Source organism: Anopheles moucheti, chromosome 3 (genome assembly GCF_943734755.1).
Source record: "Anopheles moucheti chromosome 3, idAnoMoucSN_F20_07, whole genome shotgun sequence".
Lineage (NCBI taxonomy): Eukaryota > Metazoa > Arthropoda > Insecta > Diptera > Culicidae > Anopheles > Anopheles moucheti.
The window spans coordinates 52,175,593-52,319,771 of NC_069141.1; the positions used below are offsets into that span (position 1 = coordinate 52,175,593).

At 42.0% G+C, this 144,179-nt stretch overlaps 5 protein-coding genes across 5 annotated transcripts; 4 read left to right on the forward strand and 1 right to left on the reverse strand.

Annotated features, from left to right (window-relative positions):
* Positions 1–21,161: 21,161 nt before the first annotated feature.
* On the forward strand, positions 21,162–71,538 carry LOC128305547 (transient receptor potential cation channel trpm). Its single transcript, XM_053043044.1, has 21 exons — positions 21,162–21,256; positions 26,005–26,073; positions 39,019–39,101; positions 49,165–49,327; positions 51,169–51,309; positions 51,389–51,461; positions 53,744–53,903; positions 54,004–54,140; positions 59,958–60,114; positions 60,226–60,373; positions 60,459–61,493; positions 61,579–61,731; positions 63,029–63,085; positions 65,339–65,479; positions 65,546–65,703; positions 65,814–66,004; positions 66,396–66,641; positions 66,746–67,584; positions 67,660–68,197; positions 68,263–68,388; positions 68,452–71,538. The coding sequence occupies exons 1-21, from the start codon at positions 21,221–21,223 to the stop codon at positions 69,591–69,593; spliced, it is 5,793 nt and encodes a 1,930-aa protein (XP_052899004.1). The 5' UTR covers positions 21,162–21,220; the 3' UTR covers positions 69,594–71,538.
* A 359-nt stretch (positions 71,539–71,897) lies between these two features.
* On the reverse strand, positions 71,898–81,972 carry LOC128304232 (integrin alpha-PS3-like). The gene is made up of 7 exons (XM_053041392.1): positions 81,815–81,972; positions 80,918–81,300; positions 80,151–80,849; positions 78,959–80,078; positions 78,026–78,893; positions 72,094–72,177; positions 71,898–72,014 (listed from the first exon to the last, which is right to left on the reverse strand). The coding sequence occupies exons 1-7, from the start codon at positions 81,970–81,972 to the stop codon at positions 71,952–71,954; spliced, it is 3,375 nt and encodes a 1,124-aa protein (XP_052897352.1). The 3' UTR covers positions 71,898–71,951.
* Positions 81,973–96,477: 14,505 nt separating this feature from the next.
* On the forward strand, positions 96,478–99,880 carry LOC128302409 (cuticle protein 19-like). Its single transcript, XM_053039229.1, has 3 exons — positions 96,478–96,615; positions 98,503–98,682; positions 98,765–99,880. The coding sequence occupies exons 1-3, from the start codon at positions 96,604–96,606 to the stop codon at positions 98,990–98,992; spliced, it is 420 nt and encodes a 139-aa protein (XP_052895189.1). The 5' UTR covers positions 96,478–96,603; the 3' UTR covers positions 98,993–99,880.
* Positions 99,881–120,849: 20,969 nt separating this feature from the next.
* On the forward strand, positions 120,850–123,561 carry LOC128302403 (larval cuticle protein A2B-like). Its single transcript, XM_053039222.1, has 3 exons — positions 120,850–120,916; positions 121,061–121,141; positions 122,256–123,561. Exons 1-3 carry the CDS (start codon positions 120,902–120,904, stop codon positions 122,814–122,816), a joined length of 657 nt encoding a protein of 218 aa, XP_052895182.1. The 5' UTR covers positions 120,850–120,901; the 3' UTR covers positions 122,817–123,561.
* A 12,596-nt stretch (positions 123,562–136,157) lies between these two features.
* On the forward strand, positions 136,158–142,471 carry LOC128302406 (larval cuticle protein A2B-like). The gene is made up of 4 exons (XM_053039225.1): positions 136,158–136,250; positions 137,202–137,298; positions 139,390–139,608; positions 142,365–142,471. The coding sequence occupies exons 1-4, from the start codon at positions 136,158–136,160 to the stop codon at positions 142,469–142,471; spliced, it is 516 nt and encodes a 171-aa protein (XP_052895185.1).
* The last annotated feature ends 1,708 nt before the right edge of the window (positions 142,472–144,179 follow it).

The following is a 144,179-nucleotide window of genomic DNA, read 5'->3' on the forward strand; positions in this document are numbered from 1 at the left end:
TTTATGTGCGAAATTTTCCACCTTCGTTCGTGGCAGCAGCAGGAAGCGGGATAGCACGGAAGGTATTTAATAATGTAGAAGTGACACAACCATCGCACGCAGTTCGCGCTAACGGTGAAATTGCACCGAAAGCTCACTTTTTTTTGCGGATGATAATATTGTTTTATTTAATTTCAGTCGCGTTGGCAGGGTTTTGCGGTAGCAAAATTCCGACAAACGCCAAAGTATGAGAGACAACGGGCGTGCCAATGCGCATCTAACGCGCCGGAAAACAGAACGATATCCTGCAGATGACTTCCCTCCGTAGCGTATGGTATTGAAAGGTATGTGTTTATTTCTTTTTTGGCGGGTATCATCTATTGTTTGTCAGTTTCTGACCATTGATAAGGTGGCATGGGAAGCGGACGACCGCGTTTGCAATTGACGTCAATGTGCGAGAGCTGCTAATAATGTGGCAATATGGAGCTGAACTTTTTGCGAAATATTCTCACGTCTTGGAAAAAAGTAAGACAAAACAACAACACACAGCGCACAAACAAACATCCCCATACATACATCAGCAAACACCCATAGGGCGTGGGCGGAAAAGTTTCTATTAACCATTAACCGATCGTTTTTTTCGTAAAGTCGCGTGAGTGTTGCCGTTATCGCGTAGACGGCCGGGTCGCATGGTGCTCGTTTTTAAATCTCTATTTCGTCGGTACGTTCAGGAGTGCGCTCGAAGCCATTCAAGCGCTTAGGAAGCGCTTTACCATTTTCAATTAACTTCTGTCCATCTTGCCGTACGATGTGTTGCAATGTTTCGAGAAGGTTTGGATTGTTCACAGGCGCTGATGCCACCCAATGTTTAGGTTATAAACTAATGAATGGAAGATGATGGGTTGATAAGGTTGATGTTGCTAATAAACACTAATAGACATTAGAATGTACTGATGACGTGGAAAATTTAAAGAAAATGGAGCACTTTAATCATTGCTCAGATGTGGTCCAGATAAATTATCTTCTCAATTAAGGTTTCACAAAAAAAAAAACTTATAGTTAATGAGTAACATCTTTTGAACAATAAAGTAATTTATCAAATTTCAAAGCTTATTAGATGCAGGCTTTACTCAAAACGGTATTTAGTTTCTAACCCACCACAGCGTTTGTTATCACGGTTATAAACGTTCGAGCTGTTCACAATGTTGATGATGCTGCTAATTGGCATCTGTAAACAAAGACTTGCCTAACCACTTACGCAGTGTTAACGACAGAATGCGCGTAATCTTAAGAATAAACAAAACGTTGATACATTAGGTTCAAGGTTTCGTTTATGGTTGGAGTTCAAATTGTAGAAGTGATATAAAATATCACAATTTTCGGAAAGCGCTTCTCTTTTACATCTTGCTATAATCGTAAGTACGTGTGTTCAAAAATGTTTAATATGTTTAGTAAATAGTTTTTAAAATTTAAACACAAACCGAAAAGAAAAAAACACTACACTTTACACAGAGCGTTTCAACGCAAATGCCACCGTGTTGATTGGTTTTTTGTTCTAGACCTCAATTTAATGTTGATCAGTCCTTCAGTTTTGATTCCGTTCAATTAATCACAGGAACATCATGTCAAACGTATCTTCCAACACGCGTGCATGATTACAAACACAGCTTGAGCTTAGAATATGACACCAATACTTGACGTTCAGCTGCAGTAACATCTGCTTTAGGAAGCAGTAACAGCTGCTTTACTGGCAGGGCAAGCAAAATATCGCCTGCAGCAGATAAGAACTGAGTTGTTGTTGAAGCACGGTTTCCTGCATCGGTTTATAGAACTGATACAGATGTAGATTATATTCTACTGCTCTAGTTCCGCTGCCAGCCGTATCGCCAACCTGCTCCATACATTTCGCAGCAAATTTCAACCTTCTAACTTGTTTGACAAGCAAATTTCGCCCACAAGACGGTATTATTGCGTGTGAACTGTATTTTTGTGTAAGGTACTCACGTTAACGAGAAGTATTTCGATTGTTTTAATTGTTGGTTTCACTTGTTTGCAACGAATACACTTCTTGACTTGCTGAAAGTGATAAGATGACACCGGTACTAGTCTATGAAAGTGGTAGAATCACTTATTTTAAGTTGCAGGGTTTCTATCCCTATCCAGCAGCGTTTGTATCTCTTTCTGGTTGTGATTACATTGGAATTGTGTTTGAATGTGTTATGGAAATTATCTATATCTGATTGTTTATCATCATCGAAGAATCACCATAAATTAAGGCGTTAAACAAAACGATTGACGGCAACTTGATTGAGATTACCTTCTTCTTTTCTAAATGCCTATATCAATTGGTTTGTTTTAGTTTATTCTTTAATGGGCAATAAAGGAATCAAAGGACCAAATAGTATATCCCAACTAAAAACAATTCCAAGGGAAATGAGCAGTGCTAAAATAGTAAATTATGCTGAAGCAGAAGAAAAAAGGGTGCTCTGCAGATTATTTATGAAAAATTCATGATGAGTGGCTAACGGCAACGGATTCGGAGGAAAAAAAATTGTATTTGTATTATTATTATTTTGCCGTAATGAGTAGTTTCGAATATATCATTACTTTTGCTACCACCTAAACAATGTCGTCGAACAAAATCGTGTATGTGTGGTGAGTTCCTAGCGAAATCGCATGAAAGTTTTGCGTACGCAGCAAAAAGCCATGAGAGGTTTGGACCACTGAGCGAAATTTGAGAGACAGAGTGTCCAATGGAACTCTTTTCACATGGTACCCTTGACATGCTTGAGGATGTTACTGATAACCTTGTAGGGAATCGAAACTTTTAAATGCTTGTTATATGTATTTTATAGCTCATTGTATGTATAAATTTTCTTATTAATTATAATTTGCTGCATTCGAAACTTACATTGCAATGGACATGCGTATATTTACCATCTTCTCGAAGCGTTAAAAAAGCGTTAATAAAAGCCGAACCGGATTTGAGTACCTACCCTGAGCGCCGGAGCACGGAATACAACAAGGAAATAGCAATGGCTTCGGGTTTGGCCCATTGCTACTTCGTGTGACAGGTGCATTTTCCCCTTCGCCAGGGACAGACGCTGAACTTGGGTTGGCTCAGATATCCTTTGTGCTGTGCGGGCAGTGGAACTTACCGGTACTGTTCTGGGTTTGCAGCTAGAGTGTTGTGTGTTATTTTCCATCAATTGTCACAGAGGTTCAATCACATATTTGAAAGAGAAACACTGTAGCTACTTAGCACATTAGTATTTGGAACACAAAACCCTCACGTGAGAGTGGTTTCGGTGAAGATTTATCTTAAGTTTTGCGACGCGTGTAGCAAGCGATTTGGAGGACGCGTCTTTCCCAGGGGCTAGCGTTTGTCAAATGGAGGAGCGTTGCTGTCTGCATCGGCAAAGCAGACATATAACTTTTGTGAGCTGGTAGTGTTTGTGTAACAAAATCGTGCTATTTGTGTGTATGTGAGCGTACTGTTTGCATCCCCCCCGGTGGATGCCCGGTTTGTACGTTAGAGGGGAGCTGTTCAGAGAAGCATTTTAAATTCGAATTCAAGCTAAAGGCACGTGGAGGCGACAGCAGTGTATTGATGCATTTAAAATGCACATATGTGCGTGATGGCAACCTTTGTTTATAAAGTTTCTTGTTTCATTTGTGCGTGGTTTGGGTTGTAGTAAATCGTTTTGTGAAAATAAAAGGTGACACCAGCCAAACGAGCTCAGCCAAAACGCTCTGTGCTGTGATTATTGTGTCAAGTGATGAAGTATCTTTGGACATCTAGAGCAGTGAAGGCATCGCGATCTTCTAAATAATGTTGTGAGAAGTTTATGTTAAACAAGCAGTCACTGTGTGCGTGTGTGCGTGCTATAAATTATAATTTATGTGTATGTGGAACGAAATACAAACAAAAACGACCAAAATTATAAACTGACACTAGAATGACGACGCTAACGTCGACTAAAAAAACCTAAAATAATTAAAATACAGGGTTATCCATCAAAAACAGTGATTAACTAGTTTTACCATGTATATGGATTATGTATCCAACAGATTACATAGGAAAGGGCTTTCTTGCGGCTTTATATGCACAGTGTAAATAACAGTGCGCCTGCATTGCTGCAATTTGCTTGAGTTTTGTATTGTGGTGTTGAATCCGTTTTGTATGCCGTATTACAAAGTGTTATACTGTTAAATTATTTAAAATTTTGCAAACAATAAAGTAATTTATGAAGTAATAAAAATATTTGTAATTTTAGCAAACGGAAATGGTTTAATAACAAGTAATTGAAATGTAGGAATTAAGGAGCTCCTGCATGCAGGGAGTAATATGTTCCTCGTTGAAAATCTAAGCTTTCCTTGTGAGAAAAATACAAAGATTATTTACCATTTTAACAAACCATTTCGAATCACTCTGTGTCATTGTATTAATACAACATTTGAACAGATTATTTTTTTTATATAAATTGAATAAACCCAAAATAAGTAAATGATAACTAAACTTTATTTGTGCTGTGCTGAAGGGTAATACTGCTCATAATGGATTTTCTTTACTTTAAAATAAACAAAATCTTCATTTTTTTTCTCAATTTTATTCATTTAGTGGTACTGTGCAGCGGAAATAAAATCGAAAAGCATTACGTTTTGCATGGAAGCATTTCTGTTAGAGATTTAAGTGATTGATGTTACCAAATAGTCAAAGTTTTACAGTGAGTTATTATAATTACGTTAAAGCTAACCTTTGGTAGAAGCAATAGACGAAGAAAAAGGTGCAAGTTTTGTGATTTTTTGTGATAAAGATGGAATGTGATTCTGTGGATATATTGGCTTATGAGTATTACAGTAATTGAAGTGTTGTGCGCCATAACGGAAGTGTAATATATTTAAAAATGTGAAAATCTATCTACTGGTGAAAATTTTAATGAGTCTAAAGTATCGTACACTATTCTGCCGCCCATCCGAGGTCAACGTACGCAGAAGGATTGCAATGAAACAAATACATCAGCAGTATTAAAACTGGCAACACAGGCAGGATCGAAACATGAAACATGTAAGTAACTGCAGAACAATAGAATACAAAGGACAACCATTGTAACCGTACGTTGCTTTCGGAAGCATGCATTTTTGAAACTTTGTGTTTGGATGTGCCTTATTTGTGTGTGATGTGGTTTGTTTTGTTTTTCGAGCGTATTTACTTCCTCCCGTAAGGACTGCGTAGTTTGAAGTGAAAGTGCAACATGAATAGAAACACAAACAAGCAGAATACTGTGGATACGAGCGCGCGTGGTTTTGTTTGCATTCGTCTCTTACCGCTGGATTCTGTAACGTGCGTTCATGAGTGATTTGAATGTGCCTTCGATGTATGTAGGGCATTGTGGTTTTTGTTGCCTTTCATCAACCCACGTACAGCTACGGGAGGATTTTTGTTTTGTTGCTAGAAGTTGCATGTTTGTGTTTGATTTTAAATGTTTGTCGATTTGTTTTTATTGTTTCAGTTTCAGCTGTTGTTATTCTAGATTTTTCACAACGTTTAAATTTTATTCGACTTTATTAAGAGGATTACTGGAAATGCAAAAAAAAAATCTCTTTAATTTTTATTTTTGTTTAAATGGAGTTAGTTTAGCCACTCAATGGGTTACTTACCATATTATTACGCCATACAATATCACAGAGCAATTATACAGATTTTGCTGCAGGGGGCCTGTCCAGATAAGGTTCGTTTCAGAACCTTCAAAGTACTTGACCGTGAGACCGCCCTTTTGTTTATAGTACGGCCATAAACACACTAAACTCACTCAACATTTAATAGGATTAGCAATAATAGGTGCCACCTACAGGTATTATTCACACCGCGATAACCTGTGCGGGACAAAGTACTATAAATTGATTGTAACAAACCCATTAAACATCACCTGAGGGGGGAAAAACATCGAGTTATTGTTTTGTGTTCTACGGTGTGTTTCGCACACATAACCATCACCGTGACGCCGTTCTGTCACCGAGTTGAAATAATTGTGTGCACTTAAAATCACATTAACTGTACAATGCGAGCAGTATATTAGAGGAAACTGGTTGCGCATTCACATTATGGAACAAACCACAAAATTCCTCAACGAAATTTTCAGTAGCACACACACCAAAAAGCAGCCAAATCTGCCAAAAAGCAGATCAAATGTATTGTTTGTATACTCCACCATCGTTTGAGTGTGTGGTTTGAAAGGCGAAAAGTTTGCACCATAGAACGGCATGCAATTTATCTGTGTAGGATGAAGATTATTTATTCCTACTTTAAAATGGTGATGACATGTTTGCTGTTTGCTTTAAAATATAAATGAAATCCCAGCAATCAGGAAGAAATAAAAAAAATAAATTAAACGAAATCCTTTTTGCCGAAACAATAATTAAATGGTATACCTCTATATGACCTGCCTTCTGCAACTTATGATTCCGATGATTGGTTTCTCCACCTTTCGCCACAATGTAAGACTCTCAAAGTCGGTGCAAAATTTATGCTGACTTTCGCGAGAAATGTATGCAGTCTGGCGTCAAATTAGCACGAACGATTTTCATTCCTTGTCCCTGCAGAATAATTATGTGCCCACGGTGACTTTCCAGACGTCCGGTCTGCTGAGAGCAGAAATAATAAATATTCCAAAGCATGATGATGCATTCTAATTACCATTTTTAGCGGTAAAAATATCGTTAATTAAATTTGAATGTGAAAAAAATAATTTCGTGCATTGAAAATACGGCATCCAAAATAATACCTCTTGGGGATGGTGCTGCAACGGCGAGATGTCTCGGTTCTGCTGGCCGGAAGCGAACGCACAACGCAGCTACTTATTAGCATATAAAACGGTTCGTCGTTTCGTAATCTGTTTCAAGGAGCGATAGGTGCTGATCTTTCCGGTTGTGATGATGGACTGGCTGGAAGATTTACATACCCGGCAGTTGATGCATGCTATGGATGCACAGGAATAACACAAGAATTATGTGAGAAAATGTTCGTTTGTATGCGATGTTGTTTACATTTGGCGGAAAATATTGATTTACGAGCGGCCGTTGTGAAGGACGGAAAGCAATTAATTTGATAACGACACTATTGAAATTAATGGTGCCGATTTTGGTAACTCTCGTGTAATGATCGATCAAATGACGTAGCAAAAGTGTGTGGGCAGTGATCTGTAAACGATGATCGATTTTTCCATTGGAATTTTCTTTCCGGAGATTTTCTCAGAAACACACACACCAACCATACTAGGGAAACCGATAATAGTACTTAGGGGCAAAAGAAGTAAAAACTCCCGGAACGGACATAACAAAACGCAGCAGCAAGTTGGTCGTTGTTTTTTTTGTGGTTCTTTTTCCCTGTGACTTCGTGTTTGCTCAAACAAGGGGAAAATCGGCTTCAAAATAGAAAGAACAATCGAGAGCCAAAAAGAGCACTGGCGAATGGCATTTTATCTCATCAGCAAAGTATTAGACCTAGGATTTGGTTTTTTTTTCGTTTCTTGTCTTTTCCTTTTTCTTCCTAGTCTACGCAGAAGATGTTCGGACTATTTTCCGTTTTACGATTCTATCGGTTTATAGTCTCTAGTCGGTTGGGTGGTGTTTTTTAATTTTTTTTTTCATTCCTGGCCATGTAAAAGGTGTGGGTAAACCATTCTGTAGGATCCGTACCGAATGCATCCGCTGAACCATGACCAACAAAATTCTTTTCGCCGGTTTTTGGCCTCAAGGTGAAGAATATTTTACTTCATTGGGGTGATTTTTTTTTGCTATTGGAAAGCTTTATTAAGAAGCAATCCTTCCGAGATGCGTACTTAAGCACCATTTCTACCCCACTCGTTTCTGTCTGGGAGACTAACGGACGTGATAAAAGGATGCTTATGGATGGGGGAGAAAACAGTCTGAAGTGGAAAGATTTGCTTCGAAGGCTTCAATGATTCTCTGCGATTTCCTGTACCACCGAGATCCGGATCAGCGAAGCGCTTGTGTGTATGGGTGTGTACAAGATTAGTAGCTTCGAAAAGCGTGTGGCAATGATTTGCCGCTTTCACAATAAAGAGAGCAAAAAAAAAAACAATCCTTTTTTCGTATGCCACCTGGAAAAGACGTGCAAATGACAGCAGCGCAAACATCATGCATATGCTGACATGTGCAAAAAAATACGTCTCCATCACACCTGGAATCATCGATCGCACCGATGTGCTTGGGTTGCGTGGAAAAAAAAAGCTTCGTGAGCTTGCTTTTCCTTACCGGCATGAGACATCATATGCTCATGATTGGAAGGATTTGATTTTGAAATGCTGATTCGTACATTCGGCATTCGGAGCAGTTAGATACAGAAGCGCACAAAGTAACGCCGACATGGAAAGTGTAGCCAGTTCCGGCTGTATTTGAGAACGTGTGACCAAGCATTAAGCTTTGAGAATGTATGGCAAAGAGCGGCCTACTGCGATGAAGTTTTGGTTTTTGTTCGGTATGGTTTGATAATGTGTTGATTTGGTATTCAGAAGTGATTTGACATTTTCAAGTCATCCGTTCCGAATCTTTGGAAAACCTGCACCCTATTACGTGCCATCACTCGTTTGTCATCAGCAGCTTGCTTGGGATATTTAGTTCGCATTGCTTTAGACGTATTTCGTTCCATCATTCGTTTCGTTAAACAAAACCAAATCTACCAAAGATCTTTTGGATTCTGTTTCCTTCTAGCAAAACTCATAAATGAATTGTGGTTCGTTTGAATACGCTTTGGTTGATTAAGTATATCCTTTCAAGAAGTCCTAGAAGTCACACCTGTTGCATTAAATTCTAGGAACCAAGTGATGTACAGTGATTATTATTATTATTATTATTATTATTATTATTTATTAATTCATCGGACATGCACGTGTCTTAATGAATACTTAATTGGTAATGTGACAAAGAGACAACGGACCTAACAAGACGAGTTGGACATTGATGGACAGAAACGGAGACGTTCGCGAAATGTCGGTTGGGAAATACCAAAGTCATACACATTGTAATTAGCGTTAAAAACTGTACACATCACATTTACGGGATCTGTTTGACCGAAAGTGGTTCTATATCGCGAAGTTTTGATTATTTCCCGTTGTCTAAGTCTCCTGGATGGGGCCAAAAAGTTAATGGAGCTAAGAAGGGCCGGTGCATCAATGTCGTTACCGATGAGGCCAGCAACAAACATACATTGTAAGCCTGTTAGACCTGTTAGTGCCAGCTACAGCTCAAGATATAACAAGTTATTGGATTGAAGCAGTTAGCCTGATGTAGTGGCAAGAGTCTAAGGAATGGTACCCTGAGTGTTTGACATGTGGCCAACAATTTGTAAAGAAATAAATTTGTGTGGGATGTGAAGTTTAGAAAAGAGTGTTTTCGATTTGGCAGCCAGATTGTTGGATGAAAGTCGTTCCGAATTTTATGGCGAATTCGGAATTAAGACCTGGTTTGATATCGAATTAAATGCCTGCCTATTTTGGGTAAGAAACAATGACGTTATTTTACATTCATGGCTCAATGTCAATTCTCTGTCTGTCGCTTGTAAACGATTGCGAAGCCCTACGCAAACTTCTAGACATGAACATTCTAGGTTTTAATAATAAAGAGCTTAGCGGATAATACAATTCTGTGGAAAATGTAGATTTAAAGCGTTAAAGCAAAACTTCCGTTGTTGATAAATGTAGAGATAAACAAAAATAATTGAGTAGATTTTAAACTGCATTTTAAACATTAATGCAATTACTTTAATTGTCGTTCCTAAATTTCTGTACAAGAAATGCGAGTACACACTAAGCATTTTAATAACTAATTGCAACGATTCTGCCAATAATAAGCTATTTTCCGACATTTACTTCAAACTTTCATTATACAAGAAAAGAAATTGATTACCAATTTATGTTGATTACTACCGTTTACCGCTCCGCCTAGAAAAATGCGACCTAGCCTATTGCAGCAAGCAGTACTACGTTCTTCGAATCCATCACGAATCTTTGCCCTGCCTGATGGAATGGAAGTTCCGGCTTCCGGCGATTTGATCGATTTCCTTTTGATTTCGCTAGAACGCGGTGCTTGATGTGCTGTGGGTGACGGTGAGCAGTATTGACAGGGATCAAGCGAAGATGGGTTGCAGTTTTATCGACGATCGGTATCCCGGCCCAGCACGATTTACCCAGCGTATGCTGGTAATCTAATTTCGCCAATGCGCACATATGATTTCCAATCCAAACCATTCGAAAGGTTTGCCTGATGGAGATATTCCGCCTGTTTCCATCTTTACTGCCATTGCTCGTTAAAGAGAAGTAGTAATAATCGTGCACCGAGGACGTCCGGCGTAAGCGGGATGCGTATCTGCCCACACCCCCAAACGCAATCAAGCGCGGCCACATGGCCGGTGTATCCGTTTCACTTTACGACGTCGACACGATAATAATAATCTCATCCGTGGTTGATCCTTTCGGGTCTTTAGATGAATGCTTTTAGAAAGGCGAGTGTTATCCAGCGTTTTGTACGTGTGCTGGAATGTTGGGCCCCTTTCCGTGCCGACAATAATCGGAGAAAGGCGAAACACGATCATAAGCTGCAAGGTGGGATGCGAATGAACGTGTGTCAGATGAGCGGGAAAATTATTCGATCATATTCGCTTTCTTTCTTTTGATAACTCCAACATATATCTCTAAACCGAGGTGAGAAGGAGAGCGACATGGCCTTGGGAATAATTCGAATGCGATAAAGTTAATCGGGTCAGAATCGGGGATATCTGTGGGAAAAAGATATCATACACAGTCAAAGGATTTCTCCAGCCAACAGGTGTCAGTTTAGCTCTGATATTCGTGAATGCGTGCAAAAAAGGTCGACAGCAGTTTCGTCTGTTTATGTGGATATAAAGTTGCCCCTACACACCATCTCGATTTTTCGTTCACGGCTTATGGTCTGAACACATTATTATTTTTTTTAACCAATATTTTTGTGATCAATATTTTAAGTTGCTATCTTAAAAGCAAAAGCGTTAGTTCGTTGTACAATTGTATAATATTTCATATTTTACAATGTTTCAACTTTGAAGTTTATTTTAAAAAAAGGAACAGCCTTTAAATTATTGCCATTCAACATTAATATCTCTATAGAGCACAGCTCCAGACTCTTACTCATCTTGAAATGCTCGACGATGAAAGCTCGTGTGCTTCATTCCGTTTTGTTGACATTTCGTTCATCAGCAGCAAGAAGCTCGCTGACGTGTACGTCTCGAAGGGGACTTTTATAAATTGTTTTATAATTTTCATCTTGCTTAGCCGGCGATGCTGCGAGATTGCCTTGGGATGGTTTCCAGGTGGATACGGTGACTTCGCCATGCCGAGTATATATCAACGTGAAGGATGTTTTCCTACGACAGCAAAGGAAGAAGCGCCCGGAAAGTAATCGTGCGCCTGATTGATGTGCCTTCTATTGCTCAGACGGCAGACGGCTAGAAAATTGCTGATAAAGGGCCGGACTGATTGGTGAATAATTGGTTGAAAGTTAATGTTTTCTGATGAAGTGATTGTTTTTGGAGAACCTTGTTTCGACAGCAGCGTGGACCGGGTGTCAAGGAGTAGCCAAAGTTACTAGCTAGAAAATCATTCGAAAGATCGCATTGCTGCAAAGGCACGGGCTATAGCGCGGGCAAAGTTCATAATTGAAGTGCGGAGTTTTCAAAAGTGGAAAATGATTTTGCTGGTGAATGCCGGTATTCAATTAGTGAGCCATCGTTCATAATTTGCAAGAATGTTTTTAAACGACTGTTTGTTCGAATTTTGTTTGCTGGAGTTGATGTACTGAGCATCGAGTCAGAATTGGGTTTAGAAAAGCAAATACTGTGTTTTTTTTAAGAAATTAAAAATAATCAAATAATATCAATTGTGTCTAGAATTATTCATGCACTTAACTATAACCCATAGTGTGAACAGGTTGGCACTAAACGATCTAAAGCAAAGATCAATTTGAGGTGATAATGTAAGGCATACTCAGTTTCACATATCGCAAACAACGAGATGCATTTCATCATTGGCACTAGTTGTGAAAATGATACGATTTGTAGTCAAATCGTCAGTGTGCCCGGGAAAATGGGGAAAATGTGTTTGGTTTCGGCTTAACTGGATGTTAGGAATAGTGAAACAGCCAGCAGAGTTCTGTTATGGTCGCATGGTCTCATTTTGTGCTGCAGTACATTGCGGGTACGGTCTGGCCAGACTGGGGTGGAACACAGAAGGCAGGATGGTACTTACTAGGATTGTATTTACAAATCTATATACATGATTGCTCCTGAATGCAACACGCTCAGGGGTGTGTGTTTGTACAGCAAATTTTATTAAACCATTGTCCGTTTCAGTACAGCCAGAACAATACCGACGCATGTAGTAACTAGGAAGTGTCCAATGAAACGTTCTGGCGTAAAGGATGTTGCGAAGTTTATGTTAGGTGCGTTGAAGGATTGTGTTATATCTGAAATTAGAAAAGAAAGCTTTTTGTTGATAGTAACAAACTAAATAAGATGAACCACCTTATAAACCATTTAAACAAAATTATTTAATCGTTTATGGCTTTTATCAACATAATTTTATTTATGTCATTTTGAGCGATTGTAGAATATTTTAATTTACACTATAAACTTTATAATACAAACAATCCTTAGAATCAAACATAAACAAAATCAAAAACGAAAAATTCTACAAAATATTGCTGACTCAAACACATCCTGTAAACGCGTGTTGTGCTGAGCAACCCTTCATCTGTAAAGCATTATTCCAGTGGTATTATTTGTGAAAATTTTTCTTGTTTTTATGTTTTATTTTGCAGTTGCGTTTGCTGGTTGATTTGTGGTGAACAAAAGGGGTGTAATTTGCATGGGAAAGCTTGTGCTAAGCAGTGCCCTACACTCACTACTGGTCCCTTTTCGCAGCGGGAACAAATTACACACTAATGAATTATCGGTTTTTTTTCCCGTCGGTTTGGCTTGGCGCTGGCAGGATTACGTTTTTTCCCCTTCGGTATGGTCAAGCTTCCGGTTGATGATTAATGACTTTTCCTGTTGCAGTTTGATTTTAAAGGGTGTGGAAAATAATCGATATTTGCTTCACATTTACACGGATCAAAATGAAACGCTTTAAAGTTAACCTGCGGAGGTGTAAAACATTAGAAAGTTATTTATTTAAATTTTTATCAAAAAAATTATTAATAAATTAATAACTCTGTTTTATTATATGTTACCATATTTTACCAGATTTTTGTCCAATATAAAATAGTTTTTTCTTTTAAAAATTCTGTGACTCTATGTAAATTCAACTAAGCATTATGCCAATCAATTTATTTATAATAATGCGCTAATTTGAGTCAGGGATACGCTTTAAAAGTTATCCGTTTAGTGTGTAATGAACTGTTTAATTTATTTTCCTATTTGCTCAAAATCTGCGCTGACCTATTATCTTTCTGTTTGTTATCCATCGCCGCCTTGCATTTCCTGTCCGGCCTAATTGTTCTTCGTGAGAAAGCAAACTATCGCCAGCAGCCATCTGCTCTCCCACCAAACCTTCCGGTGAAAACTCGATAATGCCGTAGCGTAGGAACTACGGCCACCTGGTTGACCTTTGTCAGTGCAAGAACCATTTACCTTTGCCAACACTGTGGGCGATAAGCGCTTTCGCCCAGCAGCACACGGAATATGCTGCAGTCGTCAGTTTGACGTGTTGATCGATGGGCACTGTGGGGGGGGGTACTGGGCGATGGGTGACAAAAAAAAAATCCTCAGTCCCGGGAAAATCAACCAACCGACGATAACGCAAAACTCCTACCGTCGCTATCGTCAACAGCAAAAAAAGGGCTACACAATCATACTTTTTTCTTTTGTTTGCCCGCACACAAATGAAAAAAGGGAAAACGTAAAGTGACTCAAAAAGTGGTGCAACATGTCATGGATACGAAAAGCAAAACAAAAAAAAAAAACCCGCGCGGGAAACTCCATCGGCCGTCGTAAGTTCACACTTAATTACCGAAATGATTTCATTTGAACGGAAGCCAATTTCGAGGCTTGGCTGGACGGTAGTTTGGTTATTCGAGGCGTTTTTTTATTATTTTGCTACTCGAAACCTCTATATGGCTCATTCACTTTTGATGCTTTCGTGACTATGAGTTTGCCAGCTATCGCATGTGCATATCGCATGCAACCGAAAGCGAACCTTTCGCAGCACGATTTGGCTTTAGTTGAGCCCAGGGTTGCTCGGACGTATACTTTTATTTTTGTTTGATCTAATGAAGATTTTGTGTTTTTTTTTTGCTCCTTCTCCTAAAGCATTAAAGACCTCTTGAGGGTGGTCGGTTTTGTATGGTGGAAAACCATACATCCAACAAACCGGTTCCGTGCGAAGAGTACAACCGTGCCACAGATACACGTTATCTAGCGGAAGAACTTTTCCGAGTGTGCGCGAAGTAGGTGGAATGTTTTAAAATTGGAAAATCGATTTTGTTTTTGGATAGGACACTCCACACCGTATTGGGGGCGAAACCATTGGTTTGCGCTTTTCGAGTCTGTTTTGTCCGTGTGGAGTTTTCCCCCCGGTACGGATTTGTCTCCGTGTGGTTTGGTAGATGAAGCCGTTCACTGAGATGAAGTTTTTGAATGAATTTTCCGGTGGTTATGTAGTTTGGTCAGTAGCATTAGGAAGGAAACCTTTTCATGGAATGAAGGTCCGTTGCTCGTTTCAATGCTCGGCCCTAACGTGTCGTTAGCTAATTTGAATAAAGGCTGGTAGCGCTTTTTAACGGGAGTAACTTTCTGTTAGCGTGCTCATTTTATCATGTGATATGAAGAAAAGGATTCGTGGTGCATCATTTCACCAAAAAAAGTGAACAAAATGATGGTTTTTTGTGTTTCATACCGCTCTCGCAATACTCATCATTAATGTGTGGATTGTTTCCATCATTTGTGACCAGCTGGAGACATCTATTTGAGCGCATTTATTTTTAGAAAGAAAAACATAATGGTTGTCAGTTTAATAACAATAACACAGCAACTTCATACTCCTATTTGTTTCGTATTGCCCTCCGTGTCGCAAGCTGAGAATGGGAAAGCAAACCGCCTCAATCCTTCCATTGAGAAAGATCAAGAAGAAGACGGTAACATTAAAAAAGATTCGACAAACAAATAGAGTATTGTGTTATACCCTATTAGGTGGGCTTAAAAATATAACAACGGACACCGGACAATGAATAGCAGGCCGTGAGTAATGATTTGAATGCAGCAATGAACGAAGGGTTGGAAACGTGAACAAAGCAGCGCCTACTCGGATGGTAGGTGGTTATAATGTACTACTAATAGTAGTAGGTGGTTGTGTAGGTAGGAAGGCTTTGGAAAATGGCCGAATGGGTGGAAAGAAGGTAGAAAATAGAACGGACCCGGTAAATCACTGCCGGTGACATTGGCACCGGTTGCTGCCCTCGCAAACCAGCAAGAATTGTGGTTGTGTTGGTAGTATTTGGTAGTAGTATGGTGTGTAAATCGTATCGTATGGCGAAACACTAAATGCCAGGTGCATGCGTGTGGTTCGCTCGTTTTTGTGCCTGATCCTTGTGGCTAACGGTTGGCGCTGGTCAGACCAAGGAGGGTAGAAGGTGATTTAAAGGAAGGCAACACGATAGAGAATGGGGGTCAGAACAACAACTGACACGCATGAATTGGATGTAAAAGGTAGAGATCAACTAAACGGGGTGGTGGGATATGAGAATAAAAAACATGTTTATGATCCAGAGGACCTGATTATGGTTGACCCGTACAAATGTCAACGTGCAGAGGATTGAGACGATCATTAAAATTGTATGTGAATGCGTCAAGGCGGTAAGCGTTTGTTGCTCTTTGGGGGTTTCTTTCGGGGTGACAACTCTTTTATGCATAATAAGTCGCATCAGGAAAGGTTTATTGAAATACTGCCCTCAAACGAATATGGTAACCACAATTCGATAAATGCAGTTGCTAGTCTTTGTCGCTTTTGTAAACGAGTATGTAATTATTTCCTTAAGTAACTAAGTTTTGTTCTTAGTAAAATTAACCGAAAACCAAATCTCCACTGCTAATCCTAGCAAGTTGAATAATTAAATATATATAATAACTTTTTGCGATCACGTGGAAGAATGGTTGCTGCGAGTTAATTGGTATATCGGTAGCCGGTAGTAAACGACAACCCATTGTTCGTGCGTGCGTAATGAGCAAACATTTGCTATAGTCTGCGAAACAAATCCGTTTCACGCGACACACGACCATCAACACCGGCTGCCCAAACGGAAGTCAAATTGATTGTCCCGTTCCACGTGTAGTGGACGTGTAATGGTAGTATATCATTACGTGTCCAGCCCCCGGACCTGTTTGCGTGCCCCTGGTGTCCCAACCGTCGTGTCGTATCGTTCCGTTTACGATGAGCTGTTTTTTTTGTCTGCACCCTGTACCACACAACACACATCCTGACACATGTCGGATGGAAAAGCAGCGCCACGGTGTTTGTGTCCAAAAATACTAGCGTACTGATGGTATCAAGTTTTCCTTCGGTCATCTATCTTTCGCCGTTGTCGGAGGGCGGAAGGATGGATTTGGCAAGCTTGGTAGAAGTAAGGTTCACTGTTTCGTCCTCGTGACTACGTTTGGCTGTGCAGTGGTGTTTTACGTACGGATTGTTTACGCCCACCTTACACCCAGGTACGTTACGGGGTGAATAATATGCTTAACAATTGCAGAAGTGGTGTTGTTGCCATCGTCGGGAATAGTTTCTTCCCGGGTACCCTTTTACAAACGCCGGAACTCAACGTCGCAAGATTTGGTTGGGAAGCATCTTTGTGGGGCGCGGAATCGTACCTCGTCTGTTATTGTACCGCACACATAAATCTTCGTTCGCATAACGCCAGGTGACTGATGGGCTTAAAGAGTTGGGTTGTGTCAAATTTTCCGCAGTAAATACACCCCGAAATGCAGGGGGTGGGAAAATACATCACGCAATATTAATCAAATTCGTGCACTTCCGGAGATGGTTCTTATGCGCATGGAAAAGATCAACATGTAAGTGGTCCGAAATGGGTGATTGTGGTGGTGCAGCTTTACACTGTTCGCTCTGGTAGAGCTACGCACTACATCAGGTGAATGTTTCAACGTCAGTTGAATTATATTCCTTAAACTTGTTCGACGCAACAGTCGCACAATCCACAATCACTGCAGCAGCTTGAGTCTTTCGAAAGCTTTTTGTAAATGACAGACCAGCGTGCCTAGTCACCGGTACGACCCACAGCAAGGACAGCACTTTTCGAGATCCAATTAGGGCAAAGTTTCCAATTCCCTTCCGTGCATTATGGGAGATGATGAATCGGAGGTGTCCGTATGGCAAACGACATAGATGTAAGCTAGGTAACAAAAAATCGCTCATTGCCTAGGAAAGATCTTCTACCAGATATCCGCACACGAGGCACAAAGTCCAGCTGGCCGTGGACCGATTTTCAAATTTTCCGTCTACGCGTCTGTGCATTCGGCATGATCTCACCCAATTACTTCTTTGGGATGAAAGTTTTTTTTTGTCGTGCTCCCGTTGTTTGGTAGGTCCTTTGCCACTTCATTTCCCTTTCGCTAAGAACTTCCTCGTTGCGTTTGGTGTCCCGTAGGGTTTTTCTTCATGGTGTCCCTTTTTTTAAGGTTTTCTGGGATTTCTTGTTCGGGTGTGCGTCTTCGTTCAACCGTTCGTTGGAAAAGGTGACGATAGTAGCGTCAAGCACACGAATGTCAAACCCGTGGTCCGTTTTGTGACAGCCGTGGACCGAAGTCTTCAGATCCTAGGGATCGACACCCGGCTGCTTGGAGATTATCACTCAGCTGGAATCTACCCGACTCTTGCTTGTCGTTACTTTCATGTGGCGAACTTTAAAAAAGGTCCCATTTTTCGTGAACGTTTTTACTCTCCTCGATGCAGCGAAGGGTGGATGAATGGGATGTTTATCTTACTGCTGGTAAGAAAAGCGTGTCGTAAGCTTTTGAAGCTGGCGCTATAATTTTTCTTTCCAATGTATTTGAATTTTAATTTGGGTAGGCAAAAACAACTGCCACGGATTCATAAAGTATTTTGCAAGCTAAAATTAAAGCCGCAACATCCGTAGAAAAATCACTAATTGAAAGTAAAACCTAACAGGGAAAATTTCCGCTACAACAGCGGATAGCTTTCATTCAAAGAAAACATGTTTTTCACGGCCTGGAGGCAAGTGTGCCGGGTATTGAAAATTTGTTTCATGTTTTAATAAGAATCGCTACAAGACGCTCGGTGTTGTGAGATTCCTGCACCAACTTCTTAATCGGTCCCTCGGGTGTTGCGGTGTAATTTATGTATACGCTTGCCCTAATAAAGCACGTAATATGTGGGAACAACCTGGCGAAGCATAACCTTGCCCTTCCTTCCCTTCCCGGAGCCTTTTGCCGTTAGTCATACAGACCTTGATTTTCCGTTTTTTTTTCTCGCATCGTAAATGACAGCACGCAACGGAAGCGCAGCACGGTCACTGAAGTCGGTTGGGCAATGAAGCACTCAATAAAGTAGAAATTAAAAGAGCACGGTCGTTTTCTTCAAGCTACCCGGTGGGGGGAGGGTGGCAAAAACCAACGGTTTTCCGTGTGCGATGGTTTGCACTTCGTGGAAATTGGTTCCGCGTCCGAAGCCGCGCATAAAGTACATTTTCTTGGTACGATTTGGTTAGGTGCGCGATACATCTGCGAATACGGAGCGTAAACGCGTGCTTTACGGGCCAGCTGATGCTCGTAATGAATGAAAATTTGATTAGCTGTCTAATAAAATCCAGCACATGTTGGGAATGTGCGACAAACGTTAGACGATTTCCGGTGGCACTTTCGGTTGCGTTTAGCGCTTCAGGAAACATCAGCTTGCGTTAACGAAGCAAATGATACGCTCAGCTGTGGTTTGGGCGGTGTGAAACCGTTGATAAATAAAATCTTTCGGCCGGATGTGGAGGCAACAAATGGAACCTTACAGGACGAGCTGTAATGTTGTTTTCTTTTTGTACTGTTTTGGCTCCCAGTCGAGAGGAAAAAGAATCTCCCAGTGGAGATATCAAGACAGGGAGAGTGCAAAGAGGATGTATAATTAAACACCTCCATTTTTCTCCTGCCCAAATGCAAAAGGCTACAGGTGTGCAAATTAATAGGGACAATAAGATGAAATTTAATTACTGGGATGACTTTATTTTTTGTGCCATCGCACACCTCGAGCGCGCGAAAAGCGCGGGCGTTTCGATTTTGTGCGAGCAACAACAAAAAAGGCGAAATAAATTAAGTGAAATTGCAATGCCAAGAGAATGTGAAAATGTGACATAGATATCGTGTAAAGGAAATGGATAAAATCGAACATGAGGTGTGTTGTTGATAAGCGTTGAATTAACTTTCCACGCGTGGGTGTATTTGAGTGCTGCTACTTTAAAACACTTTGTGCTTTAAAACGAGTGGAAAATTGATTTTATTTCTCTAATATTGTTTTTAAAAAGCAAACATAAATTTCATTTAGTTTTAAGCAAACGTTTTAGAATAGAAGTAGGTTGTAAGAGTAGAACAAAGAGAACATTATATAAAAGTTTTTTTTTTCAAATTATGAATTTTTGGAATTGTGTGTTTTGTCCACGTCTGTGTTTCGTTTGTTTTATACAGTATTTTAGTAATTTTACAAAGCGTTGAATGTAAATCTTTCGATTGTCTATCAATTTTAACTTGAGCACTTTTTTAGCTAATTTTTGTGTTAAATCAACTTTCTTATTGCTTGCTTTCTTTCGTTTTGAGTGTTTGTCTTGAATGTACCGCTTGAATTTAATGTTGTGTTGTTGAGGAAATAACAAGGATGATTGTTCGTACTGATTGTGCCGGGATCGATGAATTGATTCGTTTTCTTTTTACTCCTGTGCGTCCGGTGTTTTTTTTTCTTTTTCTCTCTTTTTCTCTTTTTTTCACAGATCTAAATATGTTCTATGCTATGCGTCTGAATGTTTTTAAGTGTTTCAATCGCATAACAGGGAAGACGCACACGTGTGCCACATGTGCAGGGGACCGTACTATGTGTATGTCGCTCTGTGTGCGTGCGTGCGTGGGGCAACGAATCAGAAATCGCATATCGTCGTTTGTTGTCGCTAGGTTGTTGAACGGATCACGGAACAACGCCACCACCGCCACTGTGTGTTTGAATGTTATTTTGATGTGCCGCCGCTCGAATGTGAATGTGTGTTGTATGTTGTGTGGTGTTTCATGCTTATCTTAGCTCGTGCGCTATTTTGGCGGTCGTCTGGGGAGGCATTGGCTCACCCCAAAAATTTTAGATCGTGCGCTGCTGGTTGTCTCTCGCGTCGTGTCGAGCCGAGCGATCGTGCTTTGATCGTGTGAAAACCCAGCGCAGCAATACGCACGAATTAGTTCCAGCTTTGGTTGTGTGTATTGGTTATATCGACGAAAATGAAGAAATAGGGTAATAGTTCAAAACACTTCGGACGTGCGTGTCTCGAACTGGCAAAACTTGCTTAATGATAAATGTTATGGGATATTATTCGCACCGTGTAACTAATATCTAGAGCAGTCGATCGATTGAAATGCATGTTTGTTTACATATTTCCATAAGAAATATGTTTACATTGCTATATATTTGGCTAGCGATTTTCAGAGATTTCAACGTAGTAGTATTAGAGCTGAGCAACTTTCGATGTACGTGTGCCATTGGCCGTCGGTATTTAGTGTCGACCGAATATCGTGTTATTTATGTACGGAAACTAACGATGATACCGCAACCGCGTTAACGTCTAAACGCTTTGCTCGATCTGTCAGTTCAGGGGGACTGTCAACGCGATCGGTATGTGTTGACTGAGGTGGTTTAATGCGCGAAAGAAAATAAATTGCAATTAATTCTTCAATGAAATATTTGCCCATAAGTGGTTCATAGGCACGTGTTAGTGTGCACAAACCGATCGTGATACAATCGGTTTGACGCAAGTAAAATGTCTGCTTGAATAAGAAGTGTTCTCTTTGTGTGCAGCTGCAGTGAAATGAAACTCACATGGAAAAAATCTATTTCCGGGCACGTGCAAAGTGCATAAGCTGAGTGCATCGCGAGTGTGAAGTGTTGCCTGCGTGTATGAAAGGTGGAATCGTGTTCGACCAAGCAGGATGCCGGCATCGTCCGACTATCGGCAGGGTAGAAAAGTGCGCCACTTTACTTATCCCTCTCATATCCCTGCGATGACGCACGACAATCATCATCTGTAAATATCGTCACAGTTTTCCCGCCATTTAACATTCATCAAGGGGCTGTATGGTGGAAAGGGTGCCAGATTAACTTCCCGCTTTAACAAAAAAAAAACACCTACCAAAGGTTTCGGTGCTTGGCAACCACTTGCTCAAACAACCCAGCTAGTTTGCAAATACTCATCCAAGTAACACAATCGTTTCCATACATCATTACCATGGGTTCCCTGCGGAGTTCGAAATCATATTAGCAAAGCATCATGTCGTAAAGCGCGGACTGGCGAAACAGTTGTAAGCAGTGACAGTCGAATCCTTCGCAATCCGATTAGAAACCATCCATCCGTTCCAGCGAGTGCCACATCCTTTCGAAAGTTGTTTGCTGGGACCCGTTTTGCGAATAAAGCGCCATACGCAACAAAAGGATCCACAGCTCTGAGTGCCCTTAGCGTCCACATCATCATCCAGCGAGCATTTGTTGTACCCAGCGACCATTTCTAGTCATTAATACTCTGCATCCCAACTTTGGCCTAGCTTAATCTGCAAAACTGTACTGGGAAAAATGCTTAAACATAAGAGGAATGCAAAACCGGTACGTTGAAACCCCCCTGTCCCACATTATCTCACTTGTTCTTTCGTTCCTTTCCTTGTTTTTCATCGTTTGTAGTTGGGAAAAGTAGCGTAGAGTTTGTGTCTCGTTGTGTAGCCGCATATCCTCTTCATTTCCCATTGATGCACGTACCATCGTGATTCATAGCGTGTTTAGATACTCTAACAAATCCACATCCTTTGGACATCGGCATGCAGTAGCGAAAGGAAATGAGTATGAGGGTTCTGTTACGTACGGCAACCAACATCTGCCAAGTCGTTTCAATAGCTCTCATCATTGGGTTGTTGTAACGTTAATGTCGTGGCTGGTGTTGATGCGAGTACGTAACGATTTCCTCTCAAAGTTTCTATAACAACACTTGTAGTATTTTACATTGCACAGTGTGCAAATAACACTCTTGCCTTCCTACGCATTCTATCACATGTCATATTTATACGAAAACACATTTCATTAAAGCTTCAGAGTAAGTTTTCGTGACACTGGATTAACGGATCACTTGACTACCTTTTTTGCTAATTACATTAAACCATATTTTATGCGTTTGGTATTGTTTATCATTCCGCGTTAATTTTTGTAAAAAAAAAGTACAAAAACTGTGCTGATTGTTCGGTTTTTATATAGAAATGTTACACACCACCAGGCGTCTCCATTGGCATTGCGTCCATAGCTCAATATCCCTGTCCATTAATACCGTGTCATGGTAGTGAAATGTTTATTTTAATTTGAAACACGTGCGAACAGTACGACGTGTTTATTCATTCGTTGATATTCAACAGAAATTTCCATTTATTTGCTGTCGTGCTGTGCAAATGCGAACTTTTGTAATTTCTGTTTATTGTTTATGAAAAAACAACCTGTAGATGTTGTTCAAATTGAATAAAGTCAAATAATCTAAAATTTGAATAATAATTGAGGGTAAAACAACAAAAAAGCACTTTTAGCTGCAAAATTTGTGGAAAATTCACATGTTTAGAATGTACTGGGTAAATGAAGCTGAAGGTAATGAGCTTCATCTCATGGTGACCTCATACCTCAACACGAAATCATCTTCATGCTATTCAAATTGTAATATAAGTTTTAACAACTAATATATCAAAATACTAGTCGGTGTGGAGTAGCATCAAGGAACACCTTTCCTCATACACATACCCGTACAACCCAATTCCCTAGTGTCCGTCAAAGTGGTCTCTCGGGTACCATCGATTGGGTAATGGTCTACCAGCTTTTGGGACAAACTGCTCCATCCATATGGCCTGCTTGTCCAACATCAATTTGATGCCAAAGCTTTGAGATAGAAAATATCTTGTGGAACAGAGTAATCTGCAATGTAGCCTCACGAGATCGTGAAAAATGATAGAATCGTTGGATATCCCTTGAATGTCCACTTGTACGCCACGATAATGATTGATGAATTGGATATTTACCATGTTTCATTGGTATCCACATGAAGTTTAATTTATGAGTGTTTTTTTTGTGGCTTTTGGTTTGTTCCAGAAGCGGTTTTAATTCATTAATCAACTGCATCTGTGCACTCAGTAGTATCTATGCTATGTAACCAGTGGCACTTGAATGATGACGCATAATACATGTTTTTTTTTGCATGGAATAGCAAAGCAACAGAAATCGATAGTTCGATTAATTAGCGTTGTTTGAAAGGTTAGAATTTTTATTGTCATGATTCACACAATAAAACTATTCGTTACGTTCCGTGTATTTTACCTCGTCCTGTTGCATTTAGCCTAACAAACCATATCGTTAACGTTATCACAAAGAGATTGCAATCAATCGATATCGGTTCGAAATCGACACGTCCCGTGGGAAAGCTAGTTACATTATTCAGTACCCAGTCTCATCGTCAACAAAATATTGCACAAAAAAAAAAAGAGAAACAGTTGACTGTTCTCTTTGTCTTCCGACTTAATGAATTATTCACGACACAAGCAAGAACCGCGCACTCGGTGGGATTTGCTTCCAGAAGCTTAAAGACAAACAACGGCCTAGAAGCTTTTCCCCTGCCAACCAGCCATGTCGTTATGGATCGTTGGTAACCATTTCCGGGATCTGATGCGCTCTTTTAGCAGGATCGTTTAATGGTAACGTGTTCGATCCCAGTTCGATTGTGAGCATGAGTTAAAGGTCAAATTTTTCCACTTATAAAAGTCGTTTTACTTTCCATTTTTTCTCGTTAAAATACTCGCAATCACGAAGATGATTGAAGTGACAATCCATAGCAATGAGTGTTAGCTATTGTGCGTTTTACAAACATTTATAAAAGCATGGCTTTAATTTATATTTCTTCCCACCTGTTTGACCGATAGAAATGGACGTTGTGGAATATTGATAGGTCTTCGATCTTATTATCGGTTCCCTTTAGGCATCAACAAAACGATCCATGAGGCAAGAAGGCGATGCGGAATTGTGGTTAAAATAACAATACAAGCAGACTTTGTTTTGGTTAGCTTCTACGAATCCACCACGAAGGAGGGTGTTTTCCTGTTTTTTTTCGTCTTACCAACACATCAAACGTTGTGGTGAATGTGTAACAATACTTTTGAGCGTAACTTCCATTGGTGGTTGCTTTTGCGGAGGCGAGAAAATGGAAAATCGTTTGTAATCCTTCTGGGCATGTTTTAATTACTACTGCATGCCAATGGAGTCAAAAAGTATAATTAAAAGCTTTTTCTTTCGCTCTGGTTGCAGATGTTTTTGTGAAGTTTTTTTTTTTTGAGGGTTGTTTTGATTCGCATGGCTATTTGCCAGAATGGAAATCAATTATTTAAAGCGATGATTTGTATTGTAGGAAGGTGAGCTAAATATATGAATAATGCATATTTTAATATGGGAGTAGTAGAAAAAATCTCTTTTCTATTTGTTATTGACTAAATTTTGGTTATGATTTTAGAAAATACGAGCCACATTTCCTTTGCTCAATAATGTTTTAACTAAATTAACTCACTTCAATAGGAAATTGCATTGGAACATATGGAACTTATGGGGAAGTGACAAATACGACAAACTTTGTTCAATGCAAGCTGTCGATTGCACGAAACTTTGGTACACTGATGATGATCGGACAAAAGTTTTGTCGCTCGCTAATAGCGCGAACGCGTGCGGACGCCTGGTGGTTTCAGGGTGCAGCACTTAAATTGACATCGTTCTCGTCCAGTGCGTTTCAGGGTGAAAGTTTTGATATGCGGGATTGTTGTGGCATGCTGACTGCTGGTGAGAATGGTTTTCGATTAGCGCTACCGCTGTGCTCTCACAGTTAGAGGGCCGTTGCAGCCGTTGCAGAACAGTTTACGCGTAGAGTACACTTTCGCACTTTTACACATCAAACTCTAAACGATCAGCCATTATTCTATGCGAGCGACGAATGCATTGCACATTTCACTTGTCATTTTGCTAGCGATTTTTCACAACAGTGGCACAGATTTAGTTAGCTGGCACCGTTACTTTGTTTCACATTTGCTTTTCTTTTAGGTACATTTTCTAACCACTTTTTCCTATCTCTTTCTCCTTTCTTGCTGTTTTTTTCCTACTAACTTCTTCTATGCTGTCACGCTATCTTCAAATTAAAAAAAAAAATCCGGCCTCTACCATTTATACATGAACCACAATTTTACAAACCCTGTGCCAATAATGTATGTCCACGTGTCTGTCTTACCTCTAATCACCCCCTATTTTCCCCCTTTGTGCTCTGTACGTTTTTCATAATGTGTTGATCGTTTTGCTTTTATAAACTCCTATTGTTCAATATTGTAATTTGTATCGTGGCGAGGAATAATGGACAAATGAAACAATACGTTTCGCTTTGCATTAAAATACTTTTTGTCATAAAACTGCCCACCCAAACAACACATTGCGCTAATGGATAATTACATATCAATTGCCATACGCTTGGCAAATATAATCGGGGTAAACTTGCAAAACACGATTCAACACTGAACTATCACTTGAATAATACCGTAAACATAAAAAATATTAAATATAAAATATTGTTGATATATCCCACTGGTAAATATCGTCGTTTAATCAACCAAAAACACATAAATACGAATGAAAACAAACACACAAAAACACAACCATACTACCTCATCAGACACAGCGAAAGCTAGGATGGGGCTTACGGAAGATCTGCTTAGGATTGATAAATATCACCGTACCAAGGGTAAGTCTTACGATCTAATTGTTTATTGTTTCCTTTTAACGGTATTTATATCAAAGTTCATGGTGTGTTAAATTGTTTGTATAAATACGCTTTAAAGTTGGAAATAGTCTGCTTTTCTTATTTGAAAATGCCACCGATATTTTGTTGAACAGTTTATTTACGTTGGAATATTTTATTAATTTATCAAACATTTATTATATTTGTTACATATTTCCCAGCATGGCTTGATATTGTCAGCAATAGTAATTTGTTTAAAACTTTACTCTTACTAATTGATTTTGCGAAAGAATACCAAGTATTACTCAATAACTTTTGTTATGGTGAATATATTGATACAACGTTCCGCGTTAAAGTTGCTATGATGGTTTGATTCTGGATGGCATTAAGTTATAGTAAAGCAATAAAAGCAACCTACTTGCGATATTCTACAACTGGTACGCCATTGTTGCTGAAATCTGGTGTCATAAACTCGGAGGAACGATGCTTGAATATTGCCAGAATATTTAACACCCGAATGATTCGACAATGGACGCAATTGCATTACGGCCACCTCTACGAATGGCTTTGAATTTCCCTGTAGTATTGATTCAGCGAACAGTGATGAATCGTGAATCTATTTGGTCCACACTTTATGCTCATACTAAATTTAAATAACATACGATAAAATGAGAATGACGAACGACTTTTTTTTTCGTAGTCGTCCCATTCTCGGATGAGATTGTGCTAGATGTTGTAAAAACATCCAAACCGGGACATGGTTGGTACGTTGGGATGAAAATGAATTATGCAAAATCAACGTCCGCTTGCGGTGGGTTTGAGCAGTCAGATGCGAAACGTTGTGGAGAGTGTACGAGAAGCTGTAAACAGAGAGCATCCTCGTTGATGGCATTCGGTTCCATTGAGCATGTTTTTTTTTGTCTCTTCTCCTCCCCGGTTAGTTTGGGACACTGGGTGGTCCCAACGACAGGCCCTGTGGGTCGCAGATTCCCAGAGCTAATGATAAAATTCCCTGGAATATTTGACAGCAAGTGGAAAGAGCAGAACGGTCCGAGATTAATAACAAATTTCCGTAGCAGTGTCGCGTGGTAAACACATCCACCATTCCGCCTGTATGGGTGGGGCAAGTTTTTGGAGGTTTTAAATGAACCTGTACACTGAGAAGATGGCACACGGGAGAATATGAATAATTTGTGAACTTCCACACATGCAGCGAAATGCTGGGAGGGCTGCCAGTGTTAGAAGTCGAAACAGTACACGCATAAGTAGTCGGATGAGTAGTTGGTCGGGGGTTGGTGAATTATAACCACAACTTTACGGCCCAGGTGGAATGGATGGATCTTGTGCTGGGTACAACGGTTAGTTCTGAATTTGTTCGAACTAAAAATCACGATCGCTTGGTAAATAAGTGCAATGTGAATAATATATATTTTTTCATTTTAATGCTTAAAGTCCATATACCGAGTTGTAAAACACTAAATAATAAAACCACTGTAAGGCTTTTTCAGTAATCACTGTATCAGCGGACACATGTCAAACCAAAATAAATAAGGATTGCAATAATTGACGTAAAATTAATGTCAAATTTTTGACAATACATTCAAATGCGCTATGTTTCAAGCAATTTGTAGCATGTAATTTTTGGTTGTTTTTTTCCAAAACACTTGGGCCTTTATTGTGGAAAACACTTACATAGCTTTTATCAATATTGTGAACGGTCATATATCATATATTTCCTTAATTTTTTTACCCTATTATTTTCGTTAGTTATTATCTATATAAATTCCCCAATGAATAATACTAAAACCTGAAATGAGTTTTATTTAAACGGACCAGTGAAGTAGAATTTACCCTCCACTGTTTCCCAAATAGTTTTTGGCCGGCGCAGTAACATGTGGATGCTCATTATGGTTATGGAAAATAGTTTCTCATCTCATATTTCATTCATTCAAAGCTATTCCTTACTGACGGTTAAAGCACTCGGTGCTAGGTCGCAATATATGATATCCTTCTGATCCTTACATAGACTGAGGAAGACTTTGAGCTTGGAAGCTTCATTCGTCTCTTAGGAAGACTTTATCCTGAGGAATATTGTATTGTAAAGCTTATGTAGTCCCTAAGAGAATATTTATCATGTAAATTAAATTGATCTCATTGTTTACACTATAAAATTACAAATTGCAGAATGTTTGATTTCCACAAATTTATTTATTTAAGAAATTTCTGAAGTGATTTTCTAACCACATTTTCAGATTTTTTTTGTTTGAAAATTCATTTGTGTGGTGTAACAAAATGGAGAGTCTTCAAACTTTCGTGTATTGTGCAATATACAATATACGCTCAGCAATGTTCTTCAGAGTGTTCTAGACGGCTTACACCCCATTCATTGGCATAAATTTCAACGAATTTGCAATAAAAGAAAAAGCTGATAGTCTCAAACAGTATTTATAACTAAACACAAACAAACTAGTAGTGACCCCCAAATAAACCATTATTGACACCATTTTTAATGGTTGATCTTCTATTGGAGGTTCACCATTTTTGCACTTATTTCTGCCACACCCTGTACGTGCTTTTTAGGTATATTGTGCGATCGATGTATCGATGGCGATACAATTGACGCCATTAAGTGATGTTAATTGTTTACGTCACTCGCACGATCCACTATGAATAGGTTTGTTTATGTATACTCCAAAAAGACCGTCTGTCCAAGATGTCGTTGGCCGCTGTTTGAAAGCGGTTTGGTTGACGTTTTGATTATCGTACAGAGAAGAGCGTTTCAAGAGGCGATCGAGTACACCACCACACATCGAACAACAATTGTTGTTGAGAGCCCATCATCGAACAATCATCAACGATAGACACCAATACCTATACTGTGCGTAATCATTGGGCATAGCGTGGCCTCTGGGTGGTGGTATTTGTTTAACTCTGTGACAGCAGAAAATGTAGTGATGAGTGTATGGTCGGTCTTGGGGTAGAGTAGTTATCGGTGGTCAACGCATTGAGGGTGGTTGTTTAGCCATGATCAATTGGCATGGTGTGTATGATCGGGTAGTAAAATATTATGAACCGCAACGCTTTAAGTAGTAATATAGCAAATTTCGTAGTGGAAAACGAGCGGACTTTAAGCCAAATCGTATAAAAGGGTACATTTTAAATGTGATTTGCTCATATCAGCAACAAATAGAGTATTCATGAGGTACAAATTATGAAGCAAATTTGTTTAATTTATGAGAATAATATGTCTAAAATTGGATTGGATCGTTGAATGCGTGTGCAAAGTGCAACCGTCTAGCTAATTTCAAAACAGTGATTTCATTGTTCCAATAACGTAAACAGCATGGAGAGGTTTATTTACAAACCAGCTCACTGATCGTTCACTGCACGCCACGTGCATTTTCGTTTCGGAGAGATAGTGTTCGTACACACTGCAGTGAAAAGCTTACAACTACAAGCGCAACGCATCTATTACAATTTCTAATCTATTGTAACGATTATCACCCGAGCAGCTGTTACAGTTCGTTTGTTGGTGTTAGTCACACTAAAGTAAGACTTTCTCCCCGACACGGGCTGTACCGTATCGATAGATTTTTTTGTTTGTTATGCCAATAGTGATGTTGTCGACGTCGAAGTGTAGTCGTGGAAGAGTGTTGCCTCGGTGGAAGAGTTTGTTTTCGTTCACTTGTTTGCTATGTAAACGTACAGTTTATGTGCAATAATTAAGCTGTGAATTAATGACAATGGCAATACAATATTGATTTACATTTTGCCAAAGTTTCGTAATAATGAATGCGAATGGAAGCAACGGGTAGTAATAGTTCTACAACAGTGAAGTGAATAAAATGTAGTGAGAAGTAATTTTGGATTTAATTATTTTTTGTCTGGTTGAAGACAAACCTTGGAGATTACTTCAACAATAAAGGCAAACTTTTCATGTGTTTGCTATGGCATTGGAGATTGCGGATGCAAAAGTATGGTTGAATTACGATCCATATTTCTAGTTAAGGTAATTTGGTTTTGAAACATTAAATTCCAAGCTCATAACTGTTTAAGTGCTTTTCAAGATAACATCGCATACAGTTCGTCTATTGGTTTAGCTGTGAAGTTTGACTGCTCTGCTCTGTGCGGAATGGTGTAAGTGAGACATGTAGCACATTCGCCGGTTAGGTACGTGCATCGCAAACATATTCACACATTTCACAGCCGAGCGTAACTTACCTGCACGAGGTTATATCTTTATCTGGAGAAAATATTTGTCAGGGTGACGGCAGTATTAGATGAGTGATAACAAATTGTGTAGCGAGCAAGCAATAGCACTATTCAGCTACAAACGTGTTCAGTGTTGGGCTGGTGCCATTCTAATGAGCCGTGCACCATTGCCTTGAAGTTGACGATGCGAACAACGAATAATAATAATAATAATAATAATAAAAACCTGTACAAAGTTGTGCATTTGAGTTGGTGTCGTAACAGTGCACAGTCCGTACCATTGATTGGTTTATTGAATGTGAATCTCCAGTAAAATGTTTCTAGCTTTAGAATGAATGTGTTTCAGTAAGCTTCGTTTGTGTGGTGTCAAGAGTGGTGAGAAGAGTGTGCGTTGAAGCTTATAATATAAGCTTTCGATAAATGAGCCACGGTACTAGTAAAGAATAGTTCCCAAAAGAAATAATAATATTTCAAGTAGCACGTATTGGTATGATGCAACTGATGTATTCTATCGAGTTACTCTGTTATCATACAATGAAGTGAAGGGATAATTTATTTATTCGTCCCGTCCTCCACCTTCAGTGGCTGTAACTGTTCGGATTATGCTAAGCTGATGCTTCCATCCTCTGATGAACCTGCTAACGAGTGCAGAGAGAAAAAGCAGCATGCACTTGATTGCAGTGTCGTTACAAGATCTCGTTCACTTCGGCTGTGGAAATTTCATCAAAAAGTAATGCCACAGGCAATTGCCGCACGATAGTGCTACGGATGTGGTAGTGGGGAAAACTTTTGCCCGAGCCGGTAACATGGTCGAATGGGCACTGCCGGATCGTCGTTTATTTACCAGCCACTGATTCCTTACACTTTCGCTTGCTTCGTTCGTTCGAGTTGTCAGAAGATATCGTTCAAGTGCAAATAGTCCAGTAGCTAACAGAAATAACTCGAGCACGCATGATGGATGGAAAAAGGTCACAAACAACGAGCAGCATCATGTCGCAAAGTTGGACGCAAGCTAAAATGTGTCCACACCGGTGACGTGAAGGGATGCATGATACGCAAAGGGGTGCAAATACAGTGGATGGATTCTGCTAGAATTATGTTCATTACCGATCCCGAGTAAACCTACCCGCGTGTACCTGCTCTGTGTCATGTATTTAGGACTGAAGAACGAACCAACGAAGAAATTTTCGTGTCAACCCTTCGGGGTTTTCACGTGGGGCGGTTCGTGGGTGGCAAATGTAGCTTACTAGTTACGTTTCACCGAAACCAATGGTGCACGGATGCAGAGCCTGGATGGGAAGAAGAAAGAGCCCAATTATTGCTAGTAAACGGTGCGCTCCGATTTCGCTTGCGTCACCAACCTTTTCCTACGTTCAGCGGCCTCTAGGGTTCCGAGCGTTGCGACTGATGATAAATTATCTCAGTAATCATCGCGCACGTGCCATCTCAGCAAATTGTTTTTCTTCTTTACCCTGATTGAACTATTTTTGTACTCGTGGTGCTTCTGCTTAAGTCATTAGTGAGATACGCGGTAGCATTTTACAGGCAAAAATAGAAAGTCAAATGGATATGGGTAAATTTGCATTAAACGCGTGGGTGGCAATAGAAACTATGCATCAACAATGGATATGGTTTTTGCCGTTATGTTTGCTACTCAATAGACTATCGGAAAATCAAGTGACAGCAATAATCTTATATGTATTGATTTAAAATTGTAGTAAATTTATTTGTTATTTAGATTTGAATTGACAACTGATTATGTTTGAAGGCATTTAAAACAAAAAAACAATCTTGAAAAAGTCCGGTAATTTATATAAATCTGTGTAATCAAAGTTAAGCTTGGAGATGTTGTCCTACAGTGGTCGGTAAAATAAAGAACCCATCTCATAGTATTCCAAATTTCGCTCAATTGTGGGGATCACATTGAAGTAAACATTGCGCAATATATCTTCATAGCTCTTCTTTCTTCTTCTAAATTTATTATAACGGAATAGATAAAATCTAAGTGTTTTGTACATTGAAAATAACATCAATTTTCGTTTGAAAAACAAAAAAACACAGTATAAAAATAACTAGCCCACTTAAAAAATCAATTAAGCTAATTATTTCTATTTAGCACGGTCGTTCTACCGATAAATTAAAAATACTTGGCACAACATTGCTTGTCGGAATACGTTGTTGCATTTTGGTTAAACTATGTAGAACACTGAGTTTTGTTAAACCTTGTATTTGTGTTCCCAAAACTAAGCAATTTGCGATGTGAATATCTTCTCTTCAGACGGAGAACCTAATGGTAATTAGTCTCCGTACCCAAAAACCCTACAGTTACCAGTTTCCGATCTAAATATTGATCGCCGTCTCATAGTAAGTACAGGCCTAAATTAGCAATGCACATGCCAAGTAAACAAGATCAACCGGCTTAAGCTTATTGAGGAGTATGCTGATAAACCTTAATAGTGTTGCAAAACGGTTTTGTGGACTATGAATAAAAAATAGAGTTATGTAATTGAATATAGAAGGTTGCTAAAAATTGTGTGAATAGCTACAAATCGAACAAAAATTACAAAAGCCCCATATCCATAGAACATGTGTGTAGAAAAGGAATAGTTAAGGCTAGGAGTGTTTTTTTTAGAGGAGATGTGAGCCTCTGGAAAATCAGCGCAATAATGACAGCAAATTAATAAACATAATGTAAGAATTCCTGGTGGTTTTACTGGTCTAGACCGACCTTCTTCTCATCATCTTTTATCTTATAACTGAGAGGCTTTATCTAAGCTCGCACATAAATCCCAACGAAGAATTTTTGAGCGATTTCGATGCTATGGAGATGTCATGGTAGACTGCTTCAACGTTTTTAAAATAACAGTTGGAAAGCATGCTCAAGTATTTGGAACAGGTGCTACAGGAAAACGGGAGGTAAACTATTAAAAAATTGGTTGCCTAAAACAATGTAATTTCTCGGAAAAATTTCAACCGAGTTATCATTTTTGTTACTGTAGTTTATGATTTTATTTTTCATGAGCATATCATCTTGTTTTACAATATACCGTTATTGTAACTATAAAATAAAAAGAACAAGCAAGAAATAAATAATAATATACAGTGACAACTCCAATGTGTTCCACACAATTGAGCAAAGTTTGAAAAAAACATGAGATGGACACTTTATTTCGTCCACTACTGTATGTCAGGGTTGTCAAACTCAGTGTGGCGACATGGATGAGATATGCGTTATGATGAAAATAATTAAAAGAAACGTCGAGCATAATGCTAATAATGCAACATTCATTTCTTCCTGATTCCAGTGGGAATCTATAGTGAATATTTTCGGATTGAGTTTTAATCGTCTGCTTACTAACCTTCGCAAATCATGTTTTCCAACGAACCATCGGTCTCTGGTTTACGATACCAACTTATCACCCGTCGTGCATAGCCGGGCCATTTAAGTACGGCATGGGTTTTTTTTCTCTTCTCTATACTCTGCTCAATGGAGAAGAATGTCCTTTGGCTGGCCTAAATTAGGATAAATTTTCCGTACACCCGTGCGCTTAATGAAGTCGTAATTACTGGGTAATGTTAAACACATCCGACCGTTCGGTTCCGTATCTTTGGCGATAGCAGATTAGGCCTGAACGTCCCGGTGGATGTCCTTTTTCGGTCCGTAAATCGGGCCCTATCTAAATTGGTATCGCGTTTGGTCATGGTGCCGGGTATAATGGGAAAGTGCTTTTGCCGTCCCGCTTAGCTGCAGACGGAAAGCAACCGCAACACGCCAGACAAGGGAAAGCGCTTTTCGTCAGCGTTAGGACATTTACGGCAACTGCTCTGACCGAAAGCACAAAATGCGGCCAAGGACAGACATTGAATGGGCCGGATTTTGCGTTTGTGTGTGTGTGTTTGAGTGTGTGCGTGTGTGTGTTGTGTGTGTAACTGTGCCGTGATTGCAATTCGTGCGGTTACAATTTTGTGAAAGTGCTCTATTCTTTTCACACCACAGCACGGTGCGCGTGGCGAAGAGTGCAAAAGAAATGGAAGGAAAATTGAAGCAAAGCTACCTCGCGGACGATCCAAAACATGCGGCCCTGTTGCCAGTGTTGCGCGAAAAGCTTCGTACATTGCAATCATCGGATCCTGCGGCAACACCACCACTATCGCCCTCTCCACCGCCACCTTCGCTCTACTTCGAAAGCTCGTCCATCTCATCGCGTTCGTCGATTGTGGAACCATTCGATCTGAACGTGGCCTCGCTGTACCAGGTTTTCCACGTCAAGGTAAAGATTTGGGGGGTGGCTATAAATGCGGTGAAAATGAGGGAGGGGGCTGTAACAAATGACAGTACAGACGGTGCCGGTACCGAACCGCAGAGGGCGACTGGTGGGTGTAAGTGAATATTTTGGGTAGCTTGCAAAGATGATTTCATTCAATATTCACTTTAATTTTCATGAACTGTTTGCATATTTGTGTGCGATTGGCATTCCAGCAGTAAAACTTTTTCGTGCTGGTTTGCAGGTTGGCTTTGCTGAGTAAAATAAATAGTTGGTACCACCTGAAAAGGAAATTTTCCCGAGCGACTGAAATTGAGATTCTAAAGAAATTTGGGGCAAGTGTCCTCTGACTATTTTCAATTGACTTAATAATAAGGGATAGGTATTCAAACTTATTCTTCGGTGGTGGCTGGTTTTGGTTGAACTTGATTAGTGGTTGGTTATCGGTGACTTAAAGGTACAGTTTAGTCGTAAGTCCAGTTTACGTGGTTGAAGTAAATATTTTATTGAAGTTGTTATGATTCAATATTATGGAGGGTACATTTTCGAATTTCGATTAGTAACCCAACAGAAAATCAATAAAAGTTTTGTAAATGTACCTTACTGAATTTGAACGACAGCATTCATCTCTTACAATGTTCGCATGATAAACAGGTGTCGATTTGATGAACATTGGAAGTTGATTAAAAAGGGAAGCATTTGAAGTGTCAACCAAGGCGGAGGACCAACACAATCCTTGTTGTCCTTATTTTTTACATTCAAATGCTATTTTTAGTCAACAGTTTCACCGCTTCTTAGCACAGGTACCTCCACACGATACAACCCAGCAGGATGGGTCACCATTGTAGCATTATTGTTATTGTAGATGTTATGTACTGTACTGTACAGAACTGTTGAATGGTGGAAAAAGAGAGTAACGCAAACGACCATCATCCTGTCTGTGTTCGTTTGTGTTGTGGAGTTTTTCGTTTTTAACTGTCCGATGTGTGGCAAAATTTGAATGGGATTTTCAACGACAGGTGGAAGTGGATGATCCCATCCCTCCGCTCGAACCGATGTTGGCAGTGATTCAATCAACGATAAATACACTCTGGTGGCAACTTAATTTCGATTCGTTTTATATCGACCAAATTCTTAGGATATGCCCGCGGAAGGCGAAAGTTTGGAAACATGCTCCCCTGTTATGACATGGCTCTTTTTAACGGATTTTGTTTGTCGAATAGCGTTAGTATGCTACGCCTGTGGTGTGTAAAGGCACTTCAGAAAACATAATCCTCTAATATGGTTTGATCGTAGCTGTTAGCGCTATTTTGCATGATTTGTGAATTTCGTGGTAAATACGGTGGTTTCATTCCGTAGAATTCTTCATAAAGCTGTTTCTGGCAAGGTTTGTGCTTCGTTGTATTTGTCTTTGACTTTTGGGATATGAATATTTGATTGAAATGAGCTTAAGCGACAGTTGAATAAAAGCGATTGTAGTTCTGGGACTAGTACGTCTAGCTTGACTGCCTTTTAACGTGAGACAATTCTTCGAATTTAGAAGGCGTGCACATGTTGTGTGACCCGGTCTATGACACGACAGAAATGGTAGCAAATCCCATCCGGAGGGATAACAAAATCTAACTATTTGAGTACGTACTCAATAGAAGTCTAGCAAATAGGCAACTATGACCTAATACGTAGTACAGAGTCGGAACAGAGGAACATAATTGTATCATACGCAAAATGTACTGAGTATTCCAAAAGTGATAAAGGGTGTTTGTTAATCAAAACAGAACATAAATATAAATATTGCACAAAACATTTACTTTCAGTTGTTGCCGCTTAAATTAGTCACTAGGTCCCCAAATTTTCAAAGTTTGCATAAGGTTTTGTCTGCTGCATAAATTTTATACAGTGTGCATCGATTTGTGTCTCTAAATCAGTTGTCCCATTTATGCACCATATTAATATTTATTATTTATCTATTATTCACCACCCTACACGAAAACAAGTTGGGTTTGTTCGAATTTTATTATTGATTAAGCACATTAAATGAGTTTTTATGGATAGATTAATATTTACAAATTTATGTACAAAAATGATCACCCATCTTTGCAATGTTATATCGAGCACAGCGTGTGGTATGTCTCCCATAACCAGAGCCAGGGTAGCTCTGAAGACGTTTGTGTGTTGATTGAGAGTCCAATATATTTATTTGACATGTGTTATATTGCATAATCATCACAACTTAATACTATTTTAATAAATTTATTAATGCTAATCGAGCATGCCCAGAATGCAAGCAAGAAATGCGTTGAACGAATTGTTTAAAGTTCAGCAAAAGTGGTGTCGAAAATGCGACACATTCCGTCGTAATGGAAAAAAGGGAAATATAGTAAATTGAATGATGATTAAACCAATATAAAAAAGTAATTATTAAAAAAATATGTACATTTTTTTATTTCTTAAAGCATCGCTTGTCTGTTGTAAAGAATTTTGGAAATCCTTTGCATGGTTTAAATGTTCAATGTAAATTATTATTCACTGTTACCCAAGTAGAGTTTTTTTATGTAAAAATCCCCGTGATGCACTGTGCTTTGTATTGTCTGTCTTCCGGTCTTTTCACCACTATTGGCTTACAAACGTAACATTCCACCCACGAATTGGCACTGAAACGTAAGTTGGCTTGGCTATATCAGTAAACAGGTAAATTGAATAGTTAGTCACATGTACAAATCTACATACTTCTTCTAGTAATTGAAAATTTGATTTTGATGTTGGTGGTAGCAAAAAAAAACTTACAATAATAATAAAAAAATGAATGTAGAAAATAGAATTTACTGTAAAATGCGTTTAATCGTGTAATTTAATGGTCTGTTTGAATGATGTACACACATGATAATAAAAATGAATGATAACTACAGGAAGTCGTTTGTTTGACAAGCCTTATAATTTGTTGCTATTTAAGACGAGAGAACAAGCAACACTAGTAAAAGTGCACTCGAGCTGCCTTGCTTTGCAAACGTATTCATCGAAATGCATTATTATGCTGAAATATCATCAATCAAAAATGATGTATCTGTGTACAAAGCTTCATCAGCATATGCCAGACGTCACAGAGAAAAAGTAACAAAACCACCGAAACATGCTCGGCAAAATGCTAGTACTCACGATGCACGAAGCACGTCCTGGCCGTCACACATCTAGCGTTATGGTTTTTTGATTTGTTGGTTTTTCACGAGTGTGTTTCCGGTTTTGCAACGCTGCTGCAAAATATCGACAACCGGTGGTTGTTCGGGGCCGAAGCTTTATGCACTTCTACTTGTTGTAGCACAGCAACGTTAGCTAACGAAAAGAACACGGTTAAATAAAAGCCATATATTATGCAGTGCACTTAACCACTAGCAGACAGGATCACGAGCTTCAAGCATATTCTTGATCACGTGCCTTTGGATGCAACGCTGCACTGTAGAATCGTAAAGAAGCAGTTGGACAAACGCATTTTTAAGGCACTCTGGTTGGCCGGTGCAACAGATCACAAGCATTCTGCACGGATGCATTCGTTCATGCGATGCGTGGATCGGAGTGCAAGCTCGCGGCAGTTGTGCAGGATATGTTGTAATTCAATAAGTTTCATCAAAACGTATCGGACGTGTGATTGCGCATGGAGGTATCACCTGATGTCCGGTGGTGGATCGTGCCCGGTGTCGTGTATATACCATGCAGATTCCTGAGAAGTGCACGTGCCGAATACCGAACAGCATCTCACAACTGCTTACCATCGCTAACAAGTGTGCGCTGTAGGATGTGGGAGCTGAATAGCTCGTTGTGTGAGTGTGTGGTTGAGTGTATGTATGAGTTTGTATGTGTGTATGAGTGTATGTGTGTAAATAGGCACGTTCCAGGAACAGCTGCACCCTGATGATAAACGGTTGTTAGGTACATCGCAGCATGCAGTAATTGTAGAACAAATTCAATTTGGGGCACAGTCCTTGCGCTAGAGGCTTGCCCTAAGAGTAGTGTGATAAAAGTAGTACGTAAAAAAAATTGAAACATCAAGACAACAAAATGCAACCGTTTGCAGACTGCAAATGTTTCACTAGAATATGTTATAATGCTTTTAAACATTAAATGGTCCAATTAGATCCTTTTGGCGCAACACATTTAATTTATTAGAAATGGTGTCTTCCTCAAGGTATTTTATGCAGTGCTAAAATGTTGCAGTTAATTTAAATTAATTTCAAATTAATAAAAAAAATGTTACATTACAAAAGTATAGCTTCGTAAATCCATACTGTCATACGGATGATGTAATTATTTCTGCAATGATTGCAGTTGACACTCAATTAAAGTGGTTTGGATCTTCAAAACGATTGGTGATTGAAAGCTAATTTATTGCTTTATTCTAATGACAATGTGTTTTCTTCCTGTTTTATATCTCTTTCTATTCTTCGGCTGTTTCTCTGTGGACTGATGACGTATGAAACAGCGTACCGCACGCAGCTGGATCGAGGCAAATTTTCAAAAACGGGAATGCATCAAATTTGTACCGAGCCCTAGAACTGAGGAAATGTAAGTATATGGAAATTGAATTCGATTTTTTTAAATAATTTAAGAATTTGGATATGGTCGATTTGATGATTTTTTGAGCAATGAAATGTTGTGTGACAAATCCGTTTGCAGTTTTGATAACATATTTTAAAGAATTTAATAATTGCCCTTCAGTGCGACACGACTGGACCGGTCTTAATCCCCATTCGAATCATTCTCCCGTTCTCAGGACGGACTATCCAGCTACGGATAAATAAGGTCAAAGCAAGCCAGAAATTTCAGGCCTAGACTTATGTATCGGCCAAGAAGAAGAATAATTGCCTTGAAAGCATGTAACTATTTAGTAAATTGAAATGTGGATTAGTTATTTAAATATTTCTCATTACAATACTCATAAAAAATATTAAATATTACTCATATTTCAATACTATTTTTTAAAACAAAATAGTAAATCAAAAATATGGTAAAGCAAATATTTAGTTAATTTGAAAATATTGAAGATCGAAAACATTTGTTTTGTTTAAATTCATAAAATATAACTTCAAATATTACCAATCAATTCAAGCGAGAAAACGATGAAGGGTAGAAAGCGTTTGCCAACCGTTTGCTTAACCTAACGTGCTTCGCAAAACAGTCCGTTCTAAAAACATTCAAACTGGCGGCGGAAGTCAAGTGCACGAATATGCTGGCACCAGTGCTAGCGAGTAATGCGGTAGGATATTTTTTTACGAGTTTGACCTACTTACGGTTTCAAGCAACGTTTGGCGTTTGCCTGGGCCGTGGGTGACCCAGAGCTAGCATGACCTCGGTCTGCACTCAACTGCTGACTCAACCTGCCCCAGCAAGGTCGGTTATTGCAAAATCGATAATTTTTGCCAGGAAAACGCCACCCACAGCGAACCGATGGGCTTTCGGGTTGTGAACGCCACTGTCAGCAGGGGTAGTAGTCGCTGCATTTAGGGGATTTGTACCGATCGGTAGAATGCTCGGGAGTGAAGAGGAGCTGTGCATTTTAATGTTTTAATTATGGTTCGGTTTATGCTTCATAAAAATAGGAAACTGATTGGGTTTGATAGTGGTTTGTGTGAAAAGAATAATATTTGAATATTTTACGTGATGTTGTTTTTACGATTATACGTTTTTTTCGTCTGGATGTAATTAAAGTATTTTCAATGTTTTTTTTCGTCATCTACAAATGCTTCATTATTTATACATTAAAGTTAGGTACCATCAGCCATGTGAGAAAATAAATTGAAGGTTATTTCCCTGAAGTAATCATTTCCCCTCAAACCTTACGCCATTGGTTGACTTATGTGCTATTCCAGCTTTCTCGCCGAATTGAATCAGCTCGATTATCATCGGTAATAAATGGCATGAAAAATAGCTCCCCGGAGAAAATATGTACTGGTTTGAATGATTGCCCATTAGTTAGGTTGGAAAGGTACAATACGTTCAAGACGTGGCGGAGAAAAAAAGCTAACCTCAGTCGCTTAAAAGGTTCACGTCCCGGTTCCAAACTGTAAAGCTGGATATTTTTTTTTACTTTCGGTATACGAAATTGTGCGTCTGTGTCCACCCCAGACAGAGCCCGGTAAGAGAGGCAATTGATGGATGATTTTGTGCGCAGGAACAGCGCAGCAGCATCAGTAAAGTCGATGAAAATTTATTCGACCGTTTCGGAAGGTCCCAATATTGAAAGCTTCCCTTGGGAAAATTATCTCGGCTGGGTTTTGGCCTTTTACGTGACGATTTCAATTTTAGCATCTTTTAGTCCATAGTAAATTGAGATGTTTATGGAATACTCGACTGATAGAAATGTGCACAACACTGCAAGGGTGGTACCAAAAAGGGCAAGGATAATGGAGACGCCTGGTCGTTGGTAGATGCTGCTGCTGCTGCTGCTGCTGCTGAAGAAATGCTAATTTTCTTGTAAAACGGAAATAAACATCAAGCATTTCTTCGACTTCTTGATCATAATTAAAACAAAGTAAAAGCAAGCAAAAAGCAAAACTGCCTGGTGTACTGTGTTCTTTATGGCTACAAAATAAAAAAAAAACAAGCACAGTGAAACTTGCATTCGTGCGAATTGTTTCTTGAATGTTTGATTTCGCAAGAAGTTGCGTTACCCATTTGCGAATGTTTCCCGTTGGCTCTTGGCCAAATATCTTCCAATTTGAACTTTTTACATCAGCGAGTAGCTGTTCAATTTGACTAATGAACATTCCATTATTCATTAAGATGCCTGAGCTTGGCAGACGACGTCATGTAGAGTTTCAACTCGTTCCAATCCATTCACTTGGGGGTTGAACATCGATTTCAATAGCGCTGCCGATGAGGATGCTGGAAATTGGTTGGAAGCGAAATTTCTTCCGGTGTGTTATGTAAAGGTACGTCAATTAATGAATCAGGTAAGTTTTAAAGGTTTCGCTTGCTGTTCAAAACGGGATAGAAGCAACGCCAGAGGCAACTATTTTCGGATGTAATCGTTTTCTGCCATGCTTTGCTCCCTTTGACGGTGGTAGTCTATTGTGGTGAGAAGCGCGGCTTAATTTCCATTCCATTTGGTTGATTATTTTAATTCGTTCAAAAGCTGTGCAGCAAGTGGCGTGCTGCTGGCGAGGTAAATAAGCTGCTGTTGTGGAATGAAATTAGACAGCACGAATTTGTATTATCATTTTACTGTGCGAGATTGAATTGGTTTGTACAGTTTCGCTGGTTTTCATTGTGCGAGACCAGTGGCTGCGTAGCAATAATATTTAAATGCTCATTGAATGGAAAATCAGCGATAGTAATTACATTTTGCTTCATTATCATCGAAATGAAAGCTTGCGCCTAGCAACAGGTAGGAGCAATTATGCACGATTGGAGGCAATAGGAATTTTAAAGATAACGAACAAATGTATGAAATGAGTTTAATATTATTGAAGGCTTTAATGTGCTATGTTAGTTTGAGTACATTTTGATTAATTTGAAAGCGACAAATAGATTGTTTTCATTTCTAACTTTTCAAAATAAATGTAAGAAATGTATGAAAGATGAAGATTTTTTCGTATTTTGAAGCGTAATTGGAAAAAGATTTACTTTCTTTATTTCAATAACGGATTGCCTTTTGTAAAGAATATAAAATTTCTCAAGGGATCCATTTATAAAACAAAAATAACATGGCCAATTCCCATTCCACCAACAAGTCAATCCACCGACAGCGACAAACCCTTCGCTCCTTGCAACTCGTTTGTCACGTGCGTGACACCTTAGCAAAATGATACGGAACAGTGCAAAACGGGAAACTCTTTCGGGAAATACGGTTGCCACAGTAGCAAACAAAAGGACAGCTCCGACATCGGGAGTCAGCGAAAGAAATGAATGTTTAACCAAATTCTTGACTGTTTGAACAAAACCAAAAAAAAAAAAATACACCGCTCGTTATGGTTTGAAACTGCTCAAGAGCACATGAAACAAAACCAGCAAATAAAAATGAAACAAATGACAGCGAGAACAAAGTTGTCTAGCGAGTACAATTCTAACGACAGGGAAAAGATCAACAGGATTTCCGGGAAAAAAGTAGCTAGTGCGCGAAAGGAAAGCATGGTGGAATGAGGAAGGAAAAGTGTTCCTTTTTTTTTGCTTTGCTACACAGAGTTGGCAAAAGATTCCTCGGAACTCTTGAGAAAGCTTTCAGGCAATGTTGTGATGCTGCGAGCATTGCCAGCCGGGAGCAGAGGATTTGTGTGTTTGATAGTGTCTGTGCCATTGTTTTGATTGCATATTTGTTTGAGCAGTGTTTAACTTGTAACTGTCAGCGAGTGTTACAGCCCACTGGGTGAGTAGAGATCAAGCGCCGTGCAAAAGTTGGCAGTTAGGCTTAAGTGAATGTAAGTTTTAGCTCAGTTCACTGCAAACGGAAAGCAATTAAGTGTGACACACGTGATGCCGTAGCTTGCCATGCATGTGATAATGTTGCTTACATGCGTAAAAGGCGCCCCTTGCCTTTTGCGGAGCTTCGTTTTCCATTCGCCGTGAGCAGAATATTTGCGAACAGCTGGGTTGGCAGAACAGTTAATCTTTAGGGCATACTCATACCATTCGACCTTTAATCTGGACGATATTTGAAGGGGAAAGGGATTCAACCTGCTTAAAACGCGTCTCAAGGAGCAATATAAAAACTTCCCCACCGAAAAAACACGGTGCCTCACTTGGAAGGGAGTTGCATTGTTGTTTTGGGATAAGATTTTGTTGTTCCTTTCTCCACATTCGTGTTCTTCGGAGTGCCCGAACTTGACAGCATTTTATTTGTTGATCATTTGGGTTAAAAGCGGGGCCGACCGACTCCGACAGCGTGCTAGGCTGTCATGTTGACGAACAGTGGTAAAAACAAAACTGAAGCATGGGTTTTTTTTTGTTGCCGGTGCGAGAAATAAACTGAGCGGAAAAGTTTTCACTGTATATCGCGTATTTCGGATTATGCTGGAGGATTTTCGTTCCTTTTTGTTTTGTAAAATCGCAGATTAGCAGGAGGAGCAGCAGAATGAGTAAATTTGTTTTGGAAAATACATATGAGTTGTACGATTCATAAGCGCGGTATTATTCCAGCTGTTGTAGGGGGTGGCTTAGGTGAATTTGGTTTTGCGGCGATTTACTTGATTTGTGGGTTTTATGGCATGTTAACCTACTATGTTAGGAAAACATAGCCTACTACAGGGCGAGGACTTGTGGAACTTTTATAATAAATTGATTTATCCATAACTTTTTAATAAAATTTATTATTTTAAATATCGTGTGCATTAATATAACGTATAAACGACCCAAAGTCGCTCAAATGGCCGCGTAAACTGTCGCCAGAGCGAGCTGGAATAATTAATTTCTCAACAGCGTAACTTATTCAATTTTCTGGTTCCAACTTTTCGACCAACCTCACCACTTTCAATTACATCTCAACTATTACAATTACAAGACTGTTTGGCGTTGCGGTGAGTGCAGCTAGCCGCAGTGCAACTGCACTAATTGTCACAATAATTAATGTATCAACATTCCGCCCGTCCGGAAGGGCCATCGTGGGAGAAGGATACAGAACAATTGTGTGTTGATGAAGCCCAGGCGCGCTTGTTTGTTGCTCGCGTAATATTCGTCTCTCAATTATCATTAACGCGTTGTTTTTAAGTGTTTTTTTTCTCACCCTGCAGGTGGTATGTTTCGTACCTAGCACCGTCTGCTAGCCTTAATATTGCACAAGCTCTGTGCGTCGTAAATGGTTCACATTCTCGGCGTTGACTTGAAAGCAAAATGGTACACCCCGTTCTGTTCTCCATCATGCCATTATTCTCGCGTCAGCAGGTGTTGAGGGCCAACAGTTTTCTAGACCCCCTAGATCGTGGTGCACCGGTTATGCCACGCGATTTTCTCGACATTTTTCCTCACCGAACGCGTCTTAGTGTAGCGCGTGTGCTGCACTTTGGTGGAGTAATTATAGTTGTCCGAGTTGCGGACAGGTTGGCTGTTCTGACTGCTGTCAGCTGGATGTGTCACTCGGTGGCGTCGCATGGCAGCTTGCAGTTGCTTAGTTACTCCATCACCAGTTGGCGTGCGCGGTACGGCAATAACGGAGCGATTTTCTAGAATGTTCGCGGTACGTACGGGATGGTGTGCTTATCAGTTTTCCCGACTGGTGGTGTTGAGTGTTGAGTGTCACATGGTGGAGCCTTTTTTGCACAACAGATGAGTCTGGATGGTATTTCCTAAGCTCGAAGGGATTTGGGACAATTGGATCCGGCTGCTTCTTCAAAGGAGTGTGGAAAACGTTTGTCGACACAAAGACTGTTTGGACTGAAGCAGGATGGATTTTTTAGCTTTACAACATTCACTACTTTGCGAACCGTACGGGTAAGCAAACAATAAAGCAAAAGGTACAAGAAAATACTCTTCATTCAACAGATGCACCCACACATTAAGAAGCTCAAGAAGCGGTCTTTCTTGCAGTGGTTCACAAATAAGAGACGAATAATGCATCGCAGTGGTTGCCACTGAAGAAAAAAAAAAAGAACGATGCAAGAATAGAAAGTGTTGATTTTGACATTCTTTTTAAAGAAGCTGGTGCATTAAACAGGACAAGCTGCTTAAAGGATTTCATTTTCACTCGCCATAATGTGTGATACACCAAGAGTTGACACAGCAAGGTATTATCATTTGAAAACCGCTGCTGTAAAGTGTGTTCTAGGGGTTAAGTTGATTGTCGTGCATGTTAGTTTCACGGATGAATAGCATATGTAAGTTTTAAGTGCAAGAGCGTCCTTCAAACGCTCTTATATTTCCCCTTTAGCCCTCTTGAGACCTCTTGAGTTGAGGGTCTCTTCGTCATGGTCGAGCGGAAAGATGATCGTAATTGCTCGCACGTGGTTAATCTTTGTGGATAGTAGAAACAGACGTACAATACGATTAAAGGTTACAGCTTACGCTGTTACAGCAGAAATTGAGTCATATTTCATGCTATTATCGCATTTATGTAGCCTTGATTTTTCTTACAGGCTCCGTTAATATCGTTTATGATAAACTTTATGCTGCAACTATGCAGCGTTTCGCCAGCAATCCCTTAGTGGCTAGAAGCATGGTGTGCCGTTAAAATTCATTAAAAATTTCCCCCATAAAAATGCGAACACATTACGCTGCAACTCACCATGAGTTAAAGCTCGAAGCGAAACGTTTGCAGGTTACGGCAAGCGGAGGCCTACGGAAAGACACGGAAGCTAATGCGAGGGATGCCAATAAAAAAAGTTAGTCGACACCAACCACCTACTCATTTTTCAGCTAACTTTTTTACTCTTTGAACGCGTTTTTCTATCTTGTATCCTTATGTAGCAGTCGCATGTTTTTTTTCACTATTTTTCGCTTTCTCGCTTGCTATTTTTCAACCTTTTCATTCATTCCTCTTTGTCGCCGCTCACTGTCTCACTGATTGTCGAAGATCGTTCGAGGCGAATATAAAAGCTTTTTAACCCCGGTCGATGCAGTAGATATGCTGCTGGCACAGTTTTTGTCCCCTGGCGAAACATTTCCTTTAATCCCACATCTCGCTCTTTTTTACTTTTCGATGTAATTCTGTGGGTGTAGGGTTTTGTTTTTTTTTGAGCAGCCAAAACATAAATGAATGTACATTAGTTTCTATCGTGACTTTTCATCATCTCGTTCAATTGCCTGTACTGAAGCAATCGTCGGCTTAGCAAAGGGATAAAAAGACAGAAAGTAGGTGGTTCGTCTCTTGTCTCTTTGGGCCGCGTATGAAAAAGCTTTCGATGGTATCGTCTCCTTCGTCGGGGAAGGTCAGGAAAGCAATCAATAAGACTTCCCCGGAACTCATGAAAGACTTTCGTGGGAAGCTTTACCCATTGGTGTAAGGCTATTTGAGTTGATAAGCGGAAGGATTTTGTCGCCCCACTGCCTCACAACCTCTTTATCTGTCGTTCTCCTGGCCTTTATAAATGTGTGCAATAAAACTGTCTGAACTCCACACGCATCGATAAAGCTTGTACGTGGCTTAGACATTCCATTCTGGCGGGAGAGCAAAGGTGTTTTTGTAGCAATTTAGATAAAAACGGGAGACACAACAAGGAGACAACGGTTTATTTTTGGTTACAAGAAGTTATTAAAACTTTCATTCCGCAAGGAATGTTTGTGTTCGCGTAAATGAGGTTAATTTTTCGACACACCATCGCATCGCCATTGTAGTGATTATATGAGCGGTTTGATGAGCCGTTCATGAAGCATTCAGTAAAATAAACTCCCACCCCTGGGGAAAATGAAAAATATATGATTTTCCCACCAAAGGTACGGGATCGTAACTTCATGGTTCTGTAATAATGGCAGTTTTTGTTGTTGTTTTGGGGGTTTGTTTCCATTCGTTCAGAATCGATTGATCGATGGCATATTTTCCATCATACGCTCTCTCTGCCTTCCCCACGGCTAGGTGTTTCATAAATGTGCCACGTCTGATGCGGTCAGCATGTTTTTCCGGCATTTTTTACGTTTCTCTTCTTGGCTGGAGACGGGCAAGCGGGGTACGGATGATGTGGCCGAAAGTATTTGAGTTGGGTTCATTGCCATAAAAATAGTATTGAACGTTTCCGGAACGTTATGGTCTTCGTATTTCGGGTGGTTAGATTAGACTGTTGGCCGAGGAAAGCACAACCCGGATGCGGAACGAAAGTGTGGTCGTGAAGTAATAGAAAAATCCCTCGAAATAGCAACCTTAATTGAAACGATGCGATGTGACCGGTGCCGGCCGCGTCGCCCAAGGGCCTCTGGGAAATGGAGAAATAGCTCACCACACGCTTGGTCCGGTCGTGGATGTTAGCAGTACCCGGCCGTTCTGTTACTGCCAGCCTGTCTGCATTTGTGAGTACGGGAAGTAGAGAAATAAAGCAAGGGAATAAAAACCAAAATAATAGTAGTCGTCATGAGAGGCAGAGCGGCTTGCTTGCAAACACCATTCCATCAGGGACATTCCCCTTTTTTATGATGTGTGAATCGAAATGACAGTGGGAAATAAATTTTCTTTTCCTGTGCTTTAATCATGTTTGCATGGGTGTGCGTGGTGGCAAAATGGAGGCGCCCAGTTTTGCTTACACCGGAAATGTATTGAATTGCTTATGCTTTCTACGCGCAGGAGATGAATGTGTGTCGATCTGAAAATCTTTTGTTTATTGGTTTGTCTGTCACTACACTTTACAGTATTTAGTGGAAAGTAGTTTTCTCCACGTAACGGATAAATATCCCACTAACTGTTAATATGTGCAGATTTCGTTAGAATCCTTAGAATCGTAAGAACGGCCAGGCTGTATCGACTTATTTTTATCACGTATTTGGATAGTCAGTCCTTACGAAGGGTGTGAAGACCGGAACCGCGACCAATAAACCACCGCATCGCGGCAAAGAAAAGAATGTGATATGTGCAGGTTGTACGCAACAGAGTTTTAGCTGTATTGTAATTTGTCCGTTTGGAGAACTGCTTTTTATTGTCCGTAAATCATGTAATACAAATTCATGTAAATGGGTGCATTTAAATTTAAGGTAATATAATAATTGAATTATAATTAATATTAATAATAATAACAGTATGTTGGATTTCTAGGGTTTAGCTAAATTGTAAATATGTCAAGTAATTATTTTGTTTTGTTTATATCTGTTCGCTCTTGACAACTCTAGGAGCTATATATGTAAACAGGATGCAACATGTTAGGCATATGAACTATGGTAGATTTAAGTTGCATGAACGCATGAATTGTAAAATGAACTTAAGGGACAATTGAATAAACAATAGCAAAGGGAAAGCCTAACGAGCAACATCACATCATGCATTATCACAAATTAGAACCACTTTCGCCGCTAGTGCAAAATTATACACGGTATAATAATTAATCATACGGCCCTCGGCCGTCATAATGGAAATATAAAAAAAATATAACAGTATCATATTTGAATAATTATTATATTTATGTTTAATTACCATTGTAAGTCTGTTATCCAGAAACGTAATTGTTCATTTTGAACAAAAGTGTTAAGGTGTTTTTAAAATCAAAGTCATGAAGTTTACTAACTTTCCTGCATCTTTTCAAGAATATGTAAAGCAATTTGTTCCATTAGTGTATACAATCCCTTTCACCCTCTTATTGAGGGAATAAAATTGTGTTTTTGGACAATCGGGGAATGGTTCCAATAATTACAGACGACTTCAACCGAAATACTCCCATAAATTCGTATTGCAGTAGTCTAGAACGCAGTTAAACAAATTGTCCAAAAAATGGTACAACAGAAAGGACACTGTTCAATATGTTTTCAATATTCCGGCTGTAAGAAAGCTGTTCATTGTTTCATAAAATTAGATTTTTAAAGTTGGTCCCTTTTCATTAATAATTACCCAATTTCACCGAATATTGCTCACGGCGAACGGTACCGTTTTTGCGCAAGATCAAATTGACTTGCTAATTACGTTACGGTTGAGGAGTCGCAGGAATAGGCCCTAAGTACGGAGGTCAATAATTGAATTCCGGGTTTTGTCTGCTCATAACTAACCGATCGCTTCCCCCTTCCTTTGCAGATGCTGCTGTGGCCAGGAACGGCGCACTCACCAGTTTGCGGCGGGGTACGAAACGGGCGTTCCGGGCGACACTTGGCAGGCATCGAAAAATACCCGAGCCCAGCCAACCGATGCGTACGGTACAATCGAGTTCCAGGGTGGTGCTCACCCGACGAAAGCGCAGGTAAGTGTGGGAAGCCTGGTAAGAAAAGGCGTAACGGCCAAGTTTCCAATGGCGGTCTCGAGCCATCCGAGACTCGGTGGTGTTGTAGTGTGCGTTTAGTTTTCAATTGTGTTAGCGATGGTGACTGTGTATCCTTTTCCCTTTGTTCATTTCATTCCGTTTTATTCGCCGACGATCCCAGGGTTAGTTTGTTGCAAAAGAGTTTAACCCACGACGCCTTGTCACAAGTAAAGACCTTTGTCCCGGAGGTTAGGAAAGCATTCTTCAGCCGGGATCAAACGGACCGGGAACCCACTTGTCCCTTTGGAACCCGTTTTGCACCCGTACGACCCTTTCGTTCCTTCATAACTGAGGAATAATGTGCCAGGGCGTGGAGGGACGATTACCCTGAAACTAAACTGCTCATGATGGCTGTTGGGTTTATACTGCAAAGAGATGAAACCATCTCCTGGACCCTTTTTGCTCTCACCGGCAGGGAAGAAACGAATTATAAGTGAAACAGAACTCAACGCCAGCATTGGAGGTAATCATTGGGATTTCAGGCTTGGACAACCATTTTAAATCCGTCTGATGTAGCTCAGCCGAGGTAGCTAAACCCTTTTGCTCGCAGAGTAGAGGTGACGTAAAAGAGCTGCACGTATGAGCAGTCCACTGTGTTCTGGCCCCTTTTTTCGGTTCAATTAGCTTAAAGTGTGGGAGAAGTTAGTCGTTCTTGATTCAGGATCAGGATAGAGGATCAAGTGATCTTACTGAAAAGCAGAATGTCTCATTTGAAAGCACTGAGCAAAGCTTCGTGATGTATTATGTTGAAACTACTATTTAATGTGCCTCACTAATGGATTGCACATGAAATTTATTGTCAAAAGAATTTTAGCACAATTTTATGAGACTTTATGCTTAAAAAGTTTCAATATTTAGGTTTGCATAAATAGTCCTGAAACGATGAATAGTTTTGTAAGATTACGTGTATTCAATGCTAAGAAAATATTAGTTAATACAAATATATAAGTTAAATTAATTCTAACTACATTTTAGGACAAAAACATATAATGGTTCGAAGTTTACTACGAAACTATTATTGTCTACATTGAACGAATATTGTTTAATAAATCATTGTGTCTGGAACTTATGCGGTTGCTTCACAATTTTCCGCATATCGTACCGTGTTGCTGCCAGAGCAACCCTCCTAATTGTTGAATTGAACTCAAGTAAATTCAATTCATTCTATCCATTAAACGCAGCCAAGCCGTTCATTCGTCAGCCCTGCCATCAAGCGCTGACGTAAATTCCGCATACTGACAACATCTTCTTGATTTGTTTGAGGTTCAATTATGCGGGCGTACTAATAAATCCGATTTCCATAATGAACAAGAGTGGTACACAAACTTTTCCCATGGCACTTCGGTACTGCATCGTCGGTTGCAAGCAAAACCGCACAGCTCAATTGGTAGCTTTTTTTTCTTGTTGCGGCGTGAGATGATGTTAATGATGAAAGTTTTATCCCGAACGTTGCCACACAGTGAGGAGAGCTATCTCTTTCAATCACTCGCTGTCATGCAGTAGCCGTGTTGCCTTGTTTGTCGTTGCTGCTGAAAATGATGCTCCCCCATGTAATTAAACGAATAGTCAAGATTCATGGCGGTAGTTTACAGTTCAGAACTGGGTCGTCTCTTTAGTTCGATGGCATCAGGGGCGGGATTGAGAATCGATCGAGACAGACAGTAAAAGTAGTGCCTTGCGTAGCCGATCACGATGGTGCTGATCGATTTGTTATGATGAGGCCCGGGCGTTTGCACATAAAACTTATGGTAGCGATTTCCATTTTCCATCTCGACTTGCAGTACGTGCGCTTATCGTACGACACACGGCCGGAGCTGCTGGTGCAGCTGTTTACACGCGAATGGAATCTCGAGCTGCCAAAGCTGCTCATCACGGTGCAAGGCGGAAAGGCAAACTTCGAGCTGCAGCCAAAGTTGAAAAAGGTAAGTGTTCTGCGAGCCAGAAATAACGTTCCCGCACCGATGGCAACCCGGTTATCTTCCTCTGCTCCTTCTCCACCAGGTGCTTCGGAAAGGTCTGTTGAAGGCGGCCAAAACTACCGGAGCATGGATATTTACCGGTGGCACCAACACGGGTGAGTAAGCGTGATTGATGGAAAACATTTTCCGAATCCGGAAGGTAGACAAACAACACCGTCAGCTAGTCATAATTGACGCGTTGGAATGTCGCGTAAAAATGCTTTTAGTTGGAAAAGTTATAATCTGCTTTTATGCCGCAAGGAATATTTATGAAGGTAGTTTGGAACAGCTTTAAATTGGTTTGAGTTGGACATTAAACAAAAGGTAACGATGAACTGTTTACAGTGTAATCTGATACTTGTTTGTATACTTTTTTATCTTGCGCCACACCTTGCGGTGTAAATTGGTGGAAAACCATCCACATAATACTTGCATATATTGAGAACCACTGTAAGTCACATATGGACTGAAGAATATACAATATTTTCAAGGCGTTTTTTCCATACTAAATGAAATAAGAAGAGCAAATTCTTGTTATCAATTGTTTAATTAACCGAGGAAATACAGATGGATTAAGTAGACAAGAAAATAAGGAATTTTTAAACCTTTTCATCAAACTAATTTTCATGCAGAAAGCAACGATTAAAGCGTATTTAATGACCAACTAAGTTATTCTAATTCAGGTGGGGGTATATCTGGCTTCCACGTACAGCCAACATCACATCGAAAGGACGTTGCAAATGCACGATCCCATTTTCCACAGCAGACCCATGCAGACGACCCCTTAGATGAATTATCCAAGTTTTTTGGAAAAAAAGATTTTTTTCTTTTTTTTAACAATTGGAACAATTTTATTGTTACATTTACAATTCATAATACTTTTTTATATCGTCCTCACTGGTGTCTTCAAACATATTTTCATTGTCATTGACCCCGACATCACTATCTTCATAAATTGCATAATCCTCAGTCCCATCAAGATTGTTACTGATTTCGCATTTTTGAAAGGATTTGACGACAATTGCTTCGCTGACTGCTGACTATGCAGTAATGACCCATTGTCAGATCGCTGGAATAGTGGTCTTATTCTTCCTGAAGGAGTAAAATTCGAATCAGCCCCTTTTATCCACTTACTCCATTAAACGAAGTCTTATCTTACCCTTAAACGGTTGTGGTTGCAGCTGACTGGTTAGACCTCCAGGAATGACTTCTAAAATCGTTTTTCTTGAGCAACAATTTGTTCAACTTCTGCTGGTAGAGGACCTCTAAATGCATCCAGTACTAGCATTGCTGATTTTTCATAAGAGCTCCAGGTCTCTTGTTCCAAACATTATTAAACCAAAGATTCATCCTTGTCTTTGTCCATCTATCCTTCATCCTTGTCCATAAAGCTAGAAAGGAAAAGTTACTATCCTTGTATAATACACCCCCTTAATTGTACTTTGGTTATTTTTGACCTAAAAGGGGGTCGTTATACATGCTAAAATACGGTACACAACATTTAGAACAATATAATTGATTTTCACATAACGAAACTTAAAGAAGCTCAGATTTCTCAATATGAATAATTTATATTCCCTTTTCTTCAAGAAGACTTGATATGCTTTACTTACGATTGCTTATTGCGAATGAAAATCACACAATTTGAACCAAGGAAATCTGTTGAGATATTTTATAATAAGTTATGCATACTTTAACATCGCTGTTGGCTGTTTTCCCACACGCATCCTAATAAAACGAGCAGGAATTCAGGTTTCAAGGAACGAGCCTGTTCCAAGTTAGGCCTTGCAAAGTTACTAATCTCATCATAACGTGCGCTAGAGTCACAATGTAAAATCTCGTACAAAGTAATAATGGCAAAACCACAAAGCAGCAAGAATCTGTTAATAGCATTACCGTTTGAAGGTTCGGTCGGAAGAGCATCTGAAAACTGGTCCTTAAATTCCATTCCAGGGTTTATGCTTGATGAATCATAGTACGGAACGCACAGCGCAAAACCACAATGCTCTCAGACAAATGGACGACGTTGTCTCATTATTTACAATGATTTTGTCGTTTCGTTAGACAAGCGACAACACTTTGTATGTGTGCCGTGGTAGATATTTATTGCGGGATTGAAACGGAAGCGGTAAGCAGGATGACACCTCCTATTGTATGGTTTGTCAAATGATATGTGAACGTTTTTCCCACGGTTCAAAAGGATGGTGTTTGACAGTTGTTGAGACTATATGAGCTTTTAACAAGTTGTAAACCAATTCCAGCGCCTGAGGATCTTGACAATCAGCACGCTGTATTGCCAGCGCATTCAAATATCAAGAGCAAAAGCTTTCCAGTAAAGCCAGTAGTTCCGTTGAAGCGATACAACCATTCTAGCCAGATTTTCCATCTTTTCCCGCAGGTGTAACGAAACAGGTCGGCGATGCGCTACTGCTCGAGGGTCAGCAACGGTCCGGGCGAGTGGTAAGCATCGGCATCGCACCCTGGGGCATCGTGGAGCGTAACCACGAACTGCTCGGACACAACCGAGACGTACCGTGCCACAGCATCAGCTCGCCTAGGTAACGTATCCCCGCGGTGCAGCTGCCTCGGATAACGCTAGCAGCTTATGTTAATTTTCACCCCAATGCCGTCCTCTTCTCGTCACGCCTCGCCATGCAGATCGAAGTTGGCCGTACTGAACAACCGACACGCTTACTTCCTGCTCGTCGACAACGGTACCCAGGGACGGTACGGAGCGGAGCTAATCCTGCGGAGAAAGCTGGAGAAATACATATCGAACCAGAAGCTGCAACCCTGTAAGTGGTTTCCTTTTCCTACCTAGCCCCGGAGTCCGTTTGACGTGTGTTGGTGGTGCAACTGTGCGGTGCAACTTCCAGAAAATGGCTCGGAAGTTGCTAGCGTGCGAATGCAATGTGAATCATTTACGGAGACCAAAGCGAGTAAGCCTTGGCACTTGTAATAGGTTTATGAGACGGCTCGATGGTCATGGTCGTAAGATGATATCCCGTTCCGAGAATGCAACTAGACAAACTTCATAAGGAAGTTGCGGTGTTGTGTTCTGGCGTAACGAGCGATGCTGTTGACGACATTTCTGTAACGTTGGCGATGCTTTGCGACACTTCCTGCTACTTTGTGTGGCATACAGTCTACCCGTGTCAAGAGCAACTGGGCAGGAAAAATCATGCTTTACGAGCGTATCATTATCATGAGCCATTTTTCATACCTGCAGTACTGGCCGTGCAGGGATCCGTGCATAACGGCTGGAAGGAGGGTTCGTATCCTTCCCGTCCTTCCGGGGGGCGCAATGTAAAAGCGACCCGTTTACGCCCGTGACGGGAATGCGCTAATAAATGGTAATCGTATTCATGGCGATCAATTTTCATTCACCTTCAAATCCACCAGCTCTTCCCACCAGTGCAGCGTGTGTGTGTAGTATGTGCGTGTACTATATGCATGTGGTTTGGCGCGTGTTGACGCCACGACTTCCATGGCAGCTTGGGTAAACCCCGGACGCAGGGCTCGGCCGAATAGCTGCCGTCGTAAACGTCCTTCTTCGTAAATGTGGTTTCCGTTTTGCACGAGGGTAGATGCTGGAACATGTTGTCGGTGGTCTCGGTACCGAAGCGGTTCCTTGGCGGTACGGTTAACCACCGGTCCCGTGATGCGTTTCGTGTGGCGGTTACATACCAGGGCGGTTCGCTTTCCATTAGCCTCCACAAATGGTACCGCAGGCGCGTACAATCGCTTGGATCATTTGACTTTTAAACCTCCCCCGGTTGGTACAGTAGGAACTGTCGTTTTTTTATGGTAATAGCGCCACATTCTTATGATATAATTTTTCCCTCTGCGTGGTTAAGCCACGGATGAGGCTCATACTGCGGTATGGCGCCCATAAACTGGTCATGCGGCAAATTTGTTTCAATGGTATCATCAACCGTCTGGTAATGCAATTGGTATAAATTAATAGCACAATATTCTTTTACATACTTAACGACCATGGTACAACGATTCAAATTGCATCGTGTTTTCGATTATTCTTTAAAATACGACTAAAAATGTCATTTTAAGTTCTTAATCCGTTGCATCCCACAAAGCCATATTCAATAATTTTATTTATGAATCGTATTGGTATTAGATGATAATTTAAGAGCTCCTTTAGTCCCAAGAACACAATGTAAGTAAATTGTGGTTGTATTGTATGAAATATACAAAATCGAGTCGAAAATAAGAACCTTAAAAACGACAATTTATGATAGTTTAACGGATGCCATATTGTTTTCATGTCGGTTAAAATGGTTAAAGTCAACCGAAACAATCTGTTTTTGCACAAAATTCGAGGAAGCAACGATATAATTTGTATGGAAAAATTGAATTTTTATTCTTCAAATATTGCAAATTCCGCAGATGACCAAATGGAAATATTGTCCTAGCCCCCCGTTTTAGGTTATTTCGAGAAGGACCACAACATTTTATGGCATTTCAATGAAGATTTAATACCCTTGGAATGTGACGAGTTATTGCGACTAATTTTATTTTATTTTAACACAAAATTCGAAGAGCTGTTATTAGTTTTGATAATTTTACCATTTTCCAGAAAACCATTTACGACAATTTGGTTAATATACGATTAAAAAGAAAATAATGAAACACTTTTCCAGAAATAAAGTGAGCACTGAGGGTGGGTTAAGGTAATCAATTCTAAGTGATGCGATAAATTCAAATTGCCGTGCAATGGTATTGATGAACCTCAAACAATAATTTGATATTTCTTTTCAAAATTCGGCTTAAACTCTCTACTCCTTTAAAAGCCCGCCAGGAAAGCCAGCAAAAGTTCTAAAGCTAATGTTCTTTCGCACAAAAAAAAATCACACACTCACATCAATACAGTTTGGGCAAGATTGAACGAACGGCTCTCTTTACGAAAGTGGTTTGTAGCATAAGTTTGAACCGCTTGCCAAGTGCTCAAACTTTTAAAAAGAGCAATAAATTGTTCTCAATGCTTCTATTGATCGGGATTGTAAGCGCTTTGCTATAAATTGGCTAGCGGCCTCATGGTACCCAGGTAGGCTACTACTGCCTACTACCGTAGGCGCACGAGCAAAAAGGCCCAAATAGCTCCGAAACTTTTGCCACATTGCGACAGGTGGCCATTCATTTGAGCTTTATTGTGGCTGGTTTTCTGCCGCGTATGGAATCTTGAATCATAACAACGATAGCGAATTGTGAAAAAACACAACGATGATGTCATCGGCAATTGATTTTAGTTTTGGAATTTTCCCTTTCGACATCTTCTTCAAACACACCAAGTCACCTTAAACGGCCCACTTTTTATTGGAACTGGACTGTGGTCCGTTTGTGGGTGGTTCAATTTTTCACATTTATTGTATCTACTTTTTTTCGTATCTGGGCCACCGCTTCACCCCTTCACGACACATGCTTTCCACTGCCCAACTGACACGTTACAGACAAGATGCTGTCATCTCTAATGAATTTTCACTACAAAGGTAAATAATGCAACAGTTATGGCGCCCGTTCAATGTAGAGTGCACCGGTACGGGAGCTTTCCTGCCGTTGGGCGTGGGAAAGCTTTCAATTAGTGGGTAGCATGGGATGGAAAGGGGTGCGTCCAGCAAACAGGTTGCTCGATTGTTTGTGTGTTTATACCGGGGGATCGGGAATGCACGGCACGCTGCTGTATGATTGTTAGAATGGGGTGTAGAATATTCCTGTCCGTTAGCTGAGCGCAGCAGTGAGGCAACAACATTCTTCAGTGCATGTTTTCCATACCACCGCTTGATACCTTTTCCCTGTTTCCTTTTGCTGTAGAAAATCCCAAATCGTTGTGCAAGTTGTAATTACCCTTACCGTTGGGGTCCTTTGCCGTTGCTCAGATAGAACATAGCGTGTGTAATGTAGCGTTTCGTGCCCGAGGTGAAAGTTTTTAATGAACTCCCGCGTATGATGAATGGAAATAGAAATTCCGTTTCCCACCGGCCTTGCGAAGTAAGGCGAAACAGCGTCGAAAAAAAAATGGGCAACATTGGAAGGGAGTTTTTACGCGCAGCGCTGGTGCGATAAAAACGATGGAATTATTTTACAATACTACCGTTACGGTTGCGCTAGACGTATTAGGACTCGGTCAGAGTTTACTGTGCTGTGTTCCACATAAATTCTGCACGATTAGTGAAATCGCTTGTCCAAATAACATTAGACATTCTTGTGCCGCTACACAACACAACAGAACGAAAAAAGGTATCAAATGTCCCGCTCATTACGAGCAGGCGCTACGAACGGAACCAACGGGTGTACGGGATCGTAAGCAAAGCCATAAAACAAAAGCACTAAAAGCACCTGTTGCCATGTCGCAGCATCGTTAGACGATGGATTTATTACAATCGCTTGCCGCTATGGTTCAGGTTGGAAGATGTAAGGAACGCACCCAAGGTCCGGTCTGTACACCTTTGGGGCTAGAATGCCAGATTGGGCAGGCTTGAGACACTGTGGACGCTGGAGAATTAACTTTAACGACACACCAATTACTAGAAGGTAGATTATAAAGAACCCAACGAGTGCTGAAACTAACCAAAACCGAGTGTTTCTCCAAATACTGGAGATATCCGTCTTTAAATGTTTGGTACACGCGTGGAACTCGCCACGGTGAGATATTGGCTGAATTCATTAACCTCTTGCTCCCGTTTCAACCATCCGCTTAAGTGGTTTTATGTGTAGCATTCTGTTTTCTCGTCCAATCGCCCATGGAAATGCGTCAAAACCTTCGCAAGGGCTCGTCGGAACAGGAGCAACAACAGTAGCGGCAGCGTTACTTCATTCAGGATTTAGGCGCCTTATCATTACACGGGAGTGAGCTACGGGTTGTGCTGGGCTTACGGAAGGTTAATTTTAAAATAGATGCGAACTAAACACAATCCGTCGCGTTTTGGCGCCTGTTCTGCTGGAAATGAAATGGGAATGGAGCAAGGAGCAAGGAGCAAAAAACAAAATCTGCCCCATTTAAGGATGTTTGGTAGAGTCGTTTTTTTCTCTCTCGTTCCTGCTTCACTTGAATGTTTCACTACTTTATTATTCTTCTGCAAAAGGTTACCCGATAATCCGCTCATTAAGTCAGCAGGATAAGTGTATCCTTCCGAGCAGGGCCTGTTTGGGGTTTGGTGCTATCATAGCTCGCAAAATCCCACCATCGTCTTGGTGTTGGTAGGATCAGGTGGAACAACAAGGCCAGCCATAAACGATACGGCGGTGGTGTGGAGGTTGTTGATAGAAAATTGAAATATGGCGCATTATATTGTTCGCACCGGGTATCGCATGGTTGAATGGTTCGCTCGCTTCCGAGACTTGAGAAGGCTTTAATGGTTGAAAAGGCCCGACTTGATTCAAATCTAAGCCATTGTTGTACTCGTACCTCGCGTAGCTCTGTTGCATCCCAGACAGGCAAAACCGAACGCTTCCCACTAATTACAAGGGACAGATTGTTATCCTGGTAATGAGAGGTTAATTTGATCTAGCAGAACACGGCACGGTGGCAATGAGGAGATTCGTACGTCCCCGTTTCGAGCTGCAGGAGATTGATTAGACAGCTTCACCAGTGAACCTTCTGGTCGATGATGAATCGGTCCGTTGGAAATCTGCACAAATGTCCAGCACTCGTGTGTCCCCAACCGCGTTACCCTCTAACGATGATGAATGCAGCGAACGATTCTTGTCTGAGTGGATGTAATTTTCCATCCGCTGTTGTTACAGTACCGGGTAGTTTGAAACGATATAGGTTTTTTCTTTCATAAGTTTCAGTTTTGGAATAATATTGCCTTTGCCGCCCGAAAACTCCATCTCTGTCTGTTTCGATTGGCTTCATGTGGGTGATTAATTAAGTTACTCGTTAGCAACAGATCTCGGTGTCCGAAGCATTCAGGCTTAGTCCAGTGTTGCTGCAAGCTGTCTGGCCGTGCACTAATTTAATTCATTAAGAAAAATACAGTTTTTTTCGTGTGAAGTATCATAACAGGGCCGATTGCATCCCACATACCCGCTCAACATTACGTAGGCGATAGAGCCGTTGGTTGTTTAGTGATTTAGTTAACTCTCGGCCATTATCGGGTGTGCGGCAACGGTTTTTTTTCGGTTCCACACTGTAGCTTTAATTAGTTTTTCTTGAAAAGATGCAGTATGCCAGAATTGATTGTCTCTACTCTGTAGCTTTTTAATGTGCTATTTTCAAACCACTTCTACTGACTATCTCCTCCCTTGTATGTTGATCGTAATCGTGTTTTGTATGTTGCTTAGTGCAGGACATCGTTTTCTTTTAAATCTCGTATTGAGCTTGGTTGTTGTAACCTCGTGAAGAATAGTGTATCGTTGTACTAGTTCTAGCTCCGTCTCCCGGTTCATCTCACATCATATCCGGGTTTCGGTTTGCTGTGCAACATCATCATCCCTTTTCCAAACTTCAATCACACTATTGTTCTTCCTTTTCTCTGTCTGTCTCTGTCTCTCTGTCTACCTCCCTACCTCTACTATGCTCATCCGTTCGACAATCGTATCTTCACTCGACACAGAGTTCTCTTCTTGATCTTCTTCTTCTTATTCTTCTTTCCTAGTTACCCACTCGAGCACCCCCGTAGTATGCTTGGTAATTGAAGGTGGTACAAACACAATCAGAGCTGTGCTAGAATACGTCACCGATAACCCACCGGTTCCGGTAGTAGTGTGTGATGGGTCAGGCCGGGCAGCAGACTTAATAGCGTTTGTACATAAGTAATGCACTTTTACCTACATTCGTACCAAATGCGCGGCTGAACGCGTCCCGAACAGGATATTAACAACCGTGTCGCGTGTCCATCTGGTTCCGGGGGCTTTTTGTTTCAGGTATGCGACGGATAATGGAGAACAGACGGTGCTGGAATCGATGCACGACTACGTGCTGGGTATCATACAGAAAACGTTCGAGGTCAGCTCGGAGCAGGCGGAGCAGCTGTTTCAGGAGTTGTTGCAATGCACTAAAAATAAAAATCTCGTAAGTGTATCGGATATGGGAAGAAACGCCCGCATGGACTGATACATTTCTCATCTGCTATTTGCTCTTGCTTCTCGCTCCACAGATTACGGTGTTCCGCATCCAGGACCGACCGGAGGGCAATACTCAGGAATTGGACCAAACGATTTTAACTGCACTTTTTAAATCACAGCACCTTAGTCCACCGGAGCAGCTCAGTCTGGCACTCACCTGGAATCGGGTCGACATCGCACGATCGGAGATATTTGTGTACGGTCAGGAGTGGCCCCACGGGGCACTGGACGAAGCGATGATGCAGGCACTGGAGCACGACCGTATCGATTTTGTCAAGCTGCTGCTGGAGAATGGCGTGTCGATGCGCAAGTTTCTCACCATACCACGGCTGGAAGAGCTGTACAACACCAAGCACGGGCCGGCCAACACGCTCGGATACATCCTGCGTGATGTTCGGCCACACATACCAAAGGGATACGTCTACACACTGCACGACATCGGGCTCGTCATCAATAAGCTGATGGGTGGTGCATACCGATCGTACTACACGCGGCGCAAATTTCGTCCGATCTACGCGAAGGTAATGAACAGCTACGTCAATACGCACCGGAAACCGTCGACCTTTCAGCGATCGGCCGGCATCAACTCGATGAGTCTCGTCACCGGGCTGCTGCCGGTGACGTCCGATATGGCACTGTTCGAGCTACCGTTCAACGAGCTGCTAATCTGGGCGGTACTGACCAAGCGACAGCAGATGGCACTGCTCATGTGGACGCATGGGGAGGAAGCGCTTGCAAAGTCGCTCGTCGCCTGCAAGCTGTACAAGGCGATGGCACACGAGGCGGCGGACGATGATCTCGACACGGAGATCTACGAAGAGCTGCGCAGCTATGCAAAGGAATTCGAGAGTAAAGGACTGAAGCTGCTGGACTTCTGCTACCGACAGGATGCGGAACGGGCCCAGCGGCTGTTAACGTGCGAGCTGCAGTCCTGGTCCAGCCAGAGCTGTCTGTCGCTGGCCGTCGCAGCGAATCACCGTGCGATCCTGGCACATCCCTGCAGCCAAATAATACTGGCGGACCTGTGGATGGGTGGGTTGCGCACGAGAAAAAACACCAATCTTAAGGTAGGTGTGCTGGTAAAGGAAGGAAACCATTGAACACGAGCATAATGTTTATCTTCATCCTCTCTTACCACTCTTATCTTCAAAGGTTATCTGTGGACTGTTATGTCCATTCTTTATAAGGAAGCTAGACTTTAAATCGAAGGAAGAGCTGCAGCAGATGCCTCAAACCGAAGAGGAGCATCTGGAAAATCAATACCTCGATTTCGAGGATCGCGATAAGAAGGACACGGATGCAGAGGTATGTCCGTTTATAGTTCCCACGCTACCTCGTGGTTGGTTTTATGTATAAACCTTTAACATCTCTCTACCTCTCTCGCTCTCGCTCTATCTCAGTATACCGTATACCATCCGTAACCCTTGATTTCCATCTATGGGCCATTGCTCCCCGCGAAGGATCACGTATTTTCTCACTGAATTTTATCTATCTTTCTCTCTTTCTCTCTTTCTCTTTTCTCCTGTGCGTGATCCCGTGTATGGTTGATACCTAACTCATCTCACCTTAATTGCCTAACATTTCGCCATTTACGCCACTATGCCTTCGTCGGTGATGTGCTACGGGTGCAAAATGTTCGGAAAACGACTAACAAAAATACTAACACTGTCGGCAAACGATTATCAACCGATGTGTTTTCTTCCCCTTTTAAATTCCTTATGTGTCGAGAAAACAAAAAAACCAAATCCTGTTTGTGGTGATGTGTTTCACTTCCTTGTAGAAAGCTATTGCTAACTCCACTCAAAGCACAAAACCCGCTGGCGAAAGTGCAGCGCCAACACCGCAGGTATTCACTGTAGCAAACCGTAATATTTTCCGCTAAGTAGAACAATTTTATCTTCCCATTAGTTTCCTTCGATCACTAGTATCTTCTACCGTTCTATAATCCCTCTTTGTCATATCTACAAACACCTCTATGCACTAATCTGTGTCTTAAAGAGAAGTAAAATTAGCAAAACCGGTAATTGGTGAATGGAAATTTTTATGTTTGTTGGCAGCTTAATTGTCAGTTTAATATACCAGTATTAACAAACATTTGGTCCGTAAAATTTGTATTGGAGCTAGGTTATTATGTAGCATACATTAAATAAGTCGTTCTTATGGTCCCATGTGGAATACTATTCGGAAAAAAGGATAATTACATATTCGATTTAAAGTAATTCGATCGACCTATCCCCATTACATAAACTACTCGTACTATGAAGAGCACCATTCCCAGTTCTTCCTACTATTAATTACGTGTATAAAGCCCACGTAACCTTTCGATTCCTTTGACACTCTTTTCACGCCCACCTTTCGTCCAATTGTATCGTTCGTATCCTGTTTTTTTTTTAATCCTCACTACCTCTCTCTGCACTCCACATAGTCCTGTTGCTGTTAGTGTGTTCTAAAATGTATGTCCTTCTTTGTACCGTTCCACCCCCGAGCCAAACCCCGGGCGCAGGGTGGTGGAATATATACGTCTGGGTATTGTTTTCTTACATTACGTCCGAATTTTGTACCGAACCGAATGTCCTTTCATGCTGCTGTATTCTCATCCTAGGCGCTTCTGTCCGATACGTACTCAATGAAAGATACCAAAGTGCAGGAAAATGGAAAAGTAAGTGTGCCTTGTGTGCCCGAGAGCGCACCACTAAGTATACTTGTCGACTGTGTAGTGTTTTGTTTTCTCTGGTTTTAATCTTCCTAATAGCAAACGACACAGAATCCCACCGAGTGCTAATAAAAGACGTTGTTTTTTTGTGTTCCTAACTGGTTTTTCTTTTGTTTTGGTTGTCGGGTGGGATTTAGAAAGATCGAACCAATGATTGGAGAAGTTTTTATCTTGATTTTATCACATTATTTACTCTCACAATCGTCCGCTCTCACACTAACCACTAAAGGCACACCAACATGCAGCACACGATCAGCAGCACAGTGGGAAATTTCAAAATTGATGAATTAATTAAGTGAAGTAGTGCAAACATGTTGTTTTTTCTTTTATCAAACTCATTCAGTGATCACTACACTAGCTATTTTAACAACAGCAAAGTCAAATAGGTTAACACACAGTCCGGCGAGCTCTTGCGCAATGTTGTGTTTTTTTTTAACATGTGTTCTTTTATTTTTCCGCACACTGCATCTTTGTTAGCATTTCAACGAGTTTACGATTTGTACTGTTGGGGGGTTTTTCTTTCGGGAAAATATCTTTACGTTGTTTTTTAAACAAAGTTGTCAAAAAAAAGCATCAAAATTGTCTGTGTTACCGTGTCCGTATCCGTGTGAATAAGCTGTTTTCTGTCTCTATTCCCAGATATATTTGCTTTATCTGTCCCCTTGCTGCGATCCTTCAAACTGTACATCTTTCGTTCGTGTAAAGCTTCCCAAAACTCGTGTTCGCTTCGTTCACTATCCCTTCACTGTACCATGCTGGGTTTGGTAAATGATATGTCTTTGCTTATGTAAATGCAGTAACTAAACCGATACAAAAGTCGCCGTTCAATGTCATCCTTTCCATTCGGTAAATGTGTAAGATGATTTTTAATGAGCAAACCCTTCACGACCACACCGACCCGGACCAAACTGTAAAGTTTATACCGTTGTAAATACGAGCTTCCGTTGCGACTAACCAATTCGGGCTTATTTAATGTGTCCAAGGGGATGAATAGGGTATAGGCAGTCACGGTTACCCAAAAGATCCATATCAGCCCTTGGAATTGAATGTAAAGGAATTAATTTTAACTACCTCGGATCGTTGCCACAAAGTAGTGTTGCCATGTTATCGTAAATTTTTATTGCTCCCACGCCAATGCCACGAACCAGCGCACACATTCGTATAGTTTTTATTTATAATTCCCCTTTTATTCCATAAACACTCGATACAGATAATCAGCAATAAGCTAGCAGTAGATAGCATCGGTGCAGTTTTGCAATACAGTTACAAACATGGTTTTATTATTTGGAGCAAATAGAGTACATTTCACACACACCACAACAACAAGCACGCAACAAAATTTCTGGTCATTCAATGGTTCTAAGCGTTGCAAAGTTCCAGCAAAAAAAAAAAAAAGGAAACACGTTTTATGTTTGAACCTAACACCCGGTTTTTTTGTTTCGATTCCCTTTAGGTAGGTCTGACCGGATGCTTGAGCTCAAAAGTTAGTCCGCATCACTTTACCTTCCATCAGAACGATGTTAATTGTTATTGGTTTCGATTGCAAAATATAGTATCGCTTGATTTTTGGTTGAACTTTGGTTTTTGTGTGTATTGCTCACGTGTAGCTTCCACTTATAAATTGCATCTACCCAATGGACACATCGATGAGTAGACTAGATTAATAGTACCAGCATATAGTGCTGCTTTTGGTGCAGGTTTTTGCTTTCAATTGGTTGCTTGTATCATTTCCATATCATAAATAGTAATAACAATCATTAGAAGTTGTGTCCATGATAGTATGTTGGGTTTTTATAGTGTATTATATGAGTAGCAACATAATTACCTTGAGTTTAACAATTATTAACAAACGTATTTATTTTTTATTATGCTTGTATTATACTTTTAATTTTATGTACTATATTGATCGTACATCGCACTTATATGTTTAAGATAACGGTTTGATGTACTTTTATAAAACTTTTGTAACTTTTGTAAACTGTGTAAAACAAACTGTAACTTTGTGGGGTCAAAACTGTGTGTTACTAAACACTTGTTTGAATGCTTGTTGGCATTGCCACCGTACTAAATATTATTGGCCGGTATTTTGATTATTAATAACAATTCAATTATTGCACGATGTTTACCTGCTCGCACGATGGGATACGTTGTCTAAAGGCAGAAATAAAACAATTCCCTTATTTAACGTTCACTTCCAAGGTTTCCCTAACGGACTCGGAAAACACCCAGTACAAGGACTACCTGTTCGACAGTGACGGACGCCAGCAGCGGCCCCTGAAGCTGAAGAAAAAATTCTACGAGTTCTACACTGCACCCATCACCAAATTTTGGGCCGATTCGGTAAGTGTTCGGTAGTGTAATGTCCTCGTCTGGTGCCCAATTTACATTTCGATTATCCCATTCCAGATGGCTTATGTGTTTTTTCTCGTGCTGTTCACGTACACCGTGCTGGTGCGAATGGAGGAAACACCGAGCTGGCAGGAGTGTTACGCCATTTCCTATATCGCCACGCTGGGCTGTGAGAAGATACGGGAGATCGTATCATCCGAACCGGTGGCAATATCGTAAGGATCTCGCATACATACCGAACCGACGCGCCGTGTTTCAACCCGTTCGACTATTAATCAAAGCGTGTTACGCCCTTTCTGGTCCCACCATGTCTCTTTCTCCGTAGGCACAAGTTTTCCGTGTGGGCTTGGAACATGTGGAACCCGTGCGATGCAGCCGCAATCATATTTTTCTTTATAGGCTTTGGATTGCGGATACGACCGTACACGATGGACATCGGTCGGGTGATATATTGCGTGGATAGCATCTACTGGTATTTGCGGATATTAAACATTCTAGGTGTAAACAAATATTTGGGTAGGTAAAGCGTCCCGTCGAAGTGCTGTTCTTATTGCTTTTTCCTGGTGGTTTGTGTAATAATTTGTTATTTATTCGTATTTTTGTTCAACTTCGTACGACCGTTAGCCATCACCGTCCACGTGCGTCTGACAATTTCTGTGCTGTTGACGTTGACACCAGTGTTGCCAAACAAGCACATCTTATTACAGTTTGTGTCCCATTAGGGGATATTAGTAAATGTTTTCCCACATACTAATAATTATCCGTTTTAAATCATTTCACAAGTAACAAGTTATCTTATAAATAGACGCGAGTAACGTAGTTACTTCACGTCGCAAAGCAAAGCATCATGATTGATTTACGTTTACTGATGTGTCCAACATGGTTTGTATGTACGGCTGCTCCACAGGACCACTGGTGACGATGATGGGCAAGATGGTGAAAAACATGATTTACTTCGTGGTGCTGTTGCTGGTGGTGTTGATGAGCTTCGGTGTAAGCCGACAGGCGATCCTATTTCCGAACAACGATGCCAGCTGGCGATTGGTACGGGACGTGTACTATCAACCATACTTCATGCTGTACGGAGAAGTGTTTGCCGACGATATTGATCCGCCGTGCGGTGAGGACCCATCACAGCCACCATGCGTGACGGGTAAGCATTGCGACGCCCACTGCCTACTGAACAAGCAACCAGCACCATCATCCTTCGCGAAACGGATTAGACGGTAACGGGGTTTATCTTTTGTCCGGTTTCAGGCCACTGGGTGACACCAATCGCGATGTCGATGTATCTGTTGATAGCGAACATTTTGCTAATCAATCTGCTGATTGCCGTGTTCAACAACATCTTCATCGAGGTGAACGCCGTCTCGCACCAGGTGTGGATGTTCCAACGGTTCACCGTGGTGATGGAGTACCAGCAGAAACCGGTCCTGCCACCACCATTGATAGCGCTGTGCCATTTCTATTCGCTGCTCCGGTACGCGATACGAAAAGCCAAAGGGTTGCAGGAATCGCGCGATAATGGGTTGAAGCTGTTTCTCGAAAAGGAAGACATGGAGCGGCTGTACGACTTCGAGGAGGAGTGCGTCGAGGGTTACTTTCGCGAGCAGGAAATACTGCTGCAGCAGTCGACGGAGGAACGTATAAAAAATACGGACGAAAGGGTGGACCATATGGCGCAGAAGATAGAGGACATCAACCAGAAGGAGAACATCCAAAGTGCGGCCGTGCAGAACATTGAGTTCCGTTTGCGGAAAGTGGAAGAGTCGGCCGAACAGATTCTAAACCACCTGGATGTGATACATCGGTTCATGTCCGCACACACGCTCATGAACGATACGCAGGGTTCGACGGGCAATGTGAGCGGGAATGCACCGCCCGGCGGTATGGCGGCAGGGATGATTATGGATCATCGGACACGCACAATCTCGGAGAGCGATAGCTACATTTTGCCACCGCCCACGACGCAACGGAAAAAGTTTAACCGATCGCTGACGGAGGTGCGACCGGATGCATACATCTTTGATGATGGAAAGCATCTCGAGGTGCGTACGGTTCTGGAGGAAAGTGAAGCAGAGCGATCCCCTGACCAGGTAGGGTTGCAACACGATGCACATAAGCGAATTCGCTTTTATATTAAAGCTGTCTCAATTTGCAATACATTTCAGGTCTCTCAACAACACGAACGGGATCGCAAATTTTCCATCCGCTCGGAAGACTCGGAAATGTTCCCGGTGGGTAGCGTCCCCAAGGCACTCTCGCCGGTAGACATGCCAACGATCAAACCTTCGCCACCGCCTCCATTTTTGAATATTCGACAGGACACTGCTAGCACCGAAAGCAAGGACACACTAACCCCGCTGGAAGGAGCGGACGATAGAACGCTGGTCGGAGATGAAACGCTGGACGATATGGTCGAGCCGAACTATGAAGGCTTACGGCACAGGGCCGGAAGACGCCGGAACTCGTCCATGTGTGGACCTGGCACTAGTGCTCCAACGAATGGAGCTGCTGGTGTCCAATCGACCGGTACAGCAGCAGCAGCGGGTGGTGGTAGCGGTGGAATAGGTGGACGGAGGAATTCCGAAAGTGCGTCCGGAGGTGGATTTGACATCAATAAATCTCAGACCAGTCTCTATCAGATAGGCTTCTCCAAGCGACAGCACAGTATCACGCAATCGGAACCGGACAGTGGCAACGATCAACGTGAGTTGTCTCAAATACAGAACTCTGTCTGAAATAAAAATGTAATGTTATTTGTTTGTTTCCAGCTGTTCAACGGACTGTTCCGAAGGGACGACATCTTCTGTTGCAGATTCACACAGAATACACCTCCATTACGGATGAACTGGAGAGCGTGTGTCACATGATAGCATCGCCCACGAGTTCGCTGAGGGGTTAGTAGTGTACGCAATCGTTCTTGTTACTGTTTCTAACTCTGCTGTTCCTCTCCTTCACAGAAGATCGTACTAAGAATGTAAACGAACTAACGAATCCCGAATTCGCCGCCCTGATCGAGAAGCAGCATCTGAAAGAGTGTGAGGACGTTGATTACATGATGATGGAAAAATTGTTTCAAACACGCTGTTCGCTTGACGACAGTGACGAGTACTTCGACGATACCGAGCCGGAAGAGCACGGACCGCGGAAAATGTTACGGCGCGAGACGGCAATCGAATTGCCGGTAACGCCGTCCAAATCGAACATCGTCTCGCTGGCTGATAGCAGTCTGGGTCACGAGGATTTCGCCCTGAAAAACGAACGGCAACCCGCATCGAACCGGAACTCGTTGCGTGATTCGAAGAACTCGCCGCTCTCGCTATCCAGCCAGAACTCACCGCGGAACTCGCAGTACATGCAATCCTCGTTCCTTAATCCCACCGTGTGCGATGGTGCCAGTCGTCTGTACAAGAAGTCGTGTGAGAGCTTGCAGAAAAATTCCAGCACCGATACGGAGTACTCGCTGCAGCCGTACCGATTCATCAAGCAAAGCTCGAATGAAACGAACAGCTCGTTCAACATTGACAACTCGTCGATCACAAACGATCTGTCGATCGATGGCGAAACGAGCCTCAACTCCACCGTCATCGAAATGGTTTCAGCCCCGTCGATAGCAGCGGCAGCCGCGGTGGCCGCGGCCTCCGCCGCCGCAGCATCGGACGGTGAACGTGGTGGTTTCCAGACCAAACGCACCTCATCACTAGGTAGCAGCTCAACCGCAGCGGAAATGCGCCCGGGTTTGTTGAAAGGTAGCAAAGATAAGGCAAACAAGGACGGTGGTGGTGGGTCCATCCCGGAGGGCTTGGAACGTTCCGTCCCGGGTAGTTCGGTCCCGTCCGGTTCGGTGATGGTTCCGAACAAACCACCACGGTCGACCCGCTTCACCGACAGCTTGAGCGTTCTGGGACCAAAGAGTGTACTGAGCCGGCTGAAGGAAAGTAGCTCCACCAGCACGGAAGAGGTTCCGCAACGGGACACGAGTGCACCGATACCGTGCATCAGCACGAACCTGGTACAGGACGAAATTGCGAAGCTATCGTCGAACATTAAGAGCAGCACGGATGAGGATACCGAGCCGCCGTTAAATGAAACTATGTGCTGATTTTAGTTGTACCCTCCGACAGAGGTAAATGTTAGCTTAGACGAGGCCAGTGTGTGACCCGAGAAGGAATGGAATAATATGTTCCGAGTGCGCTTGATACTGCTGGTGTGATTGTTAGAAGGAAGGTACTTATACAAGTACGCATGTACTTAATCATTCAAGAGCGTCTATATATCGTACGTACGTAAAGTTGAAGTTTTTGTTTTCCATGATGAAGCTCAACTGATCGGTCTGTTAAATTGATTGAGCTTGCAAGAGCTTATTGAAGGTCCCCGTATTTCATCATAGCGTTTCATTAAAAAAAACACAAGCCCACATTAGCTGATGCAGATGCATATCAAACATTAGAACTTTCCTACCGATAACATTTCCTCAAAGCTGTGTCCCATCGTTCATGTACATTTGTCCCAAAACGTTAAACATTTTTATGACACGAAATGTTGAGCCAAGTGCGTGAATCCAAAGTGCTGTGTTTAATGAAACGGTCTAAACAGGAGTTGTTTTGTTTGTGTTCTATAAAAAGCTACGTAACAAAATGGAGTGCAATCTAAGTATAGTGTAGGAACCATTTAAAATTCCTCCCTCCCATGAAGTTCGCATACGATCAAAACAGCACAGAGACATTGGTGAGAATACAATAAGACAACGTTGCGCATCGAAAAGCGTTTTGAAAGCTGTGTGAATTCGATACGAAATGTTGCACTGTTGAAGCGAACTATCTGCAACATGGTGCATGCTCCCGAGCGGAGGGCGTGAAACACGCCCACACGGAACTGCCACAAATCATAGTGCTTAATAGGAACGGTTGTACATTATTTTCATTAGATTTTTACAAACTTATTGGTGCTTATTGCAATGCTCTGTTGCAAATGCTGACAGAGGAACAAATTGTACATTTGTGAAGATGTTTTATTTTTACCGACCAGCGTTACAATCATTTTTACACGCAGTTAGATAGTTTCCGTTTGAACGGCCAGGCCGTTTTGATTTATTATCACGGAGAAGCAGTTGAATGCTTTTAATTAGTTTGAGCCATATTTTATACTTCTTGCACATATTTTGTTTAAAGCTTGAATTATTTACAGTAGTATGTTTTACTACATAATTCACTTTTCTGTATATAATATATTGAGGTTTAATTGAGGTGGACAAATACACACAAATCGTACAGCTTATGAAGCACCACAGTTTGCGATGCTGGAAATGATAAAATGGAGATCACGGCTGAATAAAAGTATGAGCTTCAAAATTAAACCCATGGATCCTTATTCGATGAAGCGTGATTAAGGTTGCTATCAACGATCCTTCACATGTGTTGTACTACAATATGACAATATTATTGAATTGAATTAGTATGGCATACAGAGGGAGAGAGGTACGATGCGAACAAGCATGACCATGGACATGACCGAATCAGTATCGCAGCAACCAACGGACAGTGTGGCTTGTGCGTTGCAACAATAAAGCCGTAAAATAGTGTATGCGTTAATGAGGTCAGAGGTTGAAAGTGAAAAGATCGTTTAGGGTTTGTTAATAATGCATAGCGAGGGTGAATCAAAAGTGACTATTATAGATCGACACAGCGGAAGCAGTGTACAATGTAAACACAGTAAGTTGTTAACACAATAAATGGGTTGTACTGGATAGGAGTGAAAACATTTACAATGGATGCGCTTTCCATGTAAGGAAAGAATGTGCACCGCTGTTGTAAGAAAATTATTATTTTTTTATTGCAGACAATGGTATTGTTGCGTTGTTTCAGCCTTCAGATTCCCCCAAAGGCTGTTGAGTGGTTGCGGTAGGAGTATTCCTGCAAGATGTATTCCTTAAGTTATAGTAATTAAAGCAAATGTTTCAGATCGAAGAATGACTCTTTGAAAGAAGAAAGCACAGGTACAGCTATGTTTTCGGAAATAAACTGAAAGTTAAATGGAAATAATGTGAATGAAGCATGTCTAAAGATTAATGTTATCTTTAAAAATTATTTTACTATTACTATTAATTTGACTATTATTATTTTGAGAAATTTTGTTACAAAAAATCCTTAAAAAAAATGTGTGAAAAAAGATTCACATCCTACCAGATTTGTTTTGTTTGATGACTAACCACCACTCAGTAATTTGGATGAGACATCAGACATATTTCAGAATGGAAAGTACATTGATAGTGATTCATCATGCAGACATTATGATGTCACCAACTGTAAGTCCTATGCTATGTTCTACCGAATTGTGATTTTGCTAGAACTTTAAATATCTTTTTTATCAACAGTTAAACGACGTTGAATAAAACAAAACCGTATTCAATGTAATGAGTCAAGTTCTGACGTGTCAATAAGTATTTAATTTTAAATTAACGTTATATTTCAGAAACCTCTAGATCTTCACCATCCTTAGCAGCTGTACTGTCTGAAATATCGCTCTATGCAAAAAGAAAAAAAAGCAATTTTAATTTACCACATCAAAAGGTATAAAGTTATGTTACAGTATTGTGCCCTCACCTCGCAATTGATTTGTTGCATCTCGCGCTTCATGTGACGCTCGAAGAATCCCATCCGGTGCATTGCATAGGCTATGGCGGGAGCCTCATGGTGGGACTTTTGGAGGTGCTGCAAACAAACGACGCTCCGTGTTAATTCGGGAAAAAAATGTGCAAAAGTTGTCCAAAATAATTTGTGAAGTGCTTATTCGCTTAACTGGGAGCGAAATACACAAAATAAGTTAAAACTTGATAGAAAACGGTTAAAAACTGAGCTCAAAATAGTGAAAACTTTTCCATAAGCGGTGTTCAGACAATAACAACAACACCAGATACCCAGCTGGCAAAATTTTCAAAAATTTCGGTAACGGTCGTTAGTGCTCGAAAAGTGCTCGAACATTCAGAAATTCCGGGATATTTTGGGAGTGTCTTTGAGAAATTTGATCAAGTCGCTAGCAGCCCAGTAGAGTACTCAAAAGCTGCTCGATAGTACTCGAATTTTTTACACCAACGTCCTGAACAACACTCCCTACAACACACACCTGCTTGGTGTTTAAATGCATCATGCAGTCAGGGCTGGGTGATGATACCCGCCCTTGTACGAGAGTGTTAAGGTCAAGGACACGTTCGTTGCCTAGAGCTTCCTCTGCGGCACGCATGGAAGACACGCCCCCACCACCACCAACAGTCCGAGCGATATCACAGTGCTCCGTGGCTAACGCTGAGGAGAGTCTCAAACTCATTTCCTCCAGCGATGAAGGTGACGATGACATGGACAACACGGTTGTCGAGGTTCCCGGAATTGCTCACATGGAGCTCGATGTGCCGTCAACGCGAATGAAGGAGATTAACTCGCAACCATCGGCCGAGAGCAACAACAACCAGCCGAGCGATTATACATCAGCAGCAGTGCTCCGTCAGCAGCTGCAAATTCGGGACAAACTGCAGGCGGAGATGCAAGTGGAGTTGGCTCGCCTCACAGCTCAGGTGTGCTCCCTGGTGAAAGAGCTCAGTAACACTCGTAAGGAGCTGGAGCTATACCGCCAAGGCACACAAGTGGTGACCAACCTCCAGGCGCAGGCTGCGTCGCAGCAACAACCTACATCTGCTCCCACCGTGCGCCGACGTCGACATCGTGCTGGCCGACGAGAAAAGGAGCGTCGAGCACTGAAACAGCTACACCAACAACAGCAGCAGCAGCAAAACCTACGGCAGCAGTCACAAAAGCAGCAGCAACGTGGACAGCAGCAGTATCAGCAGCAGCAGCGTGGACAGCAGCAGCTTCAGCAACAACCACTGCAACAGCAGTCCCAGCATCTGCTGCAAAAGCAAATGCCTTCGCTCTCAATACCAGGCCTGATCAGCATACCTGCTCCACTTACAGACGGTTGGTCGACCGTGGTAAAGCGACGCCCTGCACAGCAGCAGCAACAACAACAGCAGCGCTCGCAGCCGCAGCAGTGCTCGAAGCAGCAACTCTCCCAGCAGCAACATCAGCGCTCACAACAGCAACGGCAGAAACAACTTGCCGTACCGCGTCGTAAGGTGAAGGCGGACATGATTGAGGTGGCACCGGCCAATGGTAAAACATGGATGGATGTTTACTGCAAGGTGCGCAAGGGTCTAGAAGGGACGGAAGTTGCACAGCATGTGCAAATGGGGACCCGAACGCAGCTCTCCTATCTTCGGTTGCCGTTGTCCAAATCTGCCAATAGCGAGGACGTTCTCAATGTCGTGCAGGACATCGTCGGGGAGGACGGGAAGGCGCGCATCATAACTGAGATGGGGGAGGTCTACCTTAGTCACCTCGACCCCATGGCGGAGAAAGAAGACGTGCTCACTGCCATCGAGAGCAAACTCGGAGCGAAGGCGGGTGCTACAGCATTCCATCTTTGGACCATCTTCAACGGTACAAAGCGAGCGCGAATTCGTTTGCCTCTCACGAAGGTCGCTGAGCTAGTTGGCAAACGCCTGTTTGTTCATGGATGCGCTTGCCTCATTCAAGAAGTGAAAGACAATCCGTTGGAGCGACAGCGCTGCTACCGGTGTCTGGAGTTCGGCCATGTGGCACGCAACTGCCGGGCGCAGGCGGATCGACGAGATTGGTGCATTCGCTGCGGAGGTAAGGGTCATCCCGCTGCCACTTGCACCGAGGAACAGAAGTGTGGAATTTGTGGTGGACCGCATTACATCGGCCACAGAGATTGTGCCCGAACATCAGTCCGATGTTCGGTGTAAGAGTGTTGCAGGCCAACATTGGACATGGCAGGATGGCTCAAGACCTTGCACTTCAAGCAGCGAGGGAACTTGGCGCCGACGTGCTGCTGCTGTCGGAAGTCTACGGGCCACCTGCCAACAATGGGAGATGGGCGTTCGACCAGTCTAGGAGCGTAGCTGTGGTAGCCACCGGAAGGCACCCTATCCAGAGGGTGTGGAGCAGTCAGGAACCTGGTTTGGTAGCGGCCCAAGTTGCGGGCACTGTTTACATCAGCTGCTACGCTCCACCACGTCTGATTGCTGCTGAATATGAGCGCTTCTTGGAGGCTGTGGAATTGGAGGCCATGTCCCACTCTAAGGTCATCGTTGCCGGTGACTTTAATGCCTGGCATGTAGAGTGGGGCAGCGCGAGGAACAACACTCGTGGCGAAGAATTATTAGATGCCATGCAAGCCCGAGGCTTACAGCTGCTGAACCGAGGAAGCACCCCTACCTTTACAGGAAACGGGATAGCCGGTCCAAGCATTGTAGATGTGACATTCGCCAGTAACACCATTGCAGATCCGAGCACGTGGAAAGTGACCAGCCGATATATTGCATCGGATCATCGGTTAATTTTATTCGAGGTAAGGCAACCGGACTCTCCACATCAACAAAGGAGTACGCAACAACATCGGAGACGACGACAGCAACTGCAAAGACCGCCGAGACAAAATGAAGCGTCTGACCAGAGGCGTGTCTTACACGCTGGCAGACGCTTTAAGACTTCGCAGTTTAACCCGGCGGCCTTTCTCCTAGCGCTGCGGGCCGCGCGTTTCGACGAGAGGGGAACAACAGCTACTGGTATGGCAGACGCGATGACCGATGCGTGCGCCGAAATCATGCAACGAGTGCCAACTGCCTACCAGAAACCGAGCCGAAACCTGTTTTGGTGGACTCCCGAGCTCGACCACTTACGAGATGCATGCAATGCGGCCTATGGCCGTGTGTTGCAGACCACCGATCTGCAGGAACGTAGTTTTGCCGCAGCTGAGCACCGCACGGCAAGACGGGCGCTCGAGTTGGCGATTAAGACCTGCAAACGACAGATGTTCGACGACTTGATCGACACGGCAGTGGACAATGCATTCGGGGTTGGTTATAGAGTCGTCATGGCTCAGCTGCATGGCGCTCGTGTCCCACCGGAGACCGATAGAGCGGAAATGGACAGGTTCGTGGGGGATTTGTTCCCAGAACACCAACCGGTCGCCTGGCCAGAACCCAATACTGTTGAACAGAGCTCCATGCGAGCAGTGACAACGGAGGAGTTGCTTGACATCGTTGGTTCGATGTCAACCAATAAGGCGCCAGGACTCGACGGAATTCCGAATGCGGCCATCAAAGTAGCTGTTCGGGCGTACCCGGAGGTATTTCGGCGTGTGTATCAGGACTGTCTTGACAGTGGCACGTTCCCGCCACATTGGAAGAGACAGCGCCTTGTGCTTATTCCCAAACCAGGGAAACCTCCGGGGGAGAGCTCCTCCTATAGACCATTGTGCATGCTCGATGCATTAGGCAAGATTCTGGAGAGGCTCATTCTCAACAGGCTGAATGAGCACCTGGAAGATCCTGATGAACCGCGTCTCTCCGACCATCAGTACGGGTTCCGTCGAGGACGATCGACGATCAACGCCATTCAACAGGTCATCGAGGCAGGACGTACAGCTATGTCCTACAACCGCACAAACCAGCGGGACAAGCGCTGCCTATTGGCCGTAGCTTTAGATGTACGCAACGCCTTTAACACGGCCAGTTGGCAGTCCATTGCCGGAGCTCTGCTAGATAAGGGAGTGCCGCCATCGCTGCTTACCATCTTGGGCAGCTATTTCAGTGACCGCTGTCTCGTTTACGAGACGAGCCAGGGCCCTGTTGAGCGTCGGGTCACTGCTGGAGTTCCACAGGGGTCTATCTTGGGCCCGACCCTGTGGAACGCGATGTACGATGGGGTTTTTGGAGTGCAGCTTCCCGAAGGCGTGCAGACCATCGGATACGCAGATGATTTGCTGATATTGGTACCAGCGACAACACCGGCAGCCGCAGCAACAACTGCAGAGGAAGCAACCAGGGCAATCGGCGAGTGGATGGCGAGACACTATCTGGAGCTCGCACCCGCCAAGACAGAGACGGTGCTCATCTCTAGCTTGAGGCACCCTCCGGTGGTGTCCATCAACATCGGTGGCGTGGTTGTTCGGTCGTCCCGGTCTATTCGGTATCTTGGTGTGCAGTTGCAGGACCATCTGTCGTGGTTGCCACACGTTCGGCACGCGACGGAGAAGGCGATTAAGGTGGCCAATGCTGTCACCCGCCTCATGCCAAATCATCGAGGTCCAGGTACCAGCAAGTCGCGATTGCTCGCGGCAGTTGCGGACTCGGTAATGAGGTATGCAGCGCCAGTATGGCACGAGGCACTGGATAGGCAGGAGTGTCGCAGGCTTCTGCGGCGAGTACAGCGGACGACGGCCAAAAGGGTCGCCAGAACGTTCCGGACAGTGCGGTACGAGACGGCAGTGCTGTTGGCTGGTCTTGTCCCAATCTGCCGGGCGGTGCGAGAGGACGCTCGGATTTTTGAGCGACTCCATGCTGCCGATCGCACCGAGGCCTGTACTGAGATTCGGCGCCAAGAACGTGAACGGACCATAAATGAGTGGCAAGCAACGTGGGATGAGGATGCTGCTCAAATGGATGCGAGCCGGTTCGTACGGTGGTCACACCGTGTCTTGCCCGATGTGCGCGCCTGGCATACACGCAAGCACGGTGACGTGACCTTCCACCTGTCACAGGTACTGTCTGGTCACGGTTTCTTTCGTGACTACCTGTGCAGGATGGGGTTTACGCAGTCCCCGGAATGTCGGCGGTGCCCGGGAGTGCCGGAAAACGTGGAGCACGCATTCTTTGAATGTCCACGTTTTTCGGAGGCAAGACAAGCGCTGCTTGACGATCATCAACGGCTGCCGACGCCTGACACCATCGTCAATTACATGCTCCAGTCATCACAGAACTGGAGCAGGGTGTGCGAAGCAGCCCAGCGCATCACAACCACGCTGCAGCGTGAGTGGGATCTTGAGCGGACAGCGCTTGCTGCTGAAGGCGAGAGAGCTGCAGCTGAAGCCTTAGCCGATCGCGACGCTGTTGCGACTGCCCGCAACGAGAGGCGCAACGCGGCCAGAAGGGCACAGACGGTGCGTCGCAGAGAGGAAAGGAGGGATTCGCGGCCCTCTTCACCACCTTCCTCGCCAACAACAGCGGCCAACCGGGCAGTCATAAGGGAACGAGTTCGGCGCTTCCAAGATCGTCGCCAGGTGGAAGTAAACCTTCGGCAGCTATTCGCTGAAGAGCAACCTGGAGGTCTCACTGCAGCGGAAGCTTCTGCCGCAATGGAGGCGGAAACATCTTCTCGTTGATGATGATAAAAGGAAAAAAACATAGTGAACAATTCGTGATGGCCCAACGGGGCAAAAAAAAAAAAAGGGAGCACTAGTTCAGTGCTAGGCGTAAATAGAGAAAGAGAGAGGGGGAAAAAAGAGGATGCCCTAGGCATTAATGCGTTTGCTGCAAGGCAGCATTAACCCCTTGGCCAACCTAGAACCCTCGCGGGTCAATGGCCAGGGGGAAGGGTAAGGGTTTATTTAAATTGTAAAACACTTAATAAAATAAAACCCTGCTGTTTATAAAAAAAAAAAAAAATAGGCTATGGCGGCTAACAATATCAGACCCCCGAACGACGACGACACATAGATCCAGATCGGTGTACTAACGCTTGCATCCCGATACACGACCGTGTACGGATTGTTCCGTGCAATCCGGAACGTATCCTTCTCCATGTCCGACGGCTTTTGCAAGTCACTTAGTATCTGCACCACGAAAATGTCTTCCTTGTCCTGCAGACATGCCTCGATTGCGTTCAGGTTCAGCCTGTACTGCAACTCCAGAAAGATGGGTTTGTTGGCTGCAGGAAAGCGAGGCAGCCACATTTGAACCTGCAGGCACTCGACGATAGAAAGGTTCTGTGCGCAGTTAAAATAAACGGTCCGTAGTGGTGGCAAATCGTCCAGCTGAGCAGCGCCCAAACTTTGCCGTACAGGTTGCAGCCAAAGGTTGGATCGTTTCTGGCGCGCACCGTCCTCGGCCAAATTGTGCCCAAATGGATACTCTTCATGTGGGAAATCAGATGACATGCTATACTCTGGGTTTGAATTCGTGGATTTTTCCATGTTGCTTGGACCATCAAATTCATCGATTTCTCGCTTTGGCACTAATGGCTCTGACTGTTTTTTCACGTAAAAACCAAACGTTTGTTTCAGTAATTCCTTCCCAGAGTTCGGCTGAATCCAGTCAACTTCCAACGGTGTATCGTTATAGCTGCTTTTTACGCTTACATCAGCAAGTCTTACAATTTGACAGCTTTTCTTTCCACCAAGATGGGATGGCGTGTAGCTAAGCGGTATGTCTACCAGCAACAAGGCACCGTTCAATGCACTTGGTCCGTTATTGTGCAATTTTATAAGTTGAGTTACATTCATCATGCCCGATTGTTGACCTAGACTTGCTTCTCGTGGTAAAGTTTTACTGTAAATGGTAAAATAGCGGTAGGATTAATGATAGAACCAAAAGAGACTATCAGGTCCTCTTACCTTACGATGTCTACGTGGCTAAACTCTAGCAAAGTTAATCTCTCCTCCATGTTGTTATCACGAGGCCATTGTTCTTTGCTGGTGGTTAATGCTTCAAAATGTATGTTCACATATCCAACAGCAGCCTGCAGTTGTGTTACATCAAACGTGAGTGAGTATTTAATCCGCGCCAAGGTTTTCAGCGGTAGACCACCATTTAAACTGCACAATACGCTGATCAGATCTCGTCCGATCGGAGACTGCTGGCATTCTGTTGAAGGGTTGCTTAGTCGAAGCAATGAGGACGTGGTAACGTTCAGTTGTGGAAGATATGCATTTTCACCCGCATTTTCAATGTCCACTTCCAGGGTCGCTGTTTTTGCACTACCCACTACGTACGGTGAAACTATATCAACCCAACGGATGTGTGTAATTTTCAAATCCGTGACACATATTTCCTTCCTGCAGCCGGTTTTGAACGGGATGTGCTCCTGGACGCGATTAAAATCCTGCGGATCAAGAATCGCACAGTGCTCACAGAAATGGTTGCCATTCTTTGGAGGCGTCGCAGATGGGGCTATACCGAACTCGACCTCGATTGCGATGGGTTTGTAGAGTGTGGTTGGTGATGCGTTTACCACGATGTTATACTCCAAACATAAAGGGTCTCTTCCTATTGTTACCCTTTTATGATGTTCGCCAGGATTATTTCGATTACTGACCGAAGCTCGTCCCATCTGGATATCAACGTCCAGCGTGTACTGCAGCGCAACGGGGAATGGTACACCTGCAGGGTAGTCCGTGGACCAGCAGATAGCTATTTGAAAGACTCCACCTTCAGCGAGCAGTTCTCGCTTTGTGGAATTAATTCTTGCTTCGACCCGAACAATTGGATAAGAGCGGAATACGTACACGGTCTCTCCATTCGGAGCTCCAACGGCCAGATCCGTGAAATTATTACCGTCGATGTCGACACCGCGAGAAAGTGCGTGACCAAACATGAGTGGGTGTCTCGATGGCGCTGGCACTTGTGTTGGGGATGGAACCAATCTTTGGCTTGGGCGCGTCTGAATTCCATTTGCAGAACCAAGAAAAATGTAAACGGCTCCATCCTCCTCAAATGGTGCACCGATCGCAATGTCTGGAAAGCATTAAGGGAAGTGTGGGTTATTGATGGCCTTGAATGAGCCTTGAAGCGAATGAAATCCCTTACCGCCATATCCATCTCTGTTGAGATCCCCAATTTTGCCCAAACTCGTTCCGAACCTTCCGCCCAGCTCATACGAACTCATCAGTTTGGTCGGCTCATCGAAGTTCATTTCGCCCAGATTGAGCAGTACGTACACGGCACCATTATCGTGATCCTTCGCGCGACTGTGCATCGGAGCACCGATAGCCAGATCCGGAAACCCGTCACTGTTAAAGTCCTCCGTCAACAGAGAGTAGCCGAAGTACTCGCCAAATTGTTGCCCGGTGAATGTTCGATACCGAACGATCACCGTCTCGAAGATGGTGCGATTGTCGACATAGTCGAAAATGATCACTTCTCCATTTTGTTGACGGGCCTGTGGAGCACTTGCCACATATAAGACTTTTTGAGTTCCGAGAAATCGGCCCGAGCTGACCGCGTACCCGAAGTAGGAGTTTTGCGGGACGTTTGCGTACATCGGATTCGGCACAACGCATTCATGAGCTAAACGACGTCTCCTGTTGAATTCTAGGTACACATTGCTACTAGACACCGGTTCGTTGTTAGTTCTTGTCGACCGTTGGCGGTAGCGAAGAACAGTGCCTCTCCAATCCATAACACCGGGTGCTCCGATAAGTATCTCATCCCCGTCGTCTGTTACATGCAAACTGAAGCCTTGTTCAGCGTACATATAGTTGTACTTTCCATACTTCCGCTGTTGTGCTTAATTTAAAAACGGTATTGAAAGTAACGTGCACTGTGGCAGTTTAGCAGCAAATTGTGGTTCTTACCTTTAACACGAAGTGGCTTTATTTTGTACAAATTGTTTGGTTCATCGGTGCGGACGATACCCTCGGTGAGATAGCAAATCCCGTGCAAAAGATACGCTATCTCGACGTTGCCTTTAAGCTGTGGAGCACACGCGACAAACCAAGCGCCATCGGAACCGAGTCCGTCCACGGTTGCTCCCAGCATTTGGTGTTCTTTCTTCTCCGATCGAATCTCGGCATGGTTCGTATAGTAGTCCTCATAATTAGTGTCACCCTGTCGATCAAGGCGAAACGGGACACAGGTTGAAGCGTTCGCGAAGCTACATTTGTAAATAGCTCCCGTTTCGTTAATATTTCTCTGATATTCGAAATCTGACTGTGCTCGTGGTGCTCCGACTATTACGCTGAAAGGGGATTATAAGCTTCAATCAGTTCGTTAACTACTAATATACATTCTATTTGGTTTAGGAAGAAGTTCCACACCATTAATTGAAATATCGAGGGAAAACCTTAACACCGCTGGTACCTGTCTGAAACTACATTCTTTGGGCAAACATCATTTTCGAACAACTTCACTCAATTTTGTATTACAACAAGAAACTAAAAATTCACTTTAGAAATTTTCGATGCAACTACCACGTGATCCTAATGATGAATTTTTTTATCGTTAGTTCTGATGCTTGCTGGACTGAAATAGACATCTGCTCATTGTTCGACAGATAGTTACTCATCTTGTGCGAAGCTTCAAAGCAAGAACTATCAAGGAGGCAGAGCATTTATCGTTGCGTCTCGCAGTGAAAGGCGCAACGACCGGTTTAACTATACAAACAGTTTTTTTTATCACGCACGCTGTTCCGTTTCCGGGAAGACAATGCTACTCATAGGCACTGTAATTGTAGAGATGAATAACCAACGTACCCGCTCGTTCGCAGGTTGACAGAGAATCCAAAATGAGAACTTCGTATCGGCGTTATAAACGTTTTAAGAACTGGATGATTGAACACATAATTGGCGGTGGGTGATAAATTGAACCCCTGCACAGTCCAGACACACGTTAAGATCACCATTGAGATCATTTTTTTGAAGAATTTGGAAATTTTTGTGCGTTATTAAAACTAAACAGCATATAAAATAGATTTGTTATCAATGAACTCTACACAACGATCTTTTCACACAACTTGTACGAAATCCAAACTCTTTTTCACATCGCAAAGACGTCTTTCGTCGGCGAATCTGCAAACAGAACTAACGCACTTGCCCGTCTCGGTAGACAGTATTGATAACAGCAGCAGTTTATCAAACACATGGTTGAAGAAGTTTTTGCCACACACAAGATCAGCTGAGCAAATGTGATCTTGTGCGGGTTGAGTCACTCTTGCACGGGGTGCAAGCATCTGAAGCTGTTCGAAATTTATCGCTACAATACATGTACAATATGCATAAGGAGTATATTAATCATAACTAACCGTTTACAACACAAACAATGCAATTTAAACACTTTCTAGAGAAGGAGATGTACTACTGATGCAATAACCAGATTTATTATAAGTAATGTACGAAATCTTTTAATTTTCATATTCCTATTTTGAATTTTAACCGGTATGGAGGTATTGTCTATTATTCAAATTACGATTTGAGGAACACACAACATAAACAGTTGAGTTGATGTGATGACTCAATGTTATCTTACTGCGCACACGCCAGATTCGGTCTTTACCTCCATTTGAAAAATAAAAATAAATGTCATATAACTTATTTTAATTGATTTTTTCTAGTCTCTCCAAAAACTTGATAGAAATCACCATCTAATAAGGAAGTTTATGTAGAATTTGTAAAATTATGTTTATCGTTTTTTCCTCTTTATGATACAATTTATTTTGAAACGAGTATCTCGTTGGAAATTATTTTTAGTCTATTTAAAAAAACTATAATAATTAAAAACTTCCTATCGTTATTTTGAGATTTATAAAAACAAATATTTCTGGAGACACACCAACTATCATATGATTGGTATGTGGAGATCTCGTACTTTCTCCTGCAACGTCTTGCATGTGCCATGGGATTAGTAACAAAATTTATCTTCTGTGAACATTTATGAACCTCGCTAAGATATATACATTTGAAGCTCTGTTATATTACACACGGCGAATTTAGGTAGTGATGTTTCTGGTAGACAGCATATATTTTATATATTTTATATATTTTATATTATTATATTTCATATTTTTATATTTTATATTTTTATATTTTTTTATATTTTTTTTAACCAGAGAACACTGTTTTACTGTTATAAACAGCTGTAGTGATTACTACTATTTTATTACGTTGATCGCTTTATTGATAAGATCTGTCTACGCAGACTTTTGCACGACGTGAGATAGCGAATCGCGATATCGTTCATATCGCAATCCTTATTATCCCTAATCTCTTCGGATGCCAACTCAGGGTCTTAACTTATTTTAGTTCAGTTCTGTTTTTCTAGTTCGTAAGAACAGATCTAACGCCGCAGTCACTTCATAGTTAAAGCTGCAATGAGTGTGTTTAAAATTTGTATGACATCACAAATATATTTACTCAACGCATTCACAACTGTATGTACTAGCGCCATCTGGTTGTTTAATGGACATTAGTATGACTAATATGTCGTGTTGACACGCCTTTTAATACTCATTTCAAAATAAAACCAAATTACAGCTCTATGCAAAATAACATGGACAATTTTATACGATGGTCGTCCGTCCGAACCAGGGCTGAACCAGTATGGCACGATAAGTTCCATCACATAATGATGTTGTGAAATTAAGCGGACAGTTAAAATAGATAAACTAAAATACTTCCTCGCTTTGGCATTTTTCATTATCAATTAAGCAGACCGAAGAAAAGTTTTTTTTTATGTTTGTGTTGACAATATGATCTTGGAAAAAGTTATTCATTAAATTCAAAAGAACTCTTAATTATATTGTATGTATCTGTCCTGCAATCTTCATTGCTTGCCTAATGTACGATCATATCTTATATCTTTCAAGACCAAAGACCATTCGAATCGCGAGTAGTGTGTAAAAATTTTTGTATAAAGATGAAGAAAAAACTAATGAAGAAAAAGATGTTTACTATTATAGAGTGTCTCAGCTAGACAAAACTCGAATTTGATACGCTTTTGTTGTTGGTAGATGGACTTATAACAGCAGAGTCGTGCTAGTTTAGAGTTCAAACTGTTAATTCAAAGTGAAACTGTGAGTCTCATGCGCCGGTACATTTATTTTTAAAAACATGCCATACATTTCCTCGGAAAGCGGTAAGAGATAGTGTCTAAGCCGTTCACTGTTCTCATCGGGTTACTAAATCGGTTGGTGAAAATAGAAGCTGGAACATCGAAGCAGTTCGGAACGCAATTTGGAACTGCCATTTCGAACTATAGTGGAATATAGAAAAGAACATAACAGAAGAACAAAACTTCAATTTTCTCATATTATTTTCGAATTACACTTACTCTTACTTGGACACTATACATACTGTCTGCATCTGCGTTTAGAAACTGCCCAGCTCAAAGTCGCTATAAAAATAACAAACAACAACATGCAGTTGCCAACATGGCTCTATTGAAGTAATTGTCTACAATTTAATACAGTAATTTATTATAATTAAAAAAATACGATGAAAAAGCTATTAGAAAAAATAACTGAACTATCAGCATATCCACGAAGAATTTATGCAAGCTTTCATGGTAGTTCATGCTCCTGTTTTAGTTCAAACTACCCGTCAGCATTGCGGTACGATAAGTATGTGCGGCACGAACCGGCTACTGCTTACTTCCTATTTTCTCACACCTCTACGCATACGGAACGTTATGTAAATGAGAAGAGTAATAAATCCTGCGCTGTGTGTGAATTTCCTTACCAACGCTAGCTATCTCTAACTCTTTCCCTCAACGGGTGCAGATCGTCGGTTCCCTCAATCGCTTGATCAGGAACCAGTTGATCGATGTCCCACAAATCATGTCTTTATTTAAGAAGGAGGATAGAGCGTGGAGAATGGAGAGATCAAACATCACAACAAAGTTAGGAAGATCACCGAGGTGAAGAAGTGAAGAGCAAAATCAAGCCACTGGGAATGTTGGACCAACAATGCAGTAAAGCTCGAGCGTTATGCACCTTGCCTATCTAATGATTTCTCGGCCACACGTGGAACGTGTGGGCCGCACGATGGACCCACTTTCGGGATTGCACTTTCTTCGCTCGCTCGCCGTCGCTCTCTGTTGTATTTCCTTCCTTACACTACTGTTCGGATGGCTACCGAGAGAGTGATGGAAGTTGCATCATCGGATGAATATCAATTGCAGCAGCTTTCAACCTTTTGCTTTCTGATGCAGTCGAACAAGAAGTACATTTTTGCATGTGTGTTATGGTTTGCTCATTACACAGCCCTGGGAGCTATTGTTTCTCGCGAGTTCCAAATGAGGTGTAGCCGATGAATGAGACGCGGAGTTTCGGAGGTGCATTGGCGTTAGATGCGGCAGTGTAATGCGTTCCGCATTGCGGGTTGTTGAGGTTAATCTTTGGATGAAAGGGAGATTGAAAATTACACGATATGTGTTGTGCGATGCACTTCGACCTAGACATCCGCGTGAATTAGAGTAGCGAGTTATTGGATCGAGTAAAGAGGCGATGAATGAAAAAGTCGAACAGAGATGACTCTTTTACCACACTTATGGAACTGTTGTAAAGTAGTACACTTATTAGGCCTTCATTTAACCAGCAAGTATCATGGCTCAACATACCGATTTATGTTCAGTTTGGAGTAGAAAAGTGGCTGTGAATAATTCCAAAAAAATTTTTTTTTTTATTTAACGGAAGAACGGCCAGGCCGTATATCTAACTCCAAAAAATTATGATCCAAGAGAAAATTTAAAAAAATATATTTTGCGATAGCAGCAAGTGTTTTGATAAAAAGTAAAAAAATATGTTTTAAGTTATGTTATGTTTTGTGGATGAGTTTTGTTGCTTAAGTGTTAGCAACCGATTGTAGAAGGGAAAATAGGTCAGGGTCAACATTGACAGTTTGGATTTTCAGAGGTGCTAAATAGTATTGAATAAGAAGAAGAATTAAAAATGTTATTCTTAAAATAGGGCTAATGCATAGTTTTGTACAAAAGGAGAATTATTTTACATTGCTCTTAATTAACATGCAGCGAAAGGTTAACCATATCACTTAATAACCTAAGTAAATAAAACGTAATACACTTCTAGTTTTGGATGATTTCATACGGCATTGAACGCATTTGTGGTGTGCTTATACCTAATAATCATTTCGTGTGATATATCAGATATTTTTGAAGTACTTTTTTGTGCATCATCGTCTGTGTTGTTTCGTTGATTGCGTGATGTAACCTGAGATATATTAAACAATATGACATTTATTTAAGGTTCTTCTGTTTGCTAACATCTTCTACTGGATGATTTGAAAGTATTCATTTGGTGAGATTGCAATGGTACAGAAAAATGACACGACAGTAATATAGTGAATCATTGAACCCACTGCACACTCTCTTTACGGTGGCGATGAGGACATGCAACGATTATGTGCCACGATGCACACGGTGATCCACATAATCGTACACGCTTGTGATCGCGCCGGCCAAACGGCATCGATTGTAATGCATCCGAAATGCAGCCGCACGGGTAGAGCGACGGATCGGATCGGTTACCCGGGGCACGATTCGTTGTGCATGCGTGCACTCGTCATTGCTGTTGGTGGCCCCGAAAAGTGCGCACAGTTTACGAGGCTGCTAATTAGTCCTGGCCATGCATGCCATGCGAACGTTGCACAGTGGTACGATGTGGGTGGTTGCGTGACAGCTGCTGCCTGGTGGGAGAAGGGGTTGAAATTTTCCTCAAAACCTGAACCCAATTATATCTTCTCCACGTCGGCTGAACGGGAGTAAGTTCCCTTTCGTTTGGAATTGGCTAGGAAAAAGGTTGCGTTACGAAACAATCCTAACTTATGTGTTAATAGATCTGCACGTAGTTAGTGCACAAATTGAAGCAATGGACGTAACTGTGAAAAGGAATAAGACATTTCAAAAGAAATCAATTAGCCTGATATTAACCTATCGTTTAGGAACTGATAAGTTCACACGGGGTGGTAAACATTATTGAAAGATCGTTATCTAATAATCACCCTCATATTTATTATAAATATGCGTTGTAACATACCAGTTGCTTTAGAATTCATAGCGTTCCATGAAAATGTAAAATTTTTATATGATCTTGAATAGGGAAGTTCAATACAACATGAACATACGTTATACGAAGCGATAAATAATTATTTTGAACTTATATTCTTCTTATTTTTTAGCATTGTTCCCTATATTTTTCGAACTGATCTGTATTCGTTCTCTTTTTTCTTCCCGCGATAGAATTGCATAACCTTCAGTGGTTCCTGTCATGTTTATGCACCACTTCTCATCTCATGGTAAAAAGCCGCCTATAGCAGGGGAATAAACTTCCAGTAATCAGCTACTGTCCTTTGCCGCCATAAGTTAACAGTGCTGAAATAGCAGTGCTTTCCTTCCTGTAATAGTAATAGTAACGCTGCCAACAAGCCTCAACTGCATTGTAACGCGAACGATTAGCCAGCCCGATTGCGTTCGCTAATCGGATCGAAAGATTTAAGCGCCCGGTAGGGCGAGGAACGGTTCAGACGGGCGCAACGAACAAATGGCCTCCCCGAGACATGGGGTGATTATCGAAAACGCAATAGATTACACGTATTTAAACAGCTCCACATTTGCTGCGTTGAAGAATCGTTAATCATTTCGGTGGCGGTAGCGCATGAGCCAGCCGGTTGCGAACGTTAGCGCTAGTGATTGTACTTTAATGATGACATAAAATCGACTTTTGGGACAGCAACCGAGTGTGATTGCAGGCGCATTCGCTTCCTGGCTGGTGGACGGCTGGACATAATATTGTCATGCAAATCGGGCCAACGGGCGAATTGGAATTGGGTAACGATATCGGTACCGGTTGTCGGTACCGGTGTTGGAATCGTTTCCCGGTTCGCTTTCGAGTACCAATTTTCTGTTTTCACCAGCTTTTTGTCCGATGTTGCTCCGGTGCTGGTTCGTTTTCATAAAGTGGAGTTGGATTTATTTTCGGATTAAGTGTTTTATTATAATTACCTTTGTTTCAAAATATCTCTCCTTTCAGCTTTCGTTCCCAGCTGTATTACGCTTAAATTAGATTAAGCTGATGAGAAAACGCATCTGAAGCAACAGCAACTCGCATAATTCAATTCGCAAAAAACATTGCATGATGTGGCCGTCTTTTTCATTTTGTATTTTTGTAGTGAAATTGGCTTTTGATTTTTACATTACTATTTCTCAACTAACTTTTAACATATCGTTGCAACGAAACACTGCCATGAGAGCAAAACAACCATTGCTATGCCTTGCATAACCGTTCCAGTGTCGCTGATGCACGTGCAAGCACTTGTCACTGTCAATTATTCATTAAAAGTGCATAATGTTAAACATCGCTTTACATACGTCTCCTTTCGCTACATCCACCCACCGGTTGTGTGGGGGATAGGGATATGTTTAAGAAGAGTGATCTGATTTCAACGCTAGTGCCGCCGATCGGCAATCCACGGTGGGAAGCCTTCTGGATGGGTTAACGTTTGTTTGGTCAACTAATTTCTGCTCCACTGCTAAAGACATGCGGTTTGTTGGTTGCATTCCATTGGGTGCCTCTACCGAACTTACGGTGCGAGTTTCGTCGTGTCGGGACGCTTTGAGAAGACCTCCCACTATGGCACTGGAGCACGGATCGACCATAAATCAACGAAGCTGCTTGTATGGAACCACACGGTACAGCATACTATTTTCGAGCAAAGTGCATTTGAAAGGGGATCAAATATACCGTGCCCAGAAGGAATGAAGAAGGAAGGAATTATGTAAGGATCATTATGGATTGGGAAAATGATCTAGGGTTTATGGCCCCGAAAAGTGCGCGAGTGCGGGAGAGGTTTTTATTGTATGTATTTAAAAAAAAATGATATTAATCAAATGCATTCTTTATGCTTCGTTGAGTTTACCACACCATTCCTTAAAGGTAATATTAAACTAAATAAGTTAACTTATTATAATATGTTTAGTATTTCTGTTCGTAAATCACTGTAAGCAATCAAGAGTGCACATATTTTAAATTAAATTTTAAAAGAATGCATGAATTTAATTTGAAAATATGTTTACTTGATTAAAAAATTGCGTCAGCATAGATTAAAATAGCCATATTTACAAATTGCGATTACTTCTTGATTACTTTAACGGTGGCCCACCTTGCTTAAATATCGTAACCTTGTGCTGTGGCACAACTGCACCATGAATGGGGATTCAAAGGAAAATCATCAACTGATTATTAAATTTGAAACCCCAAAAATCAAAAACAGAAAAAATTAACTAACCAAATCATTGATTGTGTTGCGTGCTGCAAAGAACAATGCCGATGCGGTAGATTAAATATTTACCGGTCTCTTTCGTCAATCAAGACCGACGCCATCTGTGGCTTCTCGGGCGACATTTGGAAAGGAAAATGGCAAACCGGTGCAACCATGCGATGAAAGATGCCGTGCCAGGTAAGTTTGTCGCTAATTTTATTTTACGAAATCGCTACGCAAAAAAAAAAGTCGACAGATAAGCGTTTGTGATTGTGTCAAGCTGTACAGTTGGAGAACCGCTATGCAGCACGCATTCGGATGTCACCGTAGCGCCAGCGTAGCATATCTAACGCAGAAGCGGAAAATGGGACAGGTTCGTACATCGGGGGCAGAAGTGGTAAAAAATGAAAATTTTCAGCAAGATACGGCTTATTGTGTGATTGCAATTGTTTGTTTGTTTGTTTTGCTGGATTTGGTTGCAAATGGCTTACCTAATGCCAACGACACATGTAACTGCATGAACTTCGTTTTGGAAAACAATTTATGTAATCAAACTATAAAAGTTTCTTCCAGCAGGGAGTTGCAGAAAACGCACCCCATTTCTGGTAAGGTTTCGTTGAGGCATCAGCTGCAGACTTGGCAGGGGCTGCGTACCACAATACACGAAGGCAGACGGATTTACGCTTCCATCTGCACCGGTGGTGTGGTTCCGACGCTTTACATCATTTAGCAGCACCATCGGCAGTCTAATTCGCACACCTTCCTTCGCACATCCTTGCCCGTCAGCCGCTGGTACATCCGATCGGCGTCTCGTAATGGGTTACTCGGTGGAGAAAGAAAACTATCGCTGTTAACGGCAGCTGGCTCGATGGCTAGCTTACCACTGCGCTGATTAGCCTCGGCGATCATGGGATGTCCCCCTTGGGCAACATGCGTAGCCATAATGTTGCGTGCGACACGGCCAGGCACGGGGCCAAACCGTTGCGCAATTTGATCGCCAGCGAAGTGTCGCGTAGGATTTCCGCTTTCTATTAACACCCTGGTTTGGCTGGTTGGCTTTTACCTTCAGGTGCTGATGGGGAGAGTATCAGTGTGCTGACTTGAAACGAGAATATAAACCGTTTTTTTCATTGCGTTTTCTTTCTGGAATTTTGTAGTAATGAATCATTGAATATGTTAATACATTTTCAGTTATCTTTTAACCTCTTAAATGGTACGACTAATGCAGATGATTTTTTGAGCCAACATTTCAACATTGCCTAAGCAAAATTAGAATAGTTATATTTATGTGAAAAATGAATACCAGTTGCGTGGTATTAGGCCCTGTAACAATTAACACTTTGAGAACGTCAGGGTGTTCTCAAAGTACAATTACTCACCATTATTACGGGTAAACTGCTGGTGAATCGATCCCATCCCAGTCCTTCAACAGTGAACACATCATATTCGTGCATTAGAACGGTGAGCCGACCTGTTTTCTTTGCGATACAAATTAAGACTCTCGAAGGCAAAGGTAGCCGCAGATTCACCTTTCGCAATCTGACGATAAGTCTGTAACAGTATTTAAATGTCGACGGACTAGGAGTGATCATTATGCCTAAGAAGACGTTGATCTTCATGAATCTGCGCTAAAATCTCATTTTTAGATATCCTGGAGTAAGGTCCTTGCAAGAGCTGGTATATTTAGATTGCAGCAGGAAATACTATTCATCGTACTTGGAAATATCTATGCTTTATTAATCCTTTTACTTGATTTAAGTAACATTACTTGTAATCAGAGGAAGCAAACAAAAAAGTCATGATTGATGGAGTAATTGTTATTACTAAATTGTTAATAATTATCCTTTTAGTTGTTACAACGAAGATATAGAATGTAAAAATAGCTTCAGAAATTACTTTCCAGAGAGCCATTCCTATTGTCTCCAACCTCCTCAAAAGCGAACTGAATAAAAACACTTTTATGCTTCACCTTTTTTTCATCCGGTCCAACAACAAAAAGCCTTTTCTTTTTTTTTGGTCAAAAGGAAACTAAACATTAAGAAATGCATGTGCTTCCTCTTTCAAAACGGTTATCAGCGATCATCGATAAAATAGTTTGTGAAACTGCTCCGGAAAGGTGAGGAAACGTGATGCCACTTTTAATAGACGAGCGATTATTGAATTGGCCGTCGACTGAAGGAACGGCATCGACGCAAGGTTTAGTGGCCGATGTTGGGCAGAGTATATGGCATTTGATAGCTTTATCGCACTAAAACATCGCTCATAAAAATCAACAGATTGACGGAACAAAAAACCCAACGAACCATGAAATTTTATTAACGAAAGTTCGAACGACTTCAGCTTGATCGTTGCACATTGATGCATTTGTTTTTTTCTTCTTCTATTTTGGCACATGCTGCAGCAGCGCATGCATGTTTTAATCAAGTTGTCATTACTCAGACACAGGCTTCAATTTTAGCACAGCTTGTGCTCTGGTTCCAGATTCGGTAGTGTGGGTATTTGTTTCTCCCCTTTTTGTTTACACTACCGGTCGGTTCCTAACGCGCACTGGTGTTGAGCGGAATTCGTTAATTGGTCCTAAATCACATCGGGCGCGTCTGCATGCATTAAACATTCGGTCTCACCCTTCACGTTCCACCGAAAGCGCTGACGCAACCGACATGATCCGTGGTGACGATCGCTGAGAGTGCTACCAAATTTACTGTTTCCCTTTTGCGGCTGGAATTTTCGGGCTGGAAGTGTGTTGAGCTGTGTTTATTAGCTTAACGGGCACTGTTTTATGCTGTTTCTGGTTATTTATGTGGGAGCCTTGGGGTAGGTTTGCTGCTCGAGCATGGTGTAATCGTTGTTTGCGGTTTGGAGATTTGCTGAGAAAAAACACTGCTCAACAACTGGTGAATGAAAGGAAAGTTGAGCAGAAACGTGATTCCAAGAACGTGTTGAAAACGGGTTCAAAAATAAGAAAATTAACATTAAAGTAAGCTGCACGATCTAGCTGACCGATAAATTGTTTCGTTCGTCAGCCGTTTTAAAATGATAATTACGCTCCCATCCAATGGCGGGAGCTAAATTTTGCGAAACATAAAACAATCCATAACGCTCGCACGCCTCGAAATCAATCATCCATTCAATCACACGGCCAGACAACGTGTGTACCGTAAAGTACACACTGGAAAATCATCTGAAGCCCAAACCCATCGGATAGCCTATTAAATCTGGCATCTCCATACGCCCCGCATTTTTACTTTCCACAACGCCTCCGAAAAAACCGTTGGCGTTAACGCCGCGACCGGGCGTAAAGGGGCAATTGAGCTGCCAATAATCAACTGAGAAAGGATTCACTTTCAATCGCGATCGCTGCAAAAAAGTGGCAAAATTACACGCTTCGTCTATGAATAATCGTTTACCGCGAGTGGGAGCCAGGTGATAGAATCTGTGCGTTTGCCGGGAAACCGTTTATGTAAAATTGGCCCCATGCGGGGCGGATTTAATGTAACGTTAGCGATCGCATCGGAGTGGGTGAAAAACGGGAACCTGGGTGAAATTATGCGCGTTTCTCTATTCGCTTGTATTCTCTTTCGTTCAGATCGAGTCGAAGTATAAACTGTCGCTTGTCAATCATCCTAAAAACATCTAAGGCTTTCATGGTTACGGCTGGTCGATAGTAAAAGGACGACAACTGTCCCTAAAGCCCGCTCGGTTGGTGACCCACTGCACGGAACGGAATGTGTGCCACTGACTCACGGGCAGTAGGAGAATGGGTAAAAACAACAAAAAGCGGGAAAAGTCTCATTACACCGTGTCGTGTCATGTTATGCTGCTGTTGGTGCTGGCGCTGCCTCATAGATCATCTATTCTCCCTTACGGCAGCGTGAACGATCTGATGCCTAATATGATCCCTCGCACCGGCGGTGGCCTACTTCGAATGGATTGCTCCTCTGGGAGAGTGTGTTCTCCTTCACCGGGTGGGTTGGCTATTGCTTCCTTTAGCTTCACGTTGCAATGGTGGTTCTTTGTCATAATCGTTGCCCGATCAGTTCGCTTTTCTTTCGCTCCCGCACAGTGAAGCTGCACACAATTACAATATTGCATAATCGATTACCAAGCGCTGGTGCTGGTGCCGCTGGGACGAGATGGAAACATGGCTCGGTATGGCTCGGAGTAATAAGTAGCGACTGCTGCACTTCTGCACTTTGTACGCGACGGAGAAGTGCACTGCGTTTGCGTACTCCAGGTGTGTTATTGTTGGATTTTTTTTGAGGTCGGATCCAGTAAGGTTGATACTTTTTAGTCCAGCAATGTGAGCGAATTCATGTCAGACAGTGTGGATTGTTTGAAGGTACCCATTTGATTATGATCGGACGATAGGGGCTTTCCAATGAGGATTGCTCTGCTGAAGGTGTAGGATTTAGCTGATGATGAGATTAGAGTTCATGAAACGATGGTCAAAAATGAGAATATTGTTTAATAAATTTAAAATGGAGTTTTTTGTGATTCCTAGAAAATAAAATAAAAGAAATCAATTTTTGTTTTTGCGAGAATGAAATATATGAGTAATTTTAAAGCAGTAAAAGAAATGATAATTTTAAAATTAGCATAATCTTAATAAGGTTGAGAAACTAGGCTTATATTTGTTTGCAACATACATATAATTTTATTATATTTTTTTTTTTATTTAATTCATATTATGACGGCAATGCCGTATTTTCATAATTTTATTATATGTGTATTTATTTTTTTTAATTTTTGGTCATTAATTTAAATCGTGAATTTTCTATAAAATCGAACATTATTTTATTAATTGAAAATTACTCAAGAGCATGGCTTCTATAAAGATGTTCTTTAATATTATCAACAAGAAAATTCAAAATGTTTGAGACAACATACATTGGAAGCAAAGAAACGATTGCATGCAAGAAGGACAATACACCGACGGAATGAATTAATATCAATTAATTATAACTCCCATCGGCAAGGGCAATGCTACACCGCAGGCTTTCGATTTCAAACACACCGACTGTAACATTAATGGGCGTTTTTCTTCGCTGCACGATTGCAAATGTGAAAAACTGCACAGTCGGTTCGAATGTGGAGCATAAAATTATAGACACTAAGCCTGCGAACAAGCGAGCTGTGGGCTAGAAACGAAAAACAGAATCGTTCATTGCCCGTACGTACAAATCATGGCATCGATCTCCTGGTGCTGTGTGGGAGGTTGTTTTTGACGAATTTTCCTTCCCAAAAAAAAAAGCCGTTCATTTGATTCCCATCGAAGCATATCCAAAACCCCGATGCTAATGATTAGAGCTCGCACGGTCACGGTTGCTCCGGTCTACGAATGTAATAGCACCGCAAATTAAATAAGGTAGCAGGCCCACCAGCAGGCGAATATTTCGGTACCCCAAAACGATCCTTGCTAAATCGTGTGCTTCACCAGCCCACCGTCCAGCTGTGGGAGTAAGCCATGAATTGCATAAATCGTTGACTAAAAATAAGCGTTCGATCTCGATCTCTGCATTAGATGTTGCGGCAATTTTCAGATTATTTTCAATGGCAAACGAACGGGTGTTTTGCAAGTTTTCTAGACACGTCAGCCACAGTTCAGAAGCTGTACCACCCGGCCAGTAATCAGCTGACCTTATCCCTGAAAATGACCTCACAAGTAAGTGTACGGTGTCATTTGATCGTGCCCAAGATGAGATAATAATTCGCGTACTAGCACGTTTGCCCAGGTGTCACCGGGGGGTTGCTTTTTGTTGCTGCTGCTTTTACACATTTTCTGACATTAGTGTACCGATAGTAATTTTCGTTCGTCGCGAGACGCCCGTTTCGAATGCAAATGGGCAATTTGAGGCTAGGTTTAGGTGGAAACGGAACCACTCGTTACGATTCGGTCGCATTTCGGTACGGCATTTCAATGTGCAGTCGTTTCGCCATGTTCAAATGATAATTGTTTGGGGAAAGAAGATGTGATGTGATGGCTGTTGGTTGCAAGGTCAAGCAAATCAATTACATATAACTATTTCTGTGGAAACGGGATGAATTCCGATTGTATTGGTTTCAAATTGAATATAAATCTTACGAGTACAACTAAGATCCTCACGTTTGAACTAAAATATTGAAGATTTATTACACATTGCATTGCATCATGGACTCAGACTTCCGATATAGGTTATCCCGATAAAGACCCTTGTAATACATGATGTATAATAATTAGTTGAGAAGTTCGCATCCAAATAGAAGTTGAATAGGTTAACTTTTGCCCATCTTCATAAGTCACAGCATTTTTCGCATGATTTTTGATCTAAGAACAATAAATTGCGAGAGATAAACCTTCAAGATATTCTGAATTAGTGGAAGCTAAAGAGTATTTTTACATAATTGTATTTAATTTTAATATCATAAGTATCATGGATCATATTTAATTGATCCAGTACTAAATTCTATTTGGTACGATGTTCCATATGCACTCAAGAATATTTTACAAATGCTTATACATTCATAAACTTACAGTTATTTTAAATGATGAGACATTTTGTAAAAGAAACCAAACTTTGCTTCATACCATTTAAAGTAATACTATGATGTACTATTGAAATTTATGCTACAAATCATCCAATTTCTATTCGTATGCTAAACAGCACACCCACAAGCAGCTCTCTATTTACGCTTGCGAATCTCTTTGCAGGCGCGTGAACCTAATGCAGATGCAGCTCGATCGAAATGCACCTGTGCATCGAAGCTTCCACTTCATTTCCCTGCACACGTGCAACCAGCAGCCGCAGCAGCGAGTGAACCCGATTTCCTTCATACGGATCCGCCAGCAACCCGTTACATCTAGCACCAATGTTACGATGACACTAAGCAAGGGGAGAAGAAGGCAAAAAACACTACGAAAAAGACCACGGTACTGGTGCTGTCAGTGATTTCCAAGCTACCATCTCTTCCCGAAGATCGCCCCCATCCTCTCGCGATCGCCCCGTGCGCGTGAGATCGCGTGCAGTGCGTGTTCATAGGGTGGCCGGCCGGGGTGGAAAACTCCGCGCCGAACAGTTTTCGCTTTCTTTAACCGTGGCCGCGGTGGCCGGTTATACTGCCGGTTCGGGCTATATAAAGGGGGTGAAATTTTATGGTTCAAACATCAGTCAGCCAGCGTCCGTTGTGCAGTGCGGTACAGTTGAAAAACCTCATCCGATCCAAAGTGTGCTATCGTTGCGCCAGTTCCTTTGCGAAAAGTTCAGTGCTCGTCCATTCGTACAATTTGACGCATCAAAATGGCCTTCAAGGTAAAGAAGCACGTTCTGTTTGTGTGGAAGCAAAACCAAAAATCGTGGGATAGTTGTTTCAGGGGAACTTCTGTGAGATGGTATTATTGAGTGACAGCAACTTAATAGTGCATAGTGCATAGTGCTATAATCCCAGTGCAGTGGTTAGCCAATTTTTCGGAGCAAATGTCCAAATATAATACCCATTAGGAGCCTAAAGCTGCAGTTAGCATTCTAAATTATTGTGAGGCAAGATTTAAGAGTAAAATGTACATTAAATTTAAAGTATTCCATCAAAGTAGTAATCACCTCGAATTTGGAGTAAGGCTTTAGTAAGCTTTACATGGGATGGACCATTTTCGACGAAGAGTCACAATGAAAGTGACAAAGTGACGCATGCGGCTCGCGTGCCGTACTTTGCTGACCACTGTCCTAGTGGTTTAAACAGAGGAAGAGAAATGTATAGATAACTTCTGTCACTTATGAAGTTATGGAAAAATTAGAATGGATTTCAGTAATGATATTTCCATGTAAAATGTTGAGAACTAGCTAATTCGTTTTTTATTTTTAAAGTAGAACCAACCAGCATATATATATATATATGATAGTATCAGATTATTTTATTGCTCAGCTTCGTTATTAAATTTAAATTCACCTTTGAAATGTTATACGTTATAATGACATTTTACATAATTTTACCAAGTTTTCGCTTTTTTACGAGCTTCAGGAGATAGAAGAAGTCCATAACCAGTTGTTAAAAGCATCAGATTACATGCTTTACAAAGGGAGAATGTTTAAATTATTCGGGTATTTGCTTTACTTATTCAGAACTACGGATATATGGATATAGAAAAGTTGCTTATAAGTTAGATGTTATAAATTTATTCTTGTTGGATTCCCAAAAACACAACAAGAATTAATGGACACTCGACAATCTGTAATCATTTCTACATTATATATGCCAAAGCATATAATGTTATTAAATACAGAAAAGGGAAAATTTGAAGATCTTAAAATCGTTAAACACAATGTTTAAATAAACGGATCGACCAACAATTGGATCTACCCAATAATATCTTCCTGGCGAAGTAAAACCGTTGATTGATTAAACTTTTCCTCATTAATACCGTGCAAGCGAATAATTATCGGACTTACTCCTTCAATTAGGTTCGATCGTCACCAATTATCCACGTTACTCATGTGGCTCTTGGTAAATCCGCTCATTAACCATAGGTTGGCAATAAAAACATCCTACCGCCTGTCAAAGCCGTCACCAAGATGTCACCAACGCGATTGCGATTGCGTATCCGTCCCCGCGTTGGTTCCGTTGTCCCAACGCACACGCGCCTTGTTTCTTGTTGCGCTAACGAGGCGTCAATTGGAACCAGTTCCGGCCGTTGGCTTCTTCGCGTTTCATAATTACTGGTTTTGCGGGAAAAAGCTGCTCCGGTCTGCATAATGCATAACATGCGCCACGAGCCCCGGTGCAATGTACCGCTGGCATGGGAGAGTGACACGTTCTGCACAACCCTTTCTCCCGTGATTGGTGGAATGTTTCCATCCAGCAATCCTCACCGGCTGGATGGGATGGTAGAAATGGGGCTAGTTTTTTCTCGAAGCGCAGTGGGTGCAAGGTCGGTGACCCACGACGGGTGTGTGCGGGTTGATTGTCCGGAAGAGGGTGAAGCGATAGATGGGCAATCGTTTACGATCCTCCACCGTTTAGCGCTGTTTGGATTTCCCAGGGGCACTAAATAAGGCATGATTACCCCTTCGATTACCCACCTCGGGTGACCCCCCAAAACGCTGCCACAGGTCTTGCGTAACTGACCCACCGGGGTTGAGATGAGATAACGAATTTTCCGCACGCTTCGATCTGACGATTTTCCTTCACTTTCTCCACGGCAGTTTGTAGTATTTGCATCGCTGCTTGCCTTTGCCGCGGCCTTCCCCGGCGGATACGGCGACTACTACGGGGCGGAACATCAGCTGGAGGGCGGTCATCAGTATGGACAGGTGGCGCGCATTTCGCTAGGCGACGGCCACGGACACCATGAGTACCATGAGGATGAGCACGTCGACTACTACGTAAGTAGCTGGATGCGCAACGGCAGCCAAGATCCTCCGGAACCGCTTTCTCTAACCCACCTTCGTTTCATCTCACCAACAGGCCCCACCGAAGTACGCCTTCAAGTACGGAGTCAACGACTTCCACACCGGTGACGTGAAGTCGCAGCACGAAACGCGCGACGGTGATGTCGTCAAGGGTCAGTACTCGCTCGTGGAACCGGACGGTTCTGTGCGCACCGTCGACTACACCGCCGACAAGCATTCGGGCTTCAACGCGGTGGTACACAAGACGGCCCCGGTCAGCCACCATCAGGGTGGTCACTACTAAAGGCTCCCCCTTCTGAAAGGGAACGCGAACTGCCCCGGCCCGTTCAGGGCTTCTTAGTGCCTAGGACCAATGTATAGCCCAGTAGTCTTCTCACGTTCTCACTTCCGTCTCGCTCCACTGAACTTCAGCAACGACTTAGGACTCTTCCACGAGAACGCTTTTGCCAAACGGCGGCGGAGTGACCAACATCTGTGTGAAGCGCTCGCCGGGAAAAATCATTTACGGACTTCGCGTCCGAGAGGCGGCCTTTTCCATCCAAAATCCATCGAATCAACTGTGATATTAACAAATTCTGCCACGACGGTCAGATGACTGCCACTGGTGTGACCTTGTGCGTGCCGGTGCACATCTGACCATGGGCCAGCCAAGATAAGCAAGAAGGAGCAAATTGAGATGAAAATTCAACCTCTAATCGATGGTGCGGAAAAGGGCGCAAATGAGTTTTCCCGGGAGCCACGTGCCGGATCGCTTACGTAATTGTAACCGTTGAGCGGATAGTCAGCATGGCGTTCAAGAACCGGTTCGCTAAGATTGTCTTCCTGGGGTCGGTACATTTCCTGGATTACGCAAACCAACCATCGCCACCCTGGTCACGTTCGCCCGGGAGGATCGCGGAACCATGAAAAGACACCCCGTTTTGCGTGTGTGTTACACGGCTCGTGTACGTGCACGGTTCGACACACGGTTCCCCCTATCCCAGTTGGACGAGATTGGCACGCGATAGTCAGCTGCTTCGTTTGCCAACGGTGTGGCTCGGTACATCATATTACTTCACTGCACTCCGCCCCATTCCCATCTCGTGAGACTCATGTTGACTTGTATTTATGTAATTATTATGTTTGTTTTGTTATCTGTTATCAAAGCGAATAAAGAGGAAGTCAAAATGTATCGGTATTGTAGTCGAACATGGGAAAAATGGGAACGAACGAACATCCGAAGAAGAAATCCATTACTATTCAACAGAAATAAATAATCAAATGCCGCTCAATTACAAAAGTCTGCAAAGGTAATAACGTCAGTTTATTCTTAATTATTGTTATTATTATTATTTATTTAATCAAATTGTTTGATTCGCGGGCTGTATAATGATATAAAAAAACTTTAATCTAAAATGGCCCTAAACTAAACCCTACAACGAAAAGAAGAAACTACAACTATTGAAGTTGGTATATCTGGGTTGTTGATCGTTGTTGATTTTTAATAGTGTGATGGTTTAGATATTTAATTTGGGTTTGATGCTTTTCATCTTGCGATACTATTCTGCGAAATTTTTATAAATTACTACCCAAAAAATACCACCTTAAGGAAAAGATGCAACGACTTTGAGTGCTCTATTGGATTGTTTCCGCGTTTTGGATAAAGCAAAATTAAACAAAAATCATGGAAAAAATAAACCACTCATCTTTCTATGTTTGCATTGATTGATTTTATATAAATATTCGTATTATTATGCCTTAAAGGAATGTAAATGCGTCAAACATTGCATATTTTTTATATAAAGGCTTAAAAGAAATCCTCTCTCACTTTCGAACGAAAAGATAAGATTCTCTGTAGAATGTTTTATAGCATTGCTGGAGGTAAATTTAAGCCTAACGATAAAATAAGTTATATTACGCTGCAAAACTGATTTACAAAAGAAATGTGTTCTGCGCTTAAATTAAAAATGCAGGGCATTGGGAGCGTAACGACCTACTATTATGGATGATATGCCTGTCATTTCTTGCTAACTAGACTTTATTTACCCGAAGCCGGATAGTCAGTCCTTGCTACGGGGGATTGGTTGGGATGGGATCTTGGTAAGGTCCGTTCCACTACCATCATGCCACCGTGCTGCTTTGGCATTGGCTTTGTGTATAACATTAATGGCGTATGGCTTCGATTTACTAAGAGAAGCTTACGAATTCAGGATGCACGATGAATCAAATCGGGAGCAACGTTCATGAGCCTGATCGTAGCATTTAATTTCAACCAATACAGGTTGTAAAGAACAAATTTACTAAATCTGCAAAAGATCGTTTTTAATTCTTAGTTAGTAACACGGTTTGTGGTGGTCTATACTATTACTAGTTTGGTCTATGCTGTTAGTATTTAGGCACCCGTATAACCCGTTCGTTTTATTAACATTTAATAACAATCTATTTGTTTGCACTTAAACACAAAGGTTCTGAATAGGTGGCGTTGTGCGAGATAAGTCTTGAAATAAGATTAACCGTTTCTAAAACAGTTTAATAAAAGTAATTAAAGAATAATACCAATCGAACTAGTGTATTTATATTGTGAAACATTCGTCTACTTGAGATGAACTAGGATAAAATTATACTTAAAACCATACGAATAACAGCACAGTGAAGCAGTGCGTATTGATTTATGTTTTCAAATAAACATTTGTGCTAACTACGCCTAAATGTAGGCATGAATTTGGACGCGAACGAATTACAGTGACCTCCAGAAAAATACACTTTTATTGCGTTATGTATATCAGTTGATCGACATTTCAAATAAAGTTTATCAAATGAAGTGGATTTTTTATCATTTATCATTATTTTTTATCATTATTTTTTTTGTTTTTCTATAATAAAATTTGAAAAAAAAAATCAATCCATGTTTTAGTTTTTAATAATTTACTTAAAATACAATTAAATTAGATAGGAGATTAAATTAAAACATACAAATATTTATCAACAATTTAAAAAAAAACAAAATAAAAATGAAATAATTAATTGAATCTTAGGATAGAGTATAGAATAATATCACATTTAATTTCTTCATTATAATTTCGCCATCCTCACGATCTATTCCAATCGTTCCCATTGGAATAGGCGTATCGACACGTTAGTGCAATTGCATAACAGCTTGCAGTTTCATTTTCTAACACGTGCAAGGTCGTCGAAGGCCGTTTTGTTGCTGCTGCTGCTGCGCTCGTAGGCTCGTACATCCGTTTAGCGAGAGTGTTTTTATACTACCATAACCGGTGAACCGCTACGCCTTTGGCAGTGTCAAATGCTGGTACCGTTGCATAGGCATTCCTTCTCAAAACGGAGTAATAGTTGCTTCTAAACTCAATCCGCCGACAAAACAAAGGACTTTTGCAATAGCAATGGGAATGGCAGGAAAAAATACTCCAAGCGACAAACCTACGACAATATCGCTTACGGCTGACCTCGCATGACGATCTCGAACTGTATGTGTGTGGCGGTAGTTTTGTTGAAGTCTCGTTGATCTTTTCAACAATTATCCGATGCCTCCTTTTCCTCCTACACGTTTTTAACGGTCTCAAGCTTCCAAGGACCTCAGAGGCTCATTTTCGTGATCGACGCATTGACTAGCGACGACAGTAAGTGGCTGGTCAACCGCGTCACAGATAAACCGGTGCAGCGGTAATATGTTCATTCAAAACCGTAGCAATCACCTATTAGCATACAATTCCGCCATGTCGAGTGGTCACCGTCCCGATGACCCTCTCGCCGACACGCTCGCACACGAATGACACAGTTTGAACAACGCATAACAGCAGCCACCGATCAGCTGTGGCGAGTTGGTGGCTCACGGTATGGGCTGTGACCGAGATCGTTTTCTCGGTGGAAACCGATACGTGCACACAAACCGAAACTTTATGGCGCGGGCGCATGCTTCAAAAATATGTTCGTTTATGTTACGGTAGACATGTTTTACGCCTTGTCCATAAAGTGCATTCCATTCACACGTTTGAGGGAGAGGTAAGAATTGTTTGTAAAAATTATCGTTGAGGTCAATGTGCGGTTTACATGGTAAGAATGAGGAAAAAGCAAACACCCTTTGATGGTTTATTGGTCCATTGGTCAGCGGTTATTTGAAATTAATTTGTATTTATTTTTAGCTGTAAAAACTTTAGCAAACAAAGAGATAAGCGCAATTAAAAAAAAACTCATCATAAACCACCACATGTCAAGTCAAATAATCATCAAATGGTCTGCTATCAATCGTGTACCTCCCATTAATCATGCTCACCAGATTCGTTAATTTTTCACCACATTCGTCGTGTGTCAATTAAATGTCGTACATATCAGTGCGGAATGCCTTGATCCTGCACCAATCACACCATCCCGCACTTCGATGCAGCAAACCGACTGGTGCACAATGCGTTGGTTTAGGTTCAGCTAATTTGCCCGTGTACCTTTAGTGGCCCTGCACCAACCGCCAAGGAGGGAGGAACGTATTTTCGCTTAATTAATAACTTTATATCGTTACTCGGTCCGGTTGTGCGCCGGTGTCCCCTTGAGCACATGCTCAGCGAAGAACATTCCGTCTCGAAAGCGCCATGGAACGCTTGGCCGGAATGCTTTCCTCGTGAGATGCAGACCAGAGCGACAGACCTTCGGTGCCACGTGGCCATATGTTTGCTAGTGGCCGACCTTCGGCGGTATGTGGTACGCGGTTTCTGGTCCACCGTGGAATGCGACGCCGACGATCGCGAACTGCCATTGACGCGGTAAAACAGATCAAGGAAATGAGAGTAGTAGTGCAAATATGCGTCACCGCTTGAATGGACGCGGCACGATGGTCAGCAGCTATCCGCGATCGGATTATCGTGTTTCGTTTTTATGTGCTCTCGGTTGTCTCGGCGTTTATTTGCGGGGGCGCATTTTAAGCGGATATTAGCCATGTTATTCTGTCACCTGAAATGAGGCGTGAAAGTTCAACACGCACTTTTGGGGAGCGATCGATGAAAGATTGTGCCTTGAATGGGGCCACCCGGGAGGTGTAGTGGGGTGAAGGCAAACTGGAGGTAAGGTGGGAAGAATTTACTCTACATTGCATAATAAATAATGTAGCTGACTTTTATTTAATCGCGCTCGTAAAAACCTGCTATCGAAGGTCGTTAGTTGGAAGGACAGGGCGCAGGAGTGCTTTGCTTTGTGAATTTTCGTGGTAGAAAGAAATAAACTATTTACAATGACAGCATCCTTTTAAGGATTTCAATTGTACAAATCAATGTAATGTAAATACAAGTTGTGTCGCCAAAAGTATTCAGTATTAGAATAAAGCAAATAACTAAAGAGATTAATTAGAAAGAGTAACAAATTAAATACAACAAATTTTGAATTCTTTAAGAACAGGATTTTGTGTGATCATGAGTATTTGCTTTAACTAAAGACTGTGTTTTTGCTCTCCATTTTTGGCATAATAAAAAACACATAATAGCGATCGTGAACGATCAGATCACGCCACCGCGATATTTTAAGTCCGCGTGCCACTCAATCTGATACAGTTACGGTAACGAGAATGGGTTTTCTTCCCGGCGGCTCCAAATGACAAACGGATGCTGAAAAACTAACCGACGCTAGTAATTTAACAGTAAGTTGCCATTACCTCGTGGGCGCCATTAAATTGGACGACACACCTCACATTCAAGGTCGCGCTCGCATAGTGGTCCATGTGGCAACAAAGTTCGCCCGGTTCCGTCTGCGGTTAGGGCAACGTCGTTGTCGCACCAGCGTACGAACGCTTCGTCACTTCCGCTCGATGGATGGCAACGGGTCACGATATGGCAACGGTTTCGGGGACGGATTGAATTGAATGAACAAAGCAATTCAATCCATTAGCGGATTTAGTGGTTAAAGCGTACCACCACCGCCAGCAGAATGCGGCAGCAAGGAGAATTTCGATTTCGAAAATGATGATTTTATGCCAAATTATGGATTTGAGGTATTTTTTTATGAGCCCGGTTGTTGGTTGGTGGTGTTTTTTTTTTCTTTCGGACGCTTTTACTGATTAACGCTGGTGCCCCTTCACCGGTCGGGACCACCTGTTGATGTGTTAGAACAAAAGGCATGGCATCGAATGCTCGAATGCTGAGCGTTGATTGATGTTGGACTTAAACGAATGATTTAAATGCAAAATCAAGCGACGAACCTATTCGGCGGTATAACAAGCACCATCAACATGCTGCCATTCCTGTCGATGGTAACGATTGATCGTACTGTGCGCATGGGTTGACATGAGGCGGAAGTTTGGAATTGCTAATACTCTTCGCCCGCTCCGTATCCAATCCAATCCCTTCGGTGTATGTGTGTTAGAAACCATGCAAAAAAAAAAATTCTTGCCAAACTTTCCGCAAAGGTCGTTATAAACGAGGGGTAGCCAATCTCTGTTGCGAAAGAGAATGTGAAACCGAATGAATTTCAGTCTAAGCTTCATCGGCGCTCTATCGCACGCAGGGAAGACGAAAGGACGGAAGAAGCATTTTAATTAATTTTTACGCCACATCGTACGACTACCGATCTACCGATTCGGGTGGTATTCAAAAGCTCGTGGTGCTAACTAATTGCCGAAATATAGTGTGTCCACAATTCCATGAATGAGAAAACAAAAATAAAACAGAGGAAAACATGGGGCACTCGCGGAAAACAGGTGACGAGCAAGTCGTTGTTCCGTTTGTTCTTAATTGATCGTAAAATTTGAGGCTCTTTGTTTATTGTCACGCTGGTGGCCGTTGTTGGCTAATGTTTTGTTCGCTCGTTTTGATTGCAGGTGGGGTAATTTGGGGGATTTTAATCTACTGCGATGACCATCAACGGTGCTCGCGTTCATTCTGTACGATAAAGAAGAGATAAATTAATTAAATGCAAATAAAAACCAATATACTTCAATGGAAAAGCATAGCGAGCAGGAATGGGAACCTGATCTACCCGCGTCGATCACAAATGCTAATCTAAGGCCGGTTCTCATTCTGGTATTAGAATAGCATTCAATCATGATGTGGAATGACCGTTACCCAAAGGGGGTTCTATGACATAAGTACTCGTTTCTTTGCAGGTTCGACGCGAGGCAGATTAATTTTTCATAGTTGTTTCTCATGCTATCCGCCCACAGGACAGGGTTCCCCACGATTCTGAAGCGCTATAGGTTAATGATTGCCTCTCGCTGTGGAGCGATACCGGGAAGCTGAATGAATTCCCAACTGTCCACTAGCCTAACGAAAGTGAAACCGGATCCAGCTGACCCGATCGGCAACCGTAACCCAATTCCCGCACATAACACGTTACGTACTGTGTAGTAATACCGACCGAGAAGGTCACCAACGAGCGAACAAGATCACGGAGATTCGTGCGAAACCTGTGCTCCAGATCACGAATTTCCCTATGAGACACGGCCGGTACTTATTACGCTCGGTACCTGAGTCATCGACGAGGAAAACGGCATCACAGAACAGAGAAATCGAACGACCAGGGCGCTGATCGACGATCGATCGCAAATGCACGCATACCACCGCGCCGCTTAAAGCGCTGGATAATTGCAGTTCTCGTCCATCCAATACCGACAACTCCCATCGATTGAACGAGTTCTTGGCGAGGTGTCTACGAACACGGTTCCTTATTCCGCTTCTGGTAGCGAAACCGCTTCTGGTGACGTGTCGTGCCGTCGGGCTGTCCACTACCATCATGCTGGTGTGGTTAATGTAATTATACCGTTTCGCGTGCAAAGCCACTCTTTGCCGCTGAACCATGAGAAAAATGTCTCAACGGGGTTGTTATTGTTGTTGTTGTTTTTTTTTTATTCGCTTCTCTCTATTGCATTTTGTTATAACAGCCTTACATCGCTGGAATCGAATCCAAAAGGTATGTAAATTGTCTACGACCAGAGTGTGATTAGATCATGTGATTGGACGAGGTTTTTTTTTCGGGCCGGGTCGTGAAGCTTGTGTAAACCGATGCGTCTTGTAGAGTGTTACAGTGGTCTTTAGTGGCAACGTCCTTGGCGGGTCGAGGCGGTACGTACATGAGGGCTCTTGGAGAAGGAAATTACCGCCACTTGCGAGGCCAGTCCAGTTGAATGTAGTTCATTTAAAAGCGTTTGTAGTATATTGAGCTTCGTGTGTGTACAGGGAGCATTGGTCGACCAGTTTAGACGATGCTCAATGGAAGGATAATCAAGAAATCATTAGACAGGGAGAGGGGAAAGAACGACAAAGAAAAGCAGTGATGGAAGGCAAAGTTTAGATTAATTAGACGATATTGAAGGGATCTTTAAATGGAACCCAAGCTATTTTAACTTTACTTTGGTATTATGCATCAGAGACACAAGTGAAACATTTGAGGCGATATTTTAAAAAATGTTACAAGGCGATTATTCCTTATACGAGTGGATCAAAATTCAACACAAGAGGTGTGTAAAATACAGCTTAAGCTAAAGTTAAATTAAAATACTAAATAGATAGAAAAAAAGCTTTTTAGAAGACATTTTGCAACTATCTAAAGCATTCGGGCGTGGAAATTGAATTAGACATTTGTTCTGGTTGATTAAATTTGATAGAAATAACAAATTTATTTAAATGGTAAATCTTTTATGACCGTATTTTGCTTGGACTACTCCAAGTTAATATTATTAAGGTAACTTAGAAATCATCTATGTAACGTTTTCGTTAGATTCCAATAAAATAATAAAATTTAATTTCCAAAGAATTCCAATAAATAAATAAAATTCCCATAAAGTATGTCAGTGATAATTTAAAGATTTATTTAAATAAGATTATATTTTAAATGACATGGAATACATAAAGTACTGCTTTTCCTAACTTTGTTTCGCAATGAGATGAATTGTTGGAAAAGCACAAAGAAACATATTATAATAAGAAAATAATTACCGCATGTTTGAATTATGGTATAATATAAGATTTCATTTAAATAAGATTATATTTTAAATGACATGGAATACATAAAGTACTGCTTTTCCTAACTTTGTTTCGCAATGAGATGAATTGTTGGAAAAGCACAAAGAAACATATTATAATAAGAAAATAATTACCGCATGTTTGAATTATGGTATAATATAAGAAATTTCGGAAATTTATTTTTAATTATAATTTCACGAACAATTGTTGCAGTCTTAACGCAAATGTATTTTAATCGTAAGAGAAGTCCTGCCGATTTTGACAAGGTGCCTGTTTTGAGTAAGTCGTGTACCTTTAGTTACACGACACAATCAACGTATATCTGCCACCTAAAACATACAACTCGAGTTCCGAAATTGCCCAACATATCTTTGGCGATTGGTCGGCCGTCTAGAGGTGTTGTATCACAATTTGTTCAACATTGACTTGACACTTACGATCAAGGACCAGCATTCTGCTCTGCGGCCCTACACGTGACTCCAATGCGATGATGAAACGATCCTCCGAACCAACCCAATCCTGTCTGCTGCTCCAACGGACAAGTCGCCTTTGATTTCGCCCCCATTCGCAGCACATCGAACGAACCCTTCTCATAATTGCATTCGATGCGGTGTCAATGCGTTGCGATTCGGTTACCGTTCCGTTTATTTGATACTGGCGCAACGATTAGGTTGCAGTTGCGCCGAGCCTCCGTACCCATTGTGTGCACGAGCGATCGACCCAACCGAAAGCGGCTGCCCGCATGTCAGCAATTCGGCAATCATGACGGTGAAATAAAATAAAAGTGAGAAAACACAAACACAAATCTCGCCCGGTGTCAACTTTGCTGCAGCGAGGCTCACCTACTGACCTTATCCTAATACGTAACAATAAGGCAGCAGTACAAGCGAAACCCTTTCCGATTCGGTGATGGGGCTTGTTAGCAACCGTTTGGAGCCGTTTTGCTTCATCTCTTTCTCGTAACATAAACTGTAAGGCTCATTCAACTCGTATCATTATCATTATCGAAAAATGTGTGGAAACATACCAAAAAAAAGACAATAAAATGGTTCCACTTGAACGGTAGCCCTTTCGCCCTTTCCCCCCCCCGGCGTGCGAAGTAAGGGTCGAAGGATGCAGACGAGGGCACTTTTAGCCCGAAAAATAGCCGCCACCAGGTGAAGGAAAAACGAGTTCCAGGCGGGTGTAATGAACGGTGGTTGTTGGTGCTGGAAGTGATTTGGTTTTACATGAGCCGTGCCCGACACGGCGATAGTAGAAACGCAACGAATCGTAGCGCTTAGTGGACGGTGGCAACAGTTTTGAAAAATTACGTCCAAACCGGTCAACCGTTTCGTAGCGACGTCAAAGGTGAAGTGAGTACGAGTTGCGGGCGAATGATTGGCTTGGGAGGGTGGCACTACGACGACGTCAAGGCCGTCCAAGGTCTCGGATTGGAAAGACTGCTATGCTGGCGCGACACACGAACCTCTGAATTCCGTACTTTCTGTTCGCGCGACCACTTGAAAATTAGATTTAGTAGTGTAAGGAAGAAAAAGACAAAGCAATTCAAATAGAATATTCAATCGAATATCAAGCGCTGATTATAAGAGCTCAAAACAATGTTTTGATCATGCTCTAACTTAATTTAATTATTGTTTTATTTAAATTTAATTTATTTTTAAATTGCTTTGGATCAAAATTAAACATATCTGAACGCCTTGTTATACATCGTATACCATATTGAAGTATCTCACAGGTGTGAAGGCAACAAATTTATTTTACAATTAGCTAATAAGATAGACTAATCGATAATTCTAAATTGAACATGATTACAATAATTTTATAAGTTTTTTATCGCTCAAAAAGCTGCTGTGCTGAAATATGTATGACAGTAATATTTATTATTTTGTGTATTTATAAAATTTTGCAGATTTGTTTCAAAATATTTGTTAATCCTAGTCCAGCCAAAGTAATTTAATTAGGTGCTTAAATTATTCTCAGATAAACAAACTTTTTATTGAGTAAGAATCCCGCCGGGTCCAAAGCTTTTAATGATAAATCTTACACCTTCACAGATTTTAAAACGGCGACGAAACCACATGTCTAGCTGGCAAACGAAACCGATCTATCAAAAAGGAAACCTCACATACCTTTACAGCATGCTACAGCATGGCAACGCCGCATGGTTTCGACTGGGTTGTGCGAACACGGCCGTAATGGAGGCGCCCCATGACGAGGGTAAAGGCGTGCTTTACATGCTCGTAAAATGTTGACGAATTGATGGAATTTGGTTCGCCGGTTGACAAGATAGTTATCCTCGGTCCGGTGATGCATTGAACCTGACCAACGCCGTAATCCGGTCGATCGGATGACCGGAAGACTTATCGAACGTGGGTTGCATTGAGATCGCGTTAGATTGATCCAATTTGAATAATCCAACCTCGTTTATGTGCTACGATGGTGATGGAGGTGGTTCCGGATTCGTAGAAAAAAGTTCGTTGAAATTAAAAATAAATTATGTACCGCTGGATGTTAATAATTGTGTTGGAAAACACAGCCCGAATAGAATTTCCATAATGTACGAGATATTTATGTCGGAACTGCATTTTACGATCATTCGACGCCCATTTGGAAAGCCCGTGCCCGTGAGGTGGGGTTAAATTTCATCGATAATTAATTTTTAACGATTGCCTCTGCGAACCAATCGAACTCATCGTGTGACGTTCGTCTCAGTCGATTTCATCCGAAGACCGGCAGGAAATCGCACGACGTTCGGCTCGAGAACTCCTGACCGTGTTTCGAGGGACAAACATTAATGGAACACGTCGCTGAAGGAGCGAAAGAGAGGCGATTGTTATACTACGATCACCATTGGAGCACTATTGGAGGTAGTTATTTTATAACGATCAATAAATTGTCTCACGAGCCAAACGTCCTTGACATTACTCAATATGCGATCGAGAGGTGGAAAATTGTACAATCAATATCGGCACGGGTGGAGATCGTTGTTTGACTGATTCGCTTGTGTGTTGTTAAGATTTCGTGTATGTCACCCTAATCGAGCTCAGAAGCCAGATTTATGGCCGCATTAATTGTTCTAATTTGTTAAAAAAAATATTTCGAAACAATCCATCACCCGTTGAAACCGTTTAAGCGCAAATGAAGGATTCCTCAATGGTTTCATTGGTAATGAACCGATTGATCGATTCTCCCTTCATTGAATTGATCCGCGCAGCGACTGTTGATCGATTTGTGCTGGAAATATTAATACTCATTCGCATTCCCATTTCCCTAATGACTCTAAATGAAGCTGTCCGAATGGAACTCGCTTCCTAAATGCCTTTCTGTCAACCTACAAGTCGATTTACAACGTTGCCCAGGTATTGTGCCGGTTTTTCTCATCGGATCGAGACGTGCTAAATGGCAATCAGAAGTACCTGCCCCGTTTGGATGAGATACAGGACGTGATAGAACGAGCAGGAATGAGTCGTTCTTTGTCGATATGGGCGTATAGAACGTAGCAGGATGGTGGAGATCGTATCGAAGATTGGTGTCTTCTGAGCCAAGCAAATGAACGGTTGTGACCAGCTGTGACTGCGAGTGGAGCCTTGTAAGCGTGTGAACCGTGCAAGTAATTGAATCATTCAACCCATTATCACCCGCTCGGTTGCGTTCTCGGTGTACTTAAATCGAGGATGTAGAACTATTCATAGCCGAGCTGTCATTGCATTTAAAAGCGAGTAGCCCTTGCCTGCTTAGTTCGAGATAAAGTTGCCCAGATAATTTGTCATCTGCGGTTAGCTTTTGTCCAGATGCATTTAGCATCTCGTATGTCGTTTTTACAGTCTTTCGCCGGAGCTAAGCATTGAAAGAAAGGCACAGCGGGTTGCAAGGGGTTTTATTAGAATCATATTTCACACGTGTAATACGTGTTTGTACAAAAAGCTCAACCTTTTCCAGCTTGAAATGCTAGATGGTGAAGTTCAAGAGATGCTTGTTAAACTTTTTATGGTAGGCTGAAAGGGTGTATAAGGGTGCCGAAAGTATAAGCACGATTTCAAAGATAGACAAATAAAAAACCTGTTCCAGAAACTTAATGTTTATTTGATAAATAGAATTTGTGGAGTGTTCTATACTATTCCCAAAAAAAAAAAATTAAAAAATTTAATCGTATGCTAATAATAGCACTTTTGATCTGACGCCTCCCATCAGGCTCAGCACAGACTTGTCCCGAACGATTTTCGACACTTTCTTCCAGTCTTTTTGAAAACTGTCGATGTTCTCAGCAGCTTTAAAATGTTATCTCGATTGTGCCATGGTTTGCGCCCAAAATAACTCAATTGGCATTAGGGTAGTTCGGGGGATTCATTTCCTCCGGTACGTACCGTACCTCATACCATGCTCTTCATGCCATGCGATCGTGTCTTTGGCATAGTGGACAGAGGCCAAATCTAGCCAAAACAACACTGGACCAGTATGTTTTTGTATCATGAGCAGCAAACGTCAATTTAAATCTCCCGGATGTAGGAATCGGTCCTCATCGTCTCCGTTGTCACTAAACGGTTTGGACATCATACCGCATTCGCAAATGGTTTGCCACACCATCGCCTTTTTTCCGAATATTTCGGGAAAAATAGATTTATCGGCTTCTTCGACGTCCTGGCTTTCAGGCACGGTGTAATATTGACTCCCCGGAAGAGTTTTGTAGTCAAAATTTACGCACGACTCATCGTCCATCACGATGCATGAGGATTGGCGACACAGCAGTTTGTCGTACAGCTTCCGAGCCCGATATTTAACGCTTGCGGTCTGTTTTGTACTCCGTTTCAGTTTCTTTGGCTTTTTGTACGTTTTTAAATTCAATCTTGCCTTGGCACGTTGGATGTAACTGTTTGAAATGCCCAGTTTTTTAGACACATCGCGAATGGAACTTTCCTTTCTTTGCTCGAACGCTTTTGCTATGTCCTGGTCTAACGGTTGATCAACAGGACCAGCATTTCGGCCACTTTTCGGCGTATTCTCGAAGTTGGACTCCTACCGAAACTTTTGGATGGCGGTTTGTAAGGATGCGACACTCATACCTTCCGATTTCGCTAATTGACTTAGCGAAATGTTAGGTGTCGAGCACCATTTGTGCAGAATGCTTTTGCGCTTTTCGACGGAAATGCCTCGCATTTCAACAGACGCTATTAAAAAAATAGTTTTAATGCACTAGCTAGTAGCTTTGAATGTAAACAATCGAGCATATCAAGAATCAGCTGTTTTACGCCCTCCGTTTACTAGATACGTCATTTAGAAATCGTGCTTATACTTTCGGGGACACCCTTTATATTCCTTACAGAGTTGATGATCAAGGATTTAAGGAAATGAATTTATTAGATGCAAAGTAAGGAAACAATTTATTGACCACGTTGAATTTTTCGATGATACAAATTTTCTGCTAAAATACTCGTATAATTCAGTTCATTCTACGGTCTTTGCGATACTTACTCTCTATTTATGAAAATTTCAAGTCATGAATTCACTTCGTGTGGTCTGGAAAATTTTTGTTCTTGCTTTTGTGGTATATAACCTCTCACAAAGCACAAATCACTTCAATAAATAAAGATTAGAGATTTCAAAATAATTAGAAATCTCATCAATCTTTTAAGCTTTTAACATTAAAACCACCTGGCGAGGTCATTTTACAATTAACTTCGGAATACTGAATCATGTTCGAATAATTATTTGAGTTAATTCTACAGAGTTTATTTGTAAAAATTGTTTGTTAATTTCAGATGCACTAAAGTGATTAATATGGAGCGTTTCGGACAAGATCACCATTTAAGTAATTTCAGTGTTAATGTCTGCTATCATAAGTAAACATAGGAAATGAAATATATATTTTGGTATACAATTATTTATTTATATAAACGAAATCCATTCATTCTTTTATGAATGTTACAGGGTGTTACACAAAGCCACCAATAACCATAAAAGTTCAATTTCCATCCTATTAGCTGTTGGCACACCGTTGAACGCATGTGCAGAGAACTATTTGCCACGAATAGCTAGCATTAATACTGTTTGGAACAACGGCAAGACTGTTCACAACGTTACCCAGTTGGCCAGAATGCCAATTTGAAAAATGCAGTTAATCAAACATCAAACCACCGTCAAACGACTAGCACCTATGCTCTTTCCAGATGTCTTGCTGGAGCGACACGATCACGTCGATGGCTCCTGGTGGCGGTCAGACTTTAAAGGTAAGGTTTGCTAGAACCCGTCTTGTCCGCGCAGGGAAACGAGATCTGGGAAATACCCAGCACAATCTCCCATTCCAAACAGCCCTCGACCTCGACAAGGTCTTTTGGGTGGAACCCCCGTTGGATTATGCAACCAAATCCGTACGTATTGGGCTTTACGGATCGCGAAAAGCAAACCGTGACCAGCTCGTTCCGGAGTGCGCACCGGGTGTATGTTCTGTGGCGATTAGCCCGCCCACCCGGGGGCAGCCCGGGCGGTAATCTAGGTGGCTGTGGAAATTATCAGTTCCTCATAATTTAAGCAGCTCGTAAAAAAGTCATTATCATGCCATGAAAATCAATCGGGAAAGGGATTTGGTTTGGCTTGCTATTTTGAATGAGCACGGCTGGTTGGATGGAACAAAGAAATCGCTGTACGTAGCATGTTGTGAACCGGCCGGCTATCGTGAACTCCATCTCGTTCTGATGGAGTCGTAAAAACTTCACTGAACCGCTCGGGACGCATTGGGCGTTGTTCCTGGTTGCGCCCGTAGGATACATTCAGAACGCTGGATATTGACATTTTAATAAGGAATTCAAGTTACCTTTAGAGGCGTTCCGGTCAATCCTACGCCCCGAAGGTGTCCGGGATCGAACATGCATACTCCGGTCAAAAAACACTTAAACGCTGTCGCTGAACTTTGTACGATTGGTTTGCTTCATGCTGCGATTGTTCCGTGGGACAAGTTTTACATTAGAGTCATTAATCATTTAAAGATAAAATACTTGAGTTGTGTGAACAAAAAATACGTATTAACCATAAAAGAGAATTCTAAACGACAGTAATTCACGATACTTAAACAAGATCCGGTAATGTCTGTATATTAATCACTCCATTGCTTGTCGCAGCAGAACAAATAGCACAATTAAAGTTTAATTATTCGCTCCTATAGGGCAACCTATAGGCAAGGCATCTAGAACCGAGATGAAAACTAGAACACATTACGCAATCAACTGCCTGCAAATAGCAGCAACTTCTAAATAGAACAAACCGCCCAGAGACCAATCGATTGGAAATCCGTTCCTTCGGGGAAGCAGAGACCACCACCAACCGGTACTATCGCCCGAGTACAACAAGCGGCAGGTAAGATCAAGGACTCGGGGGCTCTGTAGTAAGCAGGCGGGAAGCAGATTCTATCTAATGCTACCCAGTTTCGATGAGTCAGTAAGCACCGCGGGCGATCAGAATCGATTGCAAAATAATGATCTCCGTTCGGTGGTGTATGCTAATGAACGCATTTTGTTTTCGTAGTGCGGGTAGTTGAGTGTGGCGTAAAAGTTCACACCAAGTCCCGTTCGGTTTGGGGAGCGCAAAGTCGGTCGGTCCAGATGGCTTCGAGCGTACCAAGTTCGGTCGCCCCCGTAAGCCGTGGTGTCTGTGCCCCCGTGCGTTGTTAATTTGAGGCCGACAGGGTTGCGGCAGGCAAATGACTGAGAGCAGTTGCTTTTTCCTATTTAGAAGGTGCATTAAACTTTATCGTTTGTTATTTATGACACGCTCACGGATCCTGTATCTAAACAATTGGAGGAAACAAAGGTGATGTTTGTTTGTTTGCCTAAATATCCCCTGCGTTCGAAGGCAATAACAATTCGCATTTATGTTTAATGATTGTTAATAAATTAAACTATTATTTAAATAATGCAATTTAGAATTGAGTTATATGTATTTTGTTGTATTTGCATGAAACTGTTTTCAGAGTGTCATGAAAAAGGGTTCTAAATATCGTATGAATCTTTAACTACAAAGCAAATGAAACATTATCATAATCCATTAAAGTTTGATTTGTTGGAAAGTGATCAACCGTTTTAAACTGGCAAACATTATAAAAGTTGAAAGCTAAGAGCAATAAATTATGCATTATATACCTCATTAAGAATGCGTAGTAACATTAAATGTGATCACGATTGATAGATTGTTTCCTTACTACTGTTCTACCTTAAGCGATCGATTCCATATGTTTGATACTCCTAAAAGCAGAACAATATAATAAAGCAACGCACAATAATTGAAACCGACCAATGCGTTCCCAAGATAAGTTGAATTATAAAACAAAAACCTCAAATGTCACCCGAAATAAGCCCCGCTTGGTGAAAGATAAAACCTGAACTAGAACCATGCTGAATGCTAAATATTCGCTCATGACATTTTCGCTTACGAACACGGGCTTGCGGAACAATAATTCAAGCTCAGCGTATAAAACCCTTAATTTGGGTGCCGAAAGCGAAAAAAAGGTCACTTTTTGGGGGTATTTTACAATCACTGGCGTAGGAAAAAGGATCGATTGTAGTGAAGCGATCGTACGATGACTCTAGCCTTGGTAGCGGCAACTCCTGGGATCCGGGTCGATGAACATCCACAATGAGTATAATCTCAATTGCTGGATCGCTTCGGTTCGGTTTGGTGCGGCGACAACCATTTGACAACTGACCAAACAAAAACGTGAGCGTACCGCTATCTTGTAGACGCTCCCCTTTTTTGGATCCCCGGCAGAAGAATGGAACCTTGGGGTAGAGTGATTGTGCACGTAAAAGTGATCTAAATAAGCAAAATCGGATTCGTTTTATTTCTGACTTGCTTGGGCTTATGCGTAGGTTGATTCATTCTTGAGGTGTTGTGCGGATTTTTTACCCCCGACAGAATAGATTTATTTATTTCTTACGAAGCAGAAAACACAAATGGGTATCAATCACCTAAAATTGCTTTCCCGAAAGGTTGACTTTAGATCGCCACAGCTTCTGTGTGGAATGATCAGCAGCATGAAGTTAGATACGTTTTTACGCAGTTACATGCACCCCGCACCCGAACGCTGACTCATTACGTGTGGGGTCCTTTTTTGGGCAGCTCATCCAACTCATTCTTACCAGCCTGTACTGCACTACCTTGCAGTGGGATTAATTTCTTGTCCGTCCATACTCGCAAACCGAATGCAGGTTAGTGACGGTTCGGCTTATACGAGTGTCTCTTCGCGGGGGCTGACGGTAGCTTATGCGCAAAGTTCAAGCGTTACTTGCGTCTCAGGCAACTGATGTACGGGGAACGAGAAGGAGGAATTAGGTTCAACAAGGGAGGGCGAGTCTTCAGACATTCCCCGGGCTTTCGATACCGGGAATGGTAGCATGCTGGTTGCACATTTATTCATGTTACTTTATACTTTCCTGTCAGCCGGCTGGGCGCAACGCAACATGGCGATTTTGTACAAAATTCACCCTACGCAAACGACCGCTATTGAGCATATTGTAGAGTATCTCATATCGAGAAGAAGAAATTGAACATGAATTGATTACATCTTCAGCATCGATGTGAAATAAATCAAATTGCCGCAGAACGTTAGAATAACTGCATGAGGCGTGTTTGTTTTCTATATTCTCTACTGCACTCTTAGCCTTCATAATGACAGCGAAAGATAACAGTACCATACAATATGCGCTGTGATATGCAATCCTTTCACCGGGTACGGTTTGTGGTCATAATTTTACTTCTCTCCGCATCGGGGCTATCGCGTTTGTGTTGTGTTCTTTATAGCTTCAATTGAATATCGACGATGTTGAACCGATTCTGTCATTATAAATCAGTATCTGTGGGGTAAAAGTGGGCTGTGAAGGGGCAAATGAAGCTATTCGGATGATGATGTTGGCCAGTGTAACGCAAGTTTGCCATTCACGATGAATATTGATCATGTAATTTAATTAAAAATTATTAGTCTAGATTCATATTATTCATATTATTTTCCCGATTTAGTTATTGATTTAAAATTACTATTTAGTTTGAAGTACATTTTCTTGTGTTCTGATCAGTATTGCATCAAACATAAAAAGAGAGTCGATCCAAAGCTTTGTTCACCACTGAATCAGTGCTTCAATTGGAGACCCGCAGCCGCAGCTACAATTGAATTTCCTTGAAGGGCTCGAATCGAACCGCTCGCCATTAGACCGTTACAGCAGAGGCGATGCGCATTAATTGAAGCACCACTTTGCAAATCAATCAGCCCCGAGGTAAGAAGAGAAATGGATTAACGGGCACTTCGCCGACTGTTGACCTCCCCACGGCTCTGGTCGCGGAGGCTGCCGTGACATTGACATTGGTATGGAGCTGTGTTACCGTTTCGGAATCGGTCCAATCGCCCGGATCAACGTTCGCAGTAACCGAGGGCAGCATCGTTGGTTGCGCAAATTATACGCAAGCGCATAGCACAGCCTCTCAGCGGTAACTTCGCGGAGTGAATTTCATACCCAGCCCAAGAACTTTACCATTGACATTGAACTCTGCGCGCGAAAAATAAAACACCAAAGGTACGACCGCTCGTTCGTCACCACCGCCGCCTAACAACCTTTCTCCTTCACGGTGCGACATAGTGCGGTCGGAACACCACCAAACATTTCGACACGATATGCGCGCTGCTTAATGCTGCCAGCCCATGCAGCATACGGCTAGTGATAGGGGTGCCTCCTGCGCCCAGCACGCACAGCCCAGACCGTTCGTGGAGCGCGATCTTTCATGTTCCTTTGCCCTCGGGGTGTGTGACTTGGGCGTCCTCTCTACCGGCATCATTTGTCTTTGGAGCATTTATTCCTTCGTCCGTATTCGACCATTTGACAGCTAAATGTTGACTGTTGCTACTAAGTGGCGTCGCTCGCATGCCACCCGAAGATTCGGGAAGTGAAGCTGAACGAGCTGAGGGTTGATGGTTGCGGTTTTATTCATTTTTTTTTGCTGTTGTACCCCCAGTGCGCGCCTTCACCATTCACCCTTGTACACAGTTGTTCCGTGGGTGGTGGATTTTTGGTGGCGTGCGTCTTTTGTGTGCGCTCGTTTTGGAACAGACGTCGCAAAGATTCCGAAATTTTATGTGGAAGGTTTAAAAACGCATTAAGCTTACCACACAATGACAGTTCTGGTTGCTACAGAAATGTCACCACACAATGACAGCTTACTTAATAATTATAACGGTAGTATAGCGTTTGAGTGTTTGTTTTGATGGAGATGTTGAAATTATTAAACGTAAGCTTGTATCAATATTGTGCGGAATTTTGAGAGTAAATAAAGGGACAGACACGAATAGGAATTTAAAAAAAATGTGAGGAGATATATTATTGCCGTACTATTACATCGAATATTAGCGCATTTAGGGATCTACTTATATTTTTCAAATTAACAAAAATTGATAAAAAATTTATCATTTTAAATGTTTATTTATTTATTTCTTTTGAAGTATTATCAACACCGTTGTGTTGAGTTATGTATAATCTTGCAAGGCATTTCCTCCTTGTAAATTGTCTCCTCCTGCTCATATAATTAATCATTTTTAAACTATAAAAAAAAACTTTTTACTTATGGAATTTAATATTGAAACACTAAATTATTTTGAATACATTTTTTTTTCAAATAAAATACTTTGAAAGTATAACAAAAGAGTTCGAATTGTAATTTATTTCTCTAAACAATGTCGAATTAGTTTAAATGAATATGTATCGGAAGCTTATCTCAAGGACATATAAAATTATAATAAAATTAGATAATCGTATGAACATACCATTTTTAGTTCGTTTAGCATAACATTGCCATCAAATCATATCCAATATGGCGAGGAGGAAGTAACCAAAGATTAACAGCTCTTTCCACTCCCGGAATCAAAATTGATGGTGTGCAATTTTCATTCAAAAATTCAATCAAACCCACGGTACCGAACCAGCCCGTCAGCCGGATGTGACGCATGACACGTTGAGCTGTGGCCCTTTTTCAGCAGACCTTCAATGGAATCATGAAAGCATTCTTTGTTTGTCCCACCGATAGGCTAGAACGCCCAACGCTTGTGGAATCGGCAAGAAAATTCTTATTCGCACCTGGACCACAGATTGACCTTCACTCTTGACCAATCCGCTCGGTACTGCCGAAAGACGGCGGTCTCCGGGAAAGGAAACCACGACAGGGAGGGGTTCATAAAAACCAAATCACTCCCATCGGACAAATGAGGATATGGATCGGTTTTTAGGGCTTTCGGTTCACGACCACACAGGACCAATAACCGGACCTGTGAGGTTTCCATCTCATTTCATGGTTCGTTCACAAGAATGCTTTGTTGGTGCGTGATGTTTAATACAGTGTTTTTTTTTGTTTTGGTTTACACTCGTTTGTATGTTGTATCTGGTGAACGCACGCCACAAAACGCATCCGGCACTGCGTCTAAAGCCATCGTGCCAGGGTGTTGTAAAATTGTCCAGCCTCCAGCCGTCCACCTACCGTCCAACATCGTACGGGTCGTTCTCGTTTCTACGAGATCGGTCGTGTAATGATCGATTGAGTGGTACAATAATGGGCCCCCTCCCCGCTCGTACGTCTCTGCGGCCTCCATCTAGGCCTGACGTCACTCATCAACGGTATCTCGCATGACACTCCGGTCGGTGCGACCTCCCTTCTGCAATGTACTCCACCAAATGCATACGCGGTAGTGTTTCGGCGTTGTTTCCCCCTTTCGTGGGTCACACTTTGCAGCATCTTGGCATGTTGGCCACTATTGCGATTACTAGACAAGAGGCTCTCTTGCTCATTCTGCTTGCTCCGACTTCCTTGCCGTGTGACGTTTTCTGTAAAAAAGACTCTCTCGCTCTTCCCATCTCCACGTTCGGTTTCTTACTAAGATCAACTGTGATCGTACGTTTACGGCCACAAGAACAGCTCGGAGAGCTTGGGTCTCGGTTTTCGAACGGTGACTTGAGATTTAGAAGGCGAATGAAACGGCGCTAGCGAACCGTTGAGAGTGAAAGGGAACGAACTGCCGGGTGGGTATGGGTATGGGCGATGGTAGACGATGGGTAAAGGAGACCCGAGGAACAACAAAATCCACTAGCCGAAGCCCCACGGACACCGGCAGTGGCAAACGCACGGGTGGAGTTGACTATAAAAGCGGTCAGCACAAATCAGTTAGATATCATTCGCAGTTCAGAACTCGTCCTAGTGCAAAGCAAAGTTCGCTAAACCCCCCAAAACCAATTAAAATGGCTTTCATCAAAGTGAGTTCCGTTTAGTGCTAGTCTACGCCCTGGTCGGGATTCTGGTTTACCGGAAACTACCCCGCAGTGGTTGATCGCAGTGTGTGTATGTGTGTGAGTGTGATTTCTAATTTCTTCTCAATCTTCCGATCGTTTCCTTCGCAGTCGCTTGTGTGCCTGGCTGTTCTCGGAGTTGCCGCCGCTGGTGTGGTCCCGCTCGCCCACGAATACCAGGGAGACTACTACGTAAGTAAACAGTCGTAAGAAAAGGATCGTTAGTCCTAACTCAAAATTATAGTGAAATTGTTGAAGTTTTTGTAAAAATGATTACATCAACAAGGATTCAAGTATTGTGTTGGAGTGTGGATTATCTACGATCAGAGTTAATCCTTGAACAAATAGTTCAATCAAACAATAAAATGTTTGACTGAAGTCGAAATCGTTCGAAAATCGTAATTCCGAGGTTCGTCGCTTGAAGTCTTTTGTTTCTTTTCCATGATTGATTTGCTCTGGAAGTAACAAATTATTTAAAAATATTACAAAATTACACATTTCTTATTGGATGCTTGAGCAAAAGCTTAAAACCCCTCCTTGTAATTGTGATATTTCTAATCTTTTACGCAAACAATGTGGGAATATCGCCACTGTTTTGTTGTGCTCCAATAAAAAAAAACATGCAAGACAATCATTTTCGCGCATCATAACTCCGGCCGTACCGTGGCGTAACAAACAAACCCTTTTAAAGACCGAACCTCATTAGTGGCCACACTGTTTGAGGGCGATCGTCTGCCACTTTTGGTGACGCGTAGCGAAACATCCAATTGTAGCTGCAGTCACAGCCACACAAGCACCAATGCGCAACCTGCCCTTGATCGCGTTTTCTAAACAGTTGATCATTCCATTTAATCGATGCACTTGCGAAGGTGAGTGAAAACTGAGCTGATGTGCAACCAGAGTAATGCAGGTGTGTTGAGACGTTTGCTCTTTTTTTTTTAATAAGACGGTAAAGCGAACACATTACTTCGATCGATCACAAACGATCGCTTTTTAATAGGTTGTTGAAATGTATCTTAAAACCGTTGTTAAAAGGTGGGGTCATTAAAATTAATGGAAAATGCTACTGAAATTCGATCGCAGTACAAGCTCATCTATAATTCACCGAAACGGATAATATGATAATGAAGGAATACGTTAGCCACACCTTCCTCGTCGGTAGCTGCATACAAAGTGGAATAATTTAAACTGCTCCGACGGAAACAGTGCGCCATTGGGAGCGAACACAGTTTTGTAGTTTTGGTTGCTCAAGGCCACGTTTGATGATCGCTAACCGCGCGCTTCCGGATGTGTTTATTCGTTGCAGGCTCACCCCAAATACTCCTACAACTATGGTGTTCACGATAGTTTGACCGGAGATGTCAAGTCGCAGGTTGAGAGCCGCGACGGTGATGTCGTGAAGGGCCAGTACTCCCTCGTCGAGCCGGACGGTTCCGTGCGCACCGTCGACTACACCGCCGATGATGTGAACGGATTCAACGCCGTCGTCAGCAAGTCGGCCCCGTCCGTCCACGCCAAGACCGTTGTTGCCCATGCCCCGGCCGTCGTTGCCCACGCCGCCCCAGCCGTCGTTGCCCATGCCGCCCCGGCCGTGTACGCCTCGCACCACGCCCCGGTCTACGCCTCGCACTCGGCCCCGGCCGTCTACGCTTCCCATGCCCCGGCCGTCTACGCTTCCCATGCCCCGGCCGTCTATGCCCATGCTGCCCCAGCCGTCGTTGCCAAGACCGTCGTCTCGCACGCTGCCCCGGCCGTGTACGCCTCGCACGCTGCCCCGGCTGTGTACGCCTCGCACGCCTATGCCCCGGCTCACGGAACCGTTGAGTACCATGGCAAGGCTGCCGCTCCGCTGGCCTACTACCACTAAGCGCTTCCGATGCACAGTCAACACGCTCAAAAGCTGCCCACTCCCGGAGGACACTCTGCCTGACTTCACTGCCAAAAGTGTGGATATTTATTTCATCTCCCTAGCTCTATCATCCCCGCTCTGGAACGTCCCTCCTCGTGCCCCCGCCTACGGGAAAGCAGCTTTATCGACCCAACATCACCTTCTCTTCACCAACGGCCACCGCTAATGGGAGCATCGCTCGAAACTTCACTCCGCCGTTCTTTGCCCTGTATATAGTTCGTGATCGTGACCCTTGTGCCACAGCATCGTCCGTTGGTAGAGCAAGCGACGCATATCCAGCGAGAGTAGATTTGAGTGAACTGCAGATCGTTTTTTTTAAACTCGGGTTTGGGAAATTGTCGCGATTTGGTCTACGAACTAGTTCCGCATTTCTCGAACACCGCAACGAAAGATTTCTAGAATTGAATCGGATTCATTTCGATTGTAACCTTTGCTTTGCATCTTTGCTTTTTGCGCTGCTTGCCGGTCGAACCGTCGCAGTGCTGTACGCATGAGTCCACGATCGTAATACTCAATATGTACTTCGAAACACAACGAACGAGTTGAATGTTCCGGCTTTACTTCATCAGGACTATCCCTCTTGGGTCCGCGGGTCGCTGCTTATGATGGTACCGTCGGCTTGAGGAGGATAGTCTACTTGTACAGAATGGAATGAATACCGATGATGATATTAATTTAAAATGAAGAATAAAACTCAAATGTACGATGAAATTGCTTGTGTTTGTGTCATATTTATTAGGGAATACAAAACTCCTCCTTCTCTTGTATAATCCTTCGTATGAACCTTCGTATTCAATCCTTTCAGGTCGTATGAAATCCTAGCCAGCAAGCAATGCGACCTGGCCGTTCTTGAAGAAATATAAAAAATCCTAGCCTCCAACTTCATCACTGGCTTTGGACTATTCATATATTGTTTCTGTTCCTTTAATATAAGAGTAATAAGACTTTTAGTTATTTATCTTTAAGCATCTTCGTGGGCCTCTAGGCTTTAAAATACATACATACAAAATACAAAAATCGGGTTTCATCTGTTAAAGACCTGGGTGTGTGGCTTGACCACAGGCTTAACTTTACTTTGCATTTCGACAAAGTAATCAGTAAGGCATATAGCTCCTTAGGTCTCCTTCGCCGCATTGGATCTGACCTTTCGGATCCTTTATGCTTGAAAACTCTGTATTGTAGTCTCGTCAGACCAATACTCGAGTTTGCCAGCATAGTGTGGTCGCCTTCCTCTCCTTCTTCCATCCTCAGATTCGAAAGAGTGCAAAAATCGTTTACACGCTTTGCATTCCGTAGAATTTTTGGCTCTGGTTTCCAGCTCCCTCCCTATCCTGAGCGTTGTAAGTTTCTTGGGCTTGAGTCCTTAGAAAATAGACGAACTCACGCTCAAGCCACGTTCATAGCCTCAATTCTCCTTCATGAAGTTGATGTCCCTGGTATCTTATCGTCTATGAGTTTATATGTTCCATCTCGTCGTCTCCGTTCCCGTCCTCCCCTTGCTATAGCGAAACGGCGTACTGAATTCGGAGCGAGTGATCCTCTTTTAACATGTATTCGTCTTTTCAATGGGTTTGCCACTTTCTTCGACTACGGTTCTCCTCTTTCTGTTTACCGAAACCATCTTCGGACTCATATTTCCTCTTTGTAACCATTTTCCTTTCCCATCCTGTCTAACGTTTGGTTTCTCCTTTTCCCCCTCCCCTTAATTCTAATTTAATTCTAAGCTTTTTTTTTGTATATCCTTAAGGAAAACAGAAATAAATTACAATAATAATAATAATAATAATAATAGCACTCAAAAACATGTAAAGACCAAATAGATAATATCCTGCTTATTTAGGATAATTCGTAAATCCAATGATTTATTATTTATGTTTTGAATGTTGTATTTCTAATGCAAAGATTGTTTTTTTTTCTTCTTAGTATTCAAAAATAGCATATAAATAATGATAACTAAATAAAGGATAAAAATCACATTGGCTAGGTGACAATACCTGCTTTGAAACCTGATGAGGCACCTTATCCAGTAGTTATCTGCCGTTATTTTAGTACTATGCAGTAAAATGACGGGTTGGTGGTGTATTTGATAGCGGGGTCGGGCTTTACACGAAAGGACCTATCAAAATTCCCACTTGGACCCAGTACACAACACAACAATGGTAGGCCTAGACCTCGCAAGGTTGTTATGCCGAAGAAAAAAAGCATTTTAAAGAGAGAGATTTTGTCGACAAATGAAGAGTATTAAGTAAGTGATCATTGAGTAAGAGTAAAAAAGAGTATTATTTTGAAAATATTAAAAAAAATTGCCAATTGGATTGCTTACAGTTATAGTTCATAACTTTCAAGAATTGCATTATTTAAAGAAGTTTAGTTACACTCCATTAACACAGATACTATTGTGCAAACTTTATGTGATATTAATTCGCTAACGGCTATCGTTTAAATTCTAAAGGTTGTATATCTACTATTTATTCAATTAAAAAATAAGATGTTTAAGCGTTTAAATTAGTATTTAATTCAATATTTTTTTATTCTTTAATTAGACTCCGTTTATTGTTCGTCAATCGTACGTTCGTTGGCTTACTTCTGACTGTTTACTAGACGACACATTTGCTATTTTAAAAATTCTAATCGGTGTCACCATACCGTTTATTATATGTTTGTTTCATAATTATAAACATATTATAACTATTAAAATATTTTTTACGTTAATTATATATCCGTTGCCTTTTACTAGCATCGAACTACAGCACACGTGGTTTAGCGTAAACGCTTAAAATACAGACGAAACGCTTAATTTTAATTGCGATTAGCATACATTTAGGCGCTTCAAATAGTTTGTCGCGTCTGCTTTCGTGCAGATTTCTAAACATTCAAATACGTATATGCATCGTAGAAAATATTCGATTGAATGAAAATCGACTTTAGTACGTAAAATATGTCAAAAATACTACCAAAGTTGTTTCTTAAAATTCCTTTCCATTAATACGATTTTCATCGTTTGCATTTTAAAACGACTTTAACGAATGGCAACTGTTCAGGAAACGTCTCGTAGGCAGTTCATTGATGCAGGAGATTTTGCATATCGATTCGCCACCTGCGGAACAAAACAAAAATGTGCTTTCGCAAAATGCAACGCTACTGTAACATTGTCCATTGGCACCCGCCCATTTCCCATCGCTTTCGATTCGCTTGATTGAATCAGTAACTGAGTTACATTCGGTTTGGGTTCTGGTTGGAAACGTCTCGCGACCGTCACTAACTGCCGCAAATATTGATTGCTAGTCAACCGACCATACAACTGGTAGTTGATAAAACTTTATTGCAACGTTTTAATTACGTTGCGCGTTCTTCGTTCTCTGGAAAAAGGGAAGGTCGTTCGGTGGTTTGCTTAAGATTTTGGCGGTGTCTTTCCCTAGTCAACAAAACAAAAGCTTCATCATTGGTCGTTGTCGTCTTCCGCTTCGGTCGCATGGTCGCTCAGTGCTGCGAATAATTCACATCAGTTAAGGCGATTGCTAGATTGAACGTTTTGCGCAAGTAAAGCTTCACCGCTTGCCATGTTTGCTGAAGCTTATCTTGACAAGTGGCTTTTTTTGGGTTGGTTCTCATCCCACCGTACGTTGATTTGCAAGAGAGGGTTCTGCACAACAAAAAAAGCAAACCTACAACGCCACGGATTAGCTTAACCTAAGTGGCTTAAATAATATCGTTTTCTTGCTTCATCGGTTGACTATTGTTTCTCGTGGCAAGACAAGGCAATTGTAGTTGTAGGTGCTCGGGCTGGTCTTTTTAGCATCTAAACGATCTTATCTTTCGAAGTAGCACCGGGGACGATCATTATCAAAACCACACCACAATCGATTCACGCAACAAATGGTAGGCTCGAAAGCACCATTTCTGCGGTGCGACGCATCTCTGGACTAGATTTATGCGCTTTGAACGAAGTGCAAATGAAAACATGTTTTACTAGGTACCGCGGTGGCGACGCTGCGTCCCTCTAATTGATCGTCTTCATTTGCTAAAGTGACCGTAAAGTGAGCTTTTACTATCACACCCTGTACACTTGATGGTCCCCTCTGTTGAATGACGCTTGTAACGACTATTATGGAATAGACTTTTTTGGGGCGGGATTGTTTTTCACACTCAGCCCGGGAGACGACAACCAAGCCCAACCTTAGTATGCAATACAGTCAACCACTCGCTGCATGTCTGGTGGCGGAGGGTAATGCAAATTTTCCCACCCCAAGGAAAGGTTTGTGTTTATCTTTGCAAAACCAAAAAGAGAACCCACCCGAAGACTATCGGCCGCATATTCACAGGACAGCCGGACTGGTGTGTATGGAAGGTAGGTGATTAAATAATAACTGGAACCGAGCACCAGCTCATCTTTCGACCGGACTGGTAAAGCACCGGATCGGACTGGTAAGCGGCACGATCGGATTGCCCGGCTTTTCATCGCGCAGTTTGTACGGGTTCCAGACTTTGGAATTGGGTTGATAGATCTATTACGATTAAGAAACCATTCAAAGTCACACCGGCGCACAGGTGGAAAATGGGTGAAGCAGCTTGGTACGGTCGAAGGTGTCGAAAGGCAGATACGGGAACAAATCGAACGCAACAGCAACAACAAAAAAAGCATACCAGAAACAAGAAGCTGCAATCGATCGGTGAAGATTGTTAAGCGAAAGAAGTAGTCCTAGCCGTCGATAAATGGATTATGCGCTCGTGCCGTGCGCCATCGATGGTTTAAGCTGGGACCTGCCTTATGTCACTCGGTGGCACACGGCACACTTGATGATACGTCTTCCACTTCATTTGCTTTCTTCGTTTGCGCCGGTGCGGTCGTTTTTCTTTTGCACTGGGGCAGTGGGTGACTATGTTACAGGAACAAATCGCGCTGCATCTGGTTGGTCGATAGAGATGTAGTTGGGCGAACAAATACGTAATGTGCGTGAGATGTAAATTGATCGTAATGTGCTCCTTTTCGGTGTTGGGTCGATCAATGACTAATAGTAATTTTGATTGTGAGGTTGAGTTAGTTTTATGTAATTAAACAACAAACAATAAAACGTGTACAAGATTAAATATTTTAAGAAGAGAATTGAGCTTTTAAGTTAAATAATATTATTAAAATTAGAATAGTTGATGTAAACAAAACATCATTCCTAGCATATCGATCGTAGTCAAACCATAACAGAATGCCGAAAAACGGTGTTTATGGACCAATTTTATTCATAATATTTAGTTAAGTTTAACTGGAACAACTGAAATCAGTTTTGAGTCTTTTAAAAATATACTATGCAGTAATTTTCATTTTCAGCTTATTAATGCATCGCAATTTTTTTATATAATGTTGATATCGCAAGAAGTACACACAATTTTTATGAAATTGATGAACTGTGTAAAAACCTCTCAGATAGCGACATTTTCATAAATTCCTCACATACGCAAAATCTCCATTAGCAATGGACACCGAATCCATTGCAAGAAAGTACACATCTAATACCTCAACAAACACTCTTTGTTAAAGACCTTCAAGTCGATCGAAAGAATACGCCATCGTAAAACGTATCGCAAGGTAGCGAGTCGTTTTGCGCTTCGCTGCGCAACCTCATAATTAACATGTTGCAAATCCAATTCCGAAAAAAAAACTCTCCGGTGCAAGTTTTGTCAACGCGAGCCAATGTGGCCGTAGTCAAGGAAAGCAACGGACTCTAGACGAGACTAAGCTTCTAGTCTGATGTCTGAACTCATGTGTGGTTGTACGTAGTTTTTTTTTCCCCGCTACCATTCAATCATGAATTTGTAGACAATCGTAGAGTGTTTTTCGTGTCTCCGGTTCGTCATGGTAAACTTGAAGCATAGGTGTATCTACAATTGGAGGGCATTAATTGAATTGCCGGTACAACATGCGTGTGCAGGGGAGTTTTATGCGAGGCTGTTCAATGCTTGCGTAACCTAGGCATCACGAGGTTGAAGCGAAAAAATAGTCACAATTAGCTGAATTGGTGATGTTGCTACCAAAGGGAAGCTTCGTTCAAACGTTTTGTGCTTGACGATGAATAATATCAATTAGCACGAAATAATATATCAATCTGTGCTAGATAATTTGAATTATGCAATACAAATCGAAATCAGCTAACATGATTTAGATATGAAAATAGCCAACGTAAAGTCAATGGAAAGCTTGGTTTTTTGTAATTAATTTGGGTTTTACTGATTTTATTCATAAGCGTATCTTAAAGAAAGACATTCCTCGGTTGACACCATTTCTGTTACGTCCAGCGCACATGCGCAGATGACTTCTTCTACCGAAAGTGTTACCCACTTCTCCAACCGAGATCGATTGCGCAAAGCATGTAATTGTTCCACTAGCAGCGAAGGTGCATCATCTGGGACCATTAACGTTTTCGCCCCATGTCATCCTCCTGTTCGGACCTGAATCACCAGAGAGACGTCGAGTTCGGACACTAAACTTTCCCTTCCAGAATGGGCCACATGCAGACGCGCCTGTAACACTGGCTACCATAAAGCGAATTTTTAACGCCGCAAATGCTAGCATAAGGCAGGCAGCTAGGTTCATCATAAAATGGACGCGTGACATTCCGAGTGCCGAAAACCCGGGAGCATGTGTTGCAAAAAATGCGCCTTTCAAGCGAAACCATCCGCATCCACACGGAGAAGCTGCACGTGGTCATGAACTTTGAACTCCCACCAACTGCTCCAAATTCGTACCGAAACGAATTCTCTGCGTGTTTCTCAAATCTCAACCACCAGTGTACTCCGCCTGTACATCCGACCAAAACCTTGACGAAGGGAGCAAGTACACGACGGGCATACCGTGAGTCGCCAGTGTTTGAGACTCGTGGTAGAACTGGTGTAGCATCAGACGAAACAAAATGTTACTGGAGCAATAATCACTCGAAAGCGAAACGATGGCATTGGAAGGAATTAGCCGAGCCTTTAGAGCTAGCGAGCGGTGTTGTTTTTTTTTTTGTGTGTGACGTCGGGTGTCAACGGTACTTACCTTCATCCTTTAGCGCAGACACTCGTTTGTTCCGTTCTCACATTAAACGTGGCTGTAATAATAGTAATGGTGGTGCTGGGCGGCAGTGCTACTGATGGCTAATTGCGAGATTAAAGACAGACCTTTGGCACGTCCCAATGATTCTCAGCTAAACTCATTCAAAAAGTTGTCTTTGTTTGAATATAAAAACATTCTTCGAGTTTTAAGGAAAATTGGACAAAGTTATTTAACAAATTCAACAAAGAAAGGTTGATTTTAAGAAATTCAACTGATTTATGTTTTATTTATTTAATAATCTTGTTGGTTTTATGCATCACATTTTCATGGTTGAATGTATAATGATCAAAGTCATTACAAATGTTTCTGGGATGTTCTTAATTTAAATAATAAGTCAACCATCTGGTGTCAATGTAGCATCCATCGCCTTCCATCAACTGTAGAAGCAGCTAGCAATAAAAACAAAATAAAAACACACCATTCAAAATTTAATTATTAACCGTCGGAACGTGGTTTTAACACGGATGGTGGGCTCAAGATAACAGCTTAATCACGTGTCAAACAAACGATCAACTAAACGCCACATCCGACCCGCAAACTAAACGGCGAAGGCCCGTAGGAAGGTTGAACCATTTTTGCCGATCGACCCAATTCGCTCAAAAACCGTTTACCGTCCAATCGGTCGGTCGGTGGCGGATAGTTGCTCTTGAAATTAAGTGGTCCTTTTTTACGACCCAATTCGACCGGACACTGCCGACCGGTGTTGCTGCTGCAGCTGCCGTTGCATAATTTTTCCCTCAGCCACCGGACAAGCGTTAGAGTGTCGTCGGAGCAGTTGTGTCGTAAAAATTTTCCCTCTCATTACCCCAGCGTCGGGCCGTTGTGGGAGGAATTGAGGCACTACGGCGCATATATTTTTTTTTGTTTAATTGGTACCATGCCGTGAAGCTTTCTGCACTTCGCCTGGGTTGCGGTGTCTGTTGCTTTTTCGGCGCGGTAGTCAACCGCACGGTTGAGCAACGGACGCGACTGACCCCGGTCGACAAGTGACTCCTACAACTGATGCACCGTCTAAATATCGGTCACCTGTGTGGGAGCATGATTAACCGGGGTTGTATTAAGACCCAGACACTTGGCCAGGACGGCAAAGTAGAGCACAGCCACTCTGCCGTACATGTGCGGGCAATGGCATTTGTCAATGCCACGGGAATTATGAGTAATGTCGGAAAACTGCATTCGCTGCAATCGATTTGATAACAATGGGTTGTCTTTGTTTGAGCGACACGGGTTCGACGACGGGTCGGCAGTTCACGAAGCACATCACCGGCCTGAAACATTCCACAAGCGCCCTTTCCTTCTCATTTTCTTATGGGGCAGTCTTGGGGCACACTGTGATTCTGTGAAACGGGCTGGTGCATTTTCGAAACGTGCATCGCTTGGTGAGCAGGGCGTGCTATAAACATAATTGCTCCGACCTTACCTTTATTGCTCGTTATGACAATCCATCTGAGTCATTTTCGATCCCAGGAATCTCAGTTTCGGTGATTGGTGCCCAAAAACCGAATTCCTCCAAGTCCGATGGGTCGGTCAGTGATGTGATGTGTCTATCGGCCGCATTAGACGTTACGGGGCATCGTACACGGCCGTCCTAATGATGAGATGAACCTCGGCAAAGGGAGTGATTGTGACCCGGATTTGAAATCAATCAAGGATAAAATTAAAACGTCTTATGAGTGTGTCTTTATCATAAGTTTTTACTATTTTCGGTTATGAGCAACAATTTAAAAAGATGAAGGAAAAGGTTGAAGACAAGGATAAACCAGTTAAACACCCATGAATTATGGAGAAAGATCACTAGAGTTTAAAATAAAAGCACTGATCATCAATATAGGGAGATAACGATTGCTGCCCAGTGCTGGTTGAATGGGGGAAATTTGTCATGATGATTACAAGTGTGTAGTAAAAAGAAAAGTGCCTACAGACCAGATTTCCCCCAGATGGTAGTGTTCAGATGTTTATCCTCGGAAGGCGATATGATTCCTCCAAATCCTCCTTCTTCAAAGAGTGACTAAGATGGACTTCAATAGCTAGGTGGATTTGTCGAACACTATAGTAATGCTTTGAAAAACGTTTTAAGACTAGGACCTTTGAAATATTTGAGAAAAACTACAAAACTAGTTGAACAAAACATTAAAGACTGCAAAAGGTTTGATAATCAAACTCCCCGGACCTGAAGCCCATTAACTAGATTATTTCATATGAGGCTCAGTTGACCTAATAGAACTCCAGCAACTGCAGAGGGAAAAAACTAAGTAGGCTTTTTTATCAGCTTGCTTTAGGTTCCTAGGCAAGGTTGAAGCTGTAATCGAAACAAATAGGGGCTATTTTGAATAATGCTTGTTGCTAATGTAATGTTGCTTGTAAATAATGCTAGTACTCTTTCTTTAACATTGCTATACCAATCCATGAAGTATAATAAGTAAAACGAAGATCAAATAAGCACAACTGTCAAATTTACACCGTACACTACGAGCGATGTATTACTTTATGCCTTTGTAATCCCAATGATGAAATTTAGCATGATTCCACACTCGAAATAATAATTATAAGGACACAACCACAATATCATCAAACAACCATCACCAATTATCACCCTGAAGGAGAGGTGTTTGAGTACACCGTATTGAGCACAAATTTCTGTTTCCTAGTCATATTCTTGCAAAACAATTGACCTGCAAATTCATGAAAAAATAGCTCATAAAATAATCAACATTGGACTCGATCTTATCTGATCAAACAATCAGCCAAATGGGCGCTCAATTCTGAACCACTTTTATGCGCCTGCGATCTAAAACAAATTGCTCAAATTTACCTTAACAAATAACCTTTAACCGATGATGCTGACAGCCGCACGATGACAACGCGCACCGGCTTGTGTCCCTGGCTTGCGATCCGGATGCGGCACGTATTGTGCTCGAGTGAGCTGTTCACTGTATCTAACTATGCTGATTACCATTTCCGCTCCGGTGTAAAACGAAACAAAAAAAAAAGAAACAGAACAAAAACCCACCAAAAGCCCTCGTACACACGAAAGCTCTCAGAACCTTGTGGGATGGGCACGGGCAGCGTTGGATCGCTGACGGAAATCCAAGGATTTTCCTACCCTGCTTCAACACCGAATGGCGTTGTTCTCGGCCGGTTCCTTTCTTTCGCTGCGCTTACGATAATTGCACACGGTTTGTCTGGTTGGTTTATATCACTCGAAATTCTCCCATCGCAGAGCGTTTTGGGGGCCGTTTAATTTTCCACCTCAACCACGAAATCGTGCGGCTGTGCGCCAGGAGTCGACAGAGCGGTGGTCTTTAGTCACCGTGGTGGCTGTGAAAACTCGCTCCAAAAACCCAACCCACCGCTGGGCGCTGCACTGGGGAGGGCGTTGATGTTAAGGTTCTGCCTTGAAAGCCTTCGTCTTTGGATGTTTAATTAGCATGCACTAACCATTGCGAGTAAAGCCACCAGTAGAGCAAACACAATCTTCGCCCGGGCGGCTTCGGTGTGCGGCTTTGGGAAACAAAGTGTGAAAAAAGTGCAGGAAGAACAACGTTTTGTTTACGCAGAGGGTTTTCCATTGTGTTTTCCGATCGTGCTTCCATGCGATCTTTTTTCGCGCCAAAGCAGCTGCAAAAAGGCTGGGAAACGGTTGTTTGGATGGCGTTGGTGGGTATGATGTTTTTGGTGGCTATCGCATGCAAAGTACCTTCTTGAGTGTTGCTGCCCGAAGATCGAATGTATCGCGCAGATTTTGCATGACGAGTTATGAATGATTCGTGAAAGAAGCGGGACGAATAGAAAGGTTTAACCTTCAATGCAATTCCAGCACGCAATTCCTCACAACACCAAGGATTTTCGTAGGAACTCCATCCTTTCCATACACCACGCAGAGATCATTCTCTTTGTGATCTTTCTCCACGAAAATGATATTAAATCTGAAATACCTAACGCAAACAGTAGCTGGAAATTGTCATCGTTATCTGCACCCTATGCTTTTCAACGAAGGCCTCCGGTCGGACATATCATTATGGGGCAAACCGCTGGGTCACAAGCGTAATGATAGATTACCGTACGGACCACTGGAGCAGTCCGCGTCCGAGAAGGTGTTGGCCGGTACACACCTCTTTTGCCTTATGATTCAATTTTCATCAACCGCTAATTTGGGAGCGATTGTTGATTGTTTCAAAATAATTCAACGCCCACCGTGCTACTGGGCGTGTTACCTCCCCGGGCCCGGCGTAACATTCTGTTGCGTGTGGCAAGAAGCTGAAACACCGAAATCACACCGATTAACAACACGTTCACAGCTAATACCACCCCCGGGAACTAGATCCGATTAGGAATCCCTCGCCAAAACGTCAGCCGACGACGTGAAGTGACGTGATCCGTAGGCAAATGTGACACTGATTGTGCTGCGACGCGGTGCGACGAAAAATTCTCACCAGTTTGTCCAATCGAATCGACACGCTGTTACAACACCGAAATAGGGCTAGTTATGGTCTTGAACTTAAAATGTAAATCAGCCACCACCATGCTACCATCATTTGGTGCAGACCAACTCCGTGAGGTTCTTTAAAGATCGAGCATGAAGCTCTGCTCGATTGACCCTTGTCGATGTAACGCCGGGAGTAAGAAATCCATCACGATTTCATACCGAGCCTGGGCCAGCAATTAATCACGAGCAGCGATCTCAAACCCCGAAACAGCGCAGCAGTGACCTAATGTCTTCTGGCACTGGCATGGGACTGGTGCGACCTGGACCTGTGGTAACGTTTCGCACCGCCTACCCAATCGGGCACTTGATTAGCCAGATGCCTTTTCAGCTGACAATATGATGAGCCGAAAAATTGTAAGTCATTTCGGTAATTCGGCCACCGGATTGGCAAAGGTTTGCCGAATGGTGTGCATCTCTCCGGGGTGGTGAGATCGAAAAGTGTGCCACGGCGAAATGATTTCGCCGCAATTTATGATTTGTTGACAATATGGTGTCCGAGCAAAGTCACAGACGCCAGAATTAGGATTAAATGGTGTGGAAAACATATGTAAATTTATATGATTCTGTTGTGATATGGTGTGAGATGTGTTATTGGTCTGTTACAAAATACTGATTGATGAAGTTTGTTCGAACACAGTTGCATTAGAATTTTGTTCACTTAGGATTAATATGTTGATTCGTGGGCTTCTATTTATTTAAATTTCGCGGTAAAGTTATTTAATGTTTTACTTTCAAAACAAAATGTATTGCTTAACTACTAATGCTTCTTATTTATTACTATATTATTTAATAATTTTTTTAAATTAAATGTGTTACTATATTATTAATCCTTCTAATTTATTGCATTGTGTCAACTTCAAAAAAAGAATTGCGCAAAATCTCATCACTCAAATGTTACTACATAGAGTATGGTTTAATATAATTGTGTTATTTAGTATGATACTTAAAACACTCGATCATTTTTTTGGTACATATGAGACGAGAAAGTATTGTGGTATGTATAATATTAATTTCCATCAAAATATTTGATTAGCTATTACCTACTTTATGATTACTTTAAGATTGTTTACTTATGTTTAAAATATCCACCTCATCCATATCCGCATATCACACCATTAAATTATGTCCTATATTAAACACTTAGAAAGTCAAAAAAATATTGCAATAGTAAAACGTACATTGCAGTAAGTAAAAACGTGCTACACCACATGTGTCAACTACCAAAATCAGTATTGTCCGTTGGCGCCATCCCCATTTCTTATCCCAAGAAAACCGAACTAAAAAAAAAAACCGTCCTTATCCCTTGCCCAGCTGGGCTCGAGAGTGTTTCAACTAGTGACGGAACCATCACCGAAGACAATGCCACTGTCAGCCTGTTCGCGCACGTCTCCATTCCACATGCACCGATAGTTGGCTGCAGGTGGGCATGGAAGGAGTGGTGGGCATGCTGCTGGATGCCGTTTGGAAGGGGTTCCGTCGGTCGCAGCCACCGTCGCCGGCGTCAATCGATTGCAGTTACCACTAGACTATATAAAACCAAAATTACCAACCAACCAGCGTACCAGTGCCTCGTCAAGCCACGCTCCGTGTAGATCAGAAAGTTAGCATCGCTCCGCTCTCGATCGTGCTCATCGCTTCCCAAGCAAAGCAAAGTGATATTGCAAGGCAATTTCGGTTCAACTCGGTGAAAAGTTCTCAAAAGTTCGAAACAATTTAAAGTTTCAAAATGGTTGCTCGCGTCTGTGCTACACTGCTGCTGGCCCTGGCCATGTTCGGAAGCTGTGCTCTGGCTCGTCCCGGATATGCTGTTGATTATTATGTGAGAATTCTTCCCTTTGTAATTGTGCAAGTATTAAGCGCTTCAGAACGAATGTGGTAGAATGTACGCGAGGTAGACAATGTCCACAACAGTGATGGAAGCGATGTTCCGTAATGATGGAGAAATGTTGCTGTTTGGTGTGAAAAATAATGTGACTCTCTGGATGTGATGTGAACACTTTTGCCTATGGTTGAATTTACAAACAAACCCTGTTGAATAATGCATAATAGTTCGAATGTTTTGTTAATACCGAAAAAGTGATAATAATCGTTACTAGCAAATTTTGATTCACTGTTTGCAATTTAAATATTAGGGAAAATAATACTTAAAAATTGAAAAGAGACAGAGGAAGTCACCTGTTTGCTTCTGAATTTACATGTTTTTGGGGTTAAAATATTTTCCGAACTTGACATAGAAGTTTTATATGTCTATGTGGTAGCATAAACCCCAAAAATGATTTAAATTTATCCAGCACTTCGATAATGTTCATAAAGGAACTACCGATTTAAAGATTCAGAGTTAAGTTCTTCTTTTGCTCCTTTTATTTGCGAGAAATATTGTACCTTCCAATGATTGTCTCGACCATTGTCTCAATTCCCACATTCAGAGGCTTACTTTCTCTGTTACGACTACGACTATCTGAAGTCATCTCAGTGTTACGTTCATCTTCCATATAATATTAATTATGTTGCTTTTGTCCTCAAAGTAATTCTTTTTCACTCAAGTTTTCATATTCTAAATTGCATAGAAATGGATACTCCTAGATTACTTTATACTACATTGAATATTTAACATCACACATGAAATTGACGAAATGTCAAACAAAAACCTTTAACGGCTTTCAAGTTCAAGCAGCAGTAGAAAACCAAAGCTGGAATGAAAGGGATTGTTTATGCTTAAGCACAGTGCTAGAACAACGGTTAACACACAATTCGATGTTTTCGTTTGCAGGATCATCCCAAGTACGCTTTCAACTACGGTGTCGCCGACCACAGTACCGGTGACGTGAAGTCGCAACACGAAACTCGTGACGGAGACGTTGTAAAGGGTAAGTGCCACTATAAGTCACTCCAGAACCGTTCGCATTGCGAAAGAACGAGAGCAGCTGAATGGCAGCAGAATGGACAAAACAGATCCCTTCTTTTTACCCCGACTGCACCGAAAAAAAAAAACAGCCATAATCACACATAAAACAATTGAGTGTATGCATTTTCGATATGCATCGCGTTGAAACATGGGTTACACCATCCTGCCCTGTATCAGTGACAACTTGTAGCGATGGCTGTTAAAGCCACCTTAAACAAAAGATCCCAGCATGCATTGAGGTTCACAGTGAACACAGAGGCTTGCGATGTGTTCCAGTTCCATATTTCACACATTCCGTCACCGATGAAGCAGAGTTCATTATGTGACCGTAGGTTTCCTTCGCATAATAGTTGCAGTTTTCGCACGATTGCACCATTTTACAGAGTTTTGTTTTACAAGGAGAGTGCGAGAGAAGGAGAGATTGTGTGTACCGTAAACCGTAAACCCGTAAAAGCAAACAAACAACCGCACACAGACGGGCCGATTGATGCACCCTTGTCTCGTCGGGGTAGAGATTGTTCATTCATTCAAACGTTTCGTACATTCATTCACTGCGTATTGCAACGCGGTTGCATTTTCCAACCTCGGTGACCTCGGTTAGTTAAGTGGTTTCGGCGTTTTTGGCGATCATTCCGATTAGATTGGTCTGCGCGATCAGCTGTACAGAAGAAGCGGCCGCAATAGAACTGCATCACAAATTAGGTGTAAATTTTCCCGCCGTTCGCACCGTTTTTTGCACGGTAATGAACCATAATTTCACCTTTCAGTAACGCAAACAGAAGCAGCTCGAAAGTGAGAAATTGTGCAAATGAAGCGCAAAACCGCTCAATTGCACCCTGTGAAACGCACGAAAAACGGGTGAGCCCATTACATAATAATTGTTCACTCTGGATCGTAACGAGGCGAAACGGGGTAGATCGGTCGCGATCGCGCACTGCTCCTCTGCTCGTGCGGAGGAAACAGGTGTGGAACACAATACTGGAAATTAATTTGCAAATCGCTTTGGATAGAAACGGTCCCCGCTAGGCTGCCCCGGGTGGGGCACGTGCGGGCAAATTGGTCTCACCTGTGTGCGATACAAAGATTCAGCATAATGTGGCGTGCGTATGCAAAATTAGCCGCTTCGTTATGATGGCCACCTAGCGAGCGAATGGTGCCCCGTCTTCGGTAGTTATCTGAAGAGGTGCGATCTCTTGGAAGATGCAAGATTAAGATACGCCACCCATTGGGTTGAAGATGATTGGTTGAAGTTATCTTATTTTTTACGCATCTTAGGGTGGTTGTATCGTTGTTTAATTGTTGTTTACCATCCTTCGATCTTCGTGTAACTTTTTGTTGATACTAGGTCTACAAATTAGTTTCGAGCATTTTTTAAAGGTCGACGTCACTGTTACACTACAGCCTGGAGTTTTTGTTGGGACAGAATGTATAATAACTTTATTTGCAAAAAGGAACGTCGGAAAAAGTCTTGCTTTATATATGGTGGGATCATAAGGTTGTTGTATATTATTATTGTTAACCTTCAAAATTTTATGGAATTGCTATCAAACGAAGTTAGCTATTATTAGTTAAGTTATTTAGAGCGAGCGTTGAATGAAAACATCCAAAATATGAAATTAGATGCAGTACGGGTCAAACACTTTGAGAAGGTTATGATCAACGAGGTTTCAATTGATGAAGATCGCAATTTTTATAACGGATTTCCGTTTTAATTAAACAAATCACAAATTATTTCTCTCGGTATTAATGAGAATTGGGTTTCGCGTGGAATTCTTGAATTGGCAGATTTGTGTTAATAGTTCAAGATTTTGACGAACAAGTTTTTGAGAATTAGTAAACTGAATAATCGCTATGCAAAAAATATTTCACGATTGAATCTTAAATTTTGGAATAGGAAAACAAGAAACTTACTTATACACCCAACTCTTAAACTATTGTCACATACATAAACGAATAAATGTTGTTTTAAATCTTAAAATTAATAGCTTATTTTAATGAACTTAAGACAAGTAGAATTTTAATTAGAAAAATAAACATTTATGTTGCCTTTCAGGACAATACTCCCTCGTCGAGCCGGACGGTTCTGTGCGCACCGTAGACTACACCGCCGATCCGATCAACGGATTCAACGCGGTAGTGTCGAAGACGGCCCCACTCGTCCATGCCCATGCTCCCGTCGTCAAGCACGTTGTCCCGGCCGTGAAGGCCGTCCACCACCACGTACCGGCCGCTCCCGTTCTACAGAAGGTCGTCTATGCTCACGAGCCACTCCGTAAGTAAAATTCCACTTGCCCACCAATAGAAACAAAAAGAACTTCAAAGCTCTGTGTACTTTAAACGGCGAGAACGCACGGAACCATTCCTATATGTGCTCGCATTGAAGTCTTCTTCACCAGCCGAACATGGTCATCAAGAAACGGCAACCTCAAGTGACATTCAACAGTTTGCTACAGAAAATGCTTCAAAGCTGGAATGCCATGGTTCATCCACGTGTTCGAAACTAGGCCATACAATAAACACCGCATAATGAAGCGCCGCGTTCAATGGTGTTGTAGCCAATTGTAAAAAGCTACTTTACCACACACCACTCATAACTGGCGCGATGGCCGTTGATGTGTGATGTGTTTGCCAATGATGACGCAGAAGTCCTTTAGATGAAAACCTCACAACTTTATGTAACCGCGCCACCCCGTTCCACCGCACCGTGCCGAACCGGTTCGGGATGCTTTTATCGAAACTTTTACAACTCGATCTCATTTGTTAATTGTGAGGGAGATTTTCGGCAAAACAGCGTTCCGGAACCCGGTGCGGTTTGTTCCGGAGTCGATGCGAGCGATGTGTTTGTTGTAAGTTGTGCTGCTCTCGGGGGCTTCGATGTCCAGTTAGACTGGTTTTGGCAGTTTCTGACAGGCAAACGGGACGGTGAAGTGTTATTTTGGTTTCATTTCGCGGCGTGCGGATATCGGACAAATTCGATAAGTCGCGTGATATAAGTTGGCCAATCGATTGTCTCGAGTCCTTTCACTATCACGTTATTTCCGGATTTTCTTTTTGCCGGAGGAAATAGATGGTCGAAGAAAGCGAAAGTTAAAACACATAAAATGAGCGAAGAAATCATAAACATTGGGAGTTGGTAAAACGTTTAGAGAGTAGCTTAACTTAATTGATAGTATTTTTAATGATGAAGTCTTTATGTTCAAGCTTTCTTACCTAGCTTTTTTGGTATTGTCCAAATCTAAATTTGAAAATACATCAAAGTTTGCCCAAAGGTAGTAACATTAATCAGCAGAAGCATTTTAACAAACCCGCCCTCCAACAATGCATCATTAAAAGACTGCATGGTTCCTCCCAATCGGATTACCCAGCATAAACCATCGCAAGGTTAGGCAAGCAATTCGTCCTATCATAAATCTGTTGTTCTGCCGAATTGCCTCCATCGTTCCAGCAGCTACATCCGATTGCACATCCCATGCAAACGACGAAACAGAGCACTGTAATTTGAAAACCTCGGTGCGTCGCTCGGGTCGCACCTCACGCAACGGACGTCATTAGTGCAGGGTGCCATTCCCCCTGCCAAAAGTAATAGATTCGCAATAATCAGGTCAAGGTGAAGCGACCCAACAACACACCCGGAGACTAACGGATGCGACAAACGCACCGTGTGAGGTTTTCGCACAGACGTGCCCAGCGGAAAAACAAACGCCACCATCTGTTCTTGAGATTCGAATCGAAGCCCGGCTGAATCCGAATGGCAGCGGAAACAATGCAACATTGTGCTCGAAACGCTCCTACACGCTCACCGAAGCCCCATATTCTTTGCGCACTGGCCGGTGCGCACTGTCACTATCGGCCGGTGCGAAGAGTTCTCTTAATTTGCATGTAACCGCATGTAAACAGGCCGGATGATTTTGCTGCTAAAGGTTAATTACACACACTCTACCTACCGCCGACGAGACGAGCATATAATGAAATTTGTTTAACCGTCTGATGGAGGAGTGTTTTGTAGGGCCACATCGGTTAACCGGAGCCGGACAAGTGCGGGAGAGGTTGTCGTGATCGCCTCAAGAGCCACTACTTGCACTCCATGCTGTGAATGTGAGGATCGATTGCTGGCAGCGCGTTTTAATGGACGGAATGGAAGTGAAGACGAGGTCACATAGAAATTTCGATTGGAAATAAATATGTGATAATTCTTGCCGTCTTAGAAACAATATCGAAGATGCACGTTACGGAAATATAAAAACAGCAAATCAAAAGACTTCACCAAATGTCAATTTTAAGCGACGAACCCATTACTTTTACATCAGACCGTTCTTCGTGATACATTTCTGCTTCGCCATCTTCCATCCATGTACTAAACAAATACTAGATGTCATAAGAAAGCGATTATGCTGCTTTGCATAACGATATAATTACGAACCAATTCAAGAAGCGCGGAGTATCGCTTCCCTTCCAGCGGTGGTCGTGGTGGAACTGATCGACCGCACAATCGTCGATTGAATGGCACTGACTGACATTTTGTTTACCTTTGTGACAAACGAGTTTGTTTGGCCGTTTCCACTATTTCTTCCACCTCCGGCCGTTGAATGGGACGCGTGAGTGAACGCACGGTTTCGGACATCTGCTTTGGCATGTTTCAATCGGCTCAGCGAGATCGATTCGCTTGAAGCGTGCGGATCCGTGACAGCACGATTTTGCTGTCGGATGGTATAATGTTCTTTTGCTTTCGGCTACCTGTTGATGGGATGGGAGGCAGGTTACTACTACTCGTGGCTGCCGTCGATCTAGATCACGAACGTGACTCTTCGTCAAGCGGTCAGGCAGCACGACCAACTGGACGGTGTTGAATGGCTTCAAGTGTGCTTGTTGTTTAAATGTCAAATCAGAGTAGAGGGAGTCCTTGGGTGGAAGATGTATCATTCCAATTAGTGAAAATTTTTCCTGTTTTGCTTATTTGTAGATCAATTTTTCATAATGTCTTACTTCCCCTGCTAATGCAATCATCTCTTGTCTACCCTTTCTTTGCAGTTCATGTTGCGAAGACGGCCCACTACACCGAACACGCACCGGCCGTACACTACGGTGACTACCACGATGGATACTACGGCCACTACGATGATAGCCACTACTACTAAAAATCTCATGCAGGATTGTGCCGTGGCCGTGTTTGTTTTGGGACAGGATCACCATCGGGAAGGAGAATAGCTGCAACAGTAAAGCAACAAGGTGCTTTTCCCGGTTGTGCTGCTGTGCCGCAACAAAAACGATGCATTTGCTACGGCACTCATCTTACACGTTTCACATTTACACCCTCACAACCAGTATTGCATAATTGCATTAGTTTGTATCATTAGCTGCGTAAGTCAAATCGGCAGGAGAACGAGAAGAGTGAGAAGAAACCGCCGCATGTAAATAATAACAATGAAGATGCTGTTGATATCTGCCTCTTAAACATGTTTGTATCACTTCTTCAATTTCTTATTGTTTGATTCCGAAACTGGTCTTTTGTGTTGTTGTGTTGTTCCAACCCTTGCAAGTGTTTGCTTTATTTCTCCGCAGAAGAGTGGAATTCAATTAAATTATGTTGGCAGAAATTTTTGATTCATCAGCACCCAGGCGTCGGTGGGAAAAAGTACTCAAAGACAGGTGTACATAAAAGGGGTAAACAATGAAGAAATAAAGTCAAGAAAGACGCAATTACCAACTAATATGGACTTCGTGTTGGCCCTCTTTCGTCTGCGCTATGTTAATTTACCCAACGATGTACCTCACCGTGCTGGAGTAAGCTGCAAATAATCACGATAACGATGAGGAATAATTAGTGTGTTCGTTAATCAAATGATTACCCTCGGCTCGGCACCATTCATCTGACGGCGCATAATCCTACCGTTCAGGGGATGTTCAATGCAGCTTTTCTGCTAATTGAACGACTGCACCTACTTAACTGGGAATATCTCGATGCCCTAGGTTTTGGAAGCCGTTGTTCAGGGTTATGCTTTTGGCTACATTTTCACTACATTTGCATTGCACATATCTCAAAAAACTCTAAATTCGCTGAATAAACCGAATGGTTATAAACATGCTGTTGTTTTCATATAAAATTTATCTTGTTTAAAATATTTTATATGTTTGAAAGATGTTTGTGTTGAAATGTGGTATTTGCCCTTTAAATTCGATTTAAATATTAAGCAACATAACCAGTTCGTCAAATAAAATATACATCAACTCATAAAACTTAATCTATAGAAATTACTATATTCGAACAGCTTTACATTTTGTACAATACATAGTCGAAGTATTGTTTTAAATAAAAACGTAGCTATACGAGATAATTCGTTTGAAGAAATGTCTGGATTATGTCTGGAGGATGATGGATTATTTAACTATGGAATCGGGATAGGCGGCATCTGTTTCTCGCACAAGTAGCTATCCAATTACATTTGTATGGAGGACTCACTATGCAGCTACGGGTGAAGATGTGAAAATAAATGAAAATATTTTACTAGAGTAAATACTTTTGAGGTAGAAGAGAACAAAACATTAAAAAGTTCAAGGTTAGCTCAATGTGTTTACTAGAAAGAAAGCAATATTTTAAAATTATCCTTCAACACAAAATGATCGTTTCTACAAATGATGCAAAGTATTCAATACGTGCGTACAATTAGTACATAATACATTTTAAAATAAACGTGGTTTTTATGAATGAAATATCAATTTTGTAAATACCAAACTAAATCAATGTAAAATATCATTGATCAACAAAACACAGCTCATCACAGCATGACGGATAATGATTCAATCGTTAAAACGCCTAAATGTAGGCAATGGAAATTTTGAGTCACT

Bases quoted from the DNA above. Each gene is read 5' to 3' on its own strand.
- LOC128302403 (XM_053039222.1), top strand. The intron at 121,142-122,255 runs GTAAGTAAACAG...TATTCGTTGCAG, and splicing joins AATACCAGGGAGACTACTAC to GCTCACCCCAAATACTCCTA.
- LOC128305547 (XM_053043044.1), top strand. From the start codon at position 21,221: ATGCCGGCATCGTCCGACTATCGGCAGGGTAGAAAA. The intron at 49,328-51,168 runs GTAAGTGTGGGA...CTCGACTTGCAG, and splicing joins CTCACCCGACGAAAGCGCAG to TACGTGCGCTTATCGTACGA. The intron at 67,585-67,659 runs GTAGGGTTGCAA...AATACATTTCAG, and splicing joins CAGAGCGATCCCCTGACCAG to GTCTCTCAACAACACGAACG.
- LOC128304232 (XM_053041392.1), bottom strand. From the start codon at position 81,972: ATGATCTCAATGGTGATCTTAACGTGTGTCTGGACTGTGCAGGGGTTC. The intron at 78,894-78,958 runs GTAAGAGGACCT...TACCATTTACAG, and splicing joins AGCCACGTAGACATCGTAAG to TAAAACTTTACCACGAGAAG. The intron at 72,178-78,025 runs GCCGCCATAGCC...TCCCACCATGAG, and splicing joins TCGGGGGTCTGATATTGTTA to GCTCCCGCCATAGCCTATGC.
- LOC128302406 (XM_053039225.1), top strand. From the start codon at position 136,158: ATGGTTGCTCGCGTCTGTGCTACACTGCTGCTGGCCCTGGCCATGTTC. The intron at 137,299-139,389 runs GTAAGTGCCACT...GTTGCCTTTCAG, and splicing joins TGACGGAGACGTTGTAAAGG to GACAATACTCCCTCGTCGAG. The intron at 139,609-142,364 runs GTAAGTAAAATT...CTTTCTTTGCAG, and splicing joins CTATGCTCACGAGCCACTCC to TTCATGTTGCGAAGACGGCC.
- LOC128302409 (XM_053039229.1), top strand. The intron at 98,683-98,764 runs GTAAGTAGCTGG...TCTCACCAACAG, and splicing joins ATGAGCACGTCGACTACTAC to GCCCCACCGAAGTACGCCTT.